This window comes from Armigeres subalbatus, chromosome 2, assembly GCF_024139115.2.
Source record: "Armigeres subalbatus isolate Guangzhou_Male chromosome 2, GZ_Asu_2, whole genome shotgun sequence".
NCBI classification, from domain to species: domain Eukaryota; kingdom Metazoa; phylum Arthropoda; class Insecta; order Diptera; family Culicidae; genus Armigeres; species Armigeres subalbatus.
The window spans coordinates 189,264,184-189,408,362 of record NC_085140.1 but is presented as its reverse complement, the minus strand read 5'-3'; the positions used below and the strand labels follow the sequence as shown (position 1 = coordinate 189,408,362).

The window sequence follows — 144,179 nt, the reverse complement described above, 5'->3', positions numbered from 1 at the left end:
GTTCCGGCCTTATTAGGATGAGTAGCATTCACATTGAATAAATTTTCTCTCGTGTTTTAGCACTAACAACCTTTTGGTTAATCGGGTAAGCGCTCCCTAGAAAAAAAATTAGCCCCCCCCCCCCCTCAGAGATGCAGGACATAAGCCAAGAGCGTGCCTTTGTGTTCTTAGTTTTGAACTCTGCACACAGTTCAGTGTCACTGGGTTGGTACGCAAGCAAATCGTTCATGGTAACTAAGATTCCTTAGATTCGGAGCTATGCAAAAACATACGAGCATGCTTGATTTCTATCCGTTAGATGCCCACGTGTTCCTTTACTAGCCGAAAAATGTGTAGCATGCCGTCGCTTGAATTTGTTTTCCTAGGATACAAGTTGCTAAGTTAGGTTAGTGCTCTTGAACAGTGTGCAGTGTTCAGAACGTTTTGAACATGAACACGCGTTCTCGTGTTCAGATGCATCTCTGCCCCCCCCCTAGGATTAGGAAAGTTAGTTAGCAGTGATATTAATTTTCAACATATAGTATAGTGAATTACTGAAAAAGTCTTAAGATAAAAGAGTTATCTCGCATATTCACTCTATCATAATGAAATTAGTGGGAGACACATGAGCTTGTTTCTCATTTCTGAGAAAGATTCCCATCAGCATCCGAGAAGTCTCATCAGAATCCGAGAGAAATTCCCATCATAATCCGAGAAGAATTTTCATGACAATCATCGAAATATTCCAAATGGAATCCAAATAAATTCACACTGGATTTCTTTCGGTATCGTTGAGGGATACACGTGAGAATCTGTGGAGGATATAATGGAAGTTTGAATAAACGATAGCTAAAAGGCTTGCTAAAAGGAGGAACAACTCAGCTATGGCTGCACTAGAAACGGTTGCTCCGAATCAGAGAAACGACTGGTATGACAGCGAATGTGAGCAGTCGGTTGAGGGGAATGCAGCATGAGCGAAATTGCTGCAACACCGTACGAGGGCGAATGAGGCACGATACAAACGGGCGCGGAACAGACAAAACTCGATTTTCCGGAGGAAAAAGCGCCAGCAGGAAGATTGAGACCGTGAAGAGACTGAGCAACTGTACCGCGCTAATAACGCACGAAAGTTCTATAAGCCACAGCCCGATATGTGTAAGGACATAAACGGAAACCTTCTTACAAACGAGCGTGAGGTGATCCAAAGGTGGCGGCTGCACTACGAAGAGCACCTGAATGGCGATATGGCCAACGAAGATGGCGGTATGGTAATGAACCTAGGAGCACGCGCACAGGACATGCAACTTCCGGCTCCGAATCTCCAGGAAATCCAGGAGGAGATCGGCTGGCTGAAAAACAACAAAGCCCCTGGAGTTGACCAACTACCAGGAGAGCTGTTTAAACACGGTGGTGAGGCACTGGCTAGAGCGCTGCACTGGGTGATTACCAAGGTTTGGGAGGATGATGTTCTGCCGCAGGAGTGGCTGGAAGGTGTCGTGTGTCTCATCTACAAAAAGGGCGATAAGCTGAATTGTAGCAACTACCGCGCAATCACATTGCTGAACGCCGCCTACCAATTGCAAGATAGTTCATGGGGCAGCACCAGGCGGGATTTATGGGTGAACGCTCTACCACAGACCAGGTGTTCGCCATACGTCAGGTATTGCAGAAATGCCGCGAATACAACGTGCCCACACATCATCTATTTATCGACTTCAAAGCCGCATATGATACAATCGATCGGGACCAGCTATGGCAGCTAATGCACGAAAACGGATTTCCGGATAAACTGATACGGTTGATTAAGGCGACGATGGATCGGGTGATGTGCGTAGTTCGAGTTTCAGGGGCATTCTCGAGTCCCTTCGAAACGCGTAGAGGGTTACGGCAAGGTGATGGTCTTTCGTGTCTGCTATTCAACATCGCTGTGTAGGGAGTAATACGAAGGGCAGGGATTGACACGAGTGGTATGATTTTCACGAAGTCCTTCCAGTTATTTGATTTCGCCGACAACATTGATATCATGGCACGTAACTTTGAGAGGATGGAGGAAGCCTACATCAGACTGAAAAGCAAAGCTAAACGGATTGGACTAGTCATCAACACGTCGAAGACGAAGTACATCACTTCCGGACTCCACAAAATTAACGCCATATCTAATTCGAACGGACGCATACTAGATCTAGCTTTCGTTAATGAACCAAGCGAAGTTGAGCTAATTGAGCCGCCGTTACCTGTTCTACGTATTGATAGCCACCATAAACCGTTCGTTCTTCGCATCGACTTTGATGGCACGGACATGCAGTTTCCCAGCTCGACACAGAATTGGATTGACAAGTTCGACTTTAAACGCTGTAACTTTCTAGAGTTGAATAGTGCCATTTCAAACATCGATTGGGATGCACTGTTCCGCAACAAGGACACTGATGACACTGTATGTACTTTCTGCGACGTTCTGTATGGCATTCTGGATGCACATGTGTAGGCGTTGCAGACGAAACTCATTCAAGCAGCCGTGGTGGTCTGCAGAGTTGCAGCACCTTCGCAACGTTGTTCGCAAGTCTCGTAAACGTTATTTCCGAGCGCGTTCAATTGAGAACCGCGACAATCTTCGTTCAATTGAAGCCCATTACAATGAACGCCAGCTCGAATCATACCGTAGCTACATTTTCCGTATGGAGACGACAGCGAAGCAAGATCCTTCCTCTTTTTGGAAGTTTGTACGTAACCAAAAGCGGTCAAGTCAATTTCCAGTTGAGATGACTTTTGACGAAAGGACGACAGATTCTCCGGATGAACTAGCCAACCTGTTTGCCGATTTTTTCGAAAATGTGTACAGCACTAACACTCCAGTTTTCTCACCTGATAAGCTGAAAGACTGCCCAGTTTTGAATTTAAATATTCCACTTTTCGACATTACTCACGATGACGTCTCATCCATATTGAGTAAGCTGGATGTTTCCAAGGGTCCGGGAAGTGACAGTCTTCCACCATTGTTTTTGAGAGAATGCGCCGAATCTCTGCAAATGCCGTTGACGTTGATTTTCAATAAATCGCTCCGTCATCACACTTTCCCGAACCTGTGGAAGACCGCCTCCATCTGTCCGATTTTCAAAAACGGGTCAAACCACGCTGTTGAGAACTATCGCGGAGTTTCCATACTATGCAGCCTGGCTAAAGTGTTTGAAGAAATTGTTCACAAGGTTATCTACAATGCTGCGCTACCGTTGCTTTCTGAGTTTCAACATGGTTTTGTCAAGAAGCGCTCAACAACAACTCATGGCGTTCACCAATTTTCTAACATCGGAAATCGAGAGCAAACAGCAAGTGGACGCTATATACTTTGATTTCTCCAAAGCTTTCGATAAAGTTCCGCATGAGCTGACGGTTGCAAAACTCAAGCATTTGGGTTTTCCACACTGGGTAACCGAGTGGTTGCACTCCTATCTGACTGGGCGTAAGGCGTTCGTTAACATCAATGGCACGAATTCTCGCACTTTTGCTATTACATCTGGTGTGCCCCAGGGCAGCATTTTGGGACCACTTATTTTGTTTTGTTTATTAACGATCTATGTTTTCGACTAAAAGCTGGAAAGTTGCTATACGCCGATGACTTAAAAATTTTCCGAATCATAAGGTCTCACCTAGACTGCTGCGCGCTGCAAGCTGACATTGAAGAGTTAAGGTTGTGGTGTATCGATAACGTGATAGAATTGAACATCAAAAAGTGTAAGTCAATCACATTTACTCGTCGACAGTCTCGCGTTGAATTTGAATATTCGGTAGGATTGGATAGTTTGGAACGCGTCGAGACTATTCGTGAACTTGGGGTAATGATTGACAGCAAGCTTCGGTTTAATACACATGTAAGCACTACTATCGCAAAGGCTTTCGCAGCTCTTGGGTTTGTTCGACGCATTACCAGTAGCTTTAATGATCTCTACGCAGTTAAAGCGCTGTATTGTTCATATGTACGCAGCATCTTGGAGTATGCAGCATGCGTGTGGTCCCCATATCACACAACGCAGATTATTCGGATTGAGAGAGTGCAACGTAGCTTTATCCGATACGCCCTTCGTAAACTACCATGGTCGAACCCAGATAATTTGCCCGACTACACGGCCCGCTGCAAACTCATTGCATTGGAGACGCTATCTGCAAGGCGAACCAACATGCAACGAGTTTTCATCTACGACTTGTTGAGCGGAAATCTCGACTGCATTCAATTATTGGATAACGTAGCTATTTATGCTCCTTCTCGACAACTGCGAGAGCGAGAGCTATTATTCGTTAGACGCCGCAGAACCGTGTATGGTTACAACAACCCATTTGATCAATGTCTTCGTTTGTCAACAGTGTTAGTGATGTTTTTGATTTTAATATGTCAAAAAATGTGTTCAAAAATAGGATTAAGGCTCTAGGTTAAGGTGCAGTCTGTAGAATAGTTTTTAATACTTTCGAGACGGTGGTAACAAATAAATAAATAAATACATGGTAGGAAGAGGCTCAAGAGAGGTCAATGTAAGCCACCCACCACGAGTTTCTATCGGTGATGACGAAATCGAGGTGGTTGAAGAATTCGTGGACTTGGGCTCACTGATGACCGCCGATAACGATACCAGCAGAGAAATTCGGAGACGCATAGTGGCTGGAAATCGTACGTACTTTGGACTCCGCAAGACGCTCCGATCGAATAGAATTCGCCGCCGTACCAAACTGACTATCTACAAAACGCTTATAAGACCGGTACTGCCGTCGGACGCATAAATGTCACATGTTACAAACGAGAAAAATGAGAAAAACGCATTTGAAGTTTCAAAATGCATTCATCCTATTATCGCAAAATTTCGCTTTTTTATTGACTTTAATGCAATAAACTATAAAAGAATATTCATATTCGTTGGGCCGGACTGAAACATTGACAAAAACAACTATTTTTTCCACGTTTTTTCTATCAAACCCCGAATGTGACACTTATGCCGCGAAATTCACTGGTCAGGCGAAAAATGTTCGCATACTTGTCACACTGTGAACTGAGAGATAGGGCAAAAGATCCGATAGTCGTGGGTGTTCCAATAGTTGCGGTAGTGTTATTTTAACAAAATCTACGTATTTAACGCAGCAGCCCATATTGTCTATCAATTCGTTGATCTGTCATTAGTTGAAATAAATGAAACAGATAAGAAAATCCCTCCAAATCGGTAAAGTATCACTAAATTACCATATCTTTTTCTCGGCTTTGCACCAATAGCTGCGGTAGTGTTCCAATAGTTGCGAGTCCCATAAGAAAACAATGGGATTCGTAACTATAGGAACACAAATTAAAAAATACCGCAACTAATGGAACACTGCACCAATAATTGGAGGTATCTTTTTAGGTAACAATAATGGTTTCTGTAGCGTTTGGAATACTTTTCGTTAAAAATATTATTGATGAGCTGTTGAATAAGTACTTAAGGTAAGCGACATGAAATATAGATGTGGTGTAAGCGAAGAAACAGTGGTGGAACGTGCTTAGTTCCTCCACTATTGGGTCTTTTACCCTAGTTGTTGTTAATTTGTTTTTACATTTCGCGAGCGACGATTGTATTTCTTTGGTGTGATTTTTTGCTGTCGGTAGAAGTGGCACCGGGAATGGAATATCCAATACAGACAATCCAGTGGCGCGGAATCGGAAGAGGACTTCCTCGGGTTTGATTTAAAAAAAAGAAACAGGTGATCGTTTTCTGTTTGCGGAGCCGACAAACGTTCCATTACCGGTCCAAGAGGTTGAACACCCGGTTTTTAGCGGCAGTGGCGTAGTTTCATTGCCCGGGACAAGGACATGCACTACATCTTCAACGTCCAAAGGAATCACGATTGTCTTACCGAGATGATGAAGTGCTACCAGGTGAAGCAGTTTTTTTCTGTGGATTTGCAAAAAGTTCTCAATTATTTGTAAGTTATGAACTTATTTTCTAGGTCATACGGCTTCCACGGTTGGATTGCTTCAAGAGCATTATTTTCTCGTAAAGGCTACTGGTCTTAAATGAAAGCTTTGAGCCTGTTTGTCCCTACCTACGAGCATGTCTGCGTGCATTTGGTCCGAGTCAGTCGCACAGCCAACGAAATCCTTAGCTGTTTCTTCAAAGTCAATATGAAGTACGCTGTCCTGAAGACAATTATCTTTTGGTCGGATAATTGTTGTTCGCAAAATAAGAACTGGAATTTATTCCATCACATTACCCTACCCATAAACAGTAATGAAATTCAGGTCGAGCGCATATTGTTGGAGAACTTTGAATCGGGACATATGTTAAAGGCCGCTGACTTTTTCCATGCGGCGTTTGATTCCAAAATGCGCCATTAACGTGTCGTCAGTTATGAAAACTTCAAGTCTGTGGTTGACAATGCAAAGAACAATGTTGACGTACTTGATATGCAAGCAACTGACCTCTTCAATGCTCACCGTTTTGGAGTATGCGATAAACCACTGCAAGCCACGCCCGTACGTGGATTCCATGCGAAAAGTGGTGTTTGAAAAAAAGTCGTTATGAACTTGGATACGCAAACAATATCAACATTAAAGACCTTAAATACTGCTAGTTGTTTTCCAAGAAGGAATTAATGTTGGTTGTAAAGGATTCATCCTCTTTTGATTTGATACAAATGTACGTTGGCAAAATGCTCCTCAAGGAATTGAAGAAGAAAAGAAAACTTCTTTAATGAAGGTGGTTCAACCTGTTGTTACCGAAGAGGAAAAATCGTTTTTCATTGATCGTCCGACGAAGCAAGAAGGTCCTGATTTATTTTTGTTCTTGTTTCATACTTTGAATAAATTTTATCGCCATAACATGTCACAATAATTGAGTTTTACAAAAAAACGGGTTTGCTAAAGGGTTCCTCTTTATCACATTTTTATGGTCCTTGAATATTTTAATTATGTCACAGTTTCATTCTCTTCTTCACGTTATATTTGGAGAGGTTCTGGACAATATAGTACCTCCCCTCTTCTTTCATGGACAACCGTCCATATAAATTCTGAAAGTAGAAAGTAGACCTTGCATATTTACCAGCCACCCTTCTAAACTATTTACGTGGATTGTAGATGACCCTAAAAGCATGATATATTTTATGGACGGACCTCAGGACACATCACGCAGTGCTATGTGTCTTTTTATGTGATTGTTATATCTCTTTTTTTAGTGTGACAAATATGCGTCCATTTATCCCGGTGTGACAAGTATGCGTCCATTTGTTCGAATGTGACAAATTGACTTCAGATTTTTTTCGAGTTTTCTAGAATAAAACCTATGTTTTGACAAAATATTTCAAAAATACGTATCAAATTATGGCGTTAGACATCAAAACCTCAAAAATGTTAAAATGTAACATGTGACATTTATGCGTCCAACGGCAGGGTAGTTCTCTACGGACACGAGACCTGGACGATGCTCGTGGAGGACCAACGCGCACTGGGAGTTTTCGAAAGGAAAGTGTTGCGTACCATCTATGGCGGGTTGCAGATGGCGGACGGTACGTGGAGGAGGCGAATAAACCCCGAGTTGCATCAGCTGTTGGGAGAACCATCCATCGTTCAAACCGCGAAAATCGGAAGACTGCGGTGGGCCGGGCACGTAGCCAGAATGTCGGACAGTAATCAGGTGAAAACAGTTCTCGACAACGATCCGACGGGAACAAGAAGGCGAGGTGCACAGCAGACCCTCCGCAGACTGCGTGGTTGGCGAAGTGCAGCCATGGACCGATCCGAATGGGAATGACTTTTATGTGCAGCACAGGCCACTCCGACCTTAGTCTGGTAATAAATAAAATAAAATGGTTGTGTTTGCCATGGGTCTTTGCCACGATTCAGTTGACCTTCAACTTGTTGCCAGGGACACCATCACAAATTCCAAACCAGCTAAAAACCTAAGTGCGTATCTGTTGATGCAACTGATGCAATAGTGAAAGTACGTGGAAGAAATTGTATTAACCGAGAGGAAGTTCCGAAACCGATCTTATAGCTTATAACACCAACATTGTTAATTGGGAGTGTATCGGAAACCGACCAGAACTTGTCCAAGTGGTAAGTATATGGAACGGTTTCGCATGGCTCTTTCGGATATTCTCAGTATAAACTATGTATAAATTTGAATTGGCTCAAAAATAAATATATTCCATTACTAGATTTGTTTTATTCCGTTTTTTTTTAATAAAAACTCCACTACATAAAACTTGCAGAATTTACCTTTCTTGATCGCTTTTTGTTTGATTTGCATCATGCTGAGGCTGCCACATTCCAGCAGTTTATTAATAATTTAATTGATTTGATCATTCACAATCTCGTTCATCATTCCCAACCATTCTCTCTCTCATAAACATATACACCTTAGCAACAGTTAAATTTTCCACTTTATAAGGTTGCAGTCCTGCAGGCGCACCCAAGAACGACCCGATTACCATTTGCGTCGGAAACATTGTTTGCTCGCCATAGTAATTTGTTTTAGCATTTTAACCATCTTAATTACATTCCACTTCATTTTGTTTGTATGTAGTTTTAGTACGATCGAGTAAACGAGTAAACAATAACCGCATCACTTGCCCACTGTTTTTTTTTTCTTGTTGCATACCTTCTCATGGCATTAGTACGCCTAATAATAGCATGTGCGGGCATATCCCCATAGTGGACCCACAGCATCTAAGAAACAAAACAGAACATAAACGATTGATATCTTTGCTTTCCATTAAATATACATAACAACACTATTTTTATTCATTTATGGTTAATTTTATATTTCCTCACCTTCGGATTTTGATCTCGAAGACATGTCGCTGCTTGATTGATCTACAATGAAACAATTGAACATCTCTTCCTATATATTTATTTTAAAGTTTTTATATTTTTAAATATGTTTTCTGTTTGCTTTCCATTTCAATGAATGGCGAAAATAAATATTTTGCCTACAAAAAAAAGCCCGCAAGACGCAATCTGATCCGGAAACAAATATTTACACGAAAAATAGGAAACGAAGTGTATAACTAAAGCAACGAGCATCATTTTGGAAAATTAATTCACATTCAATACGGAAACGGGTGCAACACTTTTCGATTTGTTTCAATACATAACTACATAGATTTTTATATACTAGGGTCGGACTCACCACGAGCCACAGAAAAAGTAACACCTATGGTCAAAACATCATCATAATCACATTTTCGTTTCGTTCCTAATATTCAATCTGCCATGTTGTTCGAATTTCGTTAAAGCTGCTTTCAAGTAGGTAGGGGTAAAAAAAAACAATACGATCCGGTTTATTTTGGCAATTATCTTTTTGGGACAATCAGTTGATTATGCATTTGATTTCACTCGGTTTGATCTGTTAATTTTAATGTAGCAATAGATAGATAGGCATAGGAAAACAATATTAAACTAAATAATGTATTTTAGATTATCCGATTTTAGATTAGAAAATTCCTTTAATTTAACGACCATAGATATGAAATCTGGGTTTCACCAGATAGCTATAGACCCGAAGCATGTTGAGAAAACCGCATTTTCAACGAGAGGAAGCTTCAGAAGAGTGAAGCGTAAACCAGTTTAACACCAATTACAGAAACAGCAGGATTTTACAGTAAGCCCATCATATATGTTCAATCAAACCTTGCCGTTTCCGTCGCCATTCCGCTGAATTGCATTTGAGGCTTAACGATTAGAGATGACAAATACGAGTCCCAAAGAAAATTGTACCATTTGTCACCCAAACTTATTTCGATCTCTGGGAAGTCGTCGAGCCCAAAATTCGGACCCATTTAAATTGCTTGCGGAAGTGCCATCAACTAAGCGAGATTGAATTAACGACTCCCGAACGTTTCGTCGGAGTTCTCTGCTGAGTTACCTCTGCTAAATGGTTATGGGCCCAGCCATTGGCCTAGACTAGCCGAAGTTTCAAGAACTCAGGATGTACGGAGCAGGGAACGGTTTACAAGTCTCTTCTGGATTTCCGACGATCGAGCGGCGTGAAAATTGGGATACGTGGAAGTTTGCGTTACATAGGGGGAATGACGGCTTTGGCAGGTTTTGTTCTATTAATGGCAGGGGGGTTTTTATGTCTGACTATGCTCAAATTTGGCCTAAACATTCTTTGCATATCAAAGAACATTGTGGCCAAATTTCATAAAATTTGGTCGAGAAAAACCCCCTGCCAATAATAGAACAAAACCTGCCAAAGCCGTCTTTCCCCCTACGTAATTAGAAGTTGAAGATCTTTGGGAAACCGCGGAACCCACCCCGGACGAAACAGGAAATTTTCCAGCTGTAAACAAGAACAAAGACCGGAAAGCTCGTGGACAAATTCTAGACCAACATTTGAAAGGGCGTAACAGCCAAAATTTATTCCTTCTGATTCTTCGTGTGCATATAGCTATACATGTAGACGAAGAATCAGAAGGAATAAATTTTGGCTGTTACGCCCTTTTCAAATGTTGGTCTAGAATTATTCTTGGCCTGGATCCAACGCTCTACGTACATGTTCAAGACACGAAAACGGCCAATAAAGCTTGGAAGAAGTTGGAAAGAGTTTTTGAAGACAGCGGCCTCACGCGAAAATGGGAACTACTCCATAAGTTAATCACAACCAATCGGGAAAGTTGTGGTTCGTTGGAAGCCTATGTGACGAGGATGGTTAGTACAGCTCACCAGTTAAACGGAGTCGGTTTAAAGATTGGTAACGAATGGCTAGGAATGATTTCTTCTTCTTGCTGGACTACACGAAACATACAAACCTATGGTGATGGCATTAGAGAACTCCGGTGCAGCGATAACTGGCAACGTAGTGAAAACAAGGTTCAACAATCGTCCACCGTCGATTCATCGTTTGACTCGAAGGGATCTGGAAAAGGCAAGAAGTACGGTTCTGAAAGCAATCCATCGAAGGGGCCGAAATGCCGTTGCTGTGGAAGATTTGGACACATTGCTCGTTTTTGCACCTCAAAAGATTCAAAGAAACGGGATGTCGATCAAACGGACTTTTCAAGTTGAACCAACAAGTTTCAAATGCATCGGCGTGTCAGGCGCTGAAATTAATTGATCTATGGCACAGACGAACTGGGCACCTATCAATAAAAGGACTGAAGCAACTGAAAAATGGTTTGGCATCTGGAGTGGATTTTTCCGAATCGGATGTCGGTGATTGCAAGGATTGTACTGTTGGTCGACCAGCAAAGTTTCCATTCAGCAAGAAAGGAAGTGCTAGAATGACAGAGCGGGCTAACAGGACGATCGTAGAGAAAGCTCGCTGTATGATGTATGAAGCTAAATTGTCAAAAACATTTTGGGCGGAAGTTACAGCTGTGTACATCATTAATCGGTCACCATCGAGAGGTATAGCAATGACACCAGAAGAAAACCTGGTCAGCGAATAAACCGGATTTGTCAAATCTCCGTGTCTTCGGTACAACAACGATGTCACACATTCCGAAACAAAAGCGCCGAAAATGGGATCCGAAGGCAGAAGAATGTATTTTGATTGGCGTTGACGAAGAAAGCAAGGCTTATCGGCTCTTCAATAAGAAAACCAAAAGAGTGTTCAAATCAAGAGATGTTACATTCATCGCCGAAGGAAAGTCTACGTTTTGCGAAGAGTCAATATGCACGCAATGGAACGAAAAAGTGAATCGACAGTCAACGATGGTCCGTCTGGATTTCGATGATACTGAATTACCAAACGCAACAATGAAGTGATGAACGCAAACCCTACGATCCCATGCGAACAAGTTGACGATAGCAGTTCTGACGATCAATACGACAGTGCTTACGATTCTGTAACGATGCCAGTTGCGCTCAAGGAGCTAGACTTTACTAAGGTGGCGCAGATCAGCGCAGCGTGCCACTAGTTGTCTCTTTCTCTCTTCCGTTGTTCTTATGCAACGCAAATAGTGACGTCACTATTTGCGTTGCATAAGATCAGCGGGAGAGTAAAAGAGAGAACTAGTGGCACGCAACGCTGATCTGCGCCACCTTAGTAAAGTCTAGCTCCTTGAGTTGCGCTCCCATCGCATACAGTTTCTAATCCGCCCAAGTCACACGAGGCGTTGAGGCGAAGCGGTAGGGAGCGCTTCGTTCCAGGCAAGTACAAACAGTATGATATTCGATGCAAAGGTCTAGTTTCAGGTGGTCCAAACAATGCTGTAACTGACAGTGGCACCAGCGAAGTCAATAGCGATTCGGTTAATCACCCTTATTATTGTTTACGGACGAACGATACTTTCGAACGAATGCGATTCGTTCGAATTGTATCTCCATTTGATTTTGCTGGCGTAAACGAGAATGCGCTTCAACTTTCGTTCGAAAGCGCGTTCGCATGTAAACAAGAATATGGGTGAATATGCCTGGGTCAAGTCAATGCCCTTCGTCCCCATCGTGCTCAAATCAAAGACCAGTTGAACCCGTTCACCGAGGATTGATGCTATGCGATAAGGGACGCGTCTTTCAAGGCAAGTATTCCAGTACCAAACAAGAAAACAGTTGTACTGGTTATGATTCCCCACAGTTCACTCCTGAAGATTCGGTAACTCCCGAAGAAGCATTCTCACGAGACGATTCCAAATTATGGAAATCCGCTATGCAGGAAGAGTACAGAGCTCTCACCAAAAATGAAACGTGGACCTTGACAGATCTCCCGGGTGGGAGGAAAGCCATTTAGATGTAAATGGGTTTATAAAACAAAACTCGACGCGGATGGTAAACCAACTCGATATAAAGCCCGGTTGGTAATCAAAGGCTATTCGCAGCGAAAGCAGGTAGACTATGGAGAAACATACTCTCCCGTCGTGCGTCACATTTTCCTACGATACCTCTTTGCGATGGCACCACGATGGTCCACGATAGAATCGGTCAAATGGATGCTGTCACTGCTTTCCTCGAGGGAGAACTATCCGAGGAATAATTTTTTAAAATTATTATGTGGAACAAAAAATTGGAAAAAGTTTTGAGGAAATTTGGATTAGCTTCAACCGAATATGACCCTTGCGTTTATTTCAAGAAATAAGGCAATAAAATTCTATTTGTCGCAACCTACGTCGATGATGTACTTATCATCTTCAATTATCGACGATGGCGAAAGCAGCTGAAGGATAACTTAGCCAAGGAGTTTCTTATGACAAATATTGGTCCAGCAAAGCACGCTTTGGGAATGGATATGTTACCTTGCCGCGCTGGGTCGGCTTACGCCATTAGCACTGATATGGCAACCAAAGACATATCCTGTCGTGGTGGTATCACATGTTGACTATTTTTGTTAGGTGCCGCGTTACATATCTGGCATTTACGCAGTAATTTACGGCATATGCATGTTTCAACAGGATTCCACGCTTTTTTCCAAATCTAAGAACTGTTTTCGATATTATCATCTTATCATCTATCGCCATCATGTATCAAGTCACCCCAGAAGATCGCGAAAGATTGAAGAGAGCATGTCAGGTTAGTCGAGATTTGGTGGACTCTATGAGATCCGCCGTTTCAAAGCTCAGCACAGGAGGATTAAGTGCTGCCCAAGTGCAAGAGGTGGAAGAAGACGACAATGAAGCTATCTTTGTTCGAGGAATTGGAGATAATCCCGTCCGTGAGTTAATTTTGTCAAAGGGTATTGTTCCCACTTACCCGTTAGAGTACTTTGCCGCTAACAACTGGGCACCTCCTTAAGCTCTACAAATGTGTTGCAATCTTCTCCTGATCTGGACACGCCATAAGCAAATAGGAAAATGGTAATAAGAATTTAGCCCTTATGAGGCCGTAGTGTTATTTTTAGATTACAGTAGGGAAATAGACTAAAAAGCTGGTATTGAAAGGGATTCGGAAAATTACCAGCTGAAATAAAACCATTATTTAAAATACATATCGATGTTACACCATGTAGGATTAAGACCCATATTGTACATACTGCCTGGAAATAAATCAAGTTCAAAACTCACTCCAGGGTTCTCGTAATTGAATCCGAACAACTCCCGACATCGTGAAGGTAAAAACAGTTCAGTGATAATTGCTTTAGTGAAAACTTCTCCCCTTGACTGGAGAAAAAAGTAGCTAAAGGCAATTCAAAGGCCGTCCAGTAGCGAAAGTGTTCTCCATTGGAAACCAAGTAACTACTCAAGATCATCGGCGGCAAAACGTTGGCCCAGGAGCTTCGATAGGCCTTGTCATCTACGGAGGAACAGAATCCAAGGCTTTAGGCGAACGGTGGCGTCAACATTTTGGTGGCTCCAGCAGAGGAACCTTTGGAGGACGGTCATTAACAGTTCGTAAGCGAAAAATATCTTCACGATAGGAGAAGTAAGTAGCTCTCGTACAAGCCGTCTAGGAGTTGTGAACTTCCAGTTGAAATCTGACTGTTCTAGTGTGGCCAAGTCAAGCCAAATTGTGAAAATCGCGTGAAGAACTTTGCGAAGGACTTTGTTAACCGTGGAAAGATTCCTGTTGAAAATCGTGAAAGTACTTCGCGAAAAGTGAAAGGAATCTTGTAGAAAATCGTGAAAGGAGTTCACGAAAAGTAGAAAAGGGATTCCTGTTGAAAATCGTGAAAGTAGTTCGCGAAAAGTGAAAGGAATCTTGTAGAAAATCGTGAAAAGTAGTTCACGAAAAGTAGAAAAGGGATTCCTGTTGAAAATCGTGAAAGGAGTTCACGAAAAGTGGGAAGAACTCTTGTTTATAAAATCGTGAAAAGTAATTCGCGAAAAGAGTTTTGTGGAAAATTGCGAAAGGAGTTCACGGAAAAGGACTCTAGTTGAAAATCGTGTAAAGTAATTCACGATAAGTGTAAAAAATCTAGTTGGAAAGTAATTCACGAAAGGACTCAAGCGAAAGTAGTTCGCGGAAAAGGACTCTTGTTTTGTAAATCGTGAAAAAGTGATTGCGCATAGTTCGCTAAAAATTGCATAACACCAAACGATATAACCAGCGTCTACAGAGGTCAGAGCAACGAGTAACGACGGAGTGGAGAAAATTCTGGAACTGGTGGCTGTACAGACCAACTATCATCTGGAGAAACATCATCTGCTGGTGCTGTCATGGTCAACTATTTCCCGGAGGTCGTAAGTCGATGCGACAAAAGTAAGTAACGACAAAGTAAAATAAATTAAACAACATATTGGTGAATGTTTTAAATTTGAGAGAAGCAATAGATAGTTAAAAAGTTAATTCTCTTTTTCATCAAGAAGTTATTAATCAGTCAAATTAATTACCCTTTCAAACACGTTTAATCCAGATCAGGAACAATATAAATTACATTTGGTTGAGAGTTTTGCATATCCTTGAATAAAAAGATGGATTTTAAATTTACCATTAACAAAAATGGGCATTGTCGTCTTTGCCAGGACAAAGATGAAAACACAGTCTTTAATAGATTTGCCTTACTTTGACGGAAATTACAGGGTGTGGTCTAGATTCAAACAAATTTTCCTCGAAACAACTAGGCAAGGAAATTTCTCAGATTTAGAAAATTTGAACAGACTACAGAAGAGTCTTAAAGGAGAAGCATTGCGTTCAGTGAACGCACTCCTCATAGACTCTTGTAACGTGGATTCAATTATGGAAAGACTAGAAGATCAATTTGGTAACATTGAATTAATATACGCGGGTCTTTTACAATATGTTCTAGCTTTAAAAAACCCGAAGTTTGATTTTCCTCAAACTATGATAGATTTTATTTCCGGGATTGAAAATTTGGTCATAAATATGAGATGCCTCGACCATGAGGAATATTTAAACGACCCCAGATTGCTCAAAGATCTTGCTTGTAAGTTACCACCTAGTTTGCATCAGAACTGGCTAACTAACTTACATGAACAAAAGGAACTTTCCTCTTTAGCACATCCGTTTAAAGCACAAACAATAGGAGACTTCTACGACTGGTTGAAGCCAAAACAAAAATTAGCAACTATGTTGTTGGCCGAGAAAGGTAAACCAGTCGAAAGAACAACAAGATATGATAAACCAAACAGAGTGAACTTCCATAACGCAAGACAACGAAAGTGTCTGAAGTGTGGAAAAGACCATAAATTATCGACCTGTTTCGAATTTAGAAAAATGACAAACCAAATCATTCGCTGAAAACTTGTCAGGAAAGAAGACCTTGTAATATTGAAGGTTGTAATAGCCATCACAATCGCTTATTACATTCCAGTTCTGGGGATGAATAAAAGTCAGAAGTGAAGGTAATATCTGGTAACGTTAATTACCATTCGCAATGTTGCAACAAATTTTTTTTATCAAATCTTATCAATTACATTAATTAATGGCAATCGGCGAGTAAAAACACACATGTTTCTTGACTCTGGGTCATCTGTAAGTTTGATTGATAAAAATATGTCGGAACAGCTTAATGTATCTGGAACTGACAAATCCTTGACCCTAGCTTGAACAAATGGAGATATTCAAGAAGAGAATAGCAAATCAATTGAGGTGAAAATATGCAGCACGGAAGGGAAGACATTTAAGTTGAAAGATTTGTGTACAATGAAAGAACTTTCGTTACCGTTCCCAAACAATTGATTACCAATCATTGAAAAGGCAATATCCTTATCTTGAGTTGGAGTCTTATGAAGAGGTAAGTCCTACGATATTGTTAGGACTGCCACATGCATATTTATTCAAGAGCTTAGAAGAGAGGTCGAGAGGGTTCAATGAACCAATAGCTTCAAAAACTCGACTAGGTTGGGTATTGTTTGGAAATTGTCGAGCTCCACCCAATCCATTTGGACGACCAGATCGGTTGCTGGTTCTTATGGAAGATGCTAGCGAGGAGAAATCTATGAGACAAATTATGTCAGATTACTTTTCCACAGAAGCATTCGGAGTTAAAACACCCCAGAACGAATTAATATCAAAGGTTGATGAACGTGCTTTAGCAATCATGAAAGACACTTGGAAACCGAAGGAGAAAGGATATGAGATAGGTTTGCTTTGGAAAAATGATAAAGTGGAACTCCCCGACAGCTTTCAAACCGCATTAAGTCGGTTTTTGATGCAGGAAAAGAAGCTAGAAAAGCAGAACGACTTGAAAAAATGGTATCATGATAAAATCGATGAGTACGTAGCAAAAGGATACCTAAAGAAACTAAGCCCTGAGGAATATATGGTTGAGAACCCTAAAACTTTCTACTTGCCACATTTCATAACGATGAACAAGAATAAGCAAAAACCAAGGATGGTGTTTGAAGCGGCTGCAAAAATAAACGGAATATCATTGAATTCACAATTGCTTTCAGGACCAGATATGACTGAATCATCATTAGGAATCAAAATTAGATTTCGGGGTCCAATAGCAGTAACCGGAGACATCCAGGAAATGTTTCACCGGGTAGCCATTAAAGAGGAAGACAGGTTCGCCCAAAGAATCGTCTACAGGAAGCAACCCAACATCCGAGTAGATATATATGAAATGCAGGTCATGTCATTTGGAGCTACATGCTCACCAGCCTGCGCACAGTTTGTAAAAACTCACATGCAGAGAAATACAGAAATGATAGCCCAGATGCAGTAGAAGCTATTATCAAGAATCATTATGTTGATGATTACCTAGATAATTTTCATGATCTGGATAAGGCAATCAAGGTGACAACGGACGTCATACAAATACATGATGCAGGTAACTTTAGGATGAGAAACTTTATCTCAAACTCCAAATCATTACTGAAACACCGAGTGACAGAATCTCTCTGCTATCGGAAGTTAGTCTTGATGACGAAGAAGAATCTTACCAAAAGGTTCTAGGAATGCATTGGAATACTCTGAACGATCAATTCATATTTAAAACAAATAATTTGAATGAAATGACAATACCACCTACAAAAAGACAAGCTCTGTCTTTCATAATGAGTATTTATGATCCCTTAGGATTGATCGCTCATCTCACGATCGAGTCAAAAATTATTATGCAGGATATTTGGCGGTTGGGAATAGACTGGGAAACGAAGATCCCCAAAACCATAGCTGAGAGATGGTAAGAATGGATGGGAAAACTTTATTATCTTAATTACCTCGAAGTACCGAGATGCTATTCCTATTTGAAAGCGGTGACAAAAAGGGAGTTTCACGTATTCTGTGATGCTTCGTTAAATGCATTTGCTGCTGTGAAAAGAGTATTGATGTCACGATCGTAGCCGCAAAATCAAAAGTTGCTCCAACCAAAATTATATCAATACCTCGCTTGGAACTGCAAGCCGCTGTATTGGGGACTCGATTGTCAAACACGATTCAGCAAGAATTAAGACTAAAAATAGACCAGGTCACATACTGGTCTGACTCGAAAACAGTGTTGAGTTGGATTACGTCAGAGATAAGGAAGTACAAACAGTTCGTTCAGTATCGAGTAAGTGAAATACTTGATAGCACCTTACAGTCTCAATGGCGCTATATAAATACAGCTTTAAATCCAGCCGATGAAGGAACCAAAGTCATCAACACTAAATCCATATGGATACAAGGCCCTGCGTTTTTAAGACTACCTGAAAAGGAGTGGCCACAAATGGAAAAGGAAAAGGATGTCTTGGATCGTAACCACGAAGAGCTTCGTCCTGTATTCTCCATAAAGAAAATTAATAAACCTTATCTGGAATGGATGAACATCGAATGGTGTTCAGACTGGACACGCCTAAAAAGAGGCGTTAGCCTAGTTGTAAATTATGTAAGGAAACTTAAAGCAAAGGTAAACAAAACATCGTTCGACATAAGAGTAACCGCAATGGACATGGAAAATGCTGAAAATTTATTGATCAAAAAGGCGCAATGGGAAGAATTTCCGGATGAAATGACAGAACTGCTCGTTAAAGGTCAGGTAGACAAAACCAGTAGAATACGCACACTTACATCCTTTTTAGATTCGAAGGGTACGCTCAAATCAGAAACCCGTGCAATGTCTCATAATTTTCTTAATGTAAATTATGTCCGTTTTTACATGCCTAATGCTACTTGCTCTGAAACAAGTGTTGCATTCGTGCTGGGAGTGCAGTATAGTTGCCTTGGGGGCAACCATACAAAAACCCCATTAGTCGGGATTTTTATTCGCTTTAATTTAATTCTTCTGTTTCCGCTGTTGCGGGGCATAGAACAAATCGGCACCGCGCACGATGACCCGGTGACGGTGTAGTGTTTCGACCGAGGCATATTATTTGCTGCGGTGGTTACAGTGGTCGGCAACAGCATACAAAAAGTGCAATTCTTTTTGTATGCTGATGCAATAAAACATTATTGAACGGATTGATTTTAAAAAGTTATTTAAGGAGCCTTCAGAGGGTCGTAGGGGCGCAGTCAGTGGTAAACTTTGCAAGTCGTTAAATAGTTCAGTCAGTGGTAATTTAAGCAGTGGCTAATTTGTTCAGTTATAGATTTGAAAAACATAATGTACTAGTTATTACAGAATAAAAAAAAAGTATACACCCATATTCTTGTTTACGTACGAACGCGCTTTCGAACGAAAGTTGAAGCGCATTCTCGTTTACGCCAGCAAAATCAAATGGAGAAACGGTTTGAACGAATCGCATTCGTTCGAAAGTATCGTTCGTCCGTAAACAAGAATGAGGGTGATAGTGTGAACAGTGTCGTGTTTTCCTCTCGAAGGAAAAAGTGAGGAATCATCTACCGGACTCTGCAGTGGTGACAGCGGAAAACAACCGTTTTTCGTAAACGAAGGGACGCTAATTTTTGATTAAGTGAAAATCAGTGCCAAAGAAAATAAGAACAAACATCAGAAAAGTAGAAGTGATTTTGCGGAGAAAAAAAATACAAAAAAAAGGACCACAAGATCGAGCACCAGGTCTTAGATATGGAAACAACAATAATACATGGAATTTTAATATGGTAAGTAACAAACCTTTTTCTTTAATTTGAATGCCTTAAACATGTTGGATATTATTTCTCATCATCAATAGTGAAAATATTTGCTGATTATTCAAATTTATTTATTATTTTTTTATTCAAATAAATGTCGAGTTTGGACGATTCATTTGAAAAAGATTCTGAACAATTAGAACAAATTCGAGAATTCTTTTTTAAGGAATTCGATAATTTAAACAAAAATAGAACCAGAACCAGGTCTTTACAAGGTATTTTTCATAAAACAGAAACCTTAAAAGCGGCGTTAGTAGAATTCGAGAACAGTGTCCAAAAATATGAACAATTAAACAAAACTGAAATTTGGAATGATTTAACAGATAAACTGGATATTGTGAAAAAGAAATATGAAAATTTTATTCAAATATTAGAAAATACCAAAACAAAAAGAAATACGGAAAATAACTCTGGAATTCAAGCAGGAAAATTTCATAATTTGAGGAATAGACGTGTGAGTGTGTTTATCATCTACATTAAATAACGCTGATCAATCTGAAATCGATACCAAATCTTTGATATTAAGCCGATATACAAATCATTCTTGAACAAAATGGCTTACGAATTTCCAACAGAAAAAGCAATTAAATGCATTCCAGAATTTCGAGGAACAGCAGCTGAATTGGATGGCTTTTTGTTCCAAGTAGACTATTTTGAAAAATTCATTCCACCAAGGAACGATCAGAATGAGATCTATGAAACCGAAACGGAGCTCATACATGTGATATTATCCAAATTGAAAAGACCAGCAGCATTGCATTTCAAGCGAATACATGCCGATACTTGGCTAGAAATTAGAGACAATTTGCAAAGAGAATTCAAAGGAAAATTGAAATTAGAAGAATTGTTTCAAAAGATTGAAACGTTAGAACAACAAACAGAGACCTTTCAAAGTTACAAAGATGGGGTGCTTACTATGAAACAACACATTGATGAATATGAAGCGAACAGAGGGGGCGGCGAAAATTCATACGCTCTCAGAAACTTAAGACTCCATTTCTTAGGAGGGCTTAAAAATAGAAATTTGAAAAACTTAGCCAAAGCACATAAGGAAGATAGTTTGGAAGACTTGATAGCTTATCTGCAGGAGGAATGTATAGATGTAGAGCAGATAGAACAAATTGAGCATAGATTTTTGATTGCAGGATGCTCATATTGAAGAATCGCACAGACTTGAAAAAGAAGAGCAAAAATTCAACAACCAAAGGAAAAACTTCGGAAATTTCAGAAACAGAAATAATTTTTACAGCAACAGAAACTTTGACCATGACGACAGAAATGATCAAAGGAATAGAAATAATGACAGAAACCATTTCAATGGGCAATCTAATAACTACCAGCAAAATCAGAACTACGGATATCCGAATAATAATAATTATCGAAATCGAAATGATAACTATTCAAGAAATTACAATTCCCCTCGCAACGAACGAAACAACTTTGAACAAAATTCTTACAGAAATAACGGTAACCAATATGACAACAATCATAGCCAAAACAATAGAAACAATTCAAATCAAAATTATCGGAATGAATTACCACATCAAAACAACGGAAATAGAAATTACTTTAATACGAACGGAAATCCAAACTCTGGAACCAGAAAATTCGAAGGAAACTCTTATCAGAACTACGAACATGAACACGCAGGAAACGCTCACAACAGCAACTATAGGAACAACCAATACCAAAAAAACTAGAATTTGGGGATTTGAATAAGAAAAAGGTAGACAAATCCCATTGTTTTTACACAGACCGCCGGAAATAAGAATAAAAACAAGCATGTTTTTCATCCATTTTTATCATGGCTAAAATTTTACTAGGCACCTGTTTTCCACTTGAACTTTTGATCTTTGAGTGAATTGTCTACATCTCTAATGATTTTGTCCTCCGAATCTGGAAATAATTATAAAGACACCACTTTTTTATATGGAGCTCCATACAACAAACCTGTCTTTATAATTATTTCCAGCAGAAACGCGTTTAAGTAGAATATATGCATAAATGTAAATTTCATTGAATAAAAATTCAAGTCATTTTAGGCCTGCAGGCAAAAAATCAGCTCAATCGAATCGCTAAGAATCGAGATATCGACCTCCCAACATGGCCATTTTGTATGGAAACCGAGCTTGTCTTTATACTTTTTTCCACCAGTGTATAAGGATGCAAAATGTGTTCCTTATGCTGCACGTTATCCATATATACTTCCAGCACGGCACCACTTGAAATCAACATGAACAATATACCTAAACACAAAAAGATGAAGGCAGCGATAGCAGCGGTTCAACAGAAATATCATGTGATAAACATAGATGCCGGAATGAAACGAATTAGGAAAGCATGTCAATATTGTAAAAATGAGAGTGTCAAGGCAGACATCCCAAAAATGGCTCCTCTACCAGAATGTAGACTACAGCCATATGTGAAACCATTTACGCATACTGGTGTAGACTATTTTGGACCATACAACGTTTCGATCGGTAGGCGTACCGAAAAACGGTGGGGAGCTCTGTACACCTGCATGACGACGAGAGCGATTTATTTAGAGTTAGCCCATGATTTGAGTGCTGATGCGTTCTTGTTATGCCTGAACTCTGTACAAAATAGGAGAGGTAGAATTAAACACCTATATAGCGATAACGGTACGAATTTCGTAAGAGCGAACAATGAGCTAAAAAAAATCAACATCGGTTATCATCACGTGGAATCGAATGGCACTTCAATGGGAAAGGCTGGTAAAAGAAGTTAAGAGCTTATTACCCAACCAAACTGTACCCGAACATACACTAAGGTCATTGCTAACAGAGATCGAAAATATAATTAACTCCAATCATAGTTTATCTAGTTTAATCTAGTTTTAGGGACATCACAGTTTCGTTTAACCTACAATAAAGACGCAGAACCGAAAATAGCGAAAATACTCCGATGCAGATTGGGCTACAAGCAGTGCAGATCGCAAATCTATAACCGGATTCGTATTCATCGCACAAGGGGGTGCAATTTTTCCTGGGGATGCAAGCGTCAGCAGACCGTGGCACTTTCAACATGCGAAGCCGAGTATATGGCACTTTCTGCAGCTGTCCAAGAAACTTTGTTGTGGAAGCGTCTAATAGCCATGTTCGATTACTATGAAGCAGTGAAACTCTATTGTGACAACCAAAGTACCAATAGATATTGCTAAGAACGGTGGACACTACTCCAGAACTAAACCTATTGACATTCGACACTTCTTCATAAGGGATGCTGTACAACGCGGTGACGTCGACGTCACTTATATTAGAACCAATATGCGAGTAGCAGACTGTTTGACCAAGCCACTACCGAAACCGAAGACAACAATCTAGCGAGCCGCCATGGGACTTCAAGTTCAATAGGTTGAGGAGGCGTGTAGATGAACATCGGAGCAACCTATGGGAATAGTCTGTAGAATTAGTTTAGAAATAAAACTTCACTTTTGTACCATCCATGAACATGTCACCACGTACATTCATTTACCTCTGCTAATAACTACAAGGCAGTCAAAAAGCCGCTTGGTGCAGTTTGGCAAAGCTGTTCATGCGCCAAGTGATCTTGCTCCCAATTGATCTAAGTAGTCTTCCTATTAGGACATTTTCAACACTTTTCTCCTCTGTCTGTCCGAGCAAAGCTTGAGAGCAAATCGATAATTAATTTTGTTGTTGTGAAATCGCCTATTTTTGGTAACTCATGTTGATATCCTTTTGGTCGTTTGATCGACTATAAGATCAAAATCAATAGCAGAAAAATCTTACTGTGACATCAAATCGGAAACTATTCCTGCTGTGGATGAAAGCAAATTGAAAACTAATTTTGATGTTGGTTTTTGCTAACAAAATAAGTTATCAGTTTGATATCATATCATACAATTTAGAAATCTATAGCAAAATGTAATCAAAAGATATAATCAATCACGAAAATAAGAATTTGAAAACAAATCATGATTTCAATTTGATGTCGACATCAAAATATCTTTTCAATTTGCTCTATTTATGATATCACACTTTGCTAGGGTGACGTCCAATTGAGTAATCATATTCGTCGATTTTACAACATCAAAACAAGTTATCGATTTGCTCTCAAGCTTTGCTCGGGTATTGGAAGAGAAGTATGTCAGACATCAATATTAAACATTAATGTTATAAATATAAAATTTTGTAACACTAACGACTCCCTTTTTAAAGGTAGAGAGCAGGTGCAGTCATTTATTCGTGTGAGCAGAGATTAGAACAGGGCAATTTATTGCCCAGACACTGTCCAATCTTTTAGGCGGATACATTTGTCATTATGTGTACAATGCAATCTGCACTGCAGCAGTACATTGTAAGCAAAGTAACATACTTCTGCTCAGATAGCCAAGCAACTGTTAGCTCATGCTTTATCCCACTCAAAATCGGATGTTGAACTCAAAATGAGGACTTGAATGCAGTTAATACTTCACACATTTCATAGGTATTTGACCATTCTTCAATCGCTGGAAGCTCGCTCTGGAGCATTACTTAATTTTATCGGTCCTCAACATTATGGAATGTCTTTAAACAAAATTGTACATCCGAGAACCATCTCCGGTAGTAGCAAAATATTTTGAAATAATTTGACTAAACAGAACTGCAGCGTCTTAGTCAAGACTTTGACAGGTCACTGCCGACTCAACCATCACATCGCAAATATTCAACGCGTTGAATTATTTGTCTGTGCTATATTATTTATAACCCAATATGAAAGTAAGCTTCTATACCTTTATGCTTTGTGTGGACTCTTTAATGGCCTTTTCCCTAAATTCCCCTCCACATTCCTTTTTGACAAATTCCTTTTCCGTCAATTATATAACAAAAAGGCAAAGCCAACGACGGCAGAACTCTCCAGAATTGAAGAAAACGTGCTCCCTGAGCAGATGTTGTGGTACCTGATACCTACATTGAAATGGTACTTTCTCGTCTGTGTTATCTACGTCTAATACATATACTATCTGATTGTATTAACAATCTTCCTTCATTAAACAAGAGCATATGCAAAAAACAAGTATTCCATAATGAACAATTATCACTAACATAGAGTTTTTCCTTTTCACGCAATCAAACCGTATAGCATAATCAAATAATTGTCCGAAAGATTTCCCCTTTTCACAAAAATGCTTTTCTGTTTTGATCGCTCACAATGTCAAAAATATATTTATTCGCTCCATGTGTATATGAAAAAAAAAGTTTTATGTCTAAACAGGATTCCTTCTTTTGTGTATAAATTGGTAAAATCATATAAAATCTTTCATAGGACAGAAAAATGACCACACAAATAGTAAAACAGAAAATACTACCACTTTCAACTGTACCCGCTTTTGCTAAATAAAAGTTTCTCTACCACTCACATTTTCCCTTACACTTTCCAGCACAATTTTTCACATCACTCCTTTTTTTCTATTTGACATCCTTGTCTAGGGTTAATGTCGAAAAATAAAACAGACACAAATAGATGAAAACATATAAAATTCTGTCTCTACGAGGAAAAAGTTACAACAACGCTCTTTGCGTTAATTTTGCGTCAGCATAATGCGCGCGCGTACTAGAGGAATAGAGAGAGAATGAATTGAGTAAGTTTATATATAGAGTTATCTGAAATACAGGAATCCCATTATCTGCTTATAAGATTTGCTTACTTCCGTTACGTTTTTTTTAACTTTGATTTAGTTTAAATGTTTGAAGAGCGTCAAGAATTGCAAAAAAAAACTACAATTTCTATCGTCCACTTCTCCTCGCGCGTGCCCCCGAAGAAAGGGGCATGTAGCGTTACGTGAGCGATTCCTAAAATAAACAAAGCGATCCTATTTAACAATTATAATACCATCAGCCACTACACGTTTCTCCACTGCATCAACTATGCCCTGTCTAGTCGATGGCTTGTTCGGTCATTTGTAGACAGAGAAACTCTAGCCGGGTATTGATATCGCCGATGCTATTGTTCTGGCTTTTGCTACCCAGCAGATCCACTGGACTGGATTTAGGCGAAATCGTCCGGTCCTTCGGTTTAGTGCAAGCACTTTCGGACGTTTGAGGTTTACCTTTGTTCGGTGGAGGACACCCGCCTCCACCTATTGCAGTTAGGAAAATCGACGGAAGCAGTGACTGGTGTTGCTGCTGTTGATGTTGGTGTTGGCTCTGCAATTGCTGCAGGTACTGCTGCTGATGTTGATGAATGTTGTTCAACGAATGTCGATGGTACATAAAATTGCCAAGAGGAGGAACATGCGACTGTTGCTGCTGCTGGGCGGCGTGGTGGGGTTGTTGTGGTTGCGGCTGCTGTTGCTGTGGGATAGAATGCTGACCTTGAGTTTGCTGTAAATGCTGCATGTGGTGTTTGATGGTGTTGTTGCTGCCGGAGCCACCACCGCTGGACAGGTTCGACGCAAAGTTTGGATAGGACGAACTTTTGTTGTAGTTATTGTTGTGGCCTGTGCCCGCATTTGGATTATGTCCTCCGTGGCCGTAGTATTGATGTGGAAGCGCCTGTAGGTGCGTGTGAGAAGAGGACGAATTTTGCTGCTGCTGTGATTGTTGTTGTGGCTGTTGGGATTGCTGCTGAGATGTTTGAGATTGCTGCATTGGAGGAGTGAAATACTGCAGGGAGCTTTTACGGTGCGGCGTTTTCTGGCCATCCGCTGGATTGTTCGGTTTGTGCCATCTGTAGATTTAAAAAAAAACCTTTTTAGTCAATCTGCGCTAATTTAGGTTTAAAAATTCTCATAAATATGAGTAACATACAAAATCTTTATAATTTACTATTTTTATTTCGCACTTACCGTGGTTTGTTAATGTTTCCATTAATGCTGTTATTCTTCGAATAATGCCCTTTGGGTGCATACGCTATCTTTAGCTTATTCGCCTTGTATTTGTACTCCTTGATCTGAGTAGCATGAGTGGCAAATGCGTCATTATGAAGCGCCCGCTCCAAAACCCAAATGTAAACATTCATGCACTCTTCCTCCTGCGGCCCACAGAGTGGCCGTGACAACGTCAGCGAAGCAACTAAAATTGAAAACATTTTTGAAAGTGACAATACCTCAGAAACAAAGCAATTGAGATAATACTCACGCAAATCCAACAACTTAACAAACAACCCAGCAATGTCCTCTTTCTGATCATGCCCAACCGGCTTCATCGGAGTTAACACGATGTTCGTCAATTCGTCAAACACTGGACCAAGCTGAGTACGAGATCCGCCAGCAGTCAGAATGTCCTTCTCTAAACGCAGTAGCACACTGTACCGTTCCTTAAGCTTATGAATGCACAGCACCAGCTTATGTCTAGCCCCCTTCGTAACGCCCAAATTTGCCAAATATTCTTCGGTCATCTCCATCATCTGCTCGTACGTCAGGTTTGAGAACAACCAAACGTACTTGTGCAGCCGCAAACTCTTCAACCAGTGAGCTATGCTCGACATGCCAATATTAGGAGATCCGTACATTTTTATCATCTGATGCTGCTTAAAATCGTCGAGCCTTGTTTCCGACCCGCTGGATGTTAAGGACGAACGAGGACTATCCATGGTTAAAGAGAAACTTCTCGGTTTATTCTGCAGTAGCTGCAGGTTAGTTAGATTTTCCGCTGATAAATATTCGTTGTTATGCTTTTGCTGATGCAGCTCGCCAACCGAAAGTCCGCATGCACTGCTCGCCGTCGTGGTAGAACTGTTGGACCTTCGGGTTTTCAGCAGGCCGCTTCCATCCATATCGAAGTCTCCAATAGGAGGAACTCGCAGGAAATCACTTATGTTGGCATCGAACGAAACGCGATTTTTGCTGCTGCTATTGCTATTGCTGCTACCGCTGCTAGTATTGGCCGGCACGTTTAAACCAGACGACGGAACTGCAGCGGAACCAGCCGCATTTGTCCCACCGGGAGTGCAAGAGCTGGTGGCACTGGTCGATGCTGCTACGGCAGCTGCAGCGCGGGCCAGATAGTTGAACTCCTCTTCGTTATCGTAATCACAATCGTAGTCGAATATTTCGGTTCCATTTTTGCTGAAGCTCAGATGATTATCGTCGCTCGAGTCCAGATCCGAGAGCACCACGGTGTGGCCCCCGAGACCGCCGCCACCGTTCATGTTCAAACTGCCGCCATTAGCACTGCTTCCCAGGAGCCCACCAGAGGCTTGACTAGAAGATGCAATCAGGTGATGGTGTTTGCTGGAGTTGTTGGTCGCGGTGCCGGCACTGCTGGCACTGCTGCTATTCCCAATGGATTTATTGCTACCCTGCGGGGGTGTGTAACTGAATGTGACCTGTGAGAAAACGAAGTCATTATTAAAATATATTTACTTTGGTTAAAATTGTACAAAATTTAAAATGCATTTTCAATTAAATGAGTTTTTTTTAAAGTTGCAGAAAACAGCTTTTTTTAAATGACTTTTCAACGATTATGAACCACGTTTGTTTTACAGATAAGATCAGATAAATCAAAATAAAATCGATTGAATACACTTGAAAACAAAATCTCTTGAACTTGTGAATGTTAAGCTCCGATGGAAAAAAAAGTTGTCATAAGCCGTCATCACCGATATTTGACATTGACAAAAAGCCCCAATGTGTAATATTGCTCACGAACCCACACTCCACATAGCGTAGCATAGTTACGGTGTACTTCGTAGATTGTTTCAATTTCAGTTTATTTTCCATAATTTAACAATTCCTGGGTAATAGTGTTCCCTAATTGAGTTATGGGATACCTTTCAACAATTTTGTTCTTCAGTTAAGTCAGTTGACTGGCAGGGTAAATAAAAGTATTTGGAGGAAAATACAGAAAAAACCTTCGAGAATTACAAGATAGTATGGGAGACAGCAAGAGGAAAGGTATAATTTGTTATCCTAATATCACAGTTTTATGCGGCCAGGCGCTCCAACAGTGGATTTGCTGAAGTTATACAACCAGTCCAAAATTTTGGGAGTACTGCCCGGGACCAATCATCGATGCACGCATACCAGGAATGACAATATTATGGAACTGAGATGAACCTCCGATCTATTGTCACAGGATTCTAGTACTAATTCTCCCCTTTCAGGCGATCATGCGATCAAAATATTCTATCGGTGAAATTTTGAGAAAATCGAGTTTTAATTTTTTTTACCGTTTAGCACCTGCGCGTTCCTGAAGCGCTCATGCTGTGTATCGCGAACGATGGTTTTCCGTTAGTGTTATTCAAAACACAACAGCGCGCGTGCTCAAGTATTAACGTAATATAGTTGAAGGATTTTTTTTCTTTTCAATATATTCTCCAAGGAAGATCCATTAATTACGTAACGCAAAAATTGGACTTTTTCAACCCCCCCTCCCCCCTATGTCACACTTTTTGTATGAAGCTTCTAAAAATTTTGTATGGATCGTCACACTTTACTCAACCCCCCCTCCCCCCTCTAAGCGTTACGTAATTTATGGACGTTCCCCAATGGTAGTTGTTAAACTATTTTATCAAAATTCAATGATGTTTGAAAGTTGACAATTTTATTTGATTCATTAAATACGGCTACTATTCTAGACGACTACAGCATTCAAAAGTTTTATCTTATATTTCGCATGCGTTTTTGGCACCATGTAGTTTTTCCGAATTGCTGCGAAACCACTGTAAATGGTTCGATTGTTTGTGCATATGATCGTGCCAAGCCTTAGCCAGTAATTTCGCAATAGTCCGTAGTATGAAACTTCTGTATGTGTTATTTCGGAGTGATAGGTAGATTTGTCGATACAGAGCTGTCGCAAAACCTAACAATGAAGTTTTATATCCTTCCAGCAGATTTTTGCCTAAGCATAAATCTAACATTTCTTGCAAGTTTTTCAGAAGATCTGCCCTTCAGCAGGCCTTCATTCTTCAAAATCGTCCGATTGCAATGTATCGCACAATACGCACACGGATTGGATGCACTATTCGTCATAACTTCTGACAATATGTCAATGACTTTCGAGTAACACGTGATAATTAGTTGATTCAAAAATATTTAATTGGAATAGTTATACTTGCTACAAGAGTTTCTTGCTGATGAAGTATAAAATGATTAACTCATATATCAAAAATGTTCTCATAATTCTCTTGACCATTTGGTACCAGATCAACAAGGAATGCTTGACGAAACGTGGTTTTGAACCTTTAAAACATCTCTGCATCATTTGCACCCTTTTTATTTAAAAAAAAACTTTCAGTGAACCTTGTCCTTCGTCAATACCAACTTTGTGTTTAGCCTGTCCAGCATTGCGCCTGGCCTTGACGTACCCAATCGGTCCAGCAATACTCTCACAAATGGTTGCATTGCCACAGAGTGAGCTTTCCCATGCTTGGTAACCAAGCATGAAGGCTTCACTTCGAAGAAATAGTCCAGTTCGTAAACAAGGCTTTAAAGTTCAGGCCCCAATCCAGGTGAAATATCGTCGGTATTCCTTTCTAATACTGCGAGTCAATTTAATCGTCTGGGGTTAAATTATCAAACATAAAAAAATAGGTTGTATGAGAACTAAACAAATAAATTATCTTTTTGATGCTTACATTCAAATAGATTTTGCATTCTTCTTTGTAACACTATTCACTCTTATAACACGTGTTGCCTTACCGTGCTCATTGGAAAACGAAATGTTTCCATATTCCGATGATAGCTTTTCTTGGATATTCGATAATTTCTGTAATTTGGAACGCTTTCAACATTCATATTACTTGCGTACAAACTTTCCTAAACACTGGTTTCACTTTTCAGGCTTTTTCAAAAAACAATGGGCAAACTTTGAACCGCTTTTCATTGTGATTTCTCATGATTTAAAATTGAAACTCATCAAGTCAGAACTTAATTTGATACTTCAAGCTATGAAAACTGCTTGTGACCTGAGACTTGTGACCTTCGAGGCCGTGCAGATAACGGCGACACGTAGGGCAGTTCACATTTCAAAAATGTTCGAAAATTCCAACTCCCATACGTCTATTAGCATCATTTTGATAATATAGGAGTCCTGGAAAAAATTCAGGCAATTCGGTGGCCATTTAGGGGTGGCGCGAAGTCAATTTATGTTTATATGGAAATTTGCATGGGGAAAACTTAAAATTTATTCAAGTCTCGCTACAACAGTCAAATCGTGATAAATTCAAATAAACATCCCCAATCTCCATTTTCGGAATCTATTTGAGCTCAACCAGTGAGTAACTCATTAATTTTGATTTATATTTCCACTGCTGCGTTGAGGCTAATTACACCATTTTAGAAATTTTTCTCATATTCACACTGTCAATAGAACCGTTCAAATCATTCACAACTAATGTGTTATCCCGAGGTCTCATTTATATAGATTCCAAAAAGGGAAGTTGGGGATGTTTATTTGAATTCATCACGATTTGACAGTTGTAGGGAGACTTGAACAAATTTTAAGTTTTTCCCATACAAATTTCCATATAAACATAAATTGACTTCGCGCCACCCCTAAATAGCCACCGAATTGACTGAAATTTTTCCAGGACTCTTATATTATCAAAATGATGCTAATAGACATATGGGAATTGGAATTTTCGAACATTTTTGAAACTTGAACTGCCCTAGGCGACAGTCGTCTATGGGCATTTGCGTGCTGTGGAGTATGGGTTCGATTCCAGCCCTAAGGAGAATTTTTTTCTTAAAGCGGGTGTTATTTTAATGTCCTGTCCGTAGTCTAATGCTAGATGTTAAGTATTCAGTCTAAGCTACCTCTGGTAAAAAATAGTGTTTCTGTGGTTTTATCGTTATATATATGAATTTATCGGGAACCGTTACCTATTAAGGTCAAATTCAGTTACGCCTATTTGAAAAAAAAAGTTCATAGAAATGTCTGTTTCTACCCTTAACATGTGGTGCAGATGTAAAAAGTAACTGAGGCACGCACAACACGTATTTTACGAATAAAAAAATATTGAAATTCCTAAAACCTAATTTTCTCAAAATTTCACCGATAGAATATTTTGATCGCATGATTTTCTGAAAGGGGAGAACTAGTACTAGAACCCTGTGAAAACAGATCGGAGGTTCATCTCAGTTCCATAATATTGTCATTCCTGGTATGCGTGCGATGCGTTAAATGTTCGGATCCCGGAAGTCTTCAGATAGTTTGAAAATAAATCCGAGTTGCCGATTACCTTTGCGATGATGTCGTGCGGCTTGAATGTCATGTCTTGATTCAGTGTGACTCCTAAATCCTTAATCCTATTCACTCTCTCAAGGGTAGTACCAGAGGTACAATAGTCTAAAACTATTGGCTTGTGTTGCCGGTGAAAGAAAATAAGATTACATTTTTGAATACTGAACGTCAGGAGATTAGCAGAGCACCAGTTCGCCATTCTATCCACACGCGATTGCAGTTCTTCACAATCCTCGATGCTGTTGATAATCTTAAACATTTTAACATCATCCGCATAAAACAAACGACAACCAGGAGGTAGAAGTCGGGAGAGTTCGTTGATAAACAGCGTGAACAAGAGAGGCCCCAGATTACTTCCTTGTGGTACACCAGAAGTATTGGAGAAGTATTCAGACTGTGAAGAACCGATTTTCACAGAAAGCAAACGGTTCGACAGATATGATTTGAACCAGCACACTAGATGGCGACTAACTCCAAGTTGTTCTAACTTTGCAAGCAATATTCCATGGTCGACGCGGTCGAACGCTGCTTTCAAATCCGTATAAACTGCATCAACTTGACCACCGGAGTCCATGGTACGAACACACAGCGAAACAAACTCTATTAAATTCGTTTCTACAGATCGCTTTGGATAGAAGCCGTGCTGTGCAGTAGAGATGAACGCTTTACTGGCACTGAATAAAACGTCATTCATGATTATCTCGAATACTTTGGAGCAAGAACATAGGGATGTGATGCCTCGGTAATTTTGTACATTCCTTTTGTCGCCTTTTTTGTAAACGGGAAACATGTGCGACATCTTCCATTCATCAGGAAACTTTCCCTCCTGGAGCGACAGTGTGAAAATCCTAGCTAAGTGGGTAGCCAGCGAGTTTGAACAATTCTTGAGCACAGAAGACGGAATACCACCCGGGCCGGCAGTGTACGAGCTTTTCAATTTTCTGATGGCTGATAGAACGGTCTGCTCATCGATTATAAACGCATGTAAATCTAAAACATTTCTAGGCGTGAATTGATTTGCAACAGCTATTTGATCGGCGGTGGCCCTGGTGGCATTGAATGTACTTAGGAAATGTCGAACGAACAAATTACATTTTTCCAGCTCTGAACTGGCGATTTCTTCACCCAGATGCAAGCACGAAGGCAGACCAACTTCCTTTCGTTTGGAGTTAACAAACGACCAAAAACGTTTGGGGTTTCTACGGAGTGATGATTGTGTTCGAAGCACGTAACGACGATAAAGGAATCGATTGTATACACGATATGCAGTACTGGAACGGTTGAACTCCTGCTTCGTAATCAGCGTGCGATTCTTGCAGTACTGTCGCAATGCTTTTGCCCTACTTCGCTTTAGCCGACGCAGACGACTGTTCGACCAGGGAGGCTTAGGCTTCGGACGACACAGGGGCACGTGCTCCGCAATTATACGATGAATTTGGCGAGTGAAATAATTAACAGCATCATCTACACAGACGTCAATCTCGATGGGTACAAATACTATCATAATCAGCTCGGCGGTAGTCGTACATTTGGTGCACGTCAGAAGCATCGTCAAACGTAAACAGGCCCGGAAGGTTAACGACTATGTCCAGAGCGGGATGGTCAGCATCCAGGTAGATGAGAGGTTCGATGGCTTCGGAAACGGTGCAAGTAGATTTAGCTGCATCGTTGGCGAGGACGAGATCCAGAAACCGACCATTTCTGTTAGCCACTCCATTAAGCTGAGTCAAGCCATTGAACGAAAAACCATCGACCAATGCGGAGCTACTGGTGGACAAAACAGATTGAGGGTTCACATGCATAAACCCGTCTTTCGATGCAACCCATTCCAAGTTCGGTTGATTATAGTCTCCTAGTTGCAAGACGAAGTCATTGAAGTCCAGGTTGGAACTAATAGAGCTAAAAGAGTTCATGTTCACTAAAAGAGTCGCTACGCCGGTCTGGAGGTAGATATAATACTCCTATGCTAACCAATCGATCGGCCGTAGAAATTCTAATCCATAACTGCTCCAATGCTATGCTTGTCAATGTAGAGTCAACGTAGCTATTCCAGCGTGTTGAGACTGCTATCAAGACTCCTCCTCCGCGAGACTTAGTACTGTTAGCTGAATTACGATCTGTACGGTGAACAGCAAACTTAGGACCGAATAGCTGTATGCCAAGGATTTGTTCGTCTAGCCAAGTTTCCGTCAAAACAATTACGTCGTAGTCACAGCCAGGAAGAAAGAGTCCACCTTAGTACGGAGGCCGCGCACATTGTGGTAGTAGATGCGCAAGGCATGAGCAGGTAGTTCACCAGACGAAATGGATCCTCTGACCGGCCGGCAATTGTTAGAAACGTTCGATGATATGGCAGGCTGCTCGGGGTTGGAATCAGCGTCTACTGGCTGGATACTGGAAGTAACATATGTTACCGGAAGAGAATTGTTCGGGACGATATTGTACTTGCCTGCAATAACGGTTTGGAAGCCCTCCGTGCCAGACTCAATTACAGGACCGGGATGACTGCGGAGCGCTGGCTTCTTCTTCTTCTTATTGGCATTACGTCCCCACACTGGGACAGAGCCGCCTCGCAGCTTAGTGTTCATTAAGCACTTCCACAGTTATTAACTGCGAGGTTTCTAAGCCAGGTTACCATTTTTGCATTCGTATATCATGAGGCTAACACGATGATACTTTTATGCCCAGGGAAGTCGAGACAATTTCTAATCCGAAAATTGCCTAGACCGGCACCGGGAATCGAACCCAGCCACCCTCAGCATGGTCTTGCTTTGTAGCCGCGCGTCTTACCACACGGCTAAGGAGCGCTGGCTGGAGTGGCTCGATTGCAATGAGCGGATTGAGGGCGTCCATTAAGCTAGCAGGCTTGCATCCCGGTGAACAGTTGATTATTTGGATCCTAGACGTGTAGTTAAACGGCAGTTCGGACGGGAGAGTGGAATCATGGCTTCACTAAAAACCGGAGAACTTTCAGGCAGAAAAGCGTTCATTGATGGTTGGTACTTGCCGGAGAGAGGAGTACGGAAGCCCCCGTTTCCAATCCCAAACACAGGACCAGGACGGCTGATGATCGTAGGCAGAAAGGGCACAACTGTGTTGAGTGGATTAGGGGCTTCCTCTGTGCTTGTGGCACTCGTGCGTCCTGGAACGCGTACATAGGTTTGTAGTATCTTGTTGACTGAATGCAAAGGCTGGAATTTAGCTGGAGAAACGCTGGAAACGTTGGAAAAATCAGGGTGCGAGATGCTCGGTGATGAACTATACTTGTCTGTAGAAGGAGTTCGGAAGATCCCGTCTACCATCTCAAGCGTAGGGCCGGGACGACTGCTGGCCGCTGGCGGGAAAGGCGCGACTACGATGAGGGGGATAGGGACTTCCTTAAGGGTAAAGGCAATTGTGCGTCCCGAAGCAGAGCTGACGTTATCTATCATATCATTTATTCCACCAATATAATTTCGTCTATTGATGTGCTCAATGAATCGTCGGATAGTGCAGCAGGTCCTGGTTGCCAAAAATTTGCTCCGGATCTGTTGTCGTGAACTCCCGATAAACTACTCCTCTCGGCCACGTAGAAGTCGATAGAGCCTTGGACTTCAGGGCTTCATACCGACTTTGAACGAGACAAACGACAAAGTATTTATATCCCTTCCTTTAGCAACCAGTCGAATCACTTGAATGACATCTGACGCAAGGCGTTTCATGGCGAGAGCGCGAACTTGGTGTGTGGACACATCTCTCGCGATACGGGATAAATACAGCCAAAACTTCGGTTGATTAGGCGGAACAGTAGCTATCCCCATTCGGAATAGGTTCTGCGTTATCGATCGTGCTAAACAAACTCCTTCCCTTGGTTAACCTAGGATGGATGTCGGTGGGCTTAAAAGACTTCGGAGTGAATGAGCTAGAGTTTATCAGCTTGGCAAAGTTCGTCTTTATCTCGGTTTTCAGTTCGTCCATAATCTCCAACTTCAGGTTTTGCATAATATCGCTATGAGAATTCAGCGCATGCACTTGTCCGACATCATAAGCCGCCCGTGTCGTATTTCGGAAGCGCAAGTCATCCATCAGTTTAGTACACGAATAGCACATCCAGAATATTTGCATGTTTTTTATAACTTCCTCAAACGCATCCGCAGCAATACCATAACAACGGGGATGAAAAATGGCTTTACAGAAGCCTTGGCACTCAACTTGAATGTCACCGATCTCATTTGCACAGGAACTGCATACTAGAGACATTGTGTTCGAGGATGCGGACCTTGTCGTATGTTGCGCTTGAACTTTCGAACTCCAGACAACAGTACATACAGAAACTACTGTGATCGAGAGTACACAATTCGCACAATCGAGTCGACTTCGGATCACTTGTACCGTGATCGCAGTATATGTAGAGATGTCGTAAAATTCCGATTAATCGATTAGTAACTAATCGATTACTCTCGATCCTCGTCGATTACTGAATCGATTAATCGTTGGATAGTAATCGATACAAAATTAATCGATTATCACAACGATGAATCGATTAATCGAGGAAATCAATCCAATTGCGACATCCTTATGATGTCGTAAAATCCTGATTAATCGATTAGTAACTAATCGATTACTCTCGATTCCTCTCGATTATTGAATCGATTAATCGTTTGGTAATAATCGATTCAAAATTAATCGATTATCACAACGATGAATCGATTAATCGAAGTAATCGATTAATTTGCGACATCTCTAAGTATATGCAAAAGCAAAACACTTTTCTCGCCCGTCGATTGTTGATGAATTTTCAGTGATTCTTCACTGCACTAGTATCAGCGCTGGTAGCGACCGAAGCCACTCAAAATAGTGACTTTAGTGACCAAAGCTGACGAAAAAAAGGACCAAATAGTGACTTTCAGTTGCAGAAAAAGTGACCAAATAGTGACTTCCAATTTCAATTGCAAGTTGTATGAGACGAAATCTAGGGTTTTTGGGTCGAAGGAGAAATTTTTTTCGTAATTTGTGGCGGAAAACATGTTTCACTCACCACTCTTTTCTCTTAGAACGAAATCAGAAGCGAAACGAAAATCGTACTCGCTAACTTTTATCTACTCAGTGACTAAGTAAAATTGTTGCCCTCTCTTTTAACCCAACGGAAATTTTACTTAATATCAGTAAAAAGCAGGACAACTCAAAACTATGAGTAGTCTGTAAGCAAATCAAATTTTTACGCCACTGGAAGTGAGCGAAATATGGTTATCAATCTTAAGGACACTCCTCACGGAATCAAAATTTAAAAGTACTCGCGTTTTCAAGGGACCACTCGATACGGAAGCATCGCACAACTGTCATTTTTATAATTTCAGATTGGCTGCGTGGCAGCATACGTAAAATCATAAGAATGACAGTGACAGTACTTCGAAATTTAGATTCCGTGATGAGTGTCCTTAACACCCAATGAGCATAAATAAAAGGTGAGGAAGAAGACCAAATGCAAGTGTATTAGTGGATGATAGAAAATGTAAACAGCAAATGGTGACGTACTTATTTGCACGGCTTCTTATGGGAGCGCGTTCGAATGTAGTAGTGAAAGTTTTTTCGCCATACACGAAAGGCACGCACACAAAATATGGATTTCCATACCTTAGTATTTATTTTCATTGCTTAACACCTATTTTTCTTTCCTGAAAATTATTTCTCGGCGAAAATTTGCGTGAATGAGCAGCAGGTGTTCAGCTAATCCAATGATCGTAATTTACAGACGCTTAAAATCAATAACACAGAGATGTGTTTGCATCACACAAAACGGACCTAATGTGGAACATCCCCTAGATGAGCGACAGTTACACAGGCACAAAAATGCTTCGTACGGTCGTGATAACGGTCCTTTTCAACATGTAAACGTTTGTACAGATTCCTTGTTTCATGAGGAACCAAATACTGTTGAAAATATTGAAATCCAAGCTTCAATAAAACCACACGAGCTATTTTTGTGGCTGTGTAACTATCGCACATCTAGGGGATGTTCCGCATTAGGTCCGTTTTGTGTGATGCAAACACATCTCTGTGTTATTGATTTTAAGCGTGTGTAAATTACGATCATTGGATTAGCTGAACACCTACTTAAGAAAGATGCAGAGTACTCTACGATTTGTCATAGGTTCCACGGATGTTTTTGGAATTTTTAGTGAGACAGGAACAACAGTAGGATCGTTTTGGTAGAAAATGATACAAGCAAGATGAAGATTCATGTACATCGAGCCTGGGATTGAACGCTCAAAACGGACGCACGAATAACTGGGATGGAAAAAGGAATGTTTATTCTGCAACCACGTTTCTGTCGCAATACCCACATTGACATTATGGCGTTCCAAAAAGTCGAAAAATTCTAGCCTTTTGTTAAAAATCGATCTGCCATTCCAGTTAATCACACGCAAGATATCTGGATTAGGCATTGTATACGTACTTGATCATTAGCTCAGCTTGTTTCGGTAGCTTGACAAACGATCGAAGAGTTCTCTCGCCAAAGCTGAAAATTCGGACATGGTGAATAAATTCTAATTCTTTCCAGTTTGGTGCTGCAGCGACGCATTGAATTTGTCTGCGTCGCTGGAGCACTTACTGGAAAGGGTCGCCAGCGACCAGCGACGTTTCAGTCAAGCGACGTAGTTGAGACAAGTTCATACATGTTCTTGATTTTATCTGCATCGACAATATTGTTTCGAAGGCATCTTCGCAGTTGGGTTTTCTTTTCCGATTTGCTAAGAAATTCCGGGATATGTACGGTTCAAAATCATTGTTTTGCCACTGTTCGACCAATATTATGGAATATTCCTCGCTCGTTTGGTCCCCGTATTATCAGACCGAAATTCAGCGACATTTAAGATGGAGAGATCCAGTCAACCTCCCCAGCTATAATTACCGTTGTTGCATGCTTATCAATCTCGATTCGCTTGAGGCAAGCCGTAATGTGGCTAAAGCTTGCTTCATCGACGACCTTTTACAAGCAGACATCGACTGCCCTACACTGCTTAGCATGCTAGACATCAACACACGCCGCCGTAACTTCCGATCACACTCGTTCTTCAATCTTCCTGCATCCAGAACTAACTATGAGCAACACGAGCCCATACATATATTTAGAAGCTTTCGACCGAGTGCTAATTTGTATGGTCAAAGCTCATTTGTTTGTGATTGTAGGCCATTGTAATTTATTGTCATAACGGAAGCCTACATGTTATCCCATATTTTAGGTCAAGGAAAAACACTTGTATTAAATCAAATGATTCAAGAAAAATTGAGAAGGAAATTAAGGGAAAAAACGCCTAAAGTGCTGAGCACCTATGAGCATTTATTCGAAAAAAAATTCTGATTATATGGCCAAATTTCCACATAGTAACTGATAATTTATGAAATTTGACAAAATTATGTGAAAAAGTGTGAAGTTGTTAGTTTAAAAACCGAAAATAACATCTGCACTGGCGGAAATACCCATTAGTCAGGATGTCTTTGGCCTGAAACAATAGTCTTTTGTAACTCTTTTGCATACTAACCGGCACGAATTCCTTGATCGACACATTCTCCACGCTACCGATACCCCGAACGGCACTGCCGGAATTCCCATTGCCATCCCCGATCACGGTGGTGCTGCTTCCGCTTCCACTGCTCACGCCGCCGCCACCACCATCCTCCTGCTGTTTGCCTACCACATCCGTGCACCAGTCCAAATTGGCCAGCAGTTTGGTGGTCTTCAGCAGCTGCGAGGAAGTGCTATCGAGACAGGAACTAGAGCTGGAACTGCTGCTGCCGGCTTGGCTGAGACTCTGCTGCGACTTGGACAGCAGCGACGAGCTCGACGAGATGCAAACCGACGGGCGCGCCTGCTGTTGCTGAGGAAGCTGGTTGCAGCTTCCGGTGTTGATACTATTACTGTTCTGGTGGTGTGGATTGTGGCTGTTGTGATGGTGGTGTTGCTGTGGCTGCTGCTGTGTCGGCATCTGTGGCCATGGGCCTGTTGCGAGGAATTGACTGCTGCTGGTTTTGCAGGCCAAATTTTGGTTGGATCCACCAACGATTTGTTGCTGTTGCGATGCAGAAGGATGGATGAAGTAGGTGCTATTGCTGTTGACCATCTTGGTTGGATTTTTGTTGCTGTTGGCGGCGGTGGCAGTTGCTGCCGATGAGGCCAGCGTTGTCGGAATGTAGGAGGTGGCGATGTGTTCCTCCAGATGGCGCAGCCAGTAGCTTAGAGATCTGGAAGGATAGGGGGAGACATGGAAGGATTATTAATGAATCGTTTAGGACGAGAAAATACACGTAAATAATCGAGTAGTAATGATTGTGGGTTAACATCAATGTGCGAGAAAGGTAGAATACCGATAAAATAATGTAGATAGGGGTAGTTCATATATATTAAATGAATGTTAGAGACAGCAGAATTAGGTGAAACTATCAACATGCTTTCTGATGCACTCCGCAGAAGTGGGTATTAGCCTATGGATGACGACGATAGTTGCCGAAGTAAATGTACTTACAAGGAAATTCAAGTGAGATACAACTGATCTGCATCTGAAGCATCGGAAAACAGAGCTTTAAAATGATACCTTGGTGCAGGGATGCATTTGAGCCCACGGAGCACTCTCTGAATTATGTCTACTTTTATATCATAATTGACACTTTGCTTGACCGACGACATTATTATTATGCAATGACGGACAAAACAGTGAAACCATAGTCTTTCAAATTGAATTGAGCACGAGCATGAACATGATGACCTGCAGTTCGTAGTTGCTACTCCGTAATTGACCAGAACAATCGGAATTGCACAGCCCCAGTAACATTTTGGTTTTATGCAGGTTTTATGGAAGTCATGAAGAGCAAATTATGGTTTTGAAGACCATTATAAAACCAAAAAAATCAGTCTGAGAAAAATACATGTAAGAAAAAAATCGGGTATATCGAAAGTGAGAACGTTGGTGACCTGCCCTAATTCCGTGCATCGCCTAATACCGTGGTTTTCATCCAACCATTCATAAAACCTAGCTATCATGGGCATCGTATTATTTGATGAAATGTTCAAACATATTATGTTTGAAAATTTCACCAAATAATGTGATGTCCGTGATAGCTAGGTTTTATGAATGGTTGGATGAAAACCACGGTATTGGGCTATGCGCGGAATTAGGGCAGGTCACGGTAGAGAATTGGCTCAACACTGATCCTTGGGGCAATTCAAAAGGAATGTTGTGAATTTTTTTTCGTTTACTGCCAACGTGAGGGTCCGGTTCGAAATTACTGGATGATCTTAACTAGGCAGAGCTGCAGATTCGACCGGAAGAGCTTGCACACGTCGACGGCAGGCCGCCATACGAAGATGTATGCTTTTTCAGCATCGAGGAGAATCACGCCAGTCGATTTGTCTGTTAGGAATCCACGCTGCTATATGCGAGCGAGTTGGTGCACCGTTGCTCGAGTGGAATTACTTCCCTGTGATTTGTGAATGACCTGTCTCCAGGCGATATTACAATTTCGAGGTCTTATCGATCAGTAGTTTAAGATTTTGTTTCAAACGATCAGACCCTTCCATGACAGGTGTTCAAAATTCCGTCCTGTCCGAGAGATTATCTATTTTTCAGCGTGCAGTGATTGACTTCATCACTTTCGGTTTTACCAGAGTAGCATTAGATACGGAAAAGCTTGCATTACGAATTAGATTAAATGCATTTTCCACGGCGACCGAAGTTCCAGAATCGCCCGGCTTTGCATTGTTGTGAGCAGTATTCAAAACTGTAGCGAATGCTTTGGCTTTCTGTGATGGGCCTAATAAGAGATTATTGTTGACGTTTAGCGGGGGATTATGCCTTACCGAGTTCTGGAGGTTGCAACTTCCAGATCTTCATGATCGTATACGTTCCGGAGCGTATATGTTGAACTGATGTAAAATTTCTGGAGAGTCTATGAATCCAGTCAATAATTTCGTAGTGAAAATGATTATAATTAGGAGTCGGTTTTCCAAAGTATCATTTTTTTTTAATCTGTAACGATCCGCATACGGGGTTAAATTCACCAGATCGCGCCAAGGTAAGTGTCTCAAGACACGACGAACAAATTTATTCAGCACGGGCTCAATTCTGTCGATCCAATATGCCTGAGGTGAAACAACCCGAACGGAGAAGTGCCTGCCAATTTACGTTAAAGGGAATCCCACTAATCTACGTCCGTGCTACGGAAACGCATATCTACAGACAACCTCAAGCGCACACTCAAACTTTGCACCGATGGGCTCAAGCTTATGGCAGACACGAAACTTCACCACTACAGAGTGGTGGAGATTCTTCAGAAAGGAAAACACACTCATGACATTCCAAACGACCAACCGCTGAAGGTAGTTCTACGAGAACTGGATGATATGAATATCAAAGAGCTGGCAATGTTACTGGTGGAGTCCGGTCTGCGACTCACGTGTTTGTTCAAAATCACCCGCCAGGATACCTCCCGAAAATATCGAGACCAGCTTCACCTGGTTTCAGGGTTTCGACTTTTCGTTTCAATGAGACCAAAGCAAGCGTTTTCGGGCCAAGGGAAAATCTTGTTTCGTTGTTTATGTTGAGGATCATCTTTCACCCATCAATCTTTTCTCTAGAATTATCATTGGAAGATGAACGAAAATCTTGCCTATTAGAAAATCCTTTTTCGTTTCATTACTTTCATCTCTCACTCACTTTTCGCGAGAATTATCGCAGAATAATTACAAAATTGTATGGCCACGCCGGGATTCGAACCCAGAATAGTAACAATAATAGCTGTGGAGATGCGCTTACTTTAGCCACACCACTACGCTATCTGTATGAAAGCGTTAAGTTATTTGTTCCACATAAGCTACTACCATTTGCATTGATGATGCCACAAAAAGACTCGAATATGAAAGAAAAAGAGCAAACCAACGTTTAGCGGCAATCGAAGTGAGCGAAAAATTGTTATCACTCTCCAGGCTGTTTTTCTTTCCCGAAAAGCGAAAACTTTCGTGAGGGAAAATCATGTGCTCCTGAGATTGAGTGAGCATTATGAACCCTGCCTGGTTTACATGGTCAACGGATCCGTCTCGATGAAGGATCTTCAGAAAATCAAAACCACTGACAGCATCATTGTCGAGTGGCTACAGACCAGTCCACCGTGATGTGACTCAATGCATGAGGTGCTCCAACTTCGGCCATGGCACGAGAAACTGCCACCTGGCCCATCCGTGCAACAATTGTGGCTAAGCACACGAAGATCGCGCATGCAACCACAACATCCTGGCATCAATCACCCCAATAACGCAAGAAAATCTCCAATGTACAAACTGCGGAAATAATCATCGGGCCTCTTCGAGGGGCTGTCCGAAGCGGGTAGGATTCATTGAACTTCGGAAGAAAGCGAGTGCGAAAAATCAGCCGAGAAGACGACAACCGCCGGCATTACCGTTGACATTCAGTTTGTTATTATTTATTTATTTGTCAGATATGCATCTGATTTTTACCGGCTTTTGGTATGGAGACTACTTTGATTTCTTTCAGCTGCTGCTGTTTTCCCATTTTTCGGTATCCATGATGTTGTAATTGCAAACAGGTCCTGAAGTGAAGGCTACTTCTACGTCTACGTTGTTTGGGCCAAAGTGCATGTCCATGAAGCGCTCAGCCATTGTAGCATCCTCTTGTACTAGTTTATTCTCTTTTCTAATATTCTTTCCTGTTAATCTGCCGATCCTGTTCCACAGTTCCTTAGAACTTGTCTGTGGGTCAATGCTATTTGCAAAATCCTTGATCGATTCTTGTATACCTTCTTTTTTGAGTCTGGTGAATATAGCTGTCATTTTCTTCACTGTAATAGCATTTTCTAACGAACTATTTACGTTGAAGTTCTTTAGTGCTTCGTTTTTATTTTTCCATGCTTCTTCGACATGTTTGTTCCACCAAACCTTCGGAGTATATTCGTTGTTTTTGGTATTTTTTTTTTGTTATTCTCCTGATTTGGTCTCTTAATTCATCTGTACCTTGGCCTTCAGTGAAGTCCAATTTTGATATTTCTTCGTTTATCTTTTTCTTGTTAACAAACTGCTTCTTCCTTTGGTTTCCTCCTATGCTTTGTGGCAGGACTTGCCTCTCCTTCTCCAAATACTTGAGCTGAACACAGACTTATGTCGATTGCTGTTGATGATCGATTTTGATCCAGTGGAACATACGTTTTACTTCCATCGTTTGGAATGAGGAAGTTCGAGTTGTTAATTGTTTTCATTAGTTCCTCTCCTTTCCTATCACATTTGATTTTTTTTTAACTGATTTTATTTGCTAATTATCTAATACATGCATTCATCTCTTAGACTAGGTGTTCCGTGATTTCTTAACACTATCATCCTTATTTGCTATGTTACTTAGTTATTATTAATTCATTTTAATTGCCTCTGGCAGTTAGAATATTTCCTCTGGTTGAATTGAACCATGTAGGAATTACAATATCACATTTGTTGTTTCCCCACACTATGTGATGGCAGTTGAAGTTTCCTCCTATCAGTGCTGTCCAATGAGAGCTTGAAGTAGCTCGAAGTTTCTCCCTCTCCTGCTCATGCCCATTTGTTGACAACAAAGAACGAGCAGGACGGGAACAACTTCGAGCTACTTCGAGCTACTCATTGAACAGCACTAATTGACCCTGTTATGTGGTTGCAATTGCAAAAATAAACTATCTAGGTTGGATTCCAATTGAAAGATTTCTATATTGGTTATATATTCTATATCTGATTCAATTTGAACATCAACTGTAACATAGTTGTAACTGGTATTAAGAAGTATTGCGGCTACTCCGTAGCCATCTTGCCTTGACTTGAAGCGACCGTGGTAACGTGAAATGCGATATTTCCTATCTAGCTCTTCTCCTGGATTTGTCCATGTTTCTGCCAATAATAAATACTATGTCGTGATTCTTTTCGTTTAAGATTCTTTGTAGTTCTTGCTTATTTTTCTGAATACTTTGTACATTGTATTGTAATATTTTTATTGTCTGACTTGATTTAAATGTATATTAGGGATTGTAACTATTTACCTGTGCTGTTGCTTTTTCTTTGTTCATTCATTTCTTCATCTTCTTGCAGGCTTCGCTCACTTCTAGTGGTTGTGTTACCTGCCGGTGTGGAAGTTCTTTTTATTTGAATTTTGCTGGCTGTTGAATCCTGCTGTTTCGCTGTTTCGCTGCTGCTGCTGAACGGATTTCCTCCTTCCATTTCTCCGCTTCGGAAACCTTGTACTTGTTGAACAGTGCTATTCCATCAGTGGAAGCTCCTTCTGTCGTCTTCTTCGCCTTGAATACTTGTACTTCATCGTTAGTCGCACATTTGGTCATGATTCACGTTGGACATCAGACTTTTTCTGGTCGGCTGTTTCCATTTGAATGTTCCGGCTGTCATCGTGGCAAACGATTCTGCCGGTGTGGGATCTTCAGCTCCTTCCAGCGATGCCTCGTAACAGTTTTGCGTCAAAATGGGAAACTGCTGGGAAACGGTGACTTCGATGAACGTCAGATTACTCCGGGCCATGATGGACTGGATGTTGTTCTGTCTTTTTCTTTCGGGACATGTTACGTCTTCCGTGGAGTGATTTGTGCGGCAGTGAAAGCATATTTTAGCATTCTGGCATAATTGTGCTTCAGCTGGATTATCGTGAAAAGGAGCGCAGTTTCGGCAACGTTGCTTACTTCGAAAGTTTTCGGTACGGTGGCTGTACCTGAGGCAGTTCAGGCAGAGTACTGTCTTTCGATAGAATGCTCCGATTTTCATTGAGCAACAAAACAGTTTGATCAATGAGGGGATCTTTTTCGATCGAAATTTGATGCGTACTCTTTGCGTTGGTTCTCTGACACCGTTATTGTAGAGTGTTAGTCGCTTCACTCCTCGCACTGGCACTTCGCAGACAATACCTTGCGCAATCTCGTCTTCCGTCATATCCAGCGGTATTCCAGCCAGTACTCCGTTAACTGTAACCAGATGTTTGGGTAGGTACGCTCTGTAGTTTCGTTGTCTGAAGTCTGTATCCATTGTTAGACGATTAGCCAGCTGATAGTTATTCAAATAAACCATCACCTTATTTCGCCCCGCCTGTTGGACCTCGGTAATGTGACCTTTGGACACGATCATTCGCTGTAACACCTGTGCCAAAAACAGCTTGTTAATTCGAACCTCTCCTCCCTTGTTGTTGCTTAACTCTACCATTACTCTGTAGGGTCCATCGTCTTGTTTCGTGTATTGAAAGTTCTCTTGCGTTCCTCCATAGTTGTTCTCCCTTCCGTTAATATGGTTGTCTTTTTCATTACCCGCCATCTTGAATTCTTCGTATATTCTCCTTTTCTTTGTCTCGCTCATTTTCTGTTGTACGCACTTCGTGTGGCCTTTCACTATGGCGTCGGCACCGGAGCTGAAAAATCACTGAACTAGGCTTCTGAATTGCTATTTTCAAAATTTTCTTTTTCACTTTACTTGAGTGTTAATTTTCTCAACAAACGCCGTTTAATCTTCCGAAAAACGTGCTTTTCACGAAAATAAAAAATAAAAACATACTCGTCATCGATAAAAAAACACAGCTGATCGCTTCGGATCTCTAACTCAATAGTTAATCAGTGGCCTGTTCCTCCAACAGGATTTCGCCAACAGTAAGACAAAAAACTTTCTTCCGAAGAGAGTCCTCTTTACACCACGAAGCAACTGGTGCCCATATTCCATCAACTGGTGGCGAAACTACGAAGCTGCAAGTCACGGATTGACCAGATCTATACGCTGGGTTTTTTCGTTTATCGAAAATACTTTTTAGTCTGAATCTTGTAATGCCTCTCTTCCATAACAGGCAGTCCTTAGGACAGTAGTAATAAGTAGGTAGGTTATCAAATTAACTACCGTCATCGGAGGTGACAATGGGTCAAATGGTGGTGAGAATGGGTCACTGTTTCAACTACTTAGAGTGCATGTAGAATAGATTGAATGTATCTAAGTGCAAGAAGACTAAAATATAAGAGATCTTTTTGAACGATTTTGCTCTACGACCTCCAGACTGCCGGTGAGATCGATGACCCATTCTCACCCCCAGACCCATTGTCACCACCGATGGCGGTAATTCAAAAACAATGCTCGCACAATGAACAAAATATTAAACTAGTTGCATACACACCCAAAAAACTGATATTTTATACAAAACAATCAGACAAGAGCTGTAAAGCCCAAAGGCTGAGACACTCAAAATGTACATTAGTTTATAAGAAAACATTTGATAAAAAATAAAAAATAAAGGATTTGAAAGAAAAACTGAAGCATGGTTCAAGGATTCATCAAGGTAAGTGATTTATTATCATTATTGTATTTATTAGCGAAACTTCCCGTCTTTGGCCGGCTTATCTCGTTAAAGTGATGTAGTCCATGCCACATTTATCAATAGGAACAAGCCTTAGATTGAACCCAAAGTCTTCAGAATTTTCTCGAAAAATCCTTTAGAACTTCATCGGAAAATTCTTCAAAATTTGCTCGAGTTATTATTTGCACTTTTTTTTGGGAAATTCTTTGTAATTCTTCGGATTTTTTTTTTTAAACTTCTACGAAAAATTATACGGAATTTTCTCGGGAAATTCTTCTGGCACGTAGCCAGTAACTCGGTGAAAATGCTTCTCAACAACGATCCGACGGGCGCAAGAAGGCGGGGTGCGCCGTGAGCAAGATGGATCGATCAGGTGGAGTATGATTTACGGACCCTCCGTAGACTGCGTGGCTGGCGACGCACAGCGGGACCGAGCTGAATGGAGACGACTGTTATGTACTGCAGAGGCCACCCAGGCCTTAGACTAATTAAATAAAAATAATTGATGTGACCATTGCCCTTAGCCGTAGTTTTTGAGGGCGACCAGTGCTTACACATGTCCGGTTACACGCAGCATTGAAAACAAATATTTACGATCTTCCCAACATTGTAACAACATCTTATTGTGTTTCTTGTTCTTTCACCAAATCTTGGATCCAGGCTCGTTGTGTTTTCGTATAGTAAAATATTCACCCCATGGCCTCAAATAATTTCTAAAATAAACAAATAAAACCACTTCTCGCGCTTAGTTTCATAGGGGCGTAACTGTATTGATCGATTTCTCTTAAACGATTTTAAAGTTTATTAATAACTCAATTGTTTCAAAAGCTACAACCGTGATTATTGATTCTGGTGCAAGATACAATCATCCTTTATCACACCAATGCATTGAATAGTCGACAAACTAGCGCAATTCGGTACAATAATTAAAAGAAAACATCGACGAAAAGAAATCGATCAATACAGTTACGCCCCTATGAAACTAAGCGCGAGTCTTTATCCATGTTAGGCGTTATAATAAGAATGTTACATATCTGAAATAAGCATCTTACTCTAAGGAAAATGGTGATTAATGGCACATTATTAATGAAATTATGACACTGATCTTGTTATTTTGGTGCACGATTTAATTCCTATTCGCATTTACCGATGCGTCCTGTTTAGAATGTTTTTTCAGGCAACAATGAGTGTTGAGTGCAATTAAGATTAGTTAGATATTTTGTTATTGGTTAATGTTTTGTCCGTCACTGCATGTAACTGTGAGAAAATGAAGGTAGCTCACAGCAAACTGAGAAGAAATTCTTAAAACAATTAGAATAACAACAGTTATATCCAACAGAGGCCCCTCCTCCGACAAAGGCTGTAAAACCAGCTAAATTTGCATTTACAGTAATTTTGTATGACTGAAGAATAAACTATTCAGTAAGTTAAAATTGATTTTAGGCCGATCAAAAAGTATAAAGATGAATCACCCATGTCCTTATTGGTTTTATGTTTGAACAATTTCAAAATTTTGTGTGAACCACACAATGCGTGAGAATCCTTTTCCTCATACATAACTTGGATTGATGGCTCCGTATGCTTCAGATTCCTTACTAGCTCGTGACTACGACAAAAGTCTTGTAAATATTATAAGAGTAATAACGCACATTTATTTTTATCCTATTAGACCATTTTTCTACATTAAAGTTCAACTATGATTCAAATGCCTAATTGAGGGTGATGTGCTGAGTTGACCAACAAAACGATAGACATAAACATAAACCACCCAAGCAGGTGAAAAGAAAAACAGATGACGGCGAATCTGATGATGAAGATGATGCTGATGATGACTGACGGTGATGACATTTTAGGGTGGGTGCAAACGGAAACGAATAAGCGAGTAGCAACCGGCCCTCCAATAACACACAAGAAACAACACCAATGCCACCGGAGCGAGAACACACAGACACAGAGTACACACATACAGAGAGCATGGCTTACCTTCTATCGTCATTGTTAACGGCCGGATGTATCAGCAGGTAGGACAATATGTGCTGCACCAGCTCGGTGGGCACGGTCTGCTGGCAGGCGTCCTCGACCGCGGCCGGTATCAGCGACATGTACACACTCTTCACGTCGTCGTTGCCCGGCTTGAGCAGCGGCAGGTACGTCAACATGTCGTTCAAAATGTCCTTCTTGGTTTCGACCGTTTTAGTTTTGCTGTTACTAATGGGAGAGACCTTACTGCTCTGATGGTGGTGGTGCTCTTGTGTTTTGCCGGCGGTCAATAGACCGTTCGATGAGGCCGCAGACGAGGACGAAGACGGCGGAAGCAGGGACGTTGTATGGGACGACAATGACGAAACACTGGACACCCCGGACGTGGACGAACAGGACGAGGAACTGGTTGAGGAAAGATCAAAGGTAGAATTTTTCTTCTCCGATTCGCAGCCCGAGTCGGAGATGGTCAGATTATTGTTGGCAATGCTGGTGTTGTTGTTGTTGTTGTGGTTATGGAGGGTGGCGTTCATATCCCCAGCACCGCCCCCACCAACGCAGCATGCAGAGGAGGTGGTTGTGGTACCGGTGCTGGTGGTAGTTTGATACCGTTGGACAAGCTTATTCAGAAAGTTGGCATTGTTGGCATGCGTTTCCAGTAGCTGCAGCTTGCTTTGCGAGCTGTAGTTCTGGGCAAGGTTGTAATCGATCGATAGCTGCAGGAACTTTAAATTGGCAAATGGAACACGCTTCAGCAAAGCATAGAGAACCACCGTCCGCTCGCAGTCGTTCCACTGCTCGAAGAACGATGTCACGGTACCGACCTGCTCGCAAAATAGCAACTGATTTCCACCGGGGAATTTCATTTCGTTTGTTTTATGATTTGATAATTGTTCCACACTTGTTATTTATGTCAAAAGGATACCTTCGAGGAGCGGGCGGGCGGCAATATGGAACAGGTCCCCACACGGTTTTGCTGCACCAAACCGGATGCCGGTATCGATTGGTGCAATCGTGTGCTTCAACAAAGTCGCATCTGGTAGCAGTCAGGTTTGTTGGCTTTTCTATCGAGTTTTCAGTTTATTTCTGGTCTGGTCTGGTTCTTGATTTGCCAACTACCAGCTGCAAAGATAGAGAACAAGAGAGAGAAACAGAGAATAATTGAGTATGAAGTGCAACCGAAATGTTGGTGGAAAATAGATAGAAGCCGTTTTATCTTTGAACATCCTCTGATTAGATTATCAGAAATTCAAAACCAAACCACGGTATCTATTATAACATAATTTCTGCAGGCTAGGGCAGTAGTAAATAACTTCATCGGAGGTGATAATGGGTCAAATGAGAATGATAATATCCATTGGGTCACTGTTTTATACAACTTTGCATACCTGTTGTAGTACTGTACTGATTGTTTCTGAGGATACGGAAATTAAATTATGAAAGACCATTAAGAACGATTAGGTATACTATCCGGCCTTCAGAGTGCCAGTGAAAGCGATGACCCAATCTCACAGCATTTAATTTCCATTTGAGTAACACTTGGACAATGACAGGTTAAACTAATGATTGTGATAATGTGGCCTGTAAATATGTGTCAATAGAAACATATATTATGCATTCGATACAATCGTTTATGTCATAAAAAATCCGTTATTAGTTTATGAATCTCCTTCTTCTTCTTCTATGGCTCTACATTTGAACTGCCTGCTTTTCAACTTAGTGTTCTCTAAGCATTTCCTCAGTCATTGCATGAGTTATGTATCTTGTGTGGTAAATGCAATGGATACACATCCTAGACCGAACCCGAGAATGGAACTCGCCTTCTCCAGATTGGCAACAACTTTTCTCGCAAGGCTGACTGGAGAGTTTATGATATTCATTCTGTTTTGTCAATTGATTAAAATTAATCATTTGTTGTAACATGTTTTCAGATTTCTAAACATCTTTCAATAACACTAAACATCTTTTAATTGCATGTTTCTATCTAATAGAATTAATTAGTTTGAGGAAATGGCAATGGAAATAGCGCACAAAAACAACACAAACTTCGCTCAAAATCACTTGTTTACCGGTCACCCACCCACCAGGGAACGACGTCGAGCACGAACAAAATAGAATCAAATCAAACGAAATTTGAACTCTTATCGTGCGTCAATTGTTATTGCTACTGAGACTCGAGAGTAGCGTCACGTCTGTCTCTCGTCTCGGGCTAGCCCCCGGGCAGCCCCAGCAGAGGATATTATTTTGTTTTTTTTTCCTATATTTTCGCCAATTAACACCCGCTTGCTGTCCCGTCGCGCTCGTGTAAAGCGGAATTAGCATCTTCCTATTTTTTTTTGCTTCGCGCGAATGGTTTAGTGAGTACGCGTTGCAACTGACCACCACACAACGGGGAATGGAATAAACCAGAGGATGAGGATTGTTTTGATAGAAATAAAGCAATAACATTTTGGATTTTGTGTGAATCAATAAGATTTTTTCTATTAACACTCAATCGACTTGGAACGTGTATTTTTGTTGAGTTTTGCATATAGGTATCAAAGTTTTAGGCAACAGTCTTAAGGTTTTCTGTTTAGTAAATATTGGTTTATAATAGACGTTATTTTTTTGCCACACGTTATTTTGTTCGATTTTAACCACAAAGATTCTACTCTGAATCAACGTGCGTTGCATTTTGTAGCTCCCCATAATAAAGTATAGTTGACTTGGCCCATGCCATAATCTATGGTCAGAGAAGCACGATCGCAAAGCGGCAGATGATAATAATCATGTTTATAGATTAGATGACACTGTGGCTAATCCGGATCGGCCGATGGTTTGCGTCGATCGATGTGGCATTTGTCTTGAGTGTGTGATTTGTTGAGAGCACTTGCGTCTCATGCAAGGTTGATGGTGCTGGTAAGTAAGTTGTTATTGCGATTTGCGCATCAACCGGTGATAACAGAACAGAACGTGGAGAACCGTTATCAGAGAAGCTTTGGATGAGTTTTATTCAAAAGATTGCAAACTGATTAATGTTATTGTAATGAATGGGTTCATAGGTGCTGAGATCTGATGTTCTGAGAATAAAACGTAGAGAGAAATATTTTAGCAGTGGTAGCTCTGTTGAAAATTACGCTTAGGCACATTTGTCTGAATTTAAACCAGCTACATAGCAAATTCTCAAGTGCAAGAAAATGTTTATAGTAGAGCTTTAATAAGATATACCTATTGTGTATATAAAATGATATACATTTATAGACAGAAAAAAATGCCCAAAAGCTTTTTACAAACAACGTGATCAACTCTTTAGATCAAGATATCAGCTATTCAGGGTTTGATTCCGCTGAACAGTTTGACCGAAGTTCAGATATCTTTATTTTAAACTAGCAGACCCGACAAACTTCGTATCGCCTAAAATTGATTTATTCTTTGCTTAGTTTTCGAGTTATCGGTTCAGTGGTTTCGGAGTCTACTGTTCTTGGCACTAACATTGCCATCACTGAGTAATAATTGATGTTTGATTAGTTAAGTTCTTGGCCCCATTCCGGAGACCTATAGATATATGGAATGACGAAGCACTTGTTCAGACAGAATTTTTTTTCGATTTTCGCATTTTTTGCGCTTTTCTGGTATAGATTCCACAGGAACGTAACACTTCCGACTTTGTTGGTGAAGAACGAAGAAAAAATGGAAATGGAAAAGCCCAGATCTGCACAATATTGTTTGTTTCAGCAGCTTAAGATGAAATATGGCAGATGATGCCATCGTGCTTAACTTGAAAACGCGCTGAAAATTATTTGTTTTCAGTTGCATTCTACTTTGAAGAAATCTCAGTGAAATAGTCAGTACGCCGAAAACTCAGTAATTTTTTTACCGACTTTTGGTGGAACACCCAGTGAATACCACTAATTACCGAAAACTCAGTACGAAAAATACTGCATACTGTAATTTGACACAACAATTACGGAAAATCAGTAATTTATAATGGAGTAGCTGATTTTCTCGGTAATTTTCATGTTTTACGGTACAAAACCGTAAAAAAATTTACCGAACAAGAGAGTCGAGAATAAGTGTGTATAAGGTTCAGACAGACAGAAATTCATTTTTATGTTTCATTATATCAAAGTTTCGACAACATTCATTAAAATAAAATTGCGTTAAAACCGAAATGATTTTTAGGCAAAAAAAATATTTTTTAGTGAGTGCCAAGCAGATAAAGAAGTAGAAGCTTCGTCTGCTATAGAGGGTTATATAATATGAAGTTTAACCAGCACATCTGGATCTTTCAGTTTGGATTTGAACCGAAAAATATTATTTTCTCCATTCACCTGGAATTACTTAACGCCTTTAGCGTACTCGATGTTTCGTCATTCGAACCACATTTCCTCGCCCGAAAGCCGTTGCACCCAACTATAATCATCGCCCCTCCAAAGCGCCTTCCACCCTTTACAAGAAAATAAAACGATAATACCAGGGTGGCCAGCACAAATCAAACTTCAATTTCCCGGTTTTTTCCGGTTTTCTCCCGATTTTTATTTCAAATTCCCGGTTGTGATATCCTTGTTAAAATAACAAAAAAAAAATTAAAAATATTATGTGGTGAAGAATTTATTTCAAAGATGGTTAGATTTCCTTATTTTTTTCAAAGACGATTAACCTATTCAAGATGAGCTCACGAGCGAATCAAATTCTTCAGCCGGTCAGCCCTTCATCGATAAGAGCGGCTTCTTTCTCAGCATCTGCTAACAATCGTGCACTTTTTGCCTCAAGCTCTTTCATTAGTCGTGTTGTATCCCGTTTTCTTTGCGTTTCTCTCTCAATTTCTGTTTTCTCCGCTTGTTGCCTTTCCTGGAAAGATTTGTATCTGGTGTACGCATTTCTAGCGTACACTATCATCTGCTTTTTGATAGTAACATTTTTTATTCCTCCGGTCTCCATTACTGTGTCATATACAAGACGCTGCGCCACAAGACTTGTTTCCATCTGGTTGACTACTAGGCATTCCTTATTGACAGAAAATCCTCTCTCCATTGTGGCGTTACCATGACTGAGAATAAGAAGCTTTTTGACGAAGAGCGAAAAGCTCGGCAATTCCACAGGGGAGCATTCAATCGTATTCATTCAAAACTTATCCAATCGCGTATAATGTCTTCGATAACTCGCAGCTGCAGCCTTTGCCGTTGAAAGCTTCGAGAGTCTAAAAAAATCCTGCTTCACTTTGTCCGAAAGGTGATTTTTTGCAACTAGATGTTCAAGGCAGAGGTCCAGGCGCTTTCCGCATACATCAGGCGATTGCTTCAAACACAACGGATTGAGGCATGACATATACGTAGTCAAAGGATAACCGAGTGGAGAACGCTCGATTATTTTTTCGATGAACCCTTTAAAAATACTCTACAGTCATTCCGAAATTGCACAAATCTCTTTTCTGGAATTTTTTCCTTGCTCTTATTTTCAAGTGACTTTAATGCAGTTTTTCTGCTAAATCAAATATCAACTTTCGCAGCTGACAGGAAGTCATCATCGTCAAGAGATATTTAAATAAGCGCATTAGATCTGCCCTTCATCGCTTCCGGTTTCATGGCTTTGTTCATCGTGATTCTGAGAAGCTTTGTAAGGTCATCGTACAGAAAAGGGGTCATCGGAGCTTCAGACTGGAAACTCTTGAGAAATGGCTCACAACTTCCAGGTGCAGCGATGAAAAACTTAAGCTTGGCCTCAAAGAATGGATCAGCAATGGCCTCTGCAATTGTCTCGAACACTTCCGATTTCGTTACAGCCGGAAAGCTTCGCTTGAAATCTGGATTCGATTCTTTGACCTGTTTCTCGCTTTGTGCTTTTACAGCCCGTTCATAGGTTTTCAAAGCCGGAATTAAATCCATTGCTCTGTTTGCAACCGTTTGGTTCTCCACCCATCTTACTGAACAAAACTTTAGCGGGAACACGGTTGACCCGGTAACCGCCGTAAATTCTGCACGCCGCAATGGCATGTTCTTAAACAAATTATGGAGCGAAATCAAAAAATTGTCGACTTACCACTCAGGTTTTTTCATCCCATTCAAAAAAGCATTGTGTGTGACGTGTAAGCCGCAGCTCGCTATATTCAGTAAGCTGAAATTCGGACCTCGCTGCTCCTTCATTTCTTTGTAGAAGTTTTCTTGTAAAGCTAGGTTCACGTTTGGCCCATCCATGGAAATTTGGATTACTTTTTCGATCAAGCGGGGGTTGGACGAAAAACAATCTTTCAATCCTTTCAAAAGATCTTGCGCTCGCGTCGATGTCAAGAACACAGATCCCAAATACCTGCTCGTGACACTCTGAGTTTCTTGGTTCCAAAACCGTATGCCTACGTCGAGTTGCTGACGTTGGGCAACTTTATTTAGCGTTTCGTCGAAACCAAGTACAAATTCAGAAGTTTTCTCTATCATATTGAGTAAATTCTCTGAAAAATATGGAGCCAAACCATGGGTAATCAAATATCCTATCTTTGTCCGTCCCAGCTCAAGCTTTGAAGCTATTTCGCTATCCGGAAACATCAAGGGAAACAAACTGACATCTTCTCCGGCACCTCGATTTGATTTGTGCGCCATGACAGTTTGCATAGCCCACACAATTTCAGCTGAAGTAACTTTGTCACTTAAAGATACTTGCTCATCAAACCTGATCCACTTGCAGCATTGCCGCTACTCTGCGTAGCAATATTGCTGGAATAAGAAGGAATATTTGCTGCCAAGGTGTTTGCCGGGTTGTCTGAAATAAATATTTAGAAGGTTCATGAGTATGTGGGAATCAATATACATATCACAACGACATTTTTAAAATCTTCAATTGTCTTTTACCGATTTTCAAAGGATCAGCCGGGGCATTTTGAGCATGATCTGGAATGAATATGAGCATAGGCGGAATAAGTATATTATCACTACGATCAATAGATAATCACTAGCTGTATTTAGACGCTTACCGTTTGCTTGTGATTTACTCCCAGAAGTGACAGCAAACAAACCCACACTCTAAATAATCATCACGTCATATTCACGTGAAAAATCACGTAACTGAACTGTCTTGAACAAACGACGATTGTTACGTGACGTTGGTAATGTTCACCTGAAATTAACGTAACTTTTACTAAAAATCTTGGTGAATATGTTTGTATGTACTCGTAAACAACTTAAGTGAGATTGTGTTAGTGTGATTGCAGCTTCGGCATTTACGGAAAACCAGCATTGTAAACAATCTTCACGTCAGATTTACCTGAAAACAAACGTGGTTATCATCCACCATACTTTTCACGTGGAAGTGACTTGACAATCACGTAAGAATGAATGATACATAACCTAAACAAAGTTAGGCTTCGCAGAGGTAAAGGATATTTTAGGTGCAACTAGGCAAGAATTTTCCGAACCTTCAGTTCCCTCCTTGGAAAAAATATCAACGGAAGTCGCATGAAATTTAGAAGATTCGTAGAAAAGTGATTTGGAAGAAGTTTAAGCTACATGAAGTCTAGAACTACAGTTTTTCGGTAGCGTTAGCATAAAAAATTTATTTCAGATTTCAACGTCCAAGGATGGACTACCTTTTGATTGGTTCAACATCGGAAATAGCAGCAATGTTTGTGAAAGAATCTAGTTTCAACATTGCTGTCCACATCTGATAAATTTCATTCGACATTCGTTGATTTGTTCTCCAACAGTGTTTCCGAAGTGCAATTGCCGAATGACAGCATTCCTTGTTTAATATTAAAGACATCATTTTGCATCAAATGCATTTCAACGCATCAGCAACGCGAAGAGGAAGCTGGCAGTTACTAACTTATTTTGCATTCATTAAAAAAAAAAAACAATTTTGTAATATATTTCAAAGCATACCTGATATCATGTAGCTTTCACTAAAAGTTCACGTAACCAGTACGAAGCAATCACGTAAGGTTCACCTGATCAAACACGTAACTACTTTCAAACTTCTCGTCATTAGTACTGGAAAATCCAGTCAGATTCACCTGATAAATCACGTAACTCACCGAAGCTAAGTTTTGTTCAGGTTACATGCCATTCAGGTCACTCTTACGTGAAAAGTGTGGTGGATGAGAACCACATTTGTTTTCAGGTAAACATGACGTGAAGATTTTTCAGAGTGCACTGTAAGGTTCGTTCGTCGAGTTTTTTCTTCTAACTGGTGCCTTTTGCCTTTTTCGTGACTTGTGAAGGCCACTTTCCCGATAGTGTCGATTTTAAAAGTTTGATTGCACCACACGCATTTAGCCGATTTGTTGTCCTGCGTAACAGCGGTACACCATGGGAACATCTCCTTATATTTCGCAGAAAATGCCGTACACATCACGAATTGATTTATTTACTCCCGAAAGAACAAGTGTGTCTGAACTAAACTGCAACTCACTACGGAATTCAAAATCATTAACTACATAACGGATCACTCAAACCATCAGGAAAGTCGCTTTCTAAAATACCTGTACAATTTACTGTAGGCTAGAATGAGTCTTTCAGATGCAAAGTGTGAGTAGCACAAAGATCATCAAACAAAGGTGAGGCAGTTGAAATTATCTTTTCTCTTGCTTTTGCTCTCATTCACGCCATTTGCTATTCACACACTGTCACTCAATCACCATTGGTTAGCAAAGCAGGTAATGTGTAAAGAAGAGTATCAAGTATCAACTTTTTTGTTGATGGAAATGAAAATACAGAAGGGGCAATGAGAAAAGATACTGAGGTGAGGAAGAAAACCAAATGCAAGTGTATTAGTGAACGATGGAAAATGTAAACAACAAGGCACGCACACAAAATATGGATTTCCATACCTTAGTATCTATTTTCATTGCAGATGGGGTTCCATCTACGTAATACAATTTCGGCGAGCTCAAATATACAAACAAAAAAATTGTTGAATGTTTTCCCGGTGATTATTCAAATTCCCGATTAATTCCCGGTTTTTTCCCGGCGGTTTTCATTTCCCGACTTTTTCCCGGTTTTCCCGGTTCACTGGTCACCCTGGATAATACAGAAGTTGAATAAAAAAATTGCTTACAAATTTTATTTTAAGTTACGAACACTATTTTCACTCTAAAGTCTTCAAGATTTATCTTAAATCATGTCCCTCTACCAATTACTCTAAAATAAAGAAACCCTTCTTAGCCTAGCGGTAAGACGCGCCGCTACAAAGCAAGACCATGCTGATGGTGGCTGGGTTCGATTCGGATTGGAAATTGTCTCGATTTCCCTGGGCATAAAAGTATCATCGTTTAGCCTCATGATATACGAATGCAAAAATGGTACCTTGCCTTAGAAACCTTGCAGTTAAGGGGCCGTACACATATTACAAAGGCACTTATGGGGCCACCTGTGCACTGTGCCACCTCATTCATACACCTCACTTCAATCATTGATAATAGCCTAAAAGAAGGCAAATAAGGTAAGGAACGCACTGTACAGAGGATGCATGATGCATGAAAGAACTTAATTTTTCAATAGTTTAGCGTTGATAATCAAAAGTTTCAATACTACCGTGATGTGCCCTAATTTCGCGCGCGCCCTAACTTCGCGCATTATAAAATCATTTATTTTTTTCAATTTTTAGGTATACCAGTCAAAATTGAAAAATCTGGAGGATTACAAAATATCATTGTTGTTGAACGTTTTTCACGAAAAAATTTGAAAAACAAACTTGGTTTAGGACACCAAATAAAATTATTTCAATTTGATCCTCCCATCGACCGCCATATTTGCTTGTGCTTAGCACAGCGACGAAGAACATGACCCAAGTGATTTTACTGTACAAAACTGGCTACTTTTTGGAAATATTTGTATCCATTATGCTCTGTTGGATATGTTTATTCGTCATTACTATTAAAAAGTGTAAAATTTTATGTATTTTGTGTTTATTTAGACTTTCGCTTTGTGAGCGAAATTAGGTATATTAAAGTAATTATGGTGCCTAATTTCGTTTATTGTTGTTGTGTAGTTTCATTTGCAACATTCTTATGAAACAAAAGCAATATAATACACAGGACAGTTTTACACTGAATAGAACCCGAAAAGTTCATTCCCATACGCTTTTTATCTAATTTTCAGGCGGATAACCACCGACATCGACTAATGTTGACTTGAAAAATCTTATTGATCAGTGCCTGCAATAGCTACCAAATCCGATGTGTAAAATGATGCTAAAATGTGCGATGTGTAAAATGATGCTAAACTTAAGATAAAACTACAGCAGCTTTTTCGATAATATATATAATATTGAAGATGTCTTGAATAAAAAACATATCTCGCATTTATTTTCATAGGGGCGTAACTGTATTGATCGATTTCTCTTAATCGATTTTATATTTTGTTAATAATTCAATTGTTTCAAAAGCTACAACCGTGATTATTGATTCTGGTGCAATATACAATCATTCTTTATCACACTAAACCATTAAATCATCACTAAATTAATGATTTCGTGTGTGTTACTTCTACGTGAAGTTAACGATTTAATATCAGTGTGAAGCGATGGAGATATATCAGCTTCCACACTGATATTCTTCCTCCCTTCATACGGGAGCTTGGCAGAAGGAAGGTCGTGCGATATGTGCCATCACAAATATTGCCTCCGCTCGCTTTCAAATCGACTTCTATAAAAACATTCTTCATGCCTGCCGTATCCTAACGGAACTATCAATTCTATACTTTCGCCTCTAATGCTATCATGAACATGTACGTCCAAGTTTGGAAGATGATATTAGCATTTCCATATCATCATTAAATCATCGCCAAAATAGCGCATTTCGCCACAATAATAAAAAGAAAACATCGACGAAGAGAAATCGATCAATACAGTTACGCCCCTATGAAACTAAGCGCGAGATATTTGAAGATGTCCTATGTAAGAGATAGCGGAACTTAAGACTTTCTTTCGTGACGTCTCGAAAATTTAAACTGTTTTTATACACCAGCTAAACATTGCTCATACAATGCCTTTTTTCTTAAAATATGGTTTATATTTCAGAAGCAAACAATATTTTAGGAATTATGACTTGTGTCAACTAAAATGCATGAAGTAAAATCTAAGCAAAGCTCCAGGGTCGAAATATAGGCACATACCATTTCGACTAAAGAATGGGTCACTGACGGCTGTCTAATACCGTTATATGCATATTTTGAACAATGGATGCATGCTTCTATTGGTTAATTGATTATATTTCATCAAACCAATAACGATATTCAATTCCAAACATGAGCGAAGTTAGGAACACTTTTGCGCGAAATTAGGAACTATCCTATTTTCTTGCGCGAAATAAGGAGCATACAACGGTCTCGGATTCATGCTCCAATTTTTTTTAAATAGCAGCAAAATTTTCAAGTAATATTTTTTTGAGAACCTAGAATTCTTCTACTACGTGATGCAGTAGCAAATGTTTCCAAATGGCCACTACATGTTTTTTAATGAACGTTTTAACTTTGTCAGATCTTAAGTGCGCGAAGTTAGGGTACTTCACGGTACTGGCAAATTGGTGGAGAGTTTGCCAATCGATTAATATATAAATCTTTAAAATCCGTTGAAAGATAAAGGAACTATTAATGTTACAAATCTTACCTGATTTCGTGACGGTCTCCAATTTTGAAATTTTCATTTTACAACCTGTATCCGAGTCTTCCCCTTAAAGGTAGTTTACGTCAAAATCTTACATGGGGGGAGGGGGGTCAAAAACCCAGCAAAATGCTTACGTAATATGTGTACGACCCCGAATAACTGTGGAAGTGCTGAATGGGATGTAATGTCAATAAGAAGAAGAAAGAAACGTGACCACTTAACTTACATTTTAAAATTCCCGACTTTTTCCCGATATTTTTGAAAAAATCCCGATATAATTTTGAAGATTAAAAAAACGCGAACAGTCATAATTTCTTCTAAAAGTGAGTTGACGATTACATTTTTTGTTAAATATCTTAGCTGCGCATATGCACAGCAAATGTCTCGAAATCGACAAATTGAAATGAAACTTGCGAAAACGAATCCACGTGTCTTGGTTCGAACCCTCAACATCCTACTTACTTCTCGACATTTACTGTCAAAAATTTTATCTGGTTTTATTGTCTCAGTCAATTCTTTTAATAATTTAAGCTCATTTTTTTAAGGCTTCTAAGAATGAAATCAGCAATGATTCAGTTTCATTGCAAATTTTTGAACGTTTTTCAAATCTTGAGTGAAATAGAACAAACTCGCTTTCCCCGGCCCCAGCAGTGTTCTATTCGTGTTTGAAAAAATCTTCATTTCATGAAAAAAAATATTGCTCTTTGTGGATTTGTGGATCAAAGTGGCGAATTGTGGATCAAAGTGGATTGGAAACAAATGAAAAATATTTGAATCTCGTGATTCACTCGTGGTTCAAATCCGCAGAAAATAGAACTGAACGGTATAACAGTTTTAAGCTTTTGAAATTCAACTGTTATAAAAAAATGAATCTAGAACAACTGCTGGGAAAATGGATGTTTCAGATTCAAAATGACAGCCCAGAAGAATTCGAATCATTGCTGATTTTGCTATAGTTAACGAGTTAACCGTAATAAATAATAACCGTAATAAATTAATAAATTGAAAAATCCGTTGAGCGAATAAACATGTTTGCATCTGCCAATATTTTGGCATCCATCTTCTCTAACACCTTCGTGTTTAAGAGATAAGCCAGTCCAAGGCTTAAATCTTTTCAATTAAGGGCCAATTTCTTCACCTCCACTTAACTCTTAAGCAGTGCTTACCCATACACGGGTTTAAGCACTAAGCGGAGGTGAAGAAATCGGTCCTAAGATACTAATAATTATAACCTTTATGTCTTTCATTGCTTGTTACCTATCTCTTATTTTTGCCTCAATCTATTTTGAGTTAATGAGACTTATTTTACCTTGACAACTTAATTTTTATGGATTTGATTATTTTTACTATTGAAACACATCCTGATATTGTTATAGCATCATACTTTATTGTTTATGCTAGTCTTTCCTTCACCCTTATGCTGGTTTACGACCAAATTCTGCTCTATAATCTAAAGCACTTCTCCTGTACATCATTACCATGTGATAAAATCAAGATGTTAACAACGAATGATCAGAGATTGTTGAGATGTGCGCCTGGAAACGAACATAATTGGATATACTCGATTACGGTCCATAGAGTTTCCAGGCAAAACTCGAGTCACTTTCAAAAAAATATCGAACAAGCATCATATTCAGGGATCTACAAGCTGCAACAAAATGCTAATTATCTTTTTCTAGGACCCTCGGAGATTTCCTTGGTCTCATAGATAAGCCTTCCGAAGCGTAGGTGGCATGTTGCTTTCATAATCACTACAGCAATACCATTTTCATCATACTCTGACAAAGCCGGATAGTTCCTCAAATAGTTTCAAACGTTATGTGGAAAGGCCAATCCATTTAAAAAAATAAATGATGTTTCTTCATGCTTTACACTAGAATAATTATACATAAATTTATAAAATGAATAATTCTGGTACTTATTCAAAGTGACGTATGTGATTTCGTAAACAAAGATTCAAACGTCGATTTGTCCAATCTGATGGCACTCCCACGCAAACCAATACCACCCACAGGTAGCCGAAGGCTTCCCCTACCTGTCTGTGGTGATGGTTTGCGTGGGAACTATCAGATTGGACAAATAAATGTTTGAATCTTTGTTTACAAAATCACATACGTCCTTTTGAATAAGTACCCGAGAATTGGTGACTTTTTTCCCGATTTTTTGTATAATTTCAAGAAATTCCCGACTTTTTCCCGCATTTTCCGCATGGACTTTCAATTCCCGCATTTCCCGATTTCCCGATTCACTGGCCACCTGAGAAAGGCTTTTCACGCTTCTAAAAAACCGTCTCAATACTTATTCAAATATCCTAAAAAAATCTCTGGATAATTCCTCCAAAAGTTCTTAATAAAATTCCAAATAAAGTAAAAGTTTCTCGAAATGAAACTTTCCCAACAATCCTTCGGGATTTACTCCAAAACATACATCAAGAATTCTTCCAGAGTTTCAGAATTGTAAAGTAAATAAAGTAAAAGTTTCTCGAAATGAAACTTTCCCAACAATCCTTCGGGATTTACTCCAAAACATACATCAAGAATTCTTCCAGAGTTTCAGAATTGTTTTGAATAAGTCTCCTATAAAATAATTGAAAAAAAAACTGTTCAATTTACTCCGCAGTCAAGTTCTGCTCATAAATCCTTCTATCTAACAAGTAAAACTAATTGCTCTTGAAGGATTTTGTTGTAAACTTTTGTAGTAGATCGTTATGATATTAATCAATAAGTTTCATTCTAAAAAACCCAATGGCACAAGAAATTCTACTAAACTTTTAATTAGGAATTCTAGAAAGGCAAAAATCGATTATTTTACAAGCATTGCCGAGCCACGTGGACCGACAATTAAACTGAGTATTATTTATAAATTATTGATTTAATATGGTTAGGGACCTAATTGGAGTTATTCGGAATCATTTCTCAAAGTAAAAATCCGGACAATGAGGAAGACTTGCCCCCTAGGTTGCCCGATAGAAACATTGAATTCTTGCATACGGTTTGAACAATCAATCGTTGAAGCGTTATAACATTTTTTGTAGACGTTTTAGTAACGTACCTTATTCAGCAAAGTTTTTCGGCATATTTCAAACTATATGCTAACGTATTGAATCACGTGATTGACGATAAATTGAAGCCACAAAAAAACAACGTTTTCCCTTACTAATCTTCATATAAATTTCAAACGCGATGCGGAAAGCGGTGACGCAACCAATCGAGCCAATCTTTTTGATTACATCTTTTTGAACACATTGATCTCACTAGATGACCCCTTCTTCAAAAGTACGCAATTGATCGGAATAGGGCGAAGAGTGTATGATTCCTTCTTTAAAAGTACACGTTTGCCCGGAGTAAGACAAAAGTAGATGACTTCTTCTTGAAAAGTGTGCATTTGCCCGAAATAAGGCAAAAAATAAATGATCACTTCTCCAAAAGTACGCAAATGCCCGGAGTAAGGCAAAAAAGTAAATTACTTCTTTTAAAGTATGCATTTGCGCGGAATGAGACAAAAGAATAATTGACCCCCGTAAAAGAGCCCTGCTTTGAAAGTACGCATTTGTCTGGAATAAAGCAAAATATTATATGAATTCTTCTTTGAAAGTACGCAATTGCCCAGGATAGGCAAAATATTCCTGATTCCTTCTTTAAAAGTATTTGTTTTCGGACCACCTTATTAAACCAAATGCTCAAAGCAGTGCCTAACTTTTCAAATTGCAACAGCTCAAAGCTTTTTATTTCGTCAAAACGATTATGTCGTATTAAACGAATAATATTATTACTATCTTTTTCAGTTTATTGTTACAATTTCTACTCATTTATAGTTTTTCCGTTAACCCTCTCTTCCCCACGACTTTTTTCAAAGATTTCAATAGGTAGGAATCATCTATGGAAAAAATGGTAGAACAAAAGTAATTTGACATAGCTAAAATTAGTGGAAAATGAAAAAAAGTGTTTGATTGTAAATCAATAGTCACTTGATTGTTTTCAATAGTTTCACTATTTTTACTCACAATTGATTATATACAGTCTAATGAAACCATAAAGTTGTGCCAAATAATGCTCTTTGTTGTTGAAAAAATTCGATGAATGTTGGAAGGTGCAAAATTTGATGGAGCTCTACAGCTACCATGGGAAGGAAAGGGTTAAACTTCTTCCTTTTTTAGGCCGTCTCTGCTGTGCGAGTATTTTGATCTACAACATTTGCTATTAGAAATTTCAGCAGCGATTATATGGAATAAACTTCTTCTCACCTACTAAGGACTTCGAAATCGAAACCGCTTTTAATTTTCTCCCACAATGTCTCTTATTTCTAATCACAAATCCGCTAAATAATAAACGATCGTTAGCTGATTATTTCTTCTGCCAATTCTTCGCTCTCGGCTTAACATTGGGCGGCTACAAGACGGTAGACTAGCCCAAGCATACGCGCAGCAGCTGGAAGTGGCACTTCCAACAGAGCAGCTAGGCGCAGCGTCTCTTGAAGATGGCTGGAGAGATATTCGATCCGCCATTGGTAGCACCGCAACCGCTGCACTTGGCACGGTGCCCCCGGATCAGAGAAACGACTGGTATGACGGCGAATGTGAGCAGTTAGTGGAAGAGAAGAATGCAGCATGGGCGAGATTGCTGCAACACCGCACGAGGGCGAACGAGGCGCGGAACAGACAAAACTCGATTTTCCGGAGGAAAAAGCGCCAGCAGGAAGATCGAGACCGTGAAGAGAAAGTTCTATGAGAAATTAAACCGTTCACGTAAGGGCCACGTGCCACAGCCTGATATGTGTAAGGACATAAACGGGAACCTTCTTACGAACGAGCGTGAGGTGATCCAAAGGTGGCGGCAGCACTACGAAGAACACCTGAATGGCGATGTGGCAGACGAAGATGGCGGTATGGTGATGGACCTGGGAGAACGCGCGCAGGACATAATTCTACCGGCTCCGGATCTCCAGGAAATCCAGGAGGAGATTGGCCGGCTGAAGAACAACAAATCCCCTGAGGTTGATCAACTACCAGGAGAGCTATTTTCACACGGTGGCGAGGCACTGCCTAGAGCGCTGCACTGGGTCATTACCAAGATTTGGGAGGAGGAAGTTTTGCCGCAGGAGTGGATGGTGTGTGTGTCCCATCTACAAAATCGGTGATATAAGCTGGATTACCGCGCAATCACATTGCTGAATGCCGCCTACAAGGTACTCTCCCAAATTTTATGCCGTCGACTAGCACCAATTGCAAAGGAGTTCGTGGCGCAGTGCCAGGTGGGTTTTATGGGCGAACGCTCCATCACAGACCAGGTGTTCGCCATTCGCCAAGTACTGCAGAAATGTCGCGAATACAACGTGCCCACACATCATCTATTCATCGACTTCAAAGCCGCATATGATACAATCGATCGGGACCAGCTATGGCAGCTAATGCACGAACACGGTTTTCCGGATAAACTGACACGGTTGATCAAAGCGACGATGGATCGGGTGTTGTGCTTAGTTTGAGTTTCGGGGGCATTCTCGAGTCCCTTCGAAACCCGCAGATGGTTACGGCAAGGTGATGGTCTTTCGTGTTTGCTATTCAACATCGCTTTGGAAGGGGTAATACGAAGAGCAGGGATTAACACGAGTGGTACAATTTTCAATAAGTCCGTCTAGCTATTTGGCTTCGCCGACGACATAGATATTATGGCACGTAACTTTGAAGATGGAGGAAGCCTACATCAGACTGAAAAGGGAAGCTAAGCGGATCGAACTAGTCATCAACACGTCGAAGACGAAGTACATGATAGGAAGAGGTTCAAGAGAAGACAATGTGAGCCACCCACCGCGAGTTTGCATCGGTGGTGACGAAATCGAGGTGGTAGAAGAATTTGTGTACTTGGGCTCACTGGTGACTGCCGAAAATGACACCAGCAGAGAAATTCGGAGACGCATAGTGGCTGGAAATCGTACGTACTTTGGACTCTGCAAGACGCTCCGATCGAATAGAGTTCGCCGCCGTACCAAACTGACAATCTACAAAACGCTCATTAGACCGGTAGTCCTCTACGGACACGAGACCTGGACGATGCTCGTGGAGGACCAACGCGCACTTGGAGTTTTCGAAAGGAAAGTGCTGCGTACCATCTATGGTGGGGTGCAGATGGCGGATGGTACGTGGAGGAGGCGAATGAACCACGAATTGCATCAGCTGTTGGGAGAACCATCCATCGTTCACACCGCGAAAATCGGACGACTGCGATGGGCCGGGCACGTAGCCAGAATGTCGGACAGTAACCCGGTGAAAATGGTTCTCGACAACGATCCGACCGGCACAAGAAGGCGAGGTGCGCAGCGGGCAAGGTGGATCGATCAGGTGGAAGATGACTAGCGGACCCTCCGTAGACTGCGTGGTTGGCGACGTGTAGCCATGGACCGAGCCGAATGGAGAAGACTCTTATATACCGCACAGGCCACTTCGGCCTTAGTCTGAATAAATAATAATAAAAAATAATAATACTATTCGCTCTCACTTTTGACGTTTTCGACACATCCATCGTGTATACACGAACAAAAACCACGATATCCTGGACTGGAGGTTCTACCATCAACAAGTCATGTTCCGAGACACTTTTCGAAGACGAATCGAAGTCGGTCCCATCATCACACACCGGATAATAGTTTTTTTAACTGTGAATCCTTGTTGAAGGCTCTGTAAACCGTTATCAACCCGATAATGGCGATGATTTGATTCGTATCCGCACTCTCGATTTTTTTCTCAATATTTTGGGGTCACTTTTATATGGGCTCCATCCATATGGCTTCATAATTATTTCAAACTAAAACATGCCTTCCCAGTAAACATGTATACAAATAACAATCATCAATTGAAAATTCACGTCCTTTTAGGCTGGGATGCAAAACATGTCCTTAAAAATCGAGATAATGATCCTCAACAGGGATTGAATCCTAAAGAGAATGAACAAGTCTCTCACTTATCATCTCTGTATACATATACGATATGTAGCATACCGCGAGAGACTTTTTTCGCAAGGTGTCATGATAGAGAACTGATTCGGGATGTTATACCCCATGATAAATTTCTTTTAGAAAGCTCCAAATCCGGGGAGCACTTGCTTTGATGTTGCATTTCAACTTGTTCTGCACAGCTGTGCAGTAACCAACACGAAAGAAGCGAAAACAAAGCGAGAATCCCATTTTTCTGTGGGGGCTGCCTATCCGATTCTGTTTTTTCGCACTTGTATACAAGCTTGTTATGATTCGGAACAGTTTTGACCTCTCTTTTATCGTTGTTCGTTATCTATTGAGAGCGATTTCTGCAAACCCTGATTCTCAATCATGACCATTTTGAATGTAAGACCAGCGGTAATGTTATAAATTATTTCCATCGGTGTATAGGCCATTTATTTGTTACTTTACTTTACACGCTCAATCGCCGTGGGAAGTTGGGTAGTTTTATCTCGTTTCAAATACTGGAGTGTTCTTGAAAATATGTTCAAGATTTGTAACCATATTTGAGAAAGGGACATTCGTATCATCTGAAAAAAAAAATGAATCAAAACGTTTATGTGCTTGTATTGCTCGTGTGTCTGATGTGAAAAGATGTTTACCAAAAATCGTGTTCCGTAAATTAGCGAATCGAATAATCAGAAATCGTTGCGATGCAAATATAAGTCAAACATCACAATACCCAAAACAACTCGTGTGCCATATTCGACGGACGATCCGAAAACTGCAAACGAACGCACAAGATGGATTACACAACGCAACGCCGCCCGCCGTCGTTACAGCTGCCACTGCAGCTGCTGGCGAGGTCGGGGGAACTGACAGGTCTAGCCATCAGAGCCAACAAGTGCGGCTACCGGATTCGTTTCGTGTGGCATAAGTATCTTTCCTCCACATGCCCCCACAGGTACGTAGACGTATGCACGTACGTAAATATCGTTGCGAATCATATCAACGAACCGCAGCGCGGCAACAGTCAATAGCAGCCATTTAACACGCCTAGGGGCGATCTCCGCGTTGAAGCTGCTCGTTGCCATTATTGTGTGAATCCGTATTGTATGTGGGGAGATGGATCTACAGTCACCCCACAGTTTCGAATCAGTTAACGAATTATTGTCTTATTCAAGGTCACCTTCTTCAAAAAATCATTATTTTTGACGCTTCTAACTATTTAAAAAATCATAAAGATAAAAAAATACAGCGGTGTGTGAAGGGAGACTAGCGACTGGCAGCCCAAGAATGACGATTCAGGCCAATGAAACGCCTGCTTTGAGCGTGCTTACAGCGGCACATTAGGAGTTAACTTTCTGAAATCAGTATGGCGAAAGGCATCTAAGGTTCGATTTCTCAAAATTAAGCACCTTCATCAAAAAAATATTTGGTAGGCGTAGTAGCGGACACCTTCCTACATAACCGGTACCAAATAGTTTTTCATGAAACGTTTCTAATTTTGAGAAAACCCGCGTTAGATGTCTTTCGCCATACAAATTTCTGGTGGTTAACTCTTGCTGGCTATTTTGCGCGTATACTATAGCGCCTGGATGTGACAGCGGCGGGTAGAAAATCAGTCACTGCAAGGATGTTATCGATCATTTAGTAATCTGCGTTCGATCATTTAGTAGTTTGTCAATAACTTATTCCAGAGGCTAAATTTCAAAATGTGTTGTATGGTGGACTTTTAGTGCGGAGGTTTTTCTATAACTCTCCTTAACAGGTCGATGTTCGAATTCCACTGCTAAAGGAGTTACGGTGCTAGTTGCTATACTTATACTAAATGATAACAAAATATGCAATCATTTAGTCTAAGTTACTGCTACTAGCGCTATAGCTCCGTTATTAGTGAAATTCAAACAACGAACTGTTAGGCAGAGTTGTAGATAAACCTTTGCACTAGAAGTCCATCATACAACACATTTTAAAATTTAGCCTCTGGAAGGAGTTATTGAAAAACTACTAAATGATCGAAGGCAGATTACTAAATGATCGATAACATCCTTGGTCACTGCCAATAATTCATTGAGCTACGAAATGGTGAGTTGACATCTGGGAAAGGGCGTCCAGCATTGCTTTAGCCCTCACAAGTTTCAATACATCGTGTAAATAAATTTGTCTTTCTTAGCCGTGCGGTAAGATGCGCGGCTACAAAGCAAGACCATGCTGAAGATGGCTGGGTTCGATTCCTGGTCCGGTCTAGGAAATTTTTGGGCTGGATATTTTCTCGACTTCTCTGGGCCTAAATGTATCATCGTGTTAGTCTCCTGATATAGGATATACGCATGCAAAACTGGTTACTCGGTTTAAAAATCGCGCAGTTGACAACTGTGGAAGTGCTTGAAAAACACTAAGCTGCAAGGCGGCAATGTACCAGTGGGAGTTGTAATGCCAATGAGAAGAAGAATACAGAAATACAAAAGGTATCGAACCAATCTCTGCCGCGTTTGAGAACCAGAAGAGACTTTCCAGACAGTTAAATTTAATGATAATTATCGGATGCACACATTCTGATCCAATGGAAAAGCAAAGTGACCATTATGAACGACGAGTAAAATCGCGGAGAAAAATCACCAAAATTTTGTTCAAAGAATCCGTTCATTTTAAGGTAAAGGTTGGTTGAGTACCAAAATATTTTTCAAGTACTGGTGTCGTATTTATCTTATATACAAAAATGAAATGGTCTGTGTTCGTATCCGCATAACTCGAAAACGGCTGGATGGATTTTCTTCATTTATTCAGCAGAAACATTCGTTATAGTTTCCGACGGGTTTATATGATATTTCCTAATGGGAAAATTACGAGAAAAGTTGAGCAAACCGTGAATAATTAAAATTGTGATTCCTATGCGAACTTTACATGGGCAGTTCGGAATGCACTACTATGCAGGACAACGTCTGCTGGGTCGACTAGTTACAACATAAATTATTATTAGAGTGGCCCAAAAAAATGAACAAACGCCACCACGTCCACTCGACTACATCCCATTATCCGTGTGTCCTCCGAAAACTTGACAGGGTTTATGACAAAATGATTGAGCATAAGTTTGATTTTCAAGTTTGAACGAAAAGCAGTAAAGTACTGCGCCTCCCCAGTAAGCGCAAGAGAAATAGAATCCCCATAGCTGAAAGCTACACTCCAAAGCCTTCACTCAATGTGAATCACATCTTAATTAATCTAACAATCAGTAATCGATTCGCATAACTACTAAACATGCAACAATTCTGCTTCTTGTGTGAAAGATAGCAAACACAAATTCAGGCTACTATGTTGCACTGCACGTTTGAGTGATGCCCTGTGGAAAGTTAAATGACCATGAAAAATTTACGCTACCTGGAATGAAATGGAAGACGAACAAGGTGATGCTGAAAAGTCACCAAAGCTCTTCACGAAGAATCTTGGTCCGCGCGGCTAATGAGCTATGTATGTCGCATCCATGGCAAGCCTGCGCAAACAGTCTCATAATCATGCTCAATTCAATTAGAATCTAAATCTTTGTTTGAACTCTATTATCTCAATGTCCACGCTTTGTTGAAGGATCTTTAGAAATTTCACGCGATTTCTTTTATTAGAATGGAACGGAATTGGAATGTACAGGATATTCCATCTATGATCAATGCCACATTGAACCACATCTGGGGGGTGCCTGTAGCCGTATATCCGACAAACAATGATCCGCACACTTGGGATCGTGTGCATGATGCTCAGAACTGGACTAGTTTATCCATTGTGTCGGCCGTTTAGCATTTATTTAATTGCTGTATTCACCGTGGTGGAGACTACCCAACAATATCTACGTATAGTTATGCAAAAGTCATGTCATTTAGCTATTAGCAGTCGCTTTAGTGTCAGATTTCCATTCGATACGATACGATTATTACGTGAGAGATGCTTTTATTGGCTTTACACCGCAGGCTGAATATATCTCGCATGAATGATATAAGTGCTGATAAACCAATTTGGATTGTGAAACTAAGAGGAAAACTTTTACAATCTATTCGAATGGATCTTTTGAAGTTTGTCCAAAAATTAGCAATTCAATACAAAGCGATACACTTTTTGTTGATATCGTCAACCTTGAGGATAAATATTAAACAACCCTAATCTGAACAAAAAGAAGCCACCATGTGGAAATTTCTCAACTTCCCAGAATGTGTCGTACCACTTCGTATACAAAAGCAAACTATTGAGTATCAGAGCTTGTTAAACATTCAGCTACCAGGCGACAATCTTCCAATCAAATGGCAGATACAATTCCAATTTCGAACCTTCCAAATTTCGATCTGGCTTTAATTTTGTGAGTTTACGTGATTCAAAGTTGTTGGTATGAATAAGTTACAATTTATTCCACCGAAAGCCAAGAAGTATCCCTAAATCAAACATAAGTAGCAGAAAAAAACAAAAGCATTTATCACCGCTTGGTGACAATCAGCTACCGATTTGCACCTTTCCCCAATATGTACAGTAAAACAAAAAAGTTTACTCTAGCGTTTACTTTGCCCAGGTATTTACCGAAAATCCGGACCCCGCGGCATGGAGAAAAAGCTGTGGGTGGTTCGCAACTGCGGGATGTGGGCGCAAGGGAGCCCGCCGAAATGCCATGCCAAAGATGGCGATAAATTGAATGAGAAAACAATCGTGTGCTGCGCTGTTAGTTAGCAGAGCAACTCTCTTCCTTCGGAAGCTTTCCAAAACAAAAAAACACACACACACCCGATAGCTCTCCAACGATTGTGGATCGCAGCCTGTTCCGATGGAAAAGCACTGATTGGCATTAAAAATTGATGCTCACTCAAATGTTTTGTCGTTCGGAAAGGTTCATGAAATAGAAAACCCAAAAGTCAGGGCAGATAGGGTAATGTGCCATCCAGACTACGAGCTATATCACTTGATATAGAGTAGCTTGACATCAAAGTACACAAATCTAATTTTCACTGTAAATAATGCATATGACGTCTCATGTCAAGATTCTCTATATCAAGTAGCTATATCACCAGTTTGAACGTCCATAGTCTAAATGTACAATCATTTTCAGATAGGTCCCCGATAGGATTGGTCATTACTTCAATGTTCACTATTTAAGGACATAGTTGGAAAAGTACCACGATGGCAGTCAATATGGCACCGGACCTTCTACGGGTCAACCCCACACCTCCCGCACTCCTCTCCCACCAACATTCGAATTCATCGAAAAGCTTCAAACAAAAGTTTAATATTCAAATTACTAACCTGTTCACAGCATATTTATTCACTTCCCGTGATAATGAACATGTTTTTTAAAAGAGTCCTATGTATTTCGGCTCGAATAATATTCTAAATTAGCAGTTTCGTGCCAATTTATTAGCCGTTCGCGATTTGGTGGGTTTATCACTGCACTTCACTTCTTCTCAAAGGGCACTGAAAAAATCAAGTTTTTACTCACTTCTCCGCACATGAGCAGCCCGAAATGTTGATGGAATGCAAATTAAACATCACTTTTCGAAATCAGTCACTTGTTCAAACCGAAAACTTAATATAAACTGCTATTTTTGCCCGAAAAAACGATTAAAAACTGATCGCGGAGCGAATGTCAACAACGGCAGCAGCAAACTAATAACTAGGGTGGTTCAAAAAATAATTTTGCTTCGCCTCAGTCAGTTGAATATGATTTATAATTTGGGTGTCATCCGATGGTTTGGGCTGGTTTGAATAGAAGCTTACCGTGCACAGGTCGTTTCAGGTTTGTATGACAGTTTATATGGCGAGCTTGAATTTAACATTATTCTGATTCTGACACTCCGTCATTGGGCGATGGCGAGGGGGAGACCATATGACTGGAAGAAATATTCAAGAGCTTTAACTCCATAGACAATCCATATTGAATGGTCGTTCCAATAGTTGGGAGTCGATTTTAATCGAGGTTGCGAATCTTTAGCATGATAATTGGGCTTCTCAGAAAGTATCAGTGAAACGTGCAATTCAACAAAATACGTACCCAGAATTTGTCTGTGATATCTATCGCACCAGAGGCAGATACTTCTAGTCTAGTCTAGTCTACACTATCGCACCAGGGACAGATGCTTCAAACAAAAAGTGTGACATGGGGGTGAGTGGGGTATAAAATGCTATTTTTGAGTTACGTAATCAATGGATCTTTCCTGCGATGTGGTTTTCGTTCAGTGAAGTCTCTGAAATGTTGCTTTCAGCTATGCGGGTTCTCTTTTCACCAGCGTTTGGAGGGGAGGCACTTTAGCCAGCGTAATAAAAGGTTCAGTTTCCCATACTAGTTTTCATATAAAACTTGAACCAGCTTGCGCTCAGTCAGTTTTTGTTCAAATCGGTTTTTGGAGGACACTCGGAGCATGGGACGGAATCTGCTGGGTCGTTTTTGAACCACCCTACTAATATTCTTTGTTTTTTATAAATACGACACCAATACTAGTACAGTATATGACAGTTTTCATTGTACCAATACTTTCAAAGCTTTGTTTTGATACTCAACCCACCTTCACCTTAAACTTTCATAACTAAAATTTGAGTACATAGTTTTACATCATACTTGCTCCTACACTGAGGAAAATTAACGTATGATTTTCAGTCAAACGCCTTATGGACATTTGCCACAAGGAGTCGGTATGAATTTCAATACGCTGCCTTATGATTAATGATTTTCATTTAAAAAAAGTGAAATGCGCCAGACTGGGCTCGAATCAGGGACGTCGGGGTTAGGAGGCCGGTATATAGACCACACGTCGATCGACGCTTGAATACTCGGGAAGGTAACTGCGTATAAGAAGCATTGTCGGTGAAATAATCAGTCCAAGATTCATAAGGCGCTAGTTATGATTTTCGATAGTCCAGTTCGCTGAGTGTATGTGATTCCAGATCAAAAGAAAATATATCCTCAGGGCTGGTAGCGATCAATGCCGCTCAATATAGTGACTTTATTGACCAACGTTGACGAAAAAGAGACCAATAATGACTTCAGTCAGTGTTGAGAGAAACTCAAAATCTCATAACGATTTGAAATAAGCGCAAAATCTTACTCACTGTAGGAGGATGTTAACATGAACTGCTTTGACAAAAATTTGATTTTATGTAAAGTAGTTAACTAGCCAGTTTATATATTAGTTATTGCAGTTCGAATGTTTTATTAAAACCTATGAATGAAAATTTCTAGACATCGAATTATTGTCGACTCACAAAGCTTATAAATCTACAGAAGGTCCCCCAGTTCGTTTAAAAAAGTTTGACAAGTTGAAAAAAATATTAATAGCAATTTAGTTTGGTTTCCAGAAAATTATGAAAAATGTTTCCCACTTGGAAGTTTTCAGAGTTTATGTTTATTCCTATTTAGAAACTAAACATTTTTCGCAATTGAATTCAAGTCAACGATACGGCTTACGTCAAGCCTATTTGTAAATTTCCCAATTATTTTTTCCGTCACATGACAGTCTCCGTCACGTGACATCTTTACAAATTTCAAATTTGTGCGGTAAGAATATTTACAATGAGGAAAATTCGATATATCGGAATTACTTGAGTAGTCTAAAATAATGAATTCAAATATACCACCACCAAGTTCAAAACTAAGCAATGCCTCATGCCAAAGCACACGACTTCCTGCATAACCTTTTTGAAAAGGTGCAGTTCAAAATGGGTAGGATTTTCAGATATAAGTGAAATAATCATGAAAAATCAATGTTTTTGTTCCCTTGTTCACTAAAACCCCTCCCCGCAATGTACCGATAAAAAAGTTATAGTAATTTCAATTTGGGGTCAATTTGACCCCAGAGCACAGACAACGTAAGTTTTTTGAAAAAAGTACACTGTAGCGCATATTTTCAAGATTTTTCAAGCGAATTTGCACCTAGGAAACAGACCTCGGTAGTTTTACCAAACTACCAAAAATTAGGATAATCGGTTGAAAACTAAAAAAAAAGGCAGCCACTCAAAGTGGCCTGGGGTCATATTGACCCCAAAGCACAGACAAAAGGTTAAAAATTACAACAACAAAATCAAAATACCCCGTCTAAAGGCGATCTTTGGCACCAGAGGGTTAAATACATTCGAAGGGGCCCTCCTTAGGCTAACGGTAAGATACGCGGCTATGAAGCAAGACCATGCTGAGGGTGGCTGTATGGCGGCATAAAAGTATCATCGTGTTAGCCTCATGATATACGAATGCAAAAATGGTAACTTGGCTTAGAAACCTCGCGGTTAATAACTGTGGAAGTGCTGAATGAACACTAAGAAGGTAGGCAATGTCCCGGTGGGGGATGTAATGCCAATAAGAAGAAGAAGATTAAATACATTTGAAGGGAAAAATATGGTCTTCAAGTCATAAAAAAATGAAGAAAATAGTGTTCGACATTTGACATGAGAATATGTTACTATATCTGAAACTCGATTGATGCATATGCACAACATGTGATAGATTTAGTTCGGAAAAGGTATGGAAGGCAGTGGCGTCGCGTAACCTCACTTTTCACCTGTGCACTGACACAAAAAAATATAAAAATATAGACATTTTGACTGGCCAAATGGAAAATAAAACTATCAGAGTCGTTTAAACTAATCAAAATGTAGTTATTCTCTGTATTTCCGCACACCAATTCCTTTAATTTAAGTCCAGTGCACAGGTAGATTGAGGATAGGGAAACGCCACTTGTACGCCAATTGTACGATCCGGCCAAGTTTCTATAGGAAACAATGGGACAAGATTTGCGTCGGATGCAATCCGTTGCGAGCGAAGAGATTAAGTCTAAGTCCTAAAAAAGTGAGCTAGACTTTTTTGCACTACTTTTCACAATAAATAGTATTTTGACCATAACTTCTATTCTAAGTCCATAGTCCAAGCTGGCCAATTTTTAATAGGAAACAATGGGACAGGATTCTACGTCGAATGCAACTTGTTGTTATCAAATCGGTTGAAGATAAGTGCCCGAAAAAATAGTGACATTTCTACGCAATTTTTTCCGTTTAAATTTGTATTTTGGCCATAACTTTTGATCCCATAGTCCAATCAGACCAATTTTGAATAAGAAACAGGATTTTGCGTCGAATGCAATTTGTTGCAAAGAAATCGGTCAAGGGTAAGTACAAAAAAAGTGAGCAAGACTTTTTAACGCCCTTTTTTAAAAGAAAACGTATTTTGGCCATAGCTTCCAAGCCCATTGTCCGATCCGGCCAATTTTCAATAGGAAACAATGGGGCAGAATACTGCGTCGAATGCAATCTGTTGCGAAGAAAGCGGTGTAGGGTAAGTACAAAAAAGTGAGCTAGACTTTTTGCTCTTTTGGTGCGCACACACTCACACACAGACATCACCTCAATTCGTCGAGCTGAGTCTCCGAGCCTTCTATAAAAAGTTTGTTTTTGGAGCGATACTATACGTATACTTTGTATACGAGAAAGGCAAAAAGGTTGAGATAGGCAACATTTTGTCGTAATTCAATCAAATCAGCATAACTTTGCGTAGAATAATCCGATTTTGATAAAATCGGATCCAACGGACGCGGCAACTCTTCTAGTATTCTGTCCCCATATTGGCTTTCAACTACTGGAGATGTTTTGGGATTTCCGAGGGTATGTTAAAAATGGATTGTCATTTTATGTGACGTTTACTTTCATCATGTTTTATGCTCTCACCAGAAACTTAAAGGAGCAATCTGCAACTTTAAAAGAGAGAATACAAGAAGAGTGTCCGCTTCTGATGGTCTCGGTTTTGTCGTTATCGGATTATTCTACGCAAACTTATGCTGATTTGAATTTCGACAAAATTTGGCCTATTTCAATCGTTTTGTCTAACCCCTGTATATACCAATCGACTCAGCTCGACGAATTGAGGTGATGTCTGTATGTGCGTATGTATTTATGTGTGTGTATGCAAAAAAAATGAGGCACACTTTTTGCTATTTTAGCCTTATCTAATTTGCTTGCAACATGTTGCCTTCGATGCGGAATCGTTCCTAATTTTTTGCTATTGAAAATTGGTCCAATCGGCCATTACGTTCCTGATTTATTAAAAAAAATCCCATTGGTCACCTTTAAAAAAAAAATCGAAATTGAAAAAAAAAAGTTTTTTTTAAACTGCTGCGATGCATTCGAATGAACACAAATAAATGTGAATTGATGGGAATACCTGAATCTATCTCCCTAAAGTGCAGTTTTGCCCTCTCTTATGTGCTTTTTTCGATACATTTTATTAAACACGAGAAAGGCAACATCACTGGTAGGTGGATTATACTGTTTTTTTGCGTCTCTTACGTCGAATTCTTCACCGGAATAATGTCTTATCAAGGGTTTATTATAAAAAAATACAGGATTTTTACTTCTTAGCAAACTATAACTTCTAAACGAGGTTTTACAATATCAGACAAACTCTACTTCAAGCAAAATCTTCAAAGGGATCGTTCAATAATGACGTCACAGGTTTTAGGGGTGAAAGGGGGTCTAAGATTTTGTGACAGTACATATACTAGGTATACCAAAAAGCGTGACAAAGGGGGGAGGGGCGGTCCTGGAAAACTCAAAAAGTCATATTTGAATCGCCCCAAATTACGTTTTTACGTGGATATTCTTTGAGAGCTTTTGATTATATACGCACGAATCTCATCAGTCTTTTTTTTGGCAGGCAATATTCCACTTAAATTACACAAACTTTTTATATGGGTAACACCAATCACCTGCTCCTAACTTCTGAAATTCTGCTTATGAAATTCAAGAACTGACTCTTTCATATTAATTAATAATTAATCTTCTTCTTCTTCGTTGGCATTACCTCCCCACACTGGGACATTGACGCCTCGCAGATTAGTGTTCATTAAGCACTTCCACAGTTATTAACTGAGAGGTTTCTAAGCCAAGATACTATTTCTGCATTTGTTTATCATGAGGCTAACACGATGATACTTTTATGCCAAGGGAAGTTCTAGAAAACCCCGAAGGGGCCGTCCAGAAACCACGTGGTCATATATGGGGGGAGGGGGGTTTGGGAAATGACCACGATAAGCCACATGGGGGGAGGGGGGTGTTGCTCTCGAACCACGTGGTTTTTGCCTTTCTCGTACAACTAAGTTGTACCGAAAGGCTATCATTTCACTCCAAATTCGAACTTTTGATAGAAGTCCCGGAGACCCATAGTGTTATATACCATTCGACTCAGCTCGATGAGCTGAACAAATGTCTGTCTGTCCGTGTGTGCGTGTGTGTGTGTGTATGTGTGTGCGTGTGTGTGTGCACAAAATGCCATAAAAAACATTAGCCAAATTTTCACATAGAAACTCTTAAACGATTTTCTTGCAACAAGTTGCATCCGACAGAGACTAAAACGCTGTTGATCACTATTGAATTTCATAATAATTGCAAATTGCAAAAAATAGATAATATTAAAATAGTGATGAGACATAGTCACATAGAACAATAATGTGTTATGAAAAATGCCTTGCATCTATGAATCTTTTTAATGTTTATCCGTGGCTTGCTCCCATTAAGAGTTTCATCGTACTATAAAGATGCTCGTGTTGCACGTATTTAGGCGTAAGAATGCTCTTCGTTCAGTTTCATAGTACTATGAAATTGTCCGAAAGTCAAAATTCGAGCATAGGAAATTCGAGAAACTTTTGGCAGCGGCATCTATCGTCAACTAGTGTAAATTTTCTATCATAACATTAGACGGTGTAACTGTTTTGCCTTTCTTGTACATCATCCAGGTGTGAGCGTAAAGGCTACATTTATTACCTTTTTGCGCGAGAAAGGCGCCATCACCGCTAGGTGGATTAATCTGGGTTTTTTTCAAGAAAAACTTTTGGTGAATAACAATAGCGGTGTAAAAAATACAAATCATTAAAATTTAATGATTAAATCATTTAACGCAAAGCGCATCTAAGGGCCGATGCCCACGTAGCGTCTTTTCAACTCAGCGTTAAAAAGACGTAGGTGTGCATCGAGAAAAATCGATAACGCAACGTCGGTCGCAACGCCGATGCATATCTGCGTTATTTGACCATCTTAGACTAAGATCCTATATCCATACATAAATAAACGAAAAAACAGGTTGTGGTTCAGTCTCAATTTCCACAAAATAAATTGGAAAGGAAAAATGGAAAAATATTTTAAAAAAAATCCGCCGTAGATGGTTTTTGGCATCACGCCGCCGACACTTTTTCATCAGCGGACTGCAGCTACAATTTTGAAAAATGTTCATGTTTTTACAATAATCCAAGAAAAAATCTTAAGAAGAAAAATTCAAAAGAATTTTTCAGGAAAAATCAAGTAAAGAAATTTCCTGTAAAAACTTTGACATTACTTCATACCATCCTGATAAAGTGCTGGCATTCAGATTTTTTTTTTTGAATAATTCTCTCTGAAAAATTTTGCTTGGAAATTTTGCTACAAATTGATAATGAAAAAAAAACAAAACATCTCCAGTGTTAATTCCGAAATTTTTTCCATAAAACCCCGAAAAAATTCCATGTGAATTCGGTCTGAAAATTAAAAACAGTCCCGTGGGAAACAGGGGAACAGACGGCTTTGGCAGGTTTTGTTCTATTATTGGCAGGGGGTTTTTGTCGACCGAATTTTATGAAATTTGGTCACTATATTTTTTGATATGCAAAGAATGTTTGGGCCAAATTTAAGTGCATATAATCAGTCATAAAAAATCCCCCTGCCAATGAAAAGCAGACCAACTTCCAGTTGGAATGTAGAGCCATAGAAAAAGAAGAAGACTTCTAAATTTTTCAAGAAAAATTCTTCTGAGTTTCCAAGAGATATTAAACAGCCAATGCCACATGAAACACTTTGATATTTCCGTTGATATTTTTTTTTCAATTTTGGAATTTTGAAATGAAAAATTTTTGGAATACTTTTTACGCTCTTTATGAATTCTATCACATTTTTTTTTTAATTTCCAAGTATTTTTTTATTCGAGGCATTATTTGGAATTTTCACGGAAGAGTCTATGGATTTTCAAAGAATAAATCTTTAGAATTCTCAAGGTTCATGTTTTTTTTAATTTGAACCAGAAATCATTTCAAAATTTCATCGGGAATTCATTCTTCTTCGGGATGTCATTTTGATTTCTTTGTAGGTTCAGCCAAACATTGCTTTAAATCTTTACCATGCAAAGATGCACAGGAAATGATTTAGAAGGTTTTAGGAATTTTCACATCAGAAAATCTTTAAAATTTTGATTTAATTTTTTAAGGAATTCCTACTGGAAATGCTTCAAAAGTACTTGTAAAGCACTTGTAAAAACATCGGAATTTCCTCGAAATTCATTAGTGGTGATTCAGATTAACTTTTTTCGATTTTCTACTGGAAAATCTTAGGAATTTCCATCGGAAATATTTTGACATAGGGGAAATGTTCCGATCTCCATCTCACTGTACATATATCCATCTCATCGCTAAACAAAGAAATACGGTACCAAATTCGTCGCTTTTTTTGTCAACATGCGTGCTCACTGCTGGAAAAAATCACAAAAATAATAAACAAACCAAATTCCTTTCCATTGCTTTGTTTTTGATGGGATGGAAATAGGAGCTATGAGATGAAGTGGCGAACCGTTCCCCTATTCCGAATAATTTCTTTTGGAAATTAGAAAAAAAAAACTGCTGAAAATTTCTAAGAATTTCTTTTGGAAAACGTTGCCATTAAAGTTGCCCAGGATTTTAAAAAAATCTTTAGAGATTCTGTAAAAAAGTAAGCTGGATTTTTTTTTCTATTTTATACTGGAAATTCTTCGGAATTTGATGTTTATTGGAATTTTCATCGTAAATATGAAGTTGAAATTCTAAAGATTTTCCGGGGAGACTCCGAAGAATTTCTTATCAATATTCCGAAAGGTTTCTCTTGCAACTCCAGAATAATTATTCTTGAAAATTAAGAAGATCTTGGAATTTAAAACTAATCCAAGCAATAAATGTTGGCAATAATTTAGGCTTAAGAAGCCTAGTTTTTATGATATTGAATAATTATCATAATTGATCGAAAAAATTAATAATGCAGCTAAATGTTCTGATTGCACAAAATTCTAGTAGTGCGCATGAAAAGGTTATGACATAGAGAAGCTTGCATTTAAAAAAATTAACATGAAATTCTAAATAAAATGCTTTTAAAATTCATAAAAGGGTCTTAGAACTAAGGAGATTCCTACAATATGAAAAAAAGTGGCAGTGTTCCAGAAAAAAACTCTCCAATTCCTAAAACAATCTAGGTTGAAAAATAGTGTTATAATAACGATTGAATTTGAATTCCAAAACAAATCTCAACCCTTTCAGGAATTATGGGTCATATTATGCCCAGAGTTTTAGATTGTCTATAAAATCACAAAAGAGAACTATGCCACCATTTTCTTCAGCAAAATTGTTCATCTAGATATTGGCTTTACAGAAAAAAATAAGGGAGCTCAAATTTGACTGACCATGAAAACTCAGATATCCGAAACCTTGGGAAGATTTCGATTCTAAGAGCGTGTAAATAAAGTTTAAATGATTGAATCATTCTTAACAGATGGGTCATCCTGAACGTTAAGCCAGTGATTAATATTCAGGAATACGAGATGCTCAAGGTACTTCAAAATGCTCTTAAGTTCAGCCCACGAATCTACCAGATCAATCAAGACATTTGCAATGTTCTCATCATCGGTATATACCCAATCCGATGAAATAAGCATGTGATCCTAATTTTCATTAACATGAGATCCAAGAGACAAGGTACCTAAAATTATCTTGAGTCAACAGCAAGTTGCACAATGACTATGAGGTTTGTTCGCAAACTGTTTTTGTAGGGCCTTAGAAGCACTGGGTTCACGGACTTGAGTAGTTCAAACATTACGACTTCCAGGACGTTTTGTATAACCTAAAAAGTCTGTAGTAACTTGTATAAATAATAATTGAAGTCATATCAACCCAATGGACCTACTGGGATATTATATCATACATCATTCATAAGTTGGTTAATTGGATAAATCGAATGATCCGAACTCCAAACTAATAATTGGTCTATAATACATCCATTCCTCTACGAGTCGCTTATGAAAGGACCATTGACTGAAGCATATTCGAAATGTGGAATAGAAGTTCCTTGGAAAATTATTCCAAAGAACCATCAGAGTGACCGAGAAAATATTTTTAGTATGGCATCATTGGCTTCCACGAGTCGACATCAAAATAAAATTTCAATGAAGAATTAGAAATTTTGAGAGATGAGCCTGCTCTGGATTGAAAATCTCTTTAGTAGAGAAAAAATAGAAAATGTCCATAATAAAATAGGAAATTGCCAATAAAGAACAATAATACACACAACAATAATAAATTAGCACTTGTAAAAGCAAAAATTGCAATTATGAAATAAGAATTTTCCATAAACAAATCAAAATGTTCAACGAAAAAATACAAAATTTTCATGAATAATATAATTAATATGAATAATAATATTAGCAATGAATAATTTAAAAAAAAAATTTATGATTATTTATTTCTAATATTGATGATTCTGAAAACAATACTGAAATTTCTACAGGGGTGCTACTCAAAAGAAACAACAGTAGGAAGTTTTATTTGCATCTCTAAGATTACATTGAATGACCACGATAAGCCACATGGGGGGAGGGGGGGTTGAAAATCTTCAAAAATATGACCACGTGGTTTCTGGATGGCCATACTATCTTTATGGGCCTATGATGGTCTTAATAGCATCGGAATCGCCTCCAAACAAGATCCAACAGGTCATGAGTTTCCAAACATTACATGAGCTTCAATTTGACGACGGGCTTAGAAACTCTAATGGTCGATCTTTACGTCTCTGGTAGAACCTCTTTGATGATACCGTTGCATAATTCCTTTCAAAGCAGTTTGCCAGCCGTACACGGAGCATGTCGTCCAAGAAGACGCTGTTGCAACTGAATCGGAGGGAATAACTAACTTCGTAATATTTTTAAGTCATTTTATTGCCAGAGTCCAATGCTTCATCGTAGAAACCGAATTGGAAGTTTTTTTTATCAAATATAAGAAAGTATTCAATCCCCGGATCATCAAAATCACAAGTTAATAACTTTTGAAGCAGTTCTCCAGTCGTACAAGGATCATGTCGTCCATAGACACTGTTGAACTGGCTCAAAAGACATATTTAAAATTTTCAATGATATTCTCTTCCATTATCTCATTCTTAATCATATAGATGGATCTGTACGATGTCATTCTTGTCTTTATGGTCAGAAGGATTGGGTCTGCGTTCGTTGAATTACTTTGTTTGCCTAAGTTATTGGTTAAAAGTGGAAACTATTCTTGCATTTATTCTATTTTATTGTTTGTATTTATTTGTTAAAGTAGTCTAAAGTAGTTAAAGCTGATATATCTCCACTGGCTTCCACACTGTCATTCATCCCTCCCGTTCATACGGAAGTTTGGCAGGAGAAAGGTCGTGAGATTTGTACCATCACAAATATTACCCTCCACTCGCTTTCGAATCGACCTCTATAAAAACATTCTTCATGCCTGCCGTATCGTAACGAAACTAACAATTACTTTCGCCTCTAATTCTATCATGAACATGTACGTCTAAGTTTGGAATAAGATATTAGTATTTCCATATCATTGTAAATCGTTTAACTTCACGTAGAAGTAATACACTCAAATCATTAATTAGTCTTCAAAACGATGTCAAACTCAATGACAGCTGCTTTGCGCTGCACAATCAGATGCACTTTGATTCCTTCTGACGTCGACTGACAACCATTTGACGTATAAAATGCGTTGCAGTTATCGAACGGGGCTAGTGTACTTAAATAAAAATCATTTGATATCAAATTTTAAACAAATTTTATTTTTCTTTGGATATCATCTCAAATCTCAAACAACGAGCTCCATCGTCGTTGTCACCAGAGGCCGATAGCAACACAAATTCGGGATCGGAAGTGGGGCTGGGTCGGCCACACTCTACGTAGGGGCGGAAACGAAATCTGTAAACAAGCATTAGACTGGAACCCAGCGGGACATCGCAGCAGAGGCAGACCCAGAGGCTCATGGCGGCGAAGCCTCAATAAAGAAATAAAAGAAGTCGACCGAAATCTAACCTGGCAACAGGTTAAAGCGATAGCCGGGCAACGCTCAGGATGGAGATCTTTCAAGTCGGCCCTTTGCACCACCGGAGGTGTACAGGATCCATAAGTAAATAAGTATCATCTCAAATAATTTAAAACTAGTTGAGAACTGAATTAGATATTTTTTGTTTTCAAAGCGTTTAGAAAATAACTAAATACTAACTAATCTCAATGAGTTCAATCAAACATGTTACTGAACAAGATTTCAGTATTTTAATATAACTATATGATTCAAATATCAAAATAATATCGAATTAAAATATTTTTCTTTGTTTTTGCTCCATATAATTATTATCATAATGAAAACTTATCATTTTGTTTTAATTCTCTGCTCGGGAATTTCTTACTTACTTTTGGTTACCTCGCAGCACTAGGAAGTGCAAGTAGAATTCAAAAGATCTATCTAAACAGATCAATTTATATTATACTGGAACTGATTCGCGATTTGGGCGTAACTTATTTTGTAAACAAACATTGGAAGGCTAATTTCTGCTGATACAAGCATTTCCTGAGAAAACCACGATATGTATCAGACAGACTCATTCCTCTATCAGATAAGGAAAATAGTTTTGGAGAAAAACGCTTACATTCTACGGAAACGATAAAACAATGTTTGTTTACAAAATAAGTTACGCCCAAATCGCAGATCAGTCCCGATACAGTTTATAACAGATCCCCTGGACCTATCCTGTTTACTCAAGAGCATAAAAAATTAAAAATTCATGAACAGTAATATGAAAACCCTTCAACAAACCACTGTTGGGAAGCTAATAACGACGGGTTGAAAGGCTAGCCAAGTTTGTGTATTGCGGCTTTATTGGGGCTGTTAACTTATTCTAGTTCTTAGTTCTCATGGCGTTTACTTAACCTTCCGGGACTCGCACCGTTGTAAAAAGTACAACAGCTTCGAAAAAAGCTCGCTTGTCGTTCACAAGAGGGCCGGGACTGCATGAGTGATCCAGGACCATGCGAGTCCCGGAAGGTTAACGGGTTTATTATGCATAATCATAATCATAATCAGCTCAATGATAACCTGAAAGAGCGTAGAAGTCCAAACTTATTTATTGATTTGATTAGTCATGTTAAATTTCTTTATCGAAAACATGTTTCTTTTCCCCTATCAAAACAGCGAATCATATTCCGCATCTGCAGCAAATTCGAAAACGTGATTACGCCCAAACGTAATCAAGGCAAATCTACGATAAATTTCCAAACACGGCCATCGCCGCTCTCGAATCGACCGAAAACGACAATAGCAAAAACAGACAGACCGAGCCGAGCGAGTTATTGAGGAGTGCGAAAATATTCACATAACAGAGCTCATAACATGTGTATCCGAAATGAGGAATGATGATCCCGCGACTACGAGGGGGCTGCCGGAATGCACGGCGGATCCGTTTAGCTTATGAGCGCATTGTTCCAACCAAGCCGAATGTAAAAGACAATTTTATCAAAATGCAACTTTCATTGTTCCGACCGAATCGTTGAGGCAGATATTTAACTAAGCCAAATTGTGTAATAAATTGAATTGAACTTGTTTCAATAGGCAAATTTTCCAATCAAATTCAACGAATCGGGGCGGGTCATCATCAGTACAAAAGATGAAAATTGGCAAATTGTTTCGTGCAATAAAAATGGAGTCACTTCGAGATTAACTAATTTGAACCCGGAATTCCAACACAGACAATGCCCAGCAAAGTGTTATTGTTCTAATCAATAGAGTCAACAAAAGCGGAGCGACGACCATTTTTTACGTTCACCCGATGGCGACAACGAGCGAACGAACAGGGGAGATATCGTCTGATTTTCGATACTTTCAATTCGAGATTTTTGTGGGCACCTGACCGAGGAAAATATCCGAAGCAAAATGTATGTCAGAGCACCACACTCACAAACCCTGCTGCTTCTTTTCTTTTTCGGGTAGTTCCGACAAAATTCGCACGCGGATCTAAAGAAAGAAGAAAACTTACCTCGCACGCAACTGAAGTGTTGTTCACCTCCCACTCTTCCTCCCCGTGCTGTCCGGCAAATTCCTCCTGATTTTTTAGGAGCCGTTCCTCCTGCGAAGTGTTTGGCTCCTCCGAAAATAGACGATTTTTCAAGTTCGCTCGCGTCCCGACGCTAGAGACAAGGTGAAAAACCTCTTTAGAGTCGTGTCCCAAAAAACACTTCCTCTGGTCACTTTCTCAGCAAAGTTTTGCAGCCACTACCCGGATATGGCGGACACACACAAAAAACTGTAAGACGCGGACACGGACTGGCTTCCGGTGGAACGGAATTATGCACTTATTTCGCTGACATTTTATTTTCCTTTATTTTCACCACACTTTTAGACACACATTGAAAATAAGCACGTACCGAACAGAGGCGAAAATTCCTCCCTTTCCACCGATTTTCAGCAGCCACCACCGTTTTCCGTCGTCTTCGATGGAGGCCTTTTCTTTGCACGTCAATCTCGCTGCGGCGCGACCGTCTGCTGCTGCTTCTTCTCTCTTCAACCAGCACCGCACATTATTTTCTATTTTTTCCACTACTTTTCTTCTGCTTCGATCATTTTTGACAGTTGCTTCACACACACAAACGTTGCACTGCGGGAGATATTCGTTCAAACGATGGTCAAAAACTAAATTTGCCTAATTTTGGATTGCAGCGGCACGGCCGAACGAACAAATTTTGCTCATCTTTTTTTAGCCTGAACTTTCTCGGCAATATCAAAGTTTCTGATTATAAAGTTGCGTTTTACGATTACGATGCTAAAAGTGATACCAACTTAGAACAGAAAATGAAAACTACTTGTTCACAGATCTATGGATGAGCTCTCGGAATGGAAAGAAAATGCTATGGTATGAAATAGTTAACGCAGAAAAGAATGAACAATTTCTCCAAATGTTTAGCACACGATTTCATTAAGGTTTGTACCAAAAGTCATATTGAACATTATATATATTGAGATGAAAATTTTGAATGTTTGTTTTCTCAGAATGCTTTTCCTCTTAGGGAAACATTTGCCACTAATAACTACTATGTTCGCACTACGGCCGGTTATTCAAATTACCGACAAAAGAAAGCTCATCAAGATAGCCGAATAATATGTTACAAGGCCCTAGTGCGGACATAGTATTCCATTTACTAGGCAAATTCGTTTGTTTGAAAAATAACATATGTGCACGCAACTTGAAGAGCAATTATGGAGTACTGCATGCAATTTTCACACTGGAAGTGCCCAAAAACCATTGATCTATATCGAAGATTAGGTTAAATTAGGAAGAAAAAAACAGGGGCATCATTGCGCAACTGAACCGAAACTCTCGATTCGTACGTTTTTACTCTCACTCCAGTTTTTTTGTGTTTTCTCGAAATTGTGTAAAATGGATATATGCAGTTTCTCAAACAAATGATTATCGGATCAATTGTTTAAAAAACTAGTAAAACATTGAAAACAATCAAAACTAAAAAAGCTATTTATAAGAATGAATAATTAATTTATCCCCGCTTTGTAACTCTACGCTTGCCCATACGCTTATGCTTTTGCGCTGAAAATAAGGTATGTAGGGGAAATTACGGCTTTGACAGGTTTTGTTCTATTATTGCCAGGGGGTTTTCTATAACCAATTATGCTCAAATTTGGCCTAAACATTCTTTGCATATCAAAGAATATTGTGGCCAAACTTCATAAAATTTGGTCAACAAAAACCCCTCTGACAATAATAAAACAAAATCTGCCAAAGCCGTCTTATCCCCTACCTAATACTAAAGACACACTGGTGGTACAAGGACCGTGGTATACCACGGTTATATACCCTAGTACATATTGTACCATGGTTTTCCACGTTGTACCAGCATGGTACAAGGCGACACACCTGTGGTACAACTTGTACCATGGTACGAATACCATCAGTGTGTCATTAGTATAAAGAGTCACGTAAAACTGAATGAATAAAATTACAAATTACTTATGCTTGATTTAATACCTAAGCAATGGTGAAAAAATTGTAAACAAATTGAAAGTATTTATTTTATTACAATCTAGTTCAGGAAAATTGAAGAAAAATCAAGCCGCTAACTAGGTTTTTAACCCATTACTAGATAAAAATTGAAAACTTTAAATTGGAATTTCACAAATTTTGACCATCTTCAACCCAGCAGTGCATAGACTGTGCACGCAAACTTACGTTTCACACACAAACACCGACGATTACACAGCAAAGGAGCACCTTTTCTTTTCTTTTTTCTTCTTCATCCGAAATCACCACGGCGACAATGAACTTTTTCAACAAACGCGCAAAACGCTACACCCCATTGTTTCTTCAACGCACAATGGAAACACCCTTGCTTCTAATAATGGTGCCCACAACGGCACGATGGGGGCAAAAGTTCAGTTTTTTCGGTGCGTTTTAGTGTTTTTGACATGGGCGATGGATTTTTCCTTCTGCAACCACAGCGCACTCAACACTCACTCTTATCTCATTCACCAGGACGACACGGACACAGTCGCGAATCTGCTGATGCGCTGCTCCGAGAATGAAAACCGTGGTTCCACAAACAACGGAACGGTGTGGCAGCTGGCTGTCAAGAGCTGTCAAAGTGGCGCGCACAAAAATTTGTCTGTGGAACGTATTTAGTTGCAGCGGCTATAGCAACCACTGTAAAGGAAAAACTTAAAGGTGCAGCCCAATCGGGTTGTACGCAAAGGTGACGTATAACTACGTAGCTGTATGTAATGTACAGGTTTTCGACTTTTCTGTTCGATGAGACCATAGCAAGCGTGTTTCAAGCCCAGGGTGAATCTGTTTTCGCTGTTTATTCTGCTCTCCTGAGATTGAGTGAGATTTTAGACTAACATTTAAAAAGGATGATAAAAATATTTTTTCAAATGAACGAGGATGAATAACACTCTCAAACGATCACATATCCAAATTATCAATTAATAAAAACTCGCTAGAGAGTAAGAATTGTTCGATAATTGTATCTTGATTCAAAGCATTATTGGTGAATGCTACTTTTTTTAGTTTGGCTTACATTAGTTTGGCTTACATTAAAATAATAATTTTGTGTTGCAAGATTTGAAAAGTTATCGCCGATAACAACTCGCCTACTTTTCACACCTGCGAAGTTATCAAATGATAATTCCAAAAATCTGGCTGATAGTGTACCGCTGCGCTGCCTTGGCCGCTGCTTGACAGTTTGAGAGTTTATTGATAATAATTATCATTCCTTCACGTGAGGAATCGGACTTTGCATTTACTCCAGCAGACACCAAGGAATCAGTGAAAATGAGCCGAAGAAAGATTACCAGCCCCTCTACTGGCATCAATAGACGTAAGCGAGCAGCTGTCGTCAAACGCCCCCATGCTTTATAGAGAAAACGCGCGTGTAAGTTAGCTGAAACGAGTTAAAAGTCCTGTAAGTTGCATTAATTAGACGTCTATGCCGGCTTGAGGTTCCCAGTTAGCCTTGAGAACAAAGGCGCAGAATCCGGAGATGGCGAGATCGATTCACGATCCGATCTAGGATATTTCGGGTGGGAAACTTTCTCACACCCTGGGCGTAGTGTATTCATTGTATTTACCACACAAGATACATACTAATGCAATGGCGGGCAAGGAGAGCTTTTAATTAATAACTAAAGAAATACTAATAGATTACTAAGTTAAAAAGTAGGCCAAGTTCCAGTTGAAATCTCGCTTAACTTTTCAAAAGGTCCTAAGTAACATTTTTTTCATGAATTAATTTGAATAGTGCAATCAATAGCTTCCATGTTGTTCTGTTGATTGCGCTATTCAAATTAATTCATGAAAAAAATGTTACTTAGGTCCTTTTGAAAAGTTAAGCGAGAAATGAAGTGCTATGGAAGAAGAAGCTTGCAATGCACTTATGAGATTGACTGATTCACCGAAACCAATCCCTAAACTGTTAGCAAGTTTCAATACTAAATATTATCATACGTTTATATTGTAATACACTGGAGTCATTGATTACGCGGATGATATGGGCCACGTGAATTAAAACAAAGTTAAGCCCCGCGTAAATTCCAAAGTATGTCTGAATGACCCGCAGAAATCCCGAAATTCGAGTGAAAAAAAATCGCATAAAAAGCGATTCGTGTAAAAAACAACCGCGTAAAAAACGACTTCATTGTACATCGGGTAGAAAGCGTTGACTTTTCCTTGATCGAATGATCCAAGAAAATTGAAAATCCATTGAGAAATGGCTGAGATATTAACGATCAAAGTCTATCATATTTTCGTGACGTTTTTCGATTTTTTGCTATTTTAAAGTGTACCCCAATATAGAAAAGACAGACGTAGTTCTACGTCAAAAACGATCCACGGTTGCCATCACTTCGAGATAAACTGGAATAGGCAAATTTAATAAGAATCTATCCCAGAGTGCGCTGCGTTTGATTGAGTGAAACCGGCTTGGTTTACATCCCGCATAATCATGGACCATACGTAGACCACATCTGTTATAATTGAAGAGAATAAGTGTTATTGTAGCGATGGTCTCACTAATAATAGTTAACTATAAATTGACAGTTTCATATACTGTTTCAACAGTAGCGCAGATGGTAAACGGCCAAACGACCATATGAGTAATAGGCGGTTAAGTATAATTAACATTTAAATCCGGTAGTTTTTTCGAACAAAATTTTCGTTGTACCATACATCAGTTGGTAGATGTACAATTGAAGAACTATATAATTACACATCGACAGCATGTTATGTATTAACAGTAAGCGTTGATGTAGGGTTGGTATGGTGAATCAAGCTTAAAATTGTATGCTAACAATGAAGAAAATAGTGACAATATATCTTATAACGCATATGTAATTTTGACTGCATGGTATGTCGTATTTCATTATGCGGGCTGTCAAATCGTATGGATTTTCCTTCTTTGATATTTAGCTCCCCTATCCTCGCCAGCAAAAGATGTTTCGGACAGCGACGACAGCGACAATCTTTATCTATCAGAAAGAAATATCATTGATGCAATTAAAAAAACCATTGGTTAAAATAAAAAGTTTCGTTGGTTCTTTTTCGTAGAGAGTTGCGAAAAATCAAAATAAGAGTACGCCAACTGTTGATTAAAAAGTTTCTCACACCTTTGCTGACACCCTAAAATTAAAAGTTCGAACTTTCAAAATAACTTTTAAACTGTCAAATCAAAATAGAAACACCCATGGAAATACTGTAAATATAGGGGTTCGATATTTTTACTTCAAATAATGATGTTGATGAAATTATTCGTAGTTTATTTTATCAAATTAATCAAATCAAGAGATTTTTAAATCTATTTATTATATTATAACCAACGGAAGTATATTTTGTTTATAAAAATAAATATAATCTAAAATACTTCTAACACAAACGTTGGCACTTTTATCCTTGTCACATCTTCCGGGAGCATACCTCGCTGGCCTCTCTCTCGATCCGATGCTGACGGGTCTTGACCCATGATTAGCTTCGCTGAAACAAATCATACAAATAAAAATTAGAATACACATCACAGAAAAACATAAAAAAAACACGAGTTACACGATTAATTTGTAGTAAATATCGCTAGTCAAGTTGAAAACCGAAATGGGGGACTATCGAAGTTGAATTTTTCTCGCAATCCGTACGTTAAGCCTAACTTCGCTAGTAGTGCGCTAGTCTAAAAAGGCCCTAATTAGACCAGCGCGCCACTAGCGAAGTTAGGTTTAACGTACGGATTGCGAGGGAAATCCAACTTAGCTAGTCCCGTATTTCGGTTTTCAGCTTAATCGAGTATATTTCAACATGTACTTACTTCATCCAACGCTATAGATATTTGTTCCGGGGATCCGGAATTTGGCCAGACTTGAGCCATTGAAACATTGCAAGCCAATTCAGCGGCCATTCCATTGGCTAACTTATCTGCCTTTTTTGCCTGACCAGCTCGTCGAAGCCTGCAAAGATCGATTGAGGACAAAATGGAAAACTATTCATGAAATTGTCGTAAAATATTTTTGAAGAATAAGATAAATTACCTTTTGTTTTTCCTTGCATTTTCGGTTTCTGTTTTTTATTGGGAGGGAAAACGATCGACTGGGTTCTCGGGAGTGATAGTGTCACGTCGATCATGGCTCTCTCTTTTGCGATACCTGGAAAGTAAATGGAAAGATAGGTATATGATACAGCTTCGGGTTTTACATTAATGATAAACCTATACCTTTTATTTATGGCAGCCTTTCCCAAATATTCGGCAAATGAAATTTAAAAACTTTGATGCTGCGCGCATCGCGGACATAAACTTTAATGTTTTGTTTTTATTTATTTTTGTCGGTTGTGCCACAGACACTGCACAAAATAACATAAGTTTTTGTTTGCGATTTGACAGATTTATAATTTTTACACTAAAAGAGAAAACTTTTAAATTTACACTATAAATAGATAAAAACAACTTTCGAATTAAAAACATCACTTTTACAGTGACGGAAAAACTTTTAATTTTACGAAAAACAAACAAGTTTTAAATGTAAAGCTCAAACCATTTATTTACATAATGTTTGTTCTTTGTGTGAGTAACTAAAATATCTTTTGTCCCATCATCAATTCTGCCTGTTTTACTTTTCGTCTACCAGGGTTTTAGAACATAGTTTTTCATATGATTCTTAAAATGTATCGTTAGATAATTCATACCATTGCATTCTAAGCATGAAATGCTGAAGAAAACACGAATGAAAAGTAAAACGTTACAAACATTATTTTGTGTTCGGACCTAACGGAATGTTCACGCAGAATCATACCAAAACCAGGGAATCAAAAAATCGTCATCTTCGGATGTTTTGCTACGATAAAACCACCCATACACGACATCGCAATCATTGCTCAAAATAATTGCCGCATATCAGGGGTATAATTTATCAGGATCTTACTTAGATCGGATCATGCAACACTAATGATAATCGTCAAATCACAGAGACGCTGAGTATTTCCGACGGCTGTTCTGTTGTTATTTGAGCAGCAAAAAGACTTATTGTTATGCTCTCCCAAAAAGGGGATCCTAGAGTGACAGGTAATGAAAAGCCAAATTTTTCTACGGGATTGTTATCTTAAATGTTTACTTCCAACGAGCAATCGCTAGCTGCAATGATCGTGAAGTGTTACACTAAGGATAATGCAGTTATCATTATCATGTTCGTCAGTTTTGATTCCCTGACCAAAACAAAACATTAGAAGTAAATAAACGGGCCACCGCGAAACGTCTCATAAAATGCCTTATTCATTGTGAATTTTTTCTTTCGTGAATGAGAGCTTGAAGTTTCTCCCTGTCCTGCTCATGCCGATTTGTTGCCAAAAAAGAACGAGCAGGACGGGAACAACTTCGAGCTACTTCGAGCTGCTCATTGGACAGCACTAATATTGCTAATATGCTTATCACCTCAGAGCGATAGAAAACAGTGCAGACTTGCATTCTGAGATGATAAACGGCCAAGAATTCCTCTGATTTCAAGTACCCGAAAATACCCCCGAAAGTACCCGAGATTTTGCCGTTTTCCCCGTGTATTACGTATGTTATGGCTGCACCCTCAAAAGGAGTAAAAAGGAACACTGATGGCAACAGTGGCAACTGGCAAAAATCGAAAACTGTTGTTGGTGTTTGTGCGTCGTGTGATGCCATCAGATAGTGCGATCATCGTCGTGTCGCCGTCGCGGAGTGTCAGAAAAGTAGAAAATTTGTATTTTTCTCTTCCTCCGGAAAGGAAAATACGGATCGTTTAGGTGTCGGAAAATCGGTTGTGTTCGCGGGACGGGATTTCGCGGTTCGGAAAGATCAAGCCGGGTCCGGTTTTCGGGACAAAGGAGTCCACAGAAAAATTGAGTACCTACCTACGTGTTTGTTTTGGGAAGTGACAGTGCTTTTTCGGGTCGGAAGGAGAGTGAATTTCTGGTGTTTGCAAATTTAATTTTCCTTACCAAATTTTTGTTTGGTTCATTGGTTCTCGATTCGAAGATAAAAAGTTGACCATTTGCAGCAGTGATTGTGATTCTTCTGAAAAGTCCAATCCCTGTGAGTCAACAGCGTCCGAGTTGTGAAAATTTGGGTATCAGTATCTGAAGAAGCAAAATCGATCGAACGGTGGGGAAAGGGGCGAACCAAGAAGATAACAAACCAAGGTGACTGACTCGTTTTGGTTGGATGTTTGGAAATTTCGCAAAATTAATTATGTTGCGTGACTGTTCATTTCGTTGTAGGATTGTGTTATCGTTCCGGTGGTAGATCATGGCGGAGCCAAGCGGAGCGCCTCCACAGGAACCACCTGCAAGGGGGCCTGAACCAGGCGAAGCACAGCAAAACAATAATAATGGCAACAATAACAACAACAATCGCGGTCAGGAAGCTCCTGCCCCTCCAATCATGATGAACAATAGGGGCAGGAATAATGCTCAGGTATGCAGATTGCTGGACTAAATAGCTACACAATGCTTAGCCAGCAGCACTTGACAATTTTCCTTTTTTTTTAGAATCCATTAATTAACGTTCGGGATCGGCTGTTCCACGCTCTTTTCTTCAAAACGGCCATTGCCTATGCTCAGATGGTTCCCAAGTGAGTATTCCATGCGAATGGACATTGGTTTGTTTGCAGATAAACCAGTTTCCGATAGGATTTTTCTTTTTGTTTTGGTACCGGGACAGGTGTCGAATTGTTTCCTCAGCAGGAGATTTTTTGGTTTCATGAAGTTTATTTTGGCTATTTATTAATTTTATTCGGATTTCATTCAGTTCAATCTGTTATTAAATCCAAAATCTTGTTACATTTCAACATGTTTAAGTTTTTATTTATTATCATTTTTAAGTTAAAAGGTTTTTAAAATGAAACTGAAGATAGCGATATTTTTAGAGTACCTATTGTTAATGTTACTTTTAGCCTTATCGCAAGTTCGACAACTGCAGATAGGGGTTTGAACTCGTGTTTCGATAATCAGTGTAAACAGTTCCGAAACGGTGACGACTAATTCAGTATCGATGACTTGAATGTCGTGGAGAGAAAAATCACAGGAACTTCGTACAGTCGCTCATCTCGTATGATTTAATTGTTCGATGCTACTCTACGAATCACTTTGCAGTAGCTTTGAATCCGGAAAACAATTATTGAGACACCACTACCAGTAGATGTCCTTCGTGGGCTTTGCTTGCAACGTCCCAGATTGCAACGTAATACATTTTACCAGGCTGAAAAGCTTTATTGAGTCGGCACATGTCTCGATTAGCAATGACAATGACGACTTACGACTGTTCTGTCAACATGTTGCCTGAGAATAAGCCTGCTGCATAGGGTCAAGCCAAGATAGTGGGTCTCATTGGTCCATGCCACTGTTGTGCCATTGAGGGTGATTTTGCAATCCTCAGCTGGAACAAGCGTAGGGGAAGATTTTGACCTGGGTCCTCACCGCGTTGATTTAGTTCATTTAGAAGGTGAGGTATTTTGTCAGGACATCCAAAGCTCGTTGAAAGCTTTGCCATGAGCGCTATGTTCACTTTACTTTTGTAGACGAGAGAGGTTTAATATGCTAACAGAGACAGAATGCCGACTTCTGGAGGTTCTGGCATGTTCGAGGTGAACAGGTTGAAGATTCCGAAGATTGCGAACCAGAATGACCTGACCGACAGATAGTTTTGGATGATTTTTATCATGGAGCTGGGAAGATTGTAGCGTTGTAGGGTTAGTTGATGTACGGTTGGTCGACTGCGTTGGAAGCGAAACTATTTCTTGATGTTGTGGTGTTCAGCATTCTCAAAAAGCCGGTAGTGAATCACATTTCCAAACAGCTTGGATAACCGTGATAACTTTTCGCAGAGGAAGGATCTTTGTCATGTTTCCGGATGGGGATAACTTTCTCGTCAAAGACACTGATTAAAGATCAGCGAAAGGTTTCAAGAAAAGAGCACTCACGTGTTTCAGTTCGAGGTTTAGGATGCTGTCGAAGTCTGGGGTCTAAATGTTTTCGGTGACTTGATGTAGGCCTTCAATTTGTCAGCTGTGATCTCCAACTCCTCCGAGAGGTCGTTGTGAGTAAAATGTATGTTGTTCGCATGCTCATTAACGGCTGCTTCACGTGGATTGACGATGTTCTGTCCAACATTGTGGGAGCTGACGAAATGCAACTTATTTCTGTACAGTTATCAAGCGATACGTAGAGCAGGGCTGGTAACAAATCAATGTTGAGTGACTTGGTCACTAATTTGAGTCTAGTAACTAAAAAATCACTATTTGCATCCAAAAGGCACTCTACGTTCGAACTATTGGCAGTTTACCGGACGGACGGCCATTCGGATGTTAGCTAAAAGTCGACACAACAATACCCTTCCGCTGGTTCATCGAGGTTCCAACCGTGTAGTCGAAGTAACGGGTACAGCGCTTCTCGTTGTCGGCCAGCTTGTAAGACAGAGCAATCGTGTTTGGCACGTACGTAGACCGTCGATAGTATGGGATGTATTATGTAAAGAACAGTGTCCGAGCCGGCCACCCACCAGATAGAGTTCGCCCAGTCGTCTAACAGCTACTTTCCACCAAATTCCGCAGGTCAATGGTAGTCTACACTGATGGCTCCAAACATGATGCCAAAGAAGGGTCCGCCTTCAAATCTCATGGCCTCGTCCGAAAGTTTAGTTTGCCGAAACTTACTTACTTATGGATCCTGTACACCTCCGGTGGCAAACGGTCGACTTGAAAGATCTCTATCCTGAGTGATGTCCAGCTATCGCTTTAACCTGTTGCCAGGTTAGATTTCGCTCGACTTCTTTTATTTCTTTATTGAGGCTTCGCCACCATGAGCCTCTAGGTCTGCCTCTGCTGCGATGTCCCGCTGGGTTCCAGTCTAATGCTTGTTCACATTTTTCGTTTCCGCCCCTACGTAGAGTGTGGCCGACCCAGCCCCACTTTCGATCCCGAATTTCTGTTGCTATCGGCCTCTGGTGACAACGACGATGGAGCTCGTTGTTTGCGATCCAGTTGTGAGGCTACCAGGCACGAATTATATACCGCAGGCATCTGTTAATGAACACCTGCAGCCGTTGAGTGTTCTCCACTGATACGCACCATGTTTCGCTAGCGTATAACAGCACAGATTTGACGCTAGAGCTGAAAATTCGTATTTTGGTACGTTCACTCAGCTGCCTATTTTTCCAGATATTTCTTAAACTCGCAAACGCAATCCTTGCTTTCTTGATCCGTGCGCCTATGTCGATCTTGGTGCCGCCGTCTGACGCCATTTGGCTACCAAGATATTGGAAGCTTTTAACATTCTCCACTGGTTGCCCGGCTACTGTAAAACTGGAAGCAGTCACCGTGTTTAAATCCAACGATTTGGTTTTGTTGACGTTGATGGATAAACCTTCCGAAGATGAGCGCTCGGCAAAGTCGTTGAGCTTACTCTGCATTTCAGTGCGCCGTTGCGCGAGGAGTGCAACGTCATCAGCCAATTCGGAGTCGTTTAGGTGCTCCATGGTTATAGGCTGCCATAACAGCCCGCGGTTTTGTTCACGGTCAATCGCATCTACCAGAATCTCGTCGATTACGATGAGGAACAGTAACGGTGATAGAATACATCCTTGCCTCACACCAGCTACGACCCGGATAGGGTCGGACAGGACCCCATTGTGCAGCACTCTACACGAAAAGGCCTCGTACTGTGCTTCGATGAGGCCGATGATTTTCTCAGGAACCCCCTTGCGTCTCAGGGCGCCCCACATATTCTCGTGATTGAAACGGTCGAAAGCTTTTTCGTAGTCAATGAATACCAAGTAAAGGGACTCTTGGAATTCGTTGACCTGCTCCAGAATGATGCGGAGCGTGACAATATGGTCCACACAGGATCTTCCGGCACGGAATCCGGCATGCTGCCGCGGGGAGTCGCATCGATCTTCTCCTGAATCCGGGCTAGGATAATTTTGCATAGAACTTTGAGAACGGTACACAGCAACATAATGCCTCGCCAGTTATCGCATACAGTCAGGTACCCTTTTTGGGCACCTTCACTAAGATACCTTGCATCCAGTCGACCGGGAAAGTTGCGGTGTCCCAGACATTACGAAATAAACGATGCAGCAGCGGATGTCATGGGGTCAGCTTTGAGCATCTCGGCTGATATGCGATCGACCCCTGGGGCTTTATTCGATGTCATGCTTTGGATGGCTGTTTGAATCTCTAGCAGTGATGGAGCTTCGGTATTGACGCGTGTTATACGTCGGATCCTAGGCAGATCATGCCGAGGTGGTGATGGCCTGGCTGGCGCTCGAACCAGCGTTTCAGCTGGTCAGTTGGGTCGGTCAATAACTTAATATTCACGTCTTTCACAGGCATCGTTGCATTCATCTGAGCCCCGCTTAAGCGTCGTGAGATATCGTAGAGGAGGCGAATGTCCCCGGTTGCGGCGGCTCTCTCTCCTTCGTCGGCCTGAGGGTCTGAGACGAACTGTTTCGCGTTATCCAACGTGATAGTTCTAGGTGGACCCCAAACGCGAAAGATACGTCTGAGCCTACTTATTGTGTCTTGAGCGGTGATCCTATTCATTATCTCTATCTCCATATAAGGACTGTAGTAGTCGACGGCAACCATGTAATACTCTCCAGTTGGCCCAGAAAATCGATGGAAATGTCTTCTCGGGGAGATGACGACGCCGCATAGGCTCCAGTGGCTCCACTTGTACCAGTCTGCAGAGTGCAGCAACTCGCAAGTTTTACAAATCTTCACAACATCATGGGCGATACCCGGCCACCAACATCTTTCCCGCAGTATTCTTTCATAATGGACTGTCCAGGGTGACCCTCATGAGAAAGCTGGCACATTCTTTGACGTAAGGCAACTGGAATGACCAACTTTGTACCGCGCATAACAAGGTTGTTCACATACGACAGCTCATGGCGGAATATGCTATATTGCTTCATATCATTATGATCCCACCTATCGTTGAGGATGCAATCTTTTAGCTTAGTCATTTCTGGATCTATATCGGTTGCCTGGATAACCTCCGATATGTCAAGAGCTGCACACTCTTGAATCGCTCTGATGATTGTTTCTGTCTCCGTATCGAATGAATCATAGTATTAACCATTACTTAAAGTGGCTACAGATACTGCCACAATTCTACGAATGAACACTTCGGATTCATCATTCCATTAATTGTCAGTTACATGAGACGCAAGTCTGAATAGAACATCAGCAATATTGGTGGATCCCTTTCTGTACACTACTTGTAATATATCTACATACATTTTTCCTGTGATCGATATAATTATCTCTACTAAATATAACGACATCTCCTAACTTGAATTTAAATGCTTGGACCCGTAATAACCATTTCTCTATCCTTGCTGTTGGTCGAGAAGTTACAGAGAACAAAGTCTCTAACGGGCGGTGATCTAATTCGATTTCTAATTGTCGAATGTGATACTCATCAACTAGATTTTGAATTTGTCCACAGGCCATACTATACCGAGAGCCTCTTTCTCGATGGGAGGGTATGTTTTTTTCTGTTTCGGATAGACTTTTGGAAGCATAGCTTATCACCCTAGGAACACTGACTTTGAATTGGATTAGAACTGCCCCAATCCAACACCTGAAGCGTCTGTAACAACCAGCGTTCTGCCCTTTGGGTCATAGTATCCCAAATTATGCACCGATCCTGTCGCTGTTCGAATGATTTTTGATTTAGTTCCTTCCATTCAAATTGCGAATCTCGCTTGATGACACATCTCAATGGATAATTCATGGTGGCTAAGTCTGGAGTAAATCTTGATACGTAAGTCACAAGACCTAAGAAACTGCGGTGTTCCTTCTTTGTCTTCGGTGCTCTAAACTGTAGGATTAACTCAATCTTTTCGTTAGCTGATAAAACTCCTTCGGATGAGAGATTGTGGCTTAGAAAAACCGTTGTGGATTGCTTGAACTTGCATTTGTGGTTGTTTATTTTAGTTCATACTGTTTCAAATCGTTTAAAGTTTTCTTGGCGGCTTTGTCATGTTCTTCTTCTGTAGCGCCAAATATCATTATGTCGTCGATGAAGACAACTGTATTTTCGCAGTCAGATAAAATGCTTTCCATTAAATTCTGGAACAGTTCGGGCGCACAGTTAACTCCGAAGAGTAGTCTTTTATGGCGGTAGCCCGTTCGGCAGAATGCCATTTTCATAATGCATAATGCATTAAGGGCATTTGGCATAATTTACATATGATTCTAAGTTAATTGCATTTTGGCATAATTCATATGCAATACCCAATATAAAGTCGTTAGCCTAATCTTGAAAACACTTAAGCCTTCTTGCGTCAAGATAAATGATAAAAGCTGAAAGTCAGAAAACTGCACATGCAATAAAGAAGGGTAAATTACAGGAAAAAAATAAAAGCTTTGCTATATGACTTTCAACAAATAGTCGGTTCGAAAATCCATTGAAATAAACAAAGAACTACTTGCGTTTCAAAGAAGGGTAATTTATAGGAGGTGAAAACGATAAGGTGATAAAGTAAATTAGGAGAAATACGTCTTCAGCAGGATATATTCACAATTTTGCTTTTTACCGTTTTGCGGTGTATACGTTAGACGATTGTACGACATTTGGCGGTATAACATTCCGCGGTAAACAATTTCGCGGTGTTCCAGTTCGCGGTCTACCACTTCGCGTTCATTACCATTTCGCGATATGCCACTTTGCGGGTTGTATCATTTTGCAGTATACCATTCCGCTGTTAGTATTATTTCGCGGTCGATACCATTTCGCGAGTTCAATTTTGATGATGTTTCCAGTAAGTTGAAATATGTGAATTTCAACTTCAATAGGCGTCAAAACCGACAAAATTAGGTAAAGCTAACAATCATTGAGTTTTGATTAGACTTTAGATTTTTGTTGTATAAATTCAATACTCAACAAAAATTCAAATGCAAACAAAGAAGGCAAAACATCACATTTTGCATTACACCGGGCAAATGCGAACATTTAAAGAAGGCAAAACATCACATGGGACAGTTATGTGTACAGTCATGTATGTAAACCAAAATACAGAATTTTTACTTCTTCGTAACGTTTTCTTCATGGGATGTCTAACTCCTTTCTCTTCGAAAGCGTGACGTATTGTCTAATTGGACTACAATACGAAATAATTAAACACACTAATACGTAGGTTCCCAAACTTTTTGATATGCGACCCACCTAGCAAAATCCAATATTCTTTGCGACCCACCAGGTACCAAATACATGCATTTTAAGAAGGTGGATGAAAATAAGTTCACGTTGGATTGATCAAATCATAATAATAAATTATGTCATATTGTATTTTTCAAAATCTCAGCAAATTTTTAATCCAATTTTGAACGGAATTAAATTGGATTTGAGTTGGATTTGGATTAGATTTGGATTTGGATTCGGTTTGAATCGAATTTGGGTTGGATTTGGTTTGTAGCTTGATTTGGACTAGATTTGGATTGAATTTTGTATTGGATTTGGTTTGAATTTGGGTTGAAGTTGGATTATGATTGGATTTGGAGTAAATTTGGATTGGATTTGCATTGTAGTTGGATTTTAATTGGATTTGAAGTGAATTTGGATTGGAACTGGATTGTAGTTAGATTGTAGTTGGATTAGATTTGGATTGATTGTATTGAACTTCATTGTATTTGCCAACATCTCTCTATTATTCTATTTCTAAGTGTCTGCCTCTGTTCAATTTACTCTAATAACAAAAGAAGGCCATTGAATTCGTAGAATTTTTTGTTCTCTAGCCCCCCCTGGGGGTCGCGACCCACAGTTTGGGAAACCATGCACTAATACTCATGTACGTTGCAAGGTCACATATAAAACAATACACATTGTTTCTGTAAGGCATACAACTCATTCCATAGTCAGTGTTCGCAATCGTAGGTCATTTGTAAAAAATGTCGAGTTAAGATGAATTTTTTGGTTTCGGGGAAGAGGATGTTGAGAATGTAGGGTGTAATATTGTTTCATCTTATCGTGGCGGTTGGAAATTGATTCATGATGGTTACACTTATAATCGAGATTCACAGGTAAGCAAACACTATAATCATTCAACAACAATGCTTACATATGTGCGTATTATAATGTGATTAATTGAGGTTAAGTACACTAGTCATGCTTTGTCTTACGTTACTTTAACATAACCTGAATTCCGCGCCTTTGAGCATCATACTGAAAAATGAGTTGAAGCTTGTGTACTAGAATCGGAAATGAAAAATATTGACAAAAAACTTTACAATTAAGTCATCAGATTACTGATTTTGGGAGTGCGTACGACGCCGGAACAAAAATGCCACTCTCAAATGCAACAGACGCGCTAAAACAAAAGTTTTATCTGGGAAACATGAAATTCAGAGTACGACAGACCACACCCATATGCCAGATCCGTTGGCTGCTGGGGGTCCCGTAGCGTAGTTTGCTACATGTTCGCCTTATAAACGAATGATCATGGGTTCGATTCCCAGTCCCGCCACCAAACCTTCGTCATTCGCCAGAAGCGCTGTCCGTACGGTGGCGTTTTGGGGAATGCGCCTCACCGATACGGCTGCCTGATGACGACTGACAAAACTGTTCTTCTCGGAGGCACTCCTCCAATGTACTTCGATTAATGGCAACCGAACAAAGCAACGATCACTGGATTCACCACATGGACAAATGAAAAACAATGGACACACGATGATGTGGACTGGCAACGACAACGATGACGAATTATGGACATCTAAAAATAGATTCTGTGTGGATTCTGTAGAGCAGAGTACCACAGTAGATCACGGCACAGTAGCGGTTAAGAACACAGAGTGCCTACATACGAATAAAAAAAAAATTGTTTGAAAGGAAAAAATCCGTTGGCTGCTGAAGTATGTCAGTACAAATCGGCGTTGAAAACTAAAGGAAAGCTCGAGAAGGCACCGGACGACCAGAAAAGATAATTCTCATGCACCAATCGAGGTAAATGAATGTGGATGTAGGATAGGAAAGAGAGAGAAAAAGAATAATATATTATTTTCTCCGTTTAGGGCCGATTTCTTCACCTCCGCTTAGTACTTAAGCCAAGTTTAAGCGTATGGGTAAGCACCGCTTAAGAGTTAAGCGGAGGTGAAGAAATTGGCCCTTAAAGGTTCAAACTGCTTTGTCCAAAACCGCGCAGAGGCGAATTTGTCAACGGGAACGAGGATATAATTTACCTTTTGATCCGGAAGATCCATCAAAAATTGATAAGGAGTTCACTGATACCTTCGACGGTAGACCATTTCTGCTAAAAAATGTCGAATTCGACGTTGACCGAATTATGCTTTTTCCAACCTCTATCCATTTAGAGAAGCTTGGTGAATCAGAAGTTCTTATCATGGATGGGACCTTTTCGTCGGCACCAGCATATTTCAAGCAATTTTTTACAATTCATGGCGTGTTGAAAAATCTAAACGGTAACGTTTTCGTGCCGCTTGCTTATTTTTTGCTACCGAACAAAAAAGAAGCAACTTACGAAAAGGCATTCAAGCTGCCTTAACGCGCAGCAAAAGAATTCAAGATCAAGACTGATCCTACGGTTATATTGACTGATTTCGAGACTGCTGAGATTAATGCAGTGACAAGCATTTTCCCGGATGCCTCCAAACGCGGATGCAATTTCCACCTAGCCAAGAATATGTGGAAGCATATTCAAAAGTTGGGACTTGTCAGCACATATAATAAATCCATCAAATGCCATATGGCATTTAGGCAGACAGAGGCTTTGGCCTTTTTGCAACCGCAAGAAGTTGAACAAGGTCTAGCCTTCGACTATTTCGAAAAAAAAAAAACATATGTTTTAGGAAAACTAAAACCGAATGGACGTCGAGGAAAATCTCGATTTGCTCTTGCATTCTGGTCGGTGGCGGCAAGTACCGAAGATGGCCTGCCGAGAACATCGAATGCCGTAGAAGGTTGGCATAATAAGTTTGCAGGACTCTTCAAAGACGAAACGAACTTCAAATTCTATGAAGTGTTACGGGCTGTCCAGCAGGAGGACAGTTTCCAAATGAAGGAGGAAAAGCTAAAAGAAGCCATGCAAAGACGCCAAACGGAAAATTTGACCTTATTCGATTTTATACAGTGTATTTCCCTCATTTTGCAGAATAAATGAGCTATTAGGGCTGTCCAATGAGAGCTTGAAGTAGCTCGAAGTTTCTCCCTGTCCTGCTCATGCCCATTTGTTGACAAAAAAGAACGAGCAGGACGGGAACAGCTACTTCGAGCTGCTCATTGGACAGCACTAATGTATTAACAATTTCAAAATATACGATATAAAATAAATAATTAAAATAAAACAATAAAAAAATGCAATATAGTTTTGGCAGATAAGAAAAAATAGCATAAATTAATGCGTGATAGAAAATAGGGAAGGGATTGATCATTCTTATAAAGATACAAAAAAGAAGTTAAACAAGGAAGCTAACTACTGCGAAATGGTACACCGCGAAATAGTAAACCGCGACAATGTATACACCGCGAAACGATATACCGCGAAACTACATGTACCGCGAGACAGATTACCGCAAAATGGTACAGACCGGGAGGTACACCGCGAAATGGTTCACCGCGGAATGTTTTACCGCGAATTGTCGGTCAACCCGTTAGACTGGTGTAAGGCAAAATGTGTTATTATTTTGGTTTCTTTAACTTCTCGTATTTACCCGGTATGAAGCAAAACGAAATGTTTTGCCTTCTTTAAATGCTTGGATTTGCCCGGTATAAGGCTCGGGTATTGGCCGCGAAATGGTACTAACTGCGGAATGTTATACCGCCAAATGATACAAACCGCAAAATGAAATACTGCGCAATGATAAAGATCGCGATGTGGTACACCAAGAAATGGATTACCGCGGAATTTGTACCGCAAATTGTCGTACAATCTTTAAAGCTTTAAAGTCTACTTAGCATGTCCGGAGGCGAATTATGTATGGGGGCTTTACTGTATTATAGCAATACAAATATGATGTGAATTATGCCAAATGGCCATGAGGTGATCAACTTAAATGAATTATGCCAAATGGTCTTTATGCCAAACGGCCCTCAATTTGACACCGCATACAAATTATGCCAAATGGCTATTATGCCAAACGACCCTTATGCCAAATGGCCATTATGCCAAACGGGGTATCGCCATTAGATTGTATCAATTCACAATATTTTGTAATTTGTAATTTGAACACTTTTTAATTTGAACCCCGTTTGTTTAAACATCGTTCAAATTAAAAAGTGCTCAAACGTACTTGAGCACGTGCGTTGGAACGGAAAAAAAGCGAAACATCGTCAAACGGAACGTAGAATCAAAACAAAACAGCAAAGAGAGCAGCCAGAAACCGGTTTGTCTGATGCTCATAGAGTAACCAATAGTTAAGATTAAAAGATAATCCCCGTTAATCCCTTTAAGATTAAAAGATAATCCCTGTTGAAGTACCGTTCAAATTATCGGAGGTTCACGGTACTCTTTATCGGTGTGAGAGTATTGGCGTTCCGTTTTCTTTTTCGCATTTTCAAAAGTGTCCAGGTAGTGTTGCTAATCGTTGGTAGTAATGTTGCGCGAGCACTTCAGCGATCCTTGAAGACTGTTAGAATTAGTAGACCCCTGACAACTTTGGTGTTGTGACGTTTCCTGTGCAGCGTATTCAGCGTATTCTTATGACTGTCTTTTGACCTCACGAAGGGCTATTTTAGTAGATAAGTATATAAGAGCGCGCTTTTTGGGTAGCTGGTAGTGCTTCGTAATTTTTTTCAGATGTTAAGCTATTGTCGTACTCCGTGGAACCTCCGTAAATATTGTTCATTCATTACATTGTTTGGGTCAACTTACTTGTTTGAATGGTGCCGCAGATAAATAATCTGATTTATGGGCCCATAACCTGATAGTGAAATATGCAGTCAAGTCAGACTGTAAGCCTATTCATATTACTTACTTTATTCTTGATGGGCTGCAGCTCTTCGATGAACCTACGCCGAATGGAGTATCCTTCTCCACTGGACTCGATCCTGGGCCAATCGCTTCCAGTCGCCCTGAACATTGAGCGCCCTCAGGTTCTCTTCAACTGCAAAAAGCCATCGTGTACGCGACCTTCCACGAAGCCTGCGGCTTCTTCCGGGTTCTCTACTAAATATTATATTCGCTTGACGTTCTTCCGGTATACGAACAACGTAACCAGAACACCGTAGTCTTCCGTGTTGAATAAACTTAATAATACCCAGCCCTTTATACACCTGGTACAATTCGTGATTCATGCGGCGCCGCCAGATACCGTTTTCCTGTTTACCGCCGAGTATTGTCCGCAGCACCTTACGCTCAAACAGCTCTCCGATCAGCCTCCCTCAACGTCCATGTTTCATGGCCGTATAAAGCCACCGGAAGAATCAGAGTAGTATACAGCGCGAGTTTTGTTTTCGTTTGCAGACTACGAGACTTAAGCTGGTTACGAAGTCCGTAATAAGCCCTATTTGCAGCTGCAATACGCCTTTTCACCTCGCGGGTAACATCATTATCACACGTCACTAATGTTCCAAGATACACTTCTTCTACCACTTCAAACTTTTCACCATCCAGCACCATTTCGCTACCCCCACCACTAATGAACCCACGTTGATTGCCAGCGACCATATACTTCGTTTTGCTGGTATTGATCGTGAGTCCAATCCTCGCTGTCTCCCTCTTAAAAGGCACAAAAGCCACGGCACGGCGATCAATCCCGATAATATCGATATCGTCCGCAAATCCCAGGAGCATATGCGATCTTGTGATAATGGTACCGCTTCTTTGCACACCAGCTCTCCTAATCGCTCCCTCGAGCGCTATATTGAACAGTAGATTCGAGAGTGCATCACCCTGCTTCAATCCATCTAAGGTAACAAATAATGTCGATATTTCATCCGCAACCCTTACACTTGATTTCGATCCGTCCAACGTTATACGAATCAGCCGTATCAGTTTCGCCGGAAAACCATGTTCTAGCATAATTTGCCATAATTCATTCCGTTTCACTGAATCGTACGCCGCCTTGAAATCAATAAACAGATGATGTGTCTGCAAGTTGTACTCCCGGAATTTATCAAGGATTTGTCTCAAAGTAAACATTTGATCCGTCGTTGATCGGCCCTCACGAAAACCTGCTTGGTATTCGCCGACGAAGGACTCTTCAAGCGGTCTCAATCTGTTGAACAGAATACGGGACATAATTTTGTACGCCGAATTAAGGAAGGTTATTCCTTGGTAATTGGCGCACTCCAGTCTGTGCAACCAGCTAGCAGGCATTTCCTCGTCTTCCCATATTTTCGACATAATATGGTGCAAAACTTCATAAAGCTGCACATGACGGGAGATGGCGCTGTCTTTCTCCGCACGCCTCTGACAGACTCATAAAACCTCCGCATGTCGTTCTGCTCCATTTTTTCCTGCGCCTCGCTAATCACTTGTTCTTCATGTTCTTTCTTCTTCCTGCGGTGAATTCGTTTTTCGGCTGCTCTTGCTTCCTTGTACCGATCTCTATTCGATCGGGTACCCGACACAAACATCCGGCTTCTGGCAACGTTCTTCTCGTCTGTCACTCTCTGACACTCCACATCGAACCAACCCGTCCTGGGTCGCCTCTGTGCAGTGCCTACCACTTCTCGTGCTGTTGTGCTCACCGCTCCATGGATCGACTCTCATAGATCGTTGATGTTGTCGCTAACGTTGATTGCACTTATCCGTTCGTCGAGCTTCTGGCGGTACTCAGCCGATACTCCTTCCGCCGACAATCGCTGGATATTGTAACGCATCGTTCGCTGTGATCTTCCAATCGATATAGTTAACAACCGTTATCGAGTTTCACTGACAACGAGCTAGTGATCATAGTCAATGTTCGCACCTCTGAATGTCCACACATCGATAACATTCGAGAAATGCCGCCCATCAACCAGTGCATGGTCTATCTGTTGCAAGTTTCACCATTCGGGTGTCTCCATGTGTGCTTTCGGATATTCTTTCGTGCAAAGTAGGTGCTACTGATGGCCATTCCTCTGACAGCAGCGAAATTTACTAGCCGTAGGCCGTTGTCATTGGTAGCGGAGTGAAGACTCTCTATGGGACGAGAAAGTCCTCCAAACCGACCTGAGCGTTAGCGTCTCCGATAACAATTTTCACGTCATGCTTTGGGCACTCTCCATAGGCTTTTTCAAGACATTCATAAAACGTGTCCTTCGCGTCGTCGGATTTATCGTTTGTCGGTGCGTCAACGTTGATTAGGCTGTAATTGAAGATTTTGCCCCGTATCCTCAACACACATATTCGTTCGCTAATGGGTTTTCACCGCATCACTCGCTTCATCTGCTTGCCCATCACTACGAAACCAACTCCATGCTCTGCTTTTCCGCCGCCGCTGTGATAGATGTTATATTTGAATGCAGTGTTAGTCGTGGGGTCCACGGCTCGGAATTCATGTTCTCTGGATCTAGGCCATCGGATTTTTTGTATAGCGGCCATGTTCACTTCAGTCTTCTGCAGTTCACGATCCAGAAGGCTCACTCGTCCAGGTGCATTTAAGGTCCTGACATTCCAGGTACCGAGTTTCCAATCATAGTCCTTATTTCGGTGCCGGGTCGGTTGCCAAAACTAACGTTCTCTTTTTTTTCTATCTCCATTTTCCGTGGTATTTGAGAGGCTTCAGTGAGCTACCTTACCGGGGTCGCGTTACCTACTTCGCGCTGGCGGGGCTGCCACCTTAGGTATAGCTGACGCGATACAGCATTTCGTTGATCAGCCGCTGGGTATCAGGTAGACGCTGTTTGAGCCGCACCTTCTGGTGAACAGACGCTCGAGGCGTACCTTCTCACTCTAGCTGATGTCAGAAGGACAACAGTGCCCAGGCTGCACGACCAGCCAAGTACACAACCCTTAGCTGGCGGTCTTTTGTCATTGGACGACCCGTGGAAGCGTGAGACAGGAACTTGTGGAGACCAGAGCTCTGTTGGGCGCTCCTTGATGTCAACCCACCATTTTGTAGCCTATTCATATTACGCCATTTATTATATGATAAGGAGTAACTTGATGCCAATGCTCATACATTTAATTTTCTTGCTCTACTTTAACACGTAATAAAGCTCGTAATCTGATCAAACAATCGAACACAAAGAACGATTTATATCAAAAAGAATACATATTACTACAGTAAATTAATAAATCACGACATTTAACACTTTTTTAATTTTTTTCCAGACCTGTGCGACGTGCCATCGAGCTTCTTATGTTGCTGAAGGCTCTTGCTGCATTTTTTATATTGGTGTATATCCACGTTCATTTCTCTCAAACACCAACCACATGCCTAGAGCACGTAAAGAACGATTGGCCCCGTGATGGAATTCTTCGGTAAGTTATAAAAAATCTGCATCAAAACGTCCCCTTTTTCTCATGTTTTGTTTTTTTTTATCAGGGTGGAAATCATACGTCAGAATCCGAGCGTCCTCATGGAACTCAAAAGCAAAGATGCCGCTCAAGAAGAAGCAGAAATGAACAATCTGCTACGGAACTCCCTCAAAAATGGTATGGTTAGCATCGACCCATCTACCACGTTACCCCACGAGCAGCAGGAACAGAACCAAAATCCAGAGCTATTGCTGCAAAGCTACGCAAACAGTAGCCCGTGGTCACACCAGCAGCAGCATTCCCATATGAAACCTCGCTTCGGAAAGGAATCCATGACGACCCCGGTAGATCGCGCATATCTTGCGGGAGTGGACGGAGGGGGTCCGAAGGTGCCCATCAAAAGCACGCAGTTCGTTGGCGAAGAGACAAAGATGGATGCCACTAAGGCCGAGCCATCAAACCCCCAAGACCAGTCAAAACATTCCGAAGCGAAGGCAATTACATATGCTAACGAAACGATGGCTAAAGAAGTTGTTGCCCAGTTGGCGGAGAAGCCATTGGAGGAGGAGTCGAAGGTCGAAGCCAGTAGGTTGCCACAATTGTTGATATTAAGATAAAAAGTTAATCCTTGCCGTTATATTTTAGCTTGGGCTGATGGACAGTACGTGGTTGAATATTCGTTGGAATACGGATTTCTCCGCCTATCAGCAGCCACCAGGCAGCGACTGAATATTCCGGTGCATGTCGTCACTTTGGATCCGGAGAAAGATAAGTGCTTTGGTGATTCCTTCAGTCGGTTAATTTTGAAGGAATTTCTCGGATACGATGATATCCTGATGGCCTCGGTTAAGGTCTTAGCTGAACAGGAGGATAACAAGGGTTACCTGCGGAATGTGATTACCGGAGAGCATTACCGGTTCGTTTCTATGTGGCTGATGTCGCGTAGTTCGTACTTTGCGCCGTTCTTCATCATGATCCTGTTTGTGAGTTTTCAATAACGCAGGATTGGAATGATGTGACTAATCGCGTGATTTTTTCTTATTTATTTCAGACCATTTCAATCTCAATGCTACTGCGGTATTCGCATCATCAAATCTTCGTCTTCATTGGTAAGTGTTAAAATCCTTTTTTGTCAGTAAATTTAGATATAGAGTTTCGTAAGTTTTAGATTTCTAGCAAATATTTTAGAAATTGGTTTCATACTCGTTATCGATTAAAAGGAACTAAATGCTAAGCAACAAGTTCCATCAGACCTTCTACTCGAATAAGCTTAGGGTCAATTTCTTCACCTGGATTTATAAATTAAACGAGGTTTTAACAATTCTTAACCTTTTCCTTCCCACGACTTTTTTCAAAGATTTCAATAGGAAGCATTCACCTTTGCGGAAAATGCTAGCTTATTTTTTTAGCATAACTAGGTAGTTAAAATTAGTGACTGTACGAACTATCTTCTGGAAGGAGATTCATCCCGTGGATTTCGCATAATTGTCTCTGCTTATGTAACCACCCCACCCATTGTGGTTCTTCATGCAGGAGCTTGGTGAAATACAAACAATAATATAAACATGATCAAATCGTTTGTCAGATATGGCCATTGCTATCGGCAGGTGCCTTGCTTCAATATATGGTACCTAGTACTATCATCATATCACAGTAGAAGTTAGTGGAAAGCGAAACAAAGTTTTTTTTATTGTAAATCAATAGTTACCTAATTGTTTTAAAAAGTTCCGCTATATTTATTTTATTTTATTTTATTTTATTTTATTGATGTATAAGGGGGCCGGGGGCCAAGTCACCAATGTGAATTTGAAATTCACATCGTCCATGATACACCAGGGACTAAAGGATAAGGCTTCACAACATCTTTACCCATGGGGGTTTTAAGTTTTGCGGAATATACTGCTAGTATATCACTGCCTAAGGAGTATGGGCAGGTTTGGGATATTTTTATGATGAATATTAAAGCTGTGGAGAGATGTCGGTTATAATATTTGATTATATGTAGTTATTATGTTTGCCTTCTTGATTATGTATAAGGTGAATATGATGAATTGGTTTACCGGTGATCATCATTTAGTGGTAGCATTGATGAAATTTTAGCATTCGTTACGATTGTTTGTTCACGGTTCGCAATACATTAGACAGTCAATCCTGCGCTTCTGTAATTCATCTCTTTCGAAGGGCCATGATGTCAACCAAGTAGGATGAGTATTTAGTATTGTCTCATCCTACTTGGTTGGCACGTGTACAAAAATACATTTGAGAGAGTTAGTTCTGAAAATGTATTGCGAGAGATCGGCTGGTACCTGGTGCTGGGAATTTGGTTTCATCAGTACCCGCTAAGCTGCGGTGGACGACGGAGGTCCTTCGTAGCTTAGTAGGGAAAGCACCTGTCATGCGAACTGGGGTCGTGGGATCAAACCCCACCGAAGGGGCGGTTACCCTCCAATACCTTTTCCGAACTAAATCTATCACATGTTGTACATATGCATTATCAAGTTTCAGACATAGTAATTAATTTCCACTCCGGGTGGCTTAATACCCGGCATATAGGCAATTAACTTTGAATGTACTGGTATATGTATTAATTTTGATTCCAATTATAAATCACAAAGAGCCTTCCTTTTATTTAGGCGGTTAAACAAATGTGTTTGTTAGTATGTCGTGTTGTATCTGAATTCTTCCAGTTAGAGTTATGTCTGATGTTACAAATTTTAGTTGTCCAGCAGGGAAACCCTTACAAATCCTTAGTCCTAAATGATCAGTCTATTCGTCATTACAGTCTGCTGTTAAGGCCTGATCCAAATAGTTCTCATAAAAAGTCTCTTTCAATATTGTTCGGAGTATTCAGTGTGAGTGGTATTGTTTCGAAGTAGTTTTCTAATCAGTAACGTTTAAGTAATGTCCCCATCAAACAAAAGAAACTCAAAAAGTTTGTTCAAGATCTTAATTTTCAATTGCGAGTCAGTGTTAATACAATTATGTTGATGTGTATATAGTATAGGAATTGCGATACATCTAGATAAATTTGATTGCTGACTATACTGCCGTCATACGCATATTTGTCCATGTTTGCTGGGATTCCCTATATACATGGGACAGTTATGCGTATAACGGCAGTACATTTCAAGTAAACACCTTTAATGAAAACGTATTTTGAAACTAAAATATCGTATTACAATTTGATCCCTGTCCATGGATAAGGGGCTTGACGTTGATATTTCAAGTGTCTTAAAAAGATTTTTATTTTATTTTTATTTTTGTTGTTTAATTGAGTGCTTTTTTCAACCAAAGGTTAAGTTCAACACTAAATTAAAAAAATAAGATATTTTTCCATTTTTTTATATCTCCTTCACAAGAATATCGTTATTTTAATGGTAATAGTTTGAAAATAAGCTCCGTAGAGAAACTTTTATCACATCTTACTTAAATAAGGTCAACAGTTATACCAAACACTTGAGGTACCATGCCTCCAAGTTAACTAATGGTTAGTGTCGCACGATCTAACAACAACTGCCTATTGGTAAATTTGGAGGTGCCGGCAGGGCTCAGTAGGGTCTAACTAACATAACTCTAATACTAACAAGACCCTGAAACAAACGCTTATCCAAATAGCATACATCTATTTATACTTGTAGTAGTAGCTAACAATAATTCATTTTGTACCCGTATAGCTGAAGTAGAATTTTAGTAGTGAAAAGTAGAATTTGTAGATTTACTAATTTGGCATTGGAGATAGTGAATGTATCTATTATATCTTCTCGATAATCTTTTTATTTTAGTCTCTCTAGCTGCATGGATCAACGCAAAAACTGTTTCTCTCTTCCTTCTATTAGGTTAGTTAGAAAAATTAGCGGATATATAGGGGACATGACTTAGTGTTTCTCGTATTAAGACAAATTCGCTGACCTTTTACCTTATAATAAAATAAATGACCGATAGTAAAATAAATGACTGAAATTTAAAGATATCAAATAAATAATAAAAAACGAAAATAAATACATGACCATCAGTGGACAGAAAGACAAGAGACAGAGTTCTGTTTAGAATAGTTAATTGAGACCATTGCACTCACAAGATAGAGAATAACTAGTACCACTATTTTTGCTACAAGACTAATAACTTTAACACTTACGGAAATGAGGATAGACCATATGATGCGTTCATCCACTATTATATTGAATATTGTATACCCTGAATCTGAATAACTGAATTTTAGACCTCATTATTTTAATAAATAATAAAGGATTGAATATTAGAAAAGGGAATAGAACTTGACCAAAAAAAAGCAATTACGGAACAACTGGATAGAAATTTTGTATCACTATTGACTATTGAAACTTTAACATATGACATTACTGTGACTGATAGGATACAATTAACTCGACGACGTATTGACAAACATCCGATACTCAACCGTGTTAAAATAAGGGAAGCTCTTCAATGTGTCCATTTATTACAATAGTACTTAAATTAATCTATTTTGAAACTACCCTACCAGAATGATATCATTACATCTTTATTCGAAATTGTTACTTGGAAATGGCAACAGTACCACCCGTTGTCAACATAGACTACTATTAGGTATTGAATGTCGGCTCCAAGTAACTAATAATTAAATTTACATGTTAACTACTTATTCAGAAAACATCTATGTACATGTTGAGCTTCCATTATAAGCTATTCTGAAAGACAGATAACCTTATAACACATTAAATGACCAATAGGGAATGAATTCATGATCAGCGCTAGATAGTAAAACAAGAGATAGAGTCACGTTTAACTGAGACCATAGCCACCTATGTACATGAGAATAGACCATATGATGCTTTCATCCACTATCCTTTTCTCTACATGACTAATAGTTTGACCACCTAAGGTCATGAGGAGGATCAACCAATGTCTTTTTAAGCCCATCATCAATCAAATGAAAGCTCACGAAATGGTTTGAAAACATTACCTACTGAATCTAGTTCCGAGATGATGATGATGCTATGCAAGGCCGTCATAAGTCCACAAAGATAGTATTAGGCGTTTTCTTGGAACAAGGTTCAAAATATGTAGTTGTTAAAATTGCAGGCTCAAATTTTTTAAGATTGTTTGGTGAACGGTTCTGAACTGTGGCCCATTTTGGCTTTTCGATTCAGTTTCGACTGCTTTCACTAGATAATTTTCAAAACTTTGGACGATTATTGATCATCAAATTGTAATACGATATTTTATTTATTTATTTTTTTTTTTTCGAGAGTTGACCAGTTGTAGTCTTAATAGACTGGTATCTCGGCTGGGCTCTCCATGTGATACACAATACTAGCAGACGACTCAAGCTATGTTGCTCACTAGGTCACTGCGGCCTGGGTTTGTATTGTAATCATACCGATACATTATTCTTTCTATCTACAGTCTGTCAATTATAAACCGAACAAATACATTCACCATATATAATGCAAAATAAGTAAATCTACAGTATCTACTTTTACTACTTACTGTATACTGAACTATGAACTACAATTGGTGCAATGGATGATCGTTTGCTTCCCAGTCTTTTGTGTTAGTATTTTGTTAGTTAAGACTGGTACTAGACCCTGCCGGAACCTCCGCAGCATATACTCAAGCAGATGTTGTTAGATCATGCGACACCTTCTCTAAGTATTTGCATGGAGGTATGATATATCAAGTGTTTAATTATTTTCTATATATTGGCAAAAATTGAAATGTTACTACCGGGTTTAAAGTACTTACTTCAGTACTGCTTAATAGTGTAACCATACTCGGATGCAATTAAGTTCATCTTCGTCTAACGGTAATGTGTTGGGTACTAATAATACTTCTATACTAGCAATGTGTACTATAAAAGAATAAATGATTTCACAATTTTAACAATATGCAGACACTTGACTTATCAACGTTGACCCCATCATCCGTGGACAGGGTGTTTTAAAAAGTTCCGCTATATTTAACCAAAATTGAGAATGCTTATATAGGGTATCGGACCATTGGGGCAGCACCCCCCATTCCCGTCCGCAACATCTACTACTCGAGCGCATTACAACTGAATCACTTGGTTTTTAGTATATGGATAGAAACTGCAGATTTCTAGTGATGTACGAAAAATCAAGTCATATGGTTGGAAGGCGGCCGAGTTATGAACGTTGCGGACGGGAATGGGGGGTGCTGCCCAAATGGTCCTCCTTACTACTTACAATTCAATATGTTCAAGGTTGAGGATTTTATTTTTTATTTATTTACAGTCTTCGACATATTTACATCGTACAGACTAAAACTTAAATGCTAATTCGCGACTTGAAAACATCTTTACTAATATGGAAGTCATACAAATGATAAACATTATTAAAAGAAATACAACAAGCATCAAGCGGATTGTTCTGTCCATATTGCGTTCGGTGTGCTGAGGGTCTGAAGAATTCACTGCGGCGTGTCGTCCTTCCGGGATCGTTGAAACGAAGACTTTCCAGAAGTGCGGGACAGTCGATGTGCCTTCAAGTATGTCATAAATGAAGAGCCTTTGGAGCAAGGTTCTCCTCTCTCTCAAAGTAGGAAGATTTATAAGTGCACAACGGTGTTCATAGGGTGGTAGCTGTTGTCGATCCCGCCATGGAAGTCTTCGGAGAGCGAATCTGACGCTTTCTGTACTCGCTCGAGACGGTTAATTTGCACGGTGTGATACGGAACCCATACAATTACTGCATGTTCCAAAATACTGCGAACCAAGGCAACGTACAACGTCTTAAGGCAGTAAATATCGGTAAAATCACGAGTGTTGCGTTTGATCATACCCAGTGTAGCATACGCTTTTGCGGTCACTGATGAAATATGCTCAGCGAAGCGTAGTTTGCTATCTAAAATAATGCCCAGGTCTTTGACTTGAGAGACACGTACCAAATCCTGGGATTGCATCAAATAGTTAAAGGCAATTGGAGAGCGAAGGCGAGTGAAGGTTATTACGTTGCATTTCTGTACGTTAACTTCCATTCCATTTCTACCACGCCAATCCAAAATTGTATTAACATCCGCAGCAATCCACCAGTGATGATATGACTCGATAGATTTTTAAGTCGTCTGCATACATGATTTTAGACGACTTCAATTCGTTGCATAGATCGTTGATGAAGAGTACAAAGAGCACTGGCCCGAGATGGCTCCCCTGAGGAACGCCAGAAGTAATGTGAAATGGATCCGACATAACTGTTACGAGTTTTACGGACGCGATTGTTGCGATACGATGCAATCCAATTAGTGAGCCAATCAGGGAAGCCTATCCGCTTAAGTTTTTCTACCGCTAACTGATGAGGAACTCTATCGAAGGCCTTCGAGAAGTCAACATATACCGCATCGACTTGCTTTCGTTTCTCAATATTATCGATTAGCCAAGATACATGACTCATCAAATTAGATGTCGTTGAGCGTTTCTTTACAAAGCCATGTTGATCAACGTCGATTATGTGCTGTACCGCCGGGTACAAGAAATCCAGCACCATGCTCTCGAAAACTTTCGGAAGACAGCTGAGGATGGAATCCCTCGGTAATTTTGAACATCGTGAATATTTCCAGATTTATGGGTAGGTGTGATTAACGCCTCTTTCCATCTTGAAGGGAAAGAACTTTCCACAAGCGAGCGATTGAACAGCAGCGACGTAGGTAGAGAAAACAAAATAGGTTGACCGATAGTCAACATTATCAACATTATCAAAACATCTTCTGTAATTGTGGAGATGAAGAGGTATTGAGTTCATTTGACTTGATAGACCAATTCGTCTGAACTCCAGCATGATATGGGGAACCTAGAACTAGCTATCGGAAAACTCACTCACTCACACGAACCACACCAATTTAAAATCCCTATCCATCAGCGAACACGCGATTGCAAAATGAATGCTACTCAACCAACAAATGATTCATACCTACTGAGTGCCCCCCAGCAGGGAGAAGTGAAAACAAAAATAGTACGAAAAGAAATCGAGAGATGAGAGTGAACCGATGTGTAGTGAGTGCAGCAGAAAACACTGAGTTGGACTCAGAAGATTGATTCAATTTAGACTCAATGATTCGTTTTGCGGCCTTATTCTTTCTGCCGAATCCTCACTCACCACTCAATTGCGATTCCATTCGTTTACGAACCGAATGTAAACAAATACTCAGCTATGCAAAATTTACTATCCGTGTGAAAGGTTCGGTGATCATTTTTTTCTGTTTTTTTTTTTTCGGCATGATTCGTTACTAACTAAAGCCAAACGACAGACAATCAAAATTGAGAATTTTGGAAGGGCTCGTGTACAGTTGCCTAATTTGCGATTGTGTGTAGATGGGAGCGAAAGATTAGCGCTAAATGAACCGATTTTTCCCATACCTGCCTAGAACATTCTGTTTGGACATATCTAGATCGTAAATTATGCGCATGGCCTCTAAGGGTCTATATGGTCACCATGGGTTGGATCTTACCAAGCGTAATTGACCTGGTAGACTCTGCGCAATATTCGTGTGCAAATTTCGTTTATATGAAAGTGGCCAACTGACGATCCTTCCTCCGGCGATTACAGGATGTAGGTGTGGCCGATCTACAATCAGTTTCGGAAAATTTTTGAGCTGAAGATTATGTGTGAATTTGGCTGAGAAATGCCTGAGATATTGCTACGTCAAACCCGGGTCAACATGACCCGAACACCGTTAGTGTACGTTTTTTGAGCACTGTTGTAGGAAGGTTAAGAAAAACTATACCTTGGAAACACTCAGACCGCATCGTGCTTTCGTGCTGTGCGGTTCTTTTCTCTCTTTGCTGAAGGAAGTTTTTAATACTACCCGAAGCTATTTCAATTACAACAGTGCTTCTCAATTACAACAGTAGGGATGGGACCACCCGACCCACTAAAACCAAAACCCTTTCGCCAGCCCGTATCCCCCGGCCCGCAATGAATCGCCTGCTTTGAGCGTGCTTACAGCGGCACACTAGGAGTTAACTTTCTGAAATAAGTATGGCGAAAGGCATCTAAGGTTCGATTTTTCAAAATTTAGCACTTTCATCAAAAAAATATTTGGTAGGTATGGTAGCGGACACCTTCCTACATAATCGGTACCAAATAGTTTTTCATGAAAAGTTTCTTATTTTAAGAAAACCCGCGTTAGATGACTTTCGCCATACAAATTTCTGGCGGTTAACTCTTGCTGGCTATTTTGCGCATATACTATAGCGCCTGTATGTGACAGCGGCGGGTAGAAAATCAGCCACTGCCAATAATTCATTAAGCAATACATCAGGGGAGGACTATCGAGAACGCTCACGCCTATGCTAACGCACTCGACGTTATAACGCAACATCGACTTCAAGGGTGGTAACCTCACCACCCGTCGATCGCAAGCTATGATAGTAACAGTTGGCAACACTGCCGTTCGATTAATATGTTTACGGTCTCTCGTCATTCGTGATAACGTTTTTATTCCATTTGCCATTGACGTTAATTCGCGATTTTCCTTTGTCCCAAACCGTTTTGTGCCGTGCTTCGTGTGACTAGTGTTATTTATTCGCTGTGTTGTGAACCAAACGTGTTAATACGGTCTGCTAGTTCGTTAGTGATTGTTCACCAAAACAACCCACTACTACCACCTACGCAAAATTTTTTAGAGCAAAGCGACATCTGCCGGGCTGAAGCTAAATTGTACGTTACGGTTGCGGCATACCGAAAGGCGCAGCTTATCTACACTCTCGTACGTTTCCACTCAACAAGAAATGGATTGCTGCCAATCTTGCGCTAATGCGTTGGACTTTGGAAGTGCAATTAATTGCAACGGATCATGTGGAAAATTTTTCCATTACGCTTGCGTGGGGATCACCAAAACGCATTATTCCTCTTGGTGTGCTAAAATCGGCATGTACTGGTTTTGCGACACTTGTCGGTTGAATTTCGATCCTGCCGTGTACGATAGAGAAAAAACAATCATGAAAGCGTTGCGTGAGCTGCTCATTCGTACGGATTCAATGGACACGCGCCTCGGAAGTTATGGGGAAAATCTTCGCAAAATAAATAGGACTTTATATTGCACCCCACAGCAAACGAAGACGTCATTCAGTTCACTTCCTAATGATAATTTTTCGCAACGTATTGACGAAATAAATTTGGATGATACCACGGAAGATCATGTGAACCGCTCTAGGTCGTGCGATGACACTTCCTTCTTCGAAGTCCTGGATGAAGTGAACACTTCCATCGCCAATATTCCGGATAAGTTTGTTGTTGGGACCAATAAGCGTGTGCAGATAATCGAGAAACCATCAACCAGTTCTGGATTCAGCAGGAATACAGCCCATTCAACAGCTTCTACTCCAGCCGCTCCAACTGAAAAGAAAGGACCAATAAGTAAAGTACCACCTGCTGCTAGAAGCATAAATCGTTCCGTTCCCATTGACGCCACTAAGGAAAACGGTTTTCGCGGCGGTTCATGCAGTATTCCGCTAAAAGTGGCTAACAAAGATCAAGCCCCGAGTGATGTCGAATCCTTCTACGTAACTCCGTTTGCTCCTGACCAGGAAGTTGAGGAAGTAAAAAAGTATGTCATTGAGATTTCCAACGTCGATGCTTCTCTAGTCACCGTTACAAAGCTTGTCCCTCGCGGCAAGAACATAGACGATCTCTCTTTCGTTTCGTTTAAAGTATCGGTCTGCAAATCGGTCACAAGTGTGATCGGTGATGCCTGGTATTGGCCCGATGGCATCAGTGTCCGACCTTTTGCACCTAATCAAAAAAACGGATCAGCCACTCGCCTGCCGAATCTACAATAAGAATTACAGCATCACCCATCCATCGTTGGAAACTGGGACGCACGACTGCCCAAAGTCTAATGGAAGCCTCGGATCCCCCCATCACAGTCGAGCCATTCCAGTCAACGACCAGCAGCCGTCCCGGTCCTGTGTTTGGGGTCGGTGAAGAGGTCTTCCAAAATCCTAACACGGGCAAGTACCTTTCTTATTCGAACTTTTCGTGTCCTGAAATATCTACGACTTCCAGCCAAACCATCCATAACCAAATAGTCGTCCAGCCACCGTTTCATTCCTCCTCAATAAACCATCTTTGGAAACTGGGACGCACGACTGCCCGAAGCCTATTGGAAGCCTTGGACCCCCCCATCACAGTCGAGCCGTTCCAGCCGACGACCAGCAGCCGTCCCAGTCCTGTGTTTGGGGTCGGTGAAGAGGACTTCCAAAATCCAAATTCGGTCACCTTTTTTCGGACGAATCTAACCGTACTGTATGCATCGAGTCACCGGGACGCACACTTGCCGCAAGCTCTATGGAAGCCTCTAAGCCACCCATCGCAGTCGAGCCCTTTCCGTCAACGACCTGCAGCCGTCCTGGTCCTGCGTATGGTGTCGGTGAGGAGGTCTTCCAAAATCCTCGCGCAGGCAAGTACCCCAATGTTTCGCATTATTCCTGTATTGATTCGTCCGCCGCTTGCAGTTCCACACATCCGATCCAGAAGCCACATGAACGACTGCTGCTTTACTACCAAAATGTGGGCGGCTTTAATTCCATGGTCGAGGATTACCGCCTTGCAGCATCTGATCAGTGCTTCGATATCATAGTTCTCGTTGAGACTTGGCTGAATGATGACACGCTTTCCAGCCAGATATTTGGTCCTGCTTACGAGGTTTTTCGATGCGATCGAAATTCCAACAAGGCGGTGTACTGATTGCCGTGAATTCTAGTCTTAAAGCAAAAGCTGTCGAAAAATCATCGTGGGACTGCCTCGAGCAGGTTTGGATAACGATCGAACTTAGTGACCGTAAACTGTTTTTGTGTGCGCTATATATCCCACCTGACCGAGTCCGGGATACAGAATATGTTGAAGCTCACTGCAGTTCGCTTTTTAATATTCTAGAAATAGCAACTGCGCTTGATGAAATCATAATTTTGGGGGATTTTAATCTACCGAGCATAACGTGGATAACTTCACCCAACGGCTATCTCTATCCAGACACAGATCATTCTTCTCTACACACCGGAGCGGTAAAGCTTCTCGATAGTTATAGTTCAGCAGCATTAGTTCAAGTTAGTTCCATTGCCAACGAGAATAATCGTCACCTTGATCTCTGCTTCATCAGTGATCATAGCACAGCTACATCTTCACTGATTGCACCTGCACCGCTAGTAAAATCAGTGGCACACCATCCGCCGCTGCTCGTCGTGGTCAACCTCGGATTGACGCATGATTTCAATACCTCTTATGAATCCGTATCTTTCGATTTCCGCAAAGCCGACCATCATAACATCACTGAGCTACTGTCTTCCATCGATTGGCGAAACATTCTGGACCTAGAAGATGTGAATATCGGAGCGCAAACTTTTTGCAATGTCTTGGCGTACGTCATTGATCAACACGTTCCAAAGAAAGTTTGTCGTAAGATAGTTAGTCCTCCATGGTACTCCAGCTCCCTGCGACGGTTGAAAACTACTAAATAAGCTGCTTTACGGCAGTTTTCCAAGCATCGTTCAGTTTCACTGCGCAACCATTATGTTAGGCTCAATTATGAGTACAAGCGAGCCAGTAAGGAGTGTTACTCTCGATATCAGCTTAATATTCAACGCAACCTCAAATCGCATCCTAAACGCTTCTGGCAATACGTCAACGAGCAACGCAAGGAATCTGGATTACCTTCCTCCATGACGCTCAATGACAACACGGCATCTACGACCCAGGACATTTGTTCGCTCTTTTCCGAGAAGTTTTCGAGCGTGTTTTCAAACGAGGTACTAACAGCCGTGGAAATTGAGAACGCTGCGATTACTGCTCCGACCGTCAACCAAACTCTTGGCGCCTTCGACATTGACGCAACGATGGTTATCAGTGCTTCTTCTCGGCTTAAATGTAGCTTCTCTCCGGGACCCGACGGTTTTCCCTCGGTTCTACTGAAAAGACATTTGGACGTTCTGGTGACCCCGATACTTCTTCTCTTCCAAGCATCAATCAATAGTGGTATTTTTCCTGCTTGCTGGAAAACTGCAAACATGTTTCCGGTTCACAAGAAGGGCAACAAACGCGATATCAATAACTACCGCGGGATCACTTCGTTAAACGCTGTTTCCAAATTATTCGAGCTGGTTATTTTGGAGCCACTTGAGGCCCATTGCAAACCGTTTCTCAGTAACGACCAACATGGCTTCACGTCTGGGCGATCGACAGCTACTAATTTGCTCTGCCTGACTTCCTTTATAACAAATAGTATGGTACAACGTGCGCAAACCGATGTGATTTACACGGACCTGGTCGCTGCTTTCGATAAAGTGAATCACGACATTGCGATTGCAAAAATGAACAAGTTCGGCATTAACGGTAGCTTCCTACATTGGTTCCGTTCATACCTCACAGACCGCAAGACCGCGGTTATCATTGGAGATAACCAGGCTCCCAGCTTTATTTCAACATCAGGGATACCTCAAGGTAGCCACTTGGGTCCATTCCTTTTCTATTGTACTTCAATGACGTGCATCTAGCTTTGAAGGCACCACGATTGTCATTCGCTGACGACCTCAAGATGTTTTGTCTAATTCGCTCAACAGAAGATTGTTGCTTTCTCCAACAGCAGCTTGAATTGTTCGCTGATTGGTGCAGACTCAACCGTATGATGGTACACCCGAAGAAATGTTCAGTAATTTCCTTTTCGCGGAAAAAAATCCGATTCACTTCAGCTACCGTTTGTTGAACGCAGATATCGTACGCGTGGACAATATTAAGGATCTGGGAGTTATCTTGGATTCCCAACTCACATTTAAACAGCATGTATCGTATGTTGTAGCTAAAGCTTCTCGATCTCTCGGATGCATCTTCAGAATCGCCAAAAACTTCAGCGACATCTACTGCCTGAAAGCGTTATACTGCTCTTTATCGCGCTCCATCTTAGAGTACTGTTCTGAAGTCTGGAGTCCAAACTACAACAATGGCGTTGAGAGAATCGAGTCGGTACAACGCAGGTTTTTGCGCTACGCACTACGCAAATTACCATGGAGAAACCCTGTTCATCTGCCGAGTTACCACGATCGTTGCCAACTAATACATCTGGAGCCCCTGTATGTGCGTAGGAATACGGCGAGGGCTTTGTTCATCGCCGACGCTCTTCAAGGTCGCTTAGACTGTCCAACGATTCTTGGGCATGTGAACATTAACGTTGCCCTCGGTCTTTGAGAAATAACCTCATGCTCCGTTTACCTTTCCAACGCACCAACTACAGCATGCACGGTGCGATTACTGGATTGCAAAGGATCTTCAACAGAGTGGCTTCAGTGTTCGACTTTAGTGTTAGTCGTCCTAATCTTAGACGAAGGTTTTCCAATTTGTTTGCTCTTCGTACATAGTTCTACTTTTCGTTTATTTTGTAACTTGTTGAACCATTAAGAGCCTGTACGCTTTAGTATTAGTTTGAATAGCATTATATAAAATCATTTGGGCTGTAAGATGCCTGTTGATAAACACATTAAATAAATAACGTATCGGTCTTATCTGTATCGGTCTGAGCACCTATATCTGCATATGGAGGTCCCCGCAGCTCACTCGCGACGTTTTTGTTGTTGGGGTGAGCATGTTGTTTACTGCATCACAGTAGTCTCTACTGCAGCTGCTTATTTTGTTCAAGACGCCACCAGCGCTGTAGTTTCGACATAATCGGTTGAGACACTGTGTTCACCGCATTCCATATAACCTCTTCCCGACACATCCTCTCAACGAGGTTGTCAGGGGTTGTATCCATGCCCTAACAAGCAGCATGACATGGCGTTAAACATCGAATCGCGGGCATACAAACATCACATGCTCTGCCGATTCTACCTCACCTACACATTCCGGGCACTCCGCAGAATCTGCAAACCCGAACCTATGCAGGAACTTTTTAAAGCAGCCATGTTCAGACAACACCTGTGATAGGTGGAAGTTGGCCTGACCATGCTTCCTACTAACCCTTTTCGATATCTCCGGAATCAGTCTGTGGGTCCAACGACCTTTGACTGCAGTGTCCCATGCTCTTTGCCATTTGAGCAACGAAGCTGCTCTCTCACGTCGCACTTGTACCGAGTTCCTGTCGTTGAAGCACTCCACATCTTCCTCCAGAAGTATGTCTATCGGCATCATCCCACCAATGACGCACACCGCCTTATAAGATATGGTGCTTTGGACCATGCTGGTACGCCGTACCGAATAATAGACAATGCTACACCTATAACAACTATAAGCCTACCCACCTGACTTTGCACCCCCGATCCGTTGGACATCATTCGCGATAAAGTTTTTATTGCCAATGAAGCCTTATCGTCGATCATCACGCCCAGATGCTTTAATGACCTCACGGAGTTAACTGTGCAGGTCCCTACAAACGTATCCTCGCTTGCTGCAACCCATCATGGTGGTTATGCACCACAATAACCTCAGTCTTGTGATGTGCTAACGCCAACCTCCTTGAGTTGAGCCATTCTTCGACTCTGCTAATCGCGTACGAAGCTTTCAATTCAACTTCGTCGAGAGTGTCGCCCGCGACCTCTAGCATTACATCATCCGCAAAGCCTTCTATTTTCACTCCAGCCGGGAGATTTATCCTGTTCTGAAAATAGCTTTTTAGAATCCTGCACAGATAACCCGGGACTCTCAAGCTATCTCGGGTCTTGTCGCAAGAAACGTGGATTTTCAATCAAACGTCGGTTCGTTAGATAAAAAATCAGCTGTACTTACTGACGTTTTGAAAACCTGTACCAATAATCTAATAGAACATAAATATGTATCTCTGAAAAACTCGAACAGCTGGTTCAATCTGGATCTTTTACGATTCAAACGTAAAAGGGACAAATTGTACAGAAAATTTTGTAGAAGTAATAATGCTATTCATTGGAAAAGGTATCAGGTCGCGCGTAATCAATATTCGCATATGTTGAAAAAAAATCGAGATGCGAATATATTCAGAGGAAAATTGATCAGCATCAAAACAACAGCAAAGAGTTATGGAAAATTTTGAAATCCTTGTTAAAACCTAATAGTAGCAAACCGCGATCCATAACCTTCGATGGCACATTAGAACAGTCAGAACAAGTTATTGAAGATAAATTCAATCAATATTTCGTCAACAGTGTCTCACTGATTAACCAGTCCATTGAGTTTGTTGATGAGCCTGACGAAATAAAACAGCCGATTAATTTTAATTGTGGATTTGATGGATTTCACCCAATAACATTAGAAGAACTTGAAAATACTTGCTTTTCAATCGGAAAAAACGGCTGGAGTCGATAATGTTAATGCCAATGTAATACAAGACTGCTTTGATGTCATCGGACACAACTTGCTGGACCTAATAAATGAATCTTTACGAACTGGGCACGTGCCACAAGTTTGGAAGGAATCTCTACTGATTCCGATTCAAAAAGTTGCTGGGACGATTAAAGCCGAAGAGTTTCGTCCCATTGCATTTCGTTGCACACATTAGAGAAAATTATGGAACTTGTAGTAAAAGGCCAGCTGCTTGAATATTTGAATAGAAATAACTTGCTGATACCGGAACAATCGGAATATCGAGAAGGTCATTCTTGTGAAACCGCATTGAACTTGGTATTAGCACAATGGAAGGAAAATGTAGAGCGTAAAGATACGATTGTTGCTGTGTTCTTGGATCTAAAACGCGCTTTTGAGACAATTTCTCGGCCCTTATTGTTGAGCACAATCAAGCGCTTTGGAATTTCGGGATCTGCATACAAATGGTTTGAAAGCTATTTGCCTGATAGATCTCAAAGGACTGCTTTTAATGATTCTGTTTCCAGTCCCGTGGAGAACACGCTCGGAGTGCCACAGGGAAGTGTATTAGGGCCTATTTTATTCATTATGTACATAAATGACATGCGACGAGTCTTACGATTTTGTGATATAAATCTTTTTGCTGATGACACCGTGATATTCATTGCAGCTAAAAATTTAGCAGATGCTGTTTCACGCTTGAACGAGGATTTACACTCTCTAAGTAGATGGTTGAAATACAAGCAATTGAAATTGAATATTAATAAAACAAAATACATGGTAATTTCGCGAACCCGAGTAAATGAGGATGTCTCTGTTAAAATTGATGATGAGATAATTGATCGCGTCCGCGATATTAAATATCTTGGCGTGATTATTGATGACAAGCTAAAATTTGACACACATATTGACAATGTTATCAAGAAAATAGCCAAGAAGTATGGAATGCTCTGTCGATTAAAACACGATTTGACTATTGGTAGAAAAATACTCTTGTATATATCAATCATCTCTCCTCATCTGGATTTTTGCCCTTCCATCCTATTTTTGGCTAACGATACACAAATATCGAGAATGCAGCGCTTACAAAATAAAATAATGCGTTTGATTTTAAAATGCGATAGATTCACTTCCTCAACTTTCCTGTTGGACGCCTTTCAATGGCTGTCAGTGAAGCAAAGAATAGTGTACTTGACTATGGTGTTCATTTTAAAGTAATAAACGGCTTACTGCCTCGATATTTGAGTGATCGAATTGAAAGAGGAGGGGATAGTCATATAGAGAATACTAGACACGCCGAGAACGTTCGAACACCCTATTTTTGTATGGCGCTTCACAAAACTCTTTGTTTTTAAAGGTATTAATGTTTTCAATTCGATGCCTTCACACATCAAACGTTCAGTCACCCTAACGCAGTTTAAGAGACAATGTATTTCACACGTCAAAGCTGCCTTTTGAACAGCTACCCGGCAATTTTTTACCCGTTAACACATGTATCTTGACGAAGTTTTTGACAACGGATGATTTTTATGGACCATTTTTATTTTTATTATTTATTGAGGCATTCGCCTCAATTATTGAGACGTTCGCCTCGATGATGATGATGGATTTTAATTTATTGACGTAGTTTATTTTTTAGGGGCCCTCCTTAGCCGTGCGGTAAGATGCGCGGCTACAAAGCAAGACCATGCTGAGGGTGGCTGGGTTCGATTCCCGGTGCCGGTCTAGGCAATTTTCGGATTGGAAATTGTCTCGACTTCCCTGGGCATAAAAGTATCATCGTGTTAGCCTCATGATATACGAATGCAAAAATGGTAACTTGGCTTAGAAACCTCGCAGTTAATAATTGTGGAAGTGCTTAATGAACACTAAGCTGCGAGGCGGCTCTGCCCCTGTGTGGAGATGTAATGCCAATAAAAAGAAGAAGAAGAAGTAGTTTATTTTTGAACCTTTCTTTGTGTAGTCTACAAAAGTTTGAGCATCGCTTTGAATTTATTTAAAAACTTGCATATTTCGAACTGTTGAATCATGCTCTTGAATTAGTAGTAAGCCTTCTGGTAGATTATTTTGTACTCGCGGTTGTTCCGAAACTTTTGTTATCGACGGAGCGGTTACACAAGTTTTGATGTTTGGTTGTCGAACCTAATGATCCATGTTCAGATACATGTGAGTTTTAGATTGCGATTTTGGTTTGTGAAAAGAACGCGATTTTTGGCTGAGCTTTTGAAATCTGTGCGAGAGGTTTCACAAGTTTAGCTTTTGATGAGCTCCATGTATCACTACTGTTGATTACGAAAATTCTAGGTGTAGTTCTCTAGTTCATTTTACCAATTTATTTTTGCTGTACAGTATGGAATTTTATTTTGGATTTTATATCTGTATATACAATCGGATCGTTTGTTTGCAAAACCGATTACATTGATCTTATTTAATTATCTTGAAGATAACTCGTCCAGCTCAAACCTTTGTAGGGGTATGTGGCGGGACCATCATCATCATCTCAAGCGATGCAGGGAATTAGCTATAGCTGCCCAGCTAGCGTTATTAAATGCATTCTTTACATCTAGTCAGGGCCGGATTTAGACGGAAGGGGGCCTCGGGGCCGACAGCTTGTGCGGCCCCAAAATGTACAAAAAAGGTTGGTTTTGGTATATAATATTTATGGTGGCCCGGGGCCACGCCCCCCCCCCCTCTAAATCCGGCCCTGCATCTAGTGTAATCAATGCACAGTACCTAATACCTCTCCTATTCAAACCACGCGCTATCTTAGCCGTTTCCGTTACCGACCGAATTGCTTCGATGGTAGAACGGCCTTTACGGAACCCATACTGGTTGCTTGATAAGCCACCAGCACACTCCGTATAGTCCGTCAATCTATTCAGGATCACCCTCTCTAACAACTTACCAGTTGTGTCGAGTAGGCAAATTGGTCTGTATGCCGAAGGCTCTCCCGGGGATTTCCCAGGCTTAGGCAATAGCACCAACTTCTGCCGTTTCCAACGATCTGGGAAGTTTCCTTCGTCCAGGCAACGTTGGAGGCAGCTCCTGAACATATCTGGAGCGGCAAGAATCGCGTGCTTAAGGACCAGGTTAGGAATACAATCCGGCCCTGGTGCCTTGTTTAGCTTAAGTTTTCTTGCAACGGCGATAAGCTCATCGTTAGTCACTAGCGGTACCACGTTCATTGACTCGTATCCAGGGCCGGATTTATGGGGGGCCGGGGGCGGGCCCCCACAATTCTTATGTACCAAAACCAACCTTTTTTGTACATTTTGGGGCCCCCACATACCGTCGGCCCCGGGGCCCCCTTTCGGCTGAATCCGGCCCTGCTCGTATGTGGCGGGCCAATCCGATAAGTCATGCTTCGGGAACAAATTTTCAACGATCCTGGCTAACATCCCCGGGGATTTCTCAGGAGTTGTGCTGTTGGTCCTAGCCATCACTATCCTGTATGCACCCCCCCCCCCCCATGGAGTATTATTGGCCATCCTACACAGCTCTTCAAAACAGTCTCTCTCACTACATTTGATTTCGTAGTTCAGAGCTTTGCTCGCTGTTTGGAACACCCGGCGTCTTTCTAGTCTGTCCGCTTCGGTTCTAGCACGTCGTAACCTTCTTTTAGCTCTAAGACAGGTTCTACGAAGATCAGCTATCGTGCTCGTCCACCAGTGCACCGTTTTGCGGTTGCCGGTTGGCATAGTCCTCCTGGGCATTGTCACGTCACACGCTCGTGTTAAGACATCGGATAACCCATCACCACTAAGGCCTAGAGTCCGATTTTCCGTAGTTCGTAGCGATTCTTCCAGCAGTTCTGGGTCGAATTGCGAGGTACACCATCCTAGATCAGCTTATACTGACCCGCCTTGTGGTTCTGTTGGGAGTATAGCTGACCATAAAACGTATTTCCTTATGGTCACTAGCAGTATACCCTTCGTGAACTTTCCATTCAGGCTCCACTGTCCATCCCGCGCCGCAGAAGGCCACATCGATGCATGACTCGCCATTCGGTCTTCTAAACGTTGACGCTTGGCCCTCGTTCAGCAGGATCGTTCAGTACCGCTAGAGAGTCTAGCAGGATATGACTTCTAGCGTTAGTGAACCGAGCGGACCAATTCACTGCCCACGCGTTGAAGCCACCTGCTACAACTAATGGTTTAAGACCAGTTAGTCTCGCTACAAGAATATCTTACACCCTAGTATACTGCTCTATGCTTCATATTGTAGGACAGTAGCAGCTACAAAAGTAAACTCCGTTTACCTTTGCTATAACAAAACCCTCATCATCAGGAGATGACACTATTTCCTAGATGAGGTACCTCCCGCAAGTCCACTATTCCGGACTTATCCACAACCCAACTGCTATGTTTAGCAGGGATGCGGTACGAGTCGGACAGCAAGGCAACATCAGTCTTATTCTCGTGTACCGATTGTTGTAGCAGCGCTTGCGCGGTCTCGCAGTGGTTGAGATTTAGCGGCCTGGCAGGTGTGGCCTGGCAGGTGTGAGGCTTGTGACCTTCAGCTCCACAGGCCTGCGGTTGTTGGTTTGCGCTCACCGAGCATACCGACCAACCCCCTTTATCCAGTACCTTCTTGGCGTCAGCCACAGGTTCCTGGAATGAAGCAACCTGCGTTCCAGCATAACCTTTCCGAAACCGGATCGCGGTATCCTGGATGTCAATGCCCCACTGAACTCTCAGTGCAGCTACCAGCTCACCGGCTTCGGTAATTTCGTCCAGGCCTTGGCATTGGATTACCTCTACTGGGCATAGGGCTCTCACCTGAACCGCATCACCCAGCACCTCTTCTGCCAACTTTTTATACGCGGAACTCTTCCGCGCAGCATCCCGCTTCAGGACGAGGATCATCTCGCCCTTCTGCGTTCTGCGGATGCAGTTGACATCATCCCCAAGGCCAGTGAGCTTTTTATCGCCCCGCAAAGCCTTCAGAACGTCAGCATAGCTCTTACCATCAGCCTTGACGATAATTGCTTCGCCTCTGTCCTTCCTGCCATGACCATTGGAAGGTGTGCCCTTTCCTCTACGGGCACTCCCCTTCTTGGCCAATGGCGCCTTCGCCTCCTCTACCGCTTTTCGCTCCTTCTTCGCCTTTTTGGGATTCACAACTTCCCTCCAGGGCAGGCCTTCCTCCCGGCGAACTTCGGTAGTCCTCGTAGAAGGAGGAACTGGTTTCCGTCGTTCCTTAGGGCCGGCAACCTGCTCAACCTTCTCCCGACGGATCTTAGTAGCCTTCTTCTCGTGCAATACCGGCTTGGCGCTAGCTCCCTTCAGGTCGGTTGCCATACTGACCTTACTAAGCTTTGGAGTTGCTCCAGTAACAGCCATGCGTCTGCGGAGTTCTGCAGTCTGGCTTTCTGCCAGCTGCTTTTCTTCCGTAAGGACTCGAATCTTCGACTCGGCTTCCTTCCTGGCCTCCACCGCTTGGCTCACTGCCAACTCTTTCTCCTCGGTAAGTTGGCGGATCTTTCGTTCCGCCTCCTTACTTGCCTGCAGCAAGGACTTCCACTCCTGCTTTGCTGTACTTCCCGCCGTTGTCCGGAAAGGACATGATTACGTCCGTTACATCTGCAATCATCTCCATTTTCTGGCCTCCACTCTCCTTGTGACTGACCATCACTTCCGTGATGACCCTGGTCAGGGTAGCTCCGTCCATCTGGATCTCAATGGGCGGCTCATCCGACCTGCCACGCTCTTCTGTATCGCCTGTCCCTGGCGATCGGTGGGGCGACCTATTAAGGCCACTTCGTCTGGCGAAGGGGTCCACCCTTTCGTCAGACGCTTCTCCCTCTCCACTCGAATTTGTTTTTTTTTGGTTTGGTCGACATTTTCGTCCCACGAGTCGTGCGAGAAAATAGGTCCGCCATGCCAGAGTTCCGCAATAACGTGGTAAGGGAACGCTATACTGTGGGGGGTGAGGGGTATGAGGCCCTTTTAAATCATTTCAACAACACTAGTGCCCCTGCTGATATAAATTGCGATATTGACACTATCAGACGAGAGGTGGCGATGCTGCGTATTTATATCAATTTGATTTTGCATATACAGCAGTGACAACTGTTGTTAAGTGGCGTAAGTTGTGAGGGTTACTTTTGTACACTCTAGGTGGAGAGCAGTCATAAAGAAATTTGTAGTAAACCGCTCGAGTTTAGTATGGAGCTGTAATCAGATCTCATTTATTGTTTGGAGCTGCAAAATGCAACAAGGGTATAAAAAATCTAAAAAATATTTGTAGCTTTTCTACCTAGGTCACATATCGCTGTGATGCGTAGTTAGTGAGAACGGGTGATTTGTCCATACAAGAAAATTCATTTTACTACAAATGTTGTGGCGCCATCTCGTTCAATCAGCACCTTTGGCCCCGTCCTATTATCAGGGAATTTCCGAAGGATTTTTTTTTAAAGGAATCACTGAAGAAGTACTGTCCAAACGAATTATTTACGTTGTTTTACGGAGGAATATTCAAGGTGAGGCCCCGAATAAATTCTTGGAGGAATTTCAAAAGGGATTTCAGCAGGAATTTCAGATTGGATTATTAAAGTAATTTCCGAAAGAAAATCGGAAGGGATTTAGAAAAAAAGCTTAGGTAATTTGTGAAGGATGTTTGCTAAAGAAAATTTCTGAAAGAATTTCTTAAGAAATAATTTTTTTAAAGAATTCCTCAAAGGAATTCCAAACTAATTTTCCAACAAAATTTCTGAATAGGGTATTTGTTCCATTATTAATAACATGCTTTTATATCAATAACATTTGCAAAACATAACACAAACTTAGACGTACATTTTCATGATAGAATTAGAGGCGAAAGTATATAATTGATAGTTCCGTTAGGATACGGCAGGCATGAAGAATGTTTTTATAGAAGTCGATTTGAAAATGAGCTCCTAAAGAAATTTCTGAAGGAATTTTCAAAGAAACTCGTAAAGGCATTGCCAAAGGAATCTAAAGGATTTTCCGGAACAATTCTCTGAGTTGTTGTCTGAAAGGTTAAAATACTATTAATTAATCATTATAATGTTTTCTGAAGTTTTTTTTAAAGGAATCTCCGGATGAAATTCTGGAGGAAGAAATTTCTGAGGGAAATTCCGACGCAATTCTAAGAATTTCCTCTTTAAATGAATTTCTGAATTCATTTTCCGAAGAGTATTTCAAAGGAATACTTGGCGGAATTTCCGTTGAATTTCTTAAAGAAATTGTTGATGAAATGTCTGAAGCAATTTTCGGATGAACTTGCGAAGGGATTCCTGCAAGTATTTCCAGGAATTTCTTAAATAACTTTAAAGAATTCCTTAAATAATTTTCGAGACGACCATATAGTGATGAAGAATTAAAGAAAAAAATACATTTCTGAGGTGATCAAGCCCAGGGCTGAAAACCCTAATAAAGAAAAAAACGTTTGAAACTGAAACTGGCTTCGCTAATGCCAGCCTATAGTGACAGCGACCATGAAACTCATTGTTTGATATCCAGGTCTTGAATTGATTGTTTAGCTGCAAAAATCTATATAAGACGTTTATTTCATCCTGGAAATTGATGTACAGTACCTACAAAAAAAACAGATTGATCCACCTAGCAGTGATGGTGCCTTTCTCGTGCAAATAAAAAATAGTATTTTGGCCATAACTTCCAAGCTCATTGTTCGATCCGGCCAATTTTCAATAGGAAACAAAGGGGCAGAATACTGCGTCGAATGCAACCTTGCGAAGAAATCGATCAAGGGTAAGTACAGAAAAGTGAGCTAGACTTTTTGCTCTTTTGGTGCGCACACACACACACAGACAGCACATCAATTCGTCGAGCTGAGTTGATTGGTATATGCACTATGGGTCTCCGAGCCTTCTATAAAAAAATGTTTTTGGAGCGGACATATAGCCTTTACGTATACTTTGTATACGAGGAAGGCAAAACCTGGAAAATCAGGGAATTTCGGTTTTACAGATGAGTAGACACTCTGTTATTACCACAATGCTTTAGAACTTGCTTCAAAATCGTTGTTGAAATTATAAACATAATTTTGTGTAACTATTTGTAACTCACTACCTGTTTCCGTGACGCCGGGAAGATACCTTTTTGTGGTGTGTTACTAAATATGATTTATCATGGTCACATTGCTATAGCTATAGCTTCTGGCTGATCCAACGAATACCTTCATCAATATCCAACTCCATGGCACTAATGAGGGTGTCGCTAAGTCGCTGGCCTCTTGTTAAGTTCTATCCCTAGTTACCGTGAAGATAGGCTTGGCCAATAGTAGTAATCCCCATGCTTTTCTATTTTTGTCTTTTATTGATTTATACTAGCATTCTAGATAAGAATTTCAAAAGAAAGACATGATTATTACTAGTTTCCGTTCTACGAATTACACCGTAACAGTGATAATGTAATTTGTAGCTCACTATCTGATTATAAACTTCATAAAAAATCGCTATTTGGTCACTTTTTTCGCAAATGAAGGTCAATATTTGGTCACTTTTTAGTCATCTTTGGTCACTAAGTCACTATTTTGAACAGCATTCATCGGTACCAGCCTTGGTATTACTCATGCATTGGCGGGCCTAGAAAGCTTCCAATTAATAACTGTGGAAATGCTAATAGAACACTATATTGAAAAGCAGACCAAGTTCCAGTTGGAATGTAGACCCATAGAAGAAGAAGACTTAAAACACAAAAATTTCCACATTATATTTTTTCAACAAATGGTCGTACTAAAGTTGTGAGTCCAGATAATTTTCTGTAAAAGAATTAATTAGATCATTCTTTTGCTGTTTTACAGAAAACTTTGATCAACAGATTGTTGTTGTAATAATGAACATTTTGTGTAACAACTTTTGTAACTCACTAACCGATTCCGTGACGCTGGGTAGATACTTTCTCGTGGTGTGTTACTAAATATGAGTTACCATATGGCTAGCTTCTATCCGATCCAACGAATTCCTCAGAATCCAACTCCGTAGTACTTATGATGGCGTCGCCAAGTCTGGCTTTTTGCTTCCATCCTCTCTCTACTTACTTAGGGTGAATATTGGCGTGGCCATTACCAGTGCTTTTGTTATTTTTGCCTTTTCTTGATCTCTGATAGCACTCTAGATTAGGATTTGAAAAATAAAACACTAGTTTCCAATCTATAAATTACACCATAACAATGCTAATGCTACTTATAGCTGTAGTTAAAAACTTCATACGAAAGTCACTATTCGGTTGCCAACATCGAATGGTTTTTGTTTTCTCATGATACTTCACATTTCTTCACTTGACACTAGACACAATGTGACGATTTTTGGAATTTGAAATCTAAGCGTTTTTTTTATTTGTTTTACGATTTTTTTTATGTCGGTTAAGGGGTCTAACGCGGATTATGAGATTTACGCGCTTTATAGCCAATTTGAAAAATAAAAAACTCAGATTAATCCACCTACAGTGAGATTTTGACCCTTCCTTAGCTATAAGGAAGTAATATTTTCAGATTCTATATAGTACTAGTCGACCCGGCAGACGTTGTCCTGCGTAGTAGGCGAAAATGCGCGTTGTGAACTGCCCATGCGAAATATCCATGTGAATCTTAATTTTAGTTTTTCACGATTTAATCAACCTTGCCCTTGACTTTCGCATGAGGAAATATCATATAAACCCGTCGGAAACGATAACGAACATATCTGCTGAAGGAATGAAGAAAATCCATCCAGCCGTTTTCAAGTTATGCGGATACGAACACAGACCATTTCATTTTTATATATATAGATTTAAAACGAGATAAACCTACTCAACTTCCCACGGCGATTGAACGTGTAAAATGACAAATTAATTGCCTACCGAAAGGCGGATTTCATGGGTTGAGTGAAAACGAATGATAATACACTGTAGGGGAGAATGGTCCAAAATGCACCCCTGGGGCAAAATGGCCTCACTCATTAAATCACTCATATAATTTGTTGTAGTACATTTCGGAACGAATATTACCATTACAATTCATAATGAGTTATCCATCATTGAGCTCCAATGGAATTTTTTGCAAAATCCCTTCATATTCACTCAAATTTAACGATTTAATTTGCTATTCTTCCACCACATCCGTAAGATTGTAGTTCAATCCATTAAGAAAAAACAAACAACCATGCGTTCACCATCATTTCTCGCTTAACTTTTCAAAAGGACCTAAGTAACATTTTTTTCATGAATTAATTTGAATAGCGCAATCAATAGAAAAACATGAAAGCTTTTGATTGCAGTACTCAAATCAATTCATGAAAAAATGTTACTTAGGTCCTTTTGAAAAGTTAAGCGAGATTTTACATGCAATTGAGTCATTTTAGACCACCATTCGGGCGTTTTGCCCCAGGCCTATTTTTAAAACATTTTTTAAATGCGTTAGAAAGTCATGAAAACCTTATAGTTTTGAATAGGAGATCATTGTGAAATGTAGCTGGGTTTGTAAATGTTGGACCTATACGTTGAAATGGTTGGGTATTTTTGTTTATATGAGCGAAAACATCGAAAAAGCTTAAGGGGTGCATTTTGGACCGTTCTCCCCTACGTCAAGCTGTCTATATATCAGGCGCTCGTCGAATTGAATAGCTATTGTAACATGGTTAGTAACTATCGTAACGCTGGTAGCATCTGTACTCGTAATTTCCTGAGACCTCGATATTAATTAATTCAGAACTAACTAAATCAGTCATTGATCTGAATGAAACTCAATAGCATTCAATAATAGCATATATTTTGCCTTATGGTTGCTTAATTTTGTAAAATTAATCTTGTTTAATACTTTAAAAATGAGTGAGATTTATATGGTAGTAAATTCCAGAATTTGCACACATACACATACATACATGCATATAAGTGGTCTATTATTGTCTCAAAACATACTCATATTTGCTATCTAGCTTCCACTGAAGAAATTTTTGAAATCCCTTCAAATTTTTACGTTTTTGCTTTTCTGAGAAGATTTTTTGGTACGTGCTTCTATCTGTTCCTCAAATAAAATCAATTATTTCTTTGAAACAAATCAGAAAAATAAGCATATTTTCATATCATATCACTTGATATAATTATATTTTCAACTAGTTGACCCAGCAGACGTTGTTCTGCATAGTAGGCGTAAATGCGTGTTGTAAACTGTCTATGGAAAATTTCCATACGAATCCTAATTTTAGTTTTTCATGATTTACTCGACTTTTCTTGTTACTTTCACATGAGGAAATATCATATAAACCCGTCGGAAACGATAACCAACATACCTGCTGAAGAAATGGAGAAAATCCCTCCAGCCGTTTTCGAGTTATGCGGATACGAACACAGACCATTTCATTTTTATATATATAGATAAAAAAAAATGAATTTGCTTCAAATACCATATATTTTATTTAATAATTTAAGAGATTTATTGATAAATTATTGCGTAACACGCCTGCGTAACGCATACAAAGTGAAATTATAGACACTTCCGAAGGAAGGAAGGGTCAAAAAATAAAATAATTTGTGTTGCCTAAATCTAATGGCTTTGTTGCTAAAATCGAATGGTGTCTATATTTGTATTTGATTAAATGCCGGTTGACGCTAACACAACATGGCCCCGAAGCGCACAATTTCAGTGTGCCTGTTGATTAAAGCATTACACACAACACGTTGCTGGTAATTTAATGTTAGATACATTCAAAGGTTCGTTATAAATTATCAGTTGTTTCGATATAAAACTGACCTCCGGTTAAGAAACTCTTATTGTTTTTTCAGTTAAATAAAAATCGGAAAAAATTGACAACATTTACCGGGAAAAGGGGAAAAACAGGGAATTCAAAAATCGAGTTTCAGTGGCCCCTGTTCAAGGAAATTGCATTCGGCTTAGATTAGTCTTGTTTTTTCCTGCTCTGTTCTAGCTTAAAAATCCTACCCCAAAATTGGAAAAGTTTTTCTATTGCAATTTTTATCAAATTATTTGTAATATAGTATTAACATTTTAACTACTTTTAACAATCAATTACATTTGTGTATTGTAGGTATGAGGAAAATATGACTTTTATAGTGTTTTGCTCCGAATAAAGCAACCATTTCATCCCATATCCAGCATATTCCATACTCTTTAGCATGTCAGAAACAATCCAAAGTAAACAACGAATCCTCATTCTGAGTTCTGGAGCAAACTTCAGGGAGAAACAAAAGATCTATAGACACGCTATCGCCATCACAAACTTCTAGCCATCAGTGTCACAACATCGCACAACAAATTAAAACAGCTTTCGTTCCAACAACCGAACCTAATTACACACATTCATGTCAAATGGCTATCATGTTTCACTTTCAATTCACTTTGGCAACATTTTCATGGTAATATATTGATACGAATCCTTTTATCTTTTCGTGTGGATATACGCACCTTCATGTCTCGGGTTTCCCCTTGGGGGAGAGGTCGGATCCATATACATGTGTAGCCATACTCGAACGAACGTTTACGGTGGAGACCACCGAACTCAGACTGTATATCTTGTTTTGCGGAACGATATGTGCGATGAGGCAGCCGGCCGATTCCATGTTTAGTCCTGCTTCAGGTCCTGGTCCTGGCCTATATGTCGGAGTTTAGAGACGAGGCACGGAAAACTTATTCTCTCGGCAATATTGCTGCACCAACAACTATTAGATAATTTATATGTATGTGCGCCACTGTTAAGGATAATAGCAGCAAGCACCGATTTTCGTATAAAATTGCTAGATTGTACATGCTGTATTCTTTTTCTTAGGTGGATAGTTTAGCCGAAGTGTCGGTTGCTAATTAAATGATTGATCAGTCGGATTGTTCAAAATATTTAATAACATTTTTTATATTAGATTTCTTCATTCGCAGATCAGTAGTCAGTGTAGACAGACGTTAGCTCTCGTTCTCCGTTTTGTGAGGAATAATTATTGTTCGAGGTATATTGTTCGAAGTTAGTGCTCCACACAAAGCATTTGTTTCTACACACTGAAAAGATAAGTAGCCCCTTTTGTTCTATTCATAAGTTCGACTGAACACGTGATCAGAGGTACTCAATTTAATAAAGCATCTGAAGAGTCCTTCATCCAAAATATGGATGGAATGGACGATCCACCAGACCCTCCTGATGGAGCTTTAAATCTTAGAATAGAAGGTAAAACTTCTGATAATATCTTTCGCGAGAATGCCATCTCCAATGGCATATCGGTCGCACCACGAGTAAGGGTATACCCTGAAAGCGCTGAAGGCCCATTCACCATCTATTTCCGCAAAATCGATAAACCTTTAAATCTTCTTTTGATTTCGGCTGAATTGAACCAAAAGTTCAAATCAGTCAAGGAAATCAAGCAAATCGAACTCCGCAAAATTCGAGTAAAAATGGCCGACCGAACCGAAGCTAACGAAGCAGTTACGCTTCCACGGTTCAATGGCATTTACCGAGTGTACATTCCAGCCGAAGAAGTGGAAATTGACGGCGTTGTATATGACGAAATGATCTCTCCGAAAGAAGTGATTGAATTTGGGCAGGGTAAATTCAGAAACCCTATGCTACCGGCAATTCCAATTTTGGATTGTGAACGGCTTAAAATGCGTGAGGAGTCAGCATCTAATGCAGCTTCTTTCAAAGAATCGAATGCGATTCGAGTAACGTTTGCAGGGACAGCTTTACCAGATTATCTTTGTCTGAATGGTGCCCTGCTGAAAGTCCGTCTATACTCCCCAAAAGTAATGCTGTGCCGAAAGTGTGGTCGTTTAGGTCACACTAGTAAGTGCTGCTCTCACAAACCGCGGTGTTTGAAATGTGGAGAACATCATGAAGGAGATGCTTGCGAAAAAGTTGTTACAGAGGGACAGAAATGTCTCCTGTGCAGAAGCCAACATGATTCCATGAAGGATTGTAGGAGCTACTTAGCCAAGAAGAAGGAGCATAAAAGACACCTACTCAATCGTAGCCGGTCAACATATGAGGAGATGATCAAACAAGCTAGCCCCAACATTCTGTCTGAAAATATATTCGAATCACTTGCCCAGCATGCAATTCATGAGCATGATGGAATCAGCAGTTCGCATAGTAGTAGTAGTCCTTCGGTAAGAAAACGAAGGAAGGAAGTGGTTCGCTTGAAGATCGCTTACATCATGTCAGAGTCTCCACAAAGAATGAACAACAAAATCGTAGAAATACCGAACAAAATATTGTCAGCCAGCAGCTCCCTCAAAGATCGGGTGATCCTTTTCCGCCGCTTCCTGCCGGTAGAGACATTCCCGGATTCCGTAAAACTCAAGAGCATATTCCTGAACGTGTTGCCACCGACTCAGACCAAATTATCGCAAAAATACTCAAAATCATTGGAGAATTCTTCAAAATTGACAAGTTTTGGATCGACTTGATCGAGAAATTATCCCCGCTTCTGTCCTCTCTCTGTAAGATGTTGTTCTCCTCACCGACGCCCCTTGAATTATCCGTAAATCACTAATGGCTACTATCGAGTCAAAAAATAAAATCAGAATACTTCAGTGGAACGCACATAGTGTAATTCCAAAATTAGATCGTCTCAAAATCATGTTGTCGAGCAACAACATAGATATATTTTGCATTTCTGAAACATGGCTTGTTGAAAGTAAATATTTTCATATACCTTTTTACAATATAATTCGGAAAGACCGTGATGAACTTTACGGGGGTGTTCTGATTGGTGTACGTAACGGAATTGAGTTAAAATCAGTTAGTTTTCCTACAGCAGGAAGCGTGAAGTGTATTGGGGTTTCAGTAAAGATCAATAATCAGCTAGTAACTATTCTTTCAATGTATATTCCTCCCAACGGTCGATATACAATAAGCAATTTTCAAAAAGTTCTTTCAACAGTTGTGGAACCGTTTTTATAGTAGGTGATTTAAATGCACATGGTGTACCATGGGAAAGCCTTCGAGATGACGCAAGAGGTAATATGCTGTATGACATAATTGATGAATACCAATTGAATATACTGAATACCGGATCGTATACTAGGATAGCTAGTCCACCAAACTTATCGAGTTCCGTTGATTTGACATTATGCTCTAATTTCATGTCTTTATATTGTACCTGGAAAGTGATTGAAGACCCAAATGGCAGTGATCATTTGCCGATAATTACTGAATACAGTACGTCGGATAGAACGAATAGTAACACTGAAAATATTATCTATGATTTGACAAAACATCTCGACTGGACCAAATTCAAAAAACTATTATTATCTGATTTATCTTCTCTGGAAGAGTGTCAAACTGTAAATAATAGATATGAAAAATTTACTACCACTCTTTTTTGCTGTATGATGAAGTCTCAAACTGAACAGGTGAAGTCTGGAAATCAGGGAAAATCGCACCGTATCCGGAATCCTACATTCTGGTGGGACAGGGAATGCTCAGAAAAGCTCTTAGCAAAATCGGAGGCATTCAAAAGGTTTCGCTCAACAGGAACTAGGGAGGATTTTTTTAATTACAAAAAATGTGAAGCTATCTTCACAAAGGTAACAAAGTATAAAAAGCGCAGTTATTGGAGAAAATTTGTAGAGTCCTTGGACAAGGATGTGTCATTAACCACCCTCTGGTCAATTGCTAAAAAGATGAGAAACAGTAAACCATGTGCAGAACCCGTTACAGAATATTCAGAAGAGTGGGTAGAGCAGTTCGTATCAAAGATTTGTCCACCTTATGTTGCACCGGATATAAAGTATTTTTCCAATCATCGAGATGAGATATTTGAGAATTTGGGGAGTCCCTTTAGTTTGGACGAACTAAATATGGCGTTAGCTTCTACTACTAATACTTCGCCGGGGTTAGATAAAATTAAATCGATTGTACTTAGCAATTTACCGGAAATGGCAAAAGAAATTCTGTTAGGTATATTCAATGACTTTATCGTACAAAATGTTTGTCCAGATGATTGGAGACAAATCAAAGTAGTAAGTGTGGCGAAACCTGGTAAAAACCCGTCGTTGGCAGATTCGTATCGTCCAATTTGCCTTTTATCATGTCTTCGAAAGTTACTGGAACGAATGCTGTTGAACCGATTAGAAATATGGGCTGAAAGTGAAAATATTTTTGCTAACTCGCAATACGGATTTCGTAAAGGACGAGGGACCAGGGATTGTTTGGCACTTCTAACGTCAAATTTGCACTTAAGTATCAATAAAAAACAGGAGTGTGCAGCAGTGTTCTTGGATATTTCTGGGGCGTACGACTCTATTGTAGTAGATATTCTCATTGATAAAATGCGCAGGCTCCGATTGCCCACCATCATTGTTAATTATTTAAGCAACCTTTTGTCATTCAAAGTAATGCAATTCTACAAAAATAATACGCTATACACAACTCGATACAGCTACTTTGGGATACCACAAGGGTCATGCTTGAGCCCGTTCTTGTACAATATCTATACAAGTGATATCGACAGAGTATTACCTAATGGATGCGTATTTTATCAATTTGCAGATGACAAAGTTTTAAGTATTTCTGGAAATGACAGATATGTGATAGAACACTTCATGCAACAATCTTTAGATCGTATAGAGATCTGGGCTAATGATCACGGACTTACATTTTCCGTAACTAAAACTAAATCTATTCTTTTTACAAGAAAACGCAACTTCCCAGAACTCAACCTATATATGTACGGCGAGGAAATTCAAAATGTATTGGAACACAAATACCTAGGTGTTTGGTTCGATTATAAAATGACTTGGAACACTCAAGTTTCGTACCTTCGAAAAGTGTGCTTGAGAAGAGTAAACTTTCTTAGAAGCATAGCAGGGACATGGTGGGGAGCTAACCCCACTGACATGATAACGTTGTATAAAACTACCATATTATCTGTACTTGAATATGGATGTTTTACGTTCGGTTCAGCTTATAATACACACCTCAATAAATTGGAGAAAATTCAATACCAATGTCTAAGAATCAGCATTGGATTAATGCATTCAACACACACCAAAACGGTCGAAGTCATAGCTGGAGTTCTGCCGCTACAATTAAGGTACCATGAGCTTAATTGTAGGTTTATAACAAAATGTCTAGTTGAAAACCATCCGTTGGTGGGTATTCTTGACGAGCTATTCGAAATCAATCCATCTAGCAGATTACTATCAGCATATCGACACTGTATAAGTATAGATATCAGGAACCCACCTACAACAACTATACATTCTTTCGATGTTAACATCCACTCATTTAGACCTACTATAGATGAATCTATGTTGGTAGAACTCGAAAACATACCGTCTCAGCAAGTGAATAGGATAGCTCAACACATTTTTCAGAGAAAAGTAGAATTTGAATGCTCTGAAAATATCTATTTTACGGATGGTTCTCTGATAAATGGTTCAGCAGGGTTTGGGGTATATAACGAAAGAATCGCGTATTTCTTTCGCGTGCAAGATCCATGCTCGGTGTTTTCCGCAGAAATAACTGCTTCACCCCAGTAGATACATTATTTGTTCCGATAGTCTTAGTGCTTTAAGAGCATTACAACAAAATCGGATTCGTAGTGACTCTAATCAAACAGTTTTACTAATCAAGGAGATAATCAAATCCTTGACGACTCAAGGATTTATGATTAAACTCTTATGGATTCCCTCACATAGCAAAATATATGG

The 144,179-nt window shown here is 40.2% G+C and overlaps 2 protein-coding genes and 1 long non-coding RNA gene across 4 annotated transcripts in view; 1 reads left to right on the top strand and 2 right to left on the bottom strand.

The window, feature by feature from the left end:
* Nucleotides 1–24,987: 24,987 nt before the first annotated feature.
* LOC134211403 (protein Smaug-like) lies at nucleotides 24,988–89,508 on the bottom strand. 2 transcript variants are annotated; one of them, XM_062688216.1, is made up of 7 exons: nucleotides 89,391–89,508; nucleotides 86,904–87,521; nucleotides 49,305–50,423; nucleotides 39,507–40,206; nucleotides 26,938–28,126; nucleotides 26,646–26,871; nucleotides 24,988–26,527 (listed from the first exon to the last, which is right to left on the bottom strand). In XM_062688216.1, exons 3-7 carry the CDS (start codon nucleotides 50,165–50,167, stop codon nucleotides 25,735–25,737), a joined length of 3,771 nt encoding a protein of 1,256 aa, XP_062544200.1. In that variant the 5' UTR covers nucleotides 50,168–50,423; nucleotides 86,904–87,521; nucleotides 89,391–89,508; the 3' UTR covers nucleotides 24,988–25,734. The 2 variants fall into 2 exon arrangements, with proteins under 2 accessions (XP_062544200.1, XP_062544199.1); XM_062688215.1 differs by having other exon boundaries at nucleotides 89,106–89,462.
* A 3,219-nt stretch (nucleotides 89,509–92,727) lies between these two features.
* On the bottom strand, nucleotides 92,728–93,309 carry LOC134215646 (uncharacterized). The gene is made up of 3 exons (XR_009980254.1): nucleotides 93,124–93,309; nucleotides 92,942–93,055; nucleotides 92,728–92,860 (listed from the first exon to the last, which is right to left on the bottom strand). It is a non-coding gene; the product is annotated as an uncharacterized LOC134215646 (long non-coding RNA).
* A 1,239-nt stretch (nucleotides 93,310–94,548) lies between these two features.
* The window catches only part of LOC134211401 (membralin), a 364,609-nt gene continuing 314,978 nt past the window's right edge, over nucleotides 94,549–144,179 (top strand). The window contains exons 1-7 of the mRNA XM_062688213.1: nucleotides 94,549–95,072; nucleotides 95,151–95,346; nucleotides 95,421–95,503; nucleotides 110,146–110,295; nucleotides 110,360–110,877; nucleotides 110,938–111,275; nucleotides 111,344–111,401. Of these exons, the coding sequence (XP_062544197.1) occupies nucleotides 95,179–95,346; nucleotides 95,421–95,503; nucleotides 110,146–110,295; nucleotides 110,360–110,877; nucleotides 110,938–111,275; nucleotides 111,344–111,401 (1,315 nt within the window). The 5' untranslated portion in view covers nucleotides 94,549–95,072; nucleotides 95,151–95,178. The remainder of the gene's footprint in view (nucleotides 95,073–95,150; nucleotides 95,347–95,420; nucleotides 95,504–110,145; nucleotides 110,296–110,359; nucleotides 110,878–110,937; nucleotides 111,276–111,343; nucleotides 111,402–144,179) is intronic.

Coding starts and splice junctions, on each gene's coding strand:
- LOC134211403 (XM_062688216.1), bottom strand. CDS start 50,167: ATGAAATTCCCCGGTGGAAATCAGTTGCTATTTTGCGAGCAGGTCGGT. Junction 28,127..39,506: donor CGATCAAGGAATTCGTGCCG/GTTAGTATGCAA, acceptor GTTTTCTCACAG/GTCACATTCAGTTACACACC. Junction 26,528..26,645: donor GGAAACATTAACAAACCACG/GTAAGTGCGAAA, acceptor TTAAATCTACAG/ATGGCACAAACCGAACAATC.